Below are 134444 nucleotides of genomic sequence, written 5' to 3' on the forward strand. Positions count from 1 at the left end.
TGGCCAGCTGTCTTCTGCCTCGATTACTGGGAAAGAGGGAAGGAAATTGGACTGACATGTCCAGGTTCTATACAAGCTATGTGTGCTTTGAATTTGATGAAGTCTGTGCTAGCCATGAAAGTGTGACAGAATGGCTATGAGCTGGCGGCTGGTTGTGAGTGTGGCTCAGAGTAGGTTTGAGAGTCATTGGTGAAAACCAGACTTGTCATAAGAACTGCACAATGAGCAAGGTCCCATGGCAGTGTCTACGTGTGTGTGTGTGTATATGTGTTTAGAGGAGGCACTGTACAGGGAAGAGGCTAGAAAACTCCCAGCTTCAAGTTCTTTCCTCCCATGAGAACCCATTTTCATATTTTGTAGCAAACCTGGAAGGGCCAGTCCTTCTCTGAGCCATCCTCCTTGTTGATGGCCAAGCATTTGTAAGAAACAAGAACTCCATCTTAATAAAGTCTGACTGCCCTAGTTGTCTACTAGATGTGCCATACTGGGGCACAGGCAAACCCTTGATAGAGGTAGCAACAGTGACCTCAGAGACATTTGGTACCTCCTCCTGACATGCCCAAAGGAATTGTGCATGCTACAGCCATGCCTGCCCTGTGGCTCCACTTGACTTGATGGGGAGGGTGTGGACTGCCTGGTTGCACCGAAGAGGAGGGTGGCAAAGAAATAAGGCTGGAAAGGGCTGGCTCTGCCTTCCAAGGCAGAAGCTGTATGCCTGGGAAGGAAGTCAAGAGCATGAACTAGACCTCCAACTTTTAGATGTGGGCATACCATTCTTTTCTTCAGTTGTGCTATAGGCTGCTCCCAGCTCCAGGGACTCTGCTACTGGCTGCAGCAATGGTTCCAAATATTCCTGCTTCTTTGTCTTCATGCCTTTTGCAATGTGGCCTCTCATCAAGAGATAAAGTTCATTTACCCACCCTTGCCTCTAGGCTGGCCTCAGGTCTTGCTTTGGACAACAGAAATGTGGCAAATAAGTAACAGTGTGCCAGTGATGAGCCTTGTTCTTAAGAAGCCTTGCAAACTTCCACTCATCCTCTTGGGCCCCGCAATGACCCTGTGAACAAGGCTGGGCTAGCCTACTGGATGAAGAAAAACATGTGGCCCAGTCACCCCCATTGACCTAGTTCATAGTTGCCAGTTCTCAGAAGGAGAGCCAACTAATTTACCTGCAATTAACTGCAGACACATGGGGAACTCAGGTGAGATCAGGAGAGGTGTCCAGCTGAGCCCAGCTGAAATTGCTAACCCACAAAATTACAAGCAAAATTGATGGTTGTTTTAGGCCACTAAATTTGGGGGTGATTTGTTTCACGGAAATAGATAACAGACACACATCCCAATGGGAGTAGGTTAGGAGAAGACCTGGGCTGTTGCTGAGGGTGGGAGCAACAGCCAAGAGTCGCCTGAGGTCAGGAGCCTCAGCAGGTAGGACTTACCCTGAGGCCCTCCTGGAAACTGGGCTAGGGAAGCCAGAGTCACAAAATAGGATGGGTTGGGAAGGAGCCTGGGGCACAGCTGGCAGGAATAATAAGGACCAGCACACGTGGTTACCCTGGGCAATAAATAAAACTTTAATAATGACAAGGAGTTGCTTTACGCATGCGCTGTTTCCAGATCCTCTCTTCTTCCAGGCTTTAGGTCTTGGCCACATCACTGAAGTGGACTCTCCGTGATATAAAATCCTGATTCATTAGCATTAAGTCACCGGGGAATTCTGATATACAGAAAAGATTTCGGTTCGTTAGGCCTGTGATGGACCGTTCCGGTCTCTTTGCAGGGAGGAAGGATTTGCGATCATCTGCATGGTATGTTAAACGCTTTTTTGGTTCTTCTGACTTGAAAACTACATTCATTTTTATTTCTCCTCTTTTTGTGTTTTTGCCCTCTGCTTCCTCTTTCTCAGCTTGATTGGCATCGTCACAATTATGGCTGTCATGGTTGTCCTCTTGTCTGGCCTTATTTTTTGCCATTGGACCCAGTCCCACTCCAGACAGAAATGAGGAGCATCTAAACTTTTCAATGTAGGGTAAAAGCTGATTATTTCTCAGAGCCCGAGCAAGCCTCATTCTCTCTATGTGCTTACTGACGTTCACCTGCTCTCGTTGCGGCATTTGAAACTCCTCTGGCAGCACAATCACCTTTGCTGTCCATATTTTTTCTAGGGGTCCACAAATAGCACAAGGAGAGGCATGTTCTTTTTGATACTCCATTGCCCGTTTGTAGTCTGGAGACTGCAGCTGTAGTTTCTTGAGCATTCTCCATTCTTCCTCTTGCTTGTAAGCCAAAAGCCTTCTTGCTGCTATGGTGTGAATGCCACCAAGACGCTGACAATGGGAAAAAAAAATGTTAAAATCACAGTAGCACAGGGGCAGGCAGCACTCACAGATACAATTCGCTAGTAGCTGGTTCTCCCTCCATTGCAGAAAGTGTTTGAGCCCCCGTGTAGTGGAAAACAGGATGAACCTTTGGAGTCAGATAAGCCTGGGTAAAAATCCTGACTCTTCTCTGACCTACAATGAATTCAGAATAATGTTATTGACTTTACAGAGTCATGGTGAAGCCTCGACAAGACAACATATATGAAAGTGACCAGCGCAAGGTAGGAGCTGAATGGATAACTGTTTTCATAATTTGTTATTACTTACCTTTCTAATTGGGACTTGTCAATAAGGGTATTTTGCTGTGCAAGCGTGGAAGCCACTAGCACACTCAGCCAATGTGAGTTCACTGTTTGAGAGGCATCTCTGTTACTGGTGGTTTCTGAACCTTTGGCTCTCCCTAGCTAAACTGGCTGGCTTCAGTGAGGCCTCTGTGTGAAAACTGCGGGACACTTACTAGGATCTCTTTTTCCAAGGGAGAGTATTTCCCAAGGGCAATCCGTGGGTCTGATCCATAGAATTTGCTCCATGTCCTGGAAGAACAGAAGCAGGAGTATCAGAATTCTTAAGGGGTTCTTCCTACTTTTCCCTCCTGGAGTGGGAAGACTCACAAAGGGTTATGCTACACTAGCCAGGCTGAGGCTGCAATGAGCAGGGGTTTCTGTAGCCACTGGGTGGGCTCCTCCACTTGGCTTCTTTCTGACATGGACAGCTTAAAGCACAAGTCACACTTACCCCAACGGTGAAGCAGAACTCATATTCTCCTGGCAACACATTGGGGCTTGATCCTGAAAGGTATAGCTGGTATTAAATACTCTGACTGGCTTTTTGTTCTTCCTTTCTTGGGCCATTGCATCACTAGCCTTCTGTTTTCCAATCTTCTCACAGTAATTCTCCCATTCTCTGATTGAACTCTGGCAATAGGCTAGGAAGGGGATGTTCATGTCTGGAGTTTATTTCTAAGACAAAGTGATGGGGGCCTGAGGGTCAGTCACAAATATTTCTTGCATCATAACCGGCTTACTTGGGTGCTATTGTGAGGTCCGAGTTCAAGACACAAATGATCCCCTGGGGTGAAATGGACACACACTACCAGGCTCCTGGTGTGCTGAGTCCAGAGGAAAATGGATAGAGAATGTGGCTGGGAGGCAATCTGACCATGTCACTGCCATTGACAAACCCACAAGACTGATCAGTTTTCACAAGAGGAAGACTCACTCAACTAAAGTCTCTCTCTGGTTTTCACTTGTCTCTTCAGCCTTAGCTCCTCATGCTTGATCAACACCACACTATCCATCATTCTCAAAACAAGCATCTAAGCTGTTGTTCATAGTCCCCTCATGTGTTGGATACCTCTCTTATCCTTGGCAACTTGCTTGTCTCTCAAGACTCAGCTTAATTGTTGCCTCCTCTGAGTGTCTCCTTGCAGAATAGATCACCCTTTGTCCATGTTCTCATAGCACTGAAAGCATCATGCTATGGTGCTTTCTCATGTATCGACTTGCTTGGTAAGTCAGATTTCTTGGTAAGTCTGTCTCTCCCTCTATTGAAAAAAAAGGTACCAACAGCATCTTATTCTTCAGGAATGATGTAGGGCAGGTTGCTCAGTTTGCTAACTCAGTAAACAATTGTCCTGAGTCCCTGGTCATAGGTTTGGTCAAGAATGGCACTGATGGGAACGGATATCGCCAAAACCCTATGGTAGGTAAGTTGGCAATATGTGTCAAAAATATAAATGCATTTCACCCCGTTATGTGTACAAAATAAATTATGCACAAGGTTGGTCAATGCAACCTTGTTTGAGGTGACAAACCTCATGGCAAACTCAAATATTCATTAATCAGGAATTGTTCAGAGAATTCTGGTTAGTCATACGACGGAGTAACACAGGAGTATAGGACTATAGGAGTGAAAAAGATCAAGGAAGAAAGATCTTATATGGAAATAACTCCAAGAAACATAATCAAATGCAAAAAGCAAGGGGCAAACATATTTAAATTCTACACTACCTTTTTGTATTGGGGAGGGAAAAAATAAGCACGTATATAGTTGTATTTGCATAAAGCAATTTTAGAATAACACAAATACTAATAAAACAGTAGGTATTCAACAGATGAAGCAGTGGTGGGAATGAGCCGTTTCATGGTTTACATAATTATATTGTCTTGAATGTATAACCACATGAATGTATTACATATTTGAAAAAATAAATTTAAAACATAAAGAAGCAGCTCATGGGAAAAGATTGCCATGTTGTCTCTGACAAATACGGGTCCTAAAGCTCCTCTGCCTTACCAGAAATCCACAGTAGATATTTAGAGTTGGGCCAGTGCTCAGATCCATGTAGGCACTAACTACAGAGATACTGTTCCAGTTGACACAGGAAAATTCAGTTACCTGGACCATCTGTAAGCCTGGATACATCAGCAGAGGGCCTCTGAGCAGTGAAGAAAATGCCTTCTCCAGTGAATTCACTGGCTTTCCCATGTGTCCCACACTCAGCCGCTAATAGTGACTGTGAACAAGCCATATAATACCTGGCACATCATATGCATTCAACAAATATTTGTGGAACAATCAATGGGATCGTTGGACTCTAATTGATGGAATATCATGTACCCATTAAAAATTGAGTCTTTCACAGGAACCGACTTCCAAACGCTGCATGTTCTCACACATAAGTGGATGTTGAACAATGAGAACATACGGACACAGGGAGGAACATTACACACCCAGGGCCTGTCAGGGGGTGGGAGGCTAGGGGAGGGATAGCGTTAGGAGAAATGCCTAATGTAGATGACAGGGTGATGGATGCAGCAAACCACCATGGCACGTGTGTACCTATGTAACCCACACGTTCTGCAAATATACTGCAGAACATAAGTATAATCATTAAAAAATTGAGTTTTAAAAAAATTTACAATAATATGACATAATGGGATGCATAAAAAGGCAGACTGTAAAACTTATATAGGGTATAATTTGGATGCTGTAAAAATACAAATATACAAGAGGGGGAAAAAAAAAGACCGGAAGGAAATACACAGTGACACTGAGGTTACTTCAGGCTATGGGCTTGTAGGGATGTTCCAGGACTGGTGATGCATCAGCAGCCTGGTCAACTCCAGGTATTTTAGAAGGAAAAGCTAAAGCCCTGCCACAGCAGGCACAGGCAGGAAAAAGTGCTGTTGTCAGGGTCCAGCTCCTCCAGACTTCAGAGGAGGGTGAGAAAGTTCACACCTGGGAGGGGGTTACCACGGCAACGAGGCTCTATGCTGTAAGCAAGTCTGGTTTTCTCACACCTGGTTCCACAAACTTCTGCTTTTAGCTCACTTCCTTCTTCCTTGTCTTTCTCTCAGTTTCATTCCCAGGCTTTTTGCTTTTGTTTTCTTGTAAAGATATTTTCCACCAATTACTTTTACATTATGCCTTTTTCTTAACTTTTACCTGGTTTTGTCCTGACTTTTGTTCACAGGCATCAGTCTCATCTCCGGATTCATTTTCAAATTCTCCTCTTGAACTGCCTTACACATCTGTCTTTTATCTTTTACTGCATGTTTACTTTATTTCTTTGTCTTGTAGCCTTTATCTTTTATATATATTTCATTTATTCTTAATATTTGTAAACACTTTTACCTGTTGTATCAGGGTTCTTCAGAAAACGGGCAATACACTTTGTGTGTGTGTGTGTGTGTGTGTATACATATACACACACATATATACAAATATATACACATATATGTATGTATACAAATCCTAGTCTCACATATGAAAGAGAGAGATTTACTATTTATTATTTATTTTATGGAATTGCCTCACATAATTATAGAGGCTAGCAAGTCCAAAATCTTTATCATAGGCTGGCAGGCCAGAGGGCCAGGAAAGAGTCAATGTTGCAGTTCAAGTCCAAAGGCCATCTGATGGCAGAATTTCTTCTTGTTCAGGAGAGGTCAGTCTATCATTCAATTCAGGCCTTCATGAAGCTCATCCACATCATGCAAGACAATTTGCTTCATTCAAACTCCACCGATTTAAATGTTAATCTCATCCAAAAATATTGTCCCAGAAACATTAGGAATAATAGATCATATCAAATACCTGGACACCATGGCCTAATCAAGTTGACACATAAAATTAACTATTATACCTACTTATATTTCATAGGTTTTTAATGATTTGCTTAAATGTATTATAGTTTTTAAATATCAGGCTTTTAGTTTCTATACATAGTTTTGCCCATTATTGGACTTTATATGAACAGATTCACACGGTATGTATTCATTTGTGTCTGCTTTGTGCCCCTTCTTATGAAAAAAGTTGTTATAGTTCTCTTATTGATATGCTTGTATATTCCTTTTTACTATCATTTAGCGTGATTATGCTGTGATTTATTTATCAGTCATCTGTTGCTTACATTTAGGTGGTTTCTGATTTGGGAGAGTTCTTGAATGTGTTTCCTTGGGGTTATGTGCATACTTTTCTCTACCAATTCACATTCCCACCAGTAGTGTATGAGAATCCCTGTTGATTCTCCTCTTGCCAATGCAGGTAGATGGTTTGTGTTATCTTGGGTGGTTTTCATTTACATTTTTCTGGTTACAAATGAAATTGAACACTTTTTCTATTGGCCATTGAGATTACCCTTTGTGAAATGTCTATTCAAGTCTTTTGCTCGCTGTTTTCTAGTTTTTCTTTTCTTACTGATATGTGAGATTTCTTTATATGTTCTTGCTATAGGCCCTTTGTCAGTTAAATGTGTTGCAAATATCCACTCCTACTCTACAATTCACCTTATTACTTTCTTTAAGGTGTCTTTTGATGAATGGAAGACCTTATTTTTATACTAGCTGCACACTAATTTATCAAGCTTTCCTTTTACGGTTAGTGCTTTCATGACTTATTTAAAAAGTCATCTCCTACCTTAAGAAGGAGTGACAATTTCACATACAGTATTATACACACACACAGATACACTTACACACATACAAACATACACACACACTCATAGACACATACATATATACACACAGACATACATGCATACACACATAAACACACACACATACACACACATATACACACAGACACCTACATACACAGAGACACATACACACACTCAGTGATATTCTCTTATGTCACTCTGAAACCTTTGATATTTTTTCTTTTGAACTTTGTTAACTTCTTATCCTCATTTTATAAACTTTATTTTTCCACCTGATTTTCATTTTAGTATATTTTGCAACTTAATTTTATAATGGCTACCAAAATGTGTGAGCGTGTGTGAACAATTCATACACAAAAACCTGGGACTCCCCACCCTCTCGCAGCTGCCCCAGCAGCCATCCCTGGGCTCTGGCTCCCTCTGGTGGATCTTGCAAAGGCTGGCTCTCCAAAGACCCACATGCCATCTCCCCGTCTCTGAGGCTGAGTCTATGCAGATAGCCACCCTGATTTATGGGAATGGTGCTGCTTCTTAACATTGCATGAGATCCAGACCTTATATGAAGAAGTGTGCTCTTTAAAATCATAGTCTCCACTACAAAATCATTGGCTTAGGGCACTGATGGTCCCCTCCCCCCATTTCTGGGAAGTGTCTTCTAGGTCAGCGTTTCTCAAACATTAACATGCATGTAAATCTCCTGGAGATCTTGTGGAAATGCAGAGTCTGATTCTGCAGGACTGGGCTAGGACCTGCACCTCTAAACAGTTCCCAAGATAAACAAAGTTGTGACTCTCTGTGTGGGTCACTCCATAAGAGGTGCTCCTCAAAGCTTGTCCCTGGACCAGCAGTGGCAGCAGCAGCATCACCCAAAACATACAGACTCTCAGGCCTCACCCACAACTACTGAGTCACAAGCTGCATCTCAACCAGTTCCCGTATGAGTGGCAGGCATGGGAAAGTGTGAAAGGAAGCTGGCCTGGGAAATGCCCTCAGCTGCTTCCTGTGAGGGCTCAGATGATGCACAGCCTATGTAGAGCACCTGTGGACAGAATTCTACATGTTCCACAGCAACATGCCTTAGACATCCCGGATTCCAAGCTTAGCCTCCTCCCCTCTTGGCATAAAAGAGTCCTTTGATGCTCAGCTTCTTCAGTCTCCTTCCTTTTGGCATAAGGGTTGAGGAGACACTGGCTCAGGCAGGCTTGTTCCAAACCATTACCTAGGCATAGGGCCGGCTGTGCCTCTTTGAGGAGCCTCTTTGGGAGGTCCACCCAGAAGAGTAAGACCCAGGAGCAGGAAAGACCAATTCTCATTTAGGCCTCTGGGAGAGGTTTCAGCCACACCAAGGTGTCACAAGCTCGATCTTTGCTTCTTCTATCTCTCTTAGGGGAGCAGATTATTTACTGGGGAAACCAAAACCCTGCAAGGGTGATTTTCATCAAACATCAGATTCTCCTCAACAATGTTGCCATTCCTGCCCGCATGAGTCTGTTATTTTCCTCCACCAGAGTTTCAGCTGGGTTCTTTGCAGGCCCTACCAACAAGCACCTTCCCTCAGAGATGGAGTCTGTCCCTCTGGGGGACAAGCAGATGATAAACAGACATCAGGGCTCATGAGGGGGGATTTTCTCTAGCCCTCCCTTGGTGGATTAAATTGAGACTATTGTCCAACACCACGTGCTCTTTCTGAAAGGAGACCTTGGGAATCCCCCTGTGGTTGCCGCTGTTGCTATTAAAGTCCACCGAATGGCATGAGGAATTCTTTTCTGAAGTACAGGAGGGATTGGGTTCTTGGATTTGGAGAGGTAATATGGTAGGCATTCATCTTCACGGTAAGGCCAATAGATGCACATTTTGAGGACCAGCAGGCTCCCAAAAATATGTCGCTAGATGCCTGAATTTTCTCTTTAGAAACATGGTCAGTTGAGGCACCAAATAAAACCCTCAGGTGTTAGTTGACTTTCCTGATGGGTTTTGATGCCATGATCCTAATAAAGAGATACTAGAGTATGGTGGCCAGCAGCATGGGTATGGAGTCACTGGTGTGCTGGTAAACATTAACAACTGGCTCTCTAAATGAAGTTGATAAATGTAGCAAATAAAAATACAGGGCATTTGTTAAATTCGAATTTCAGATATGTCCCATTTGCTTATATAAAGAATGATTCATTTTTATTGAAGATTCAAATGTAATTGGGCAGCCTATATATTATCAGGTAATCCTATTTCTGGTTGGGCTGTGAGGAGAGGGGTGCCTCTTGCCACTTGCCAGCTTACTGTCTCTTTTTCCTTTTAACATTAATGCCTATGTCATTTTTTTCCCCTTCCAACTTTTATTTCAGGTTCAGGGGGTGCATGTGGGTTTGTTATATGGGTGAATTATGTGTCACAGGGGTTTGGTGTATAGATCATTTTATTGCCCAGGTAATAAGTATAGTATCCAATAGGTAGTTTTTCCACCCTCACTCTCCTCCCAGTGTGCCCTGGTGCCCATTGTTTCCTTCTTTGTGTCCATGTGTACCCAATGCTTAGCTCCCACTTACACGTGAGAACATGTGATATTTGGTTTTCTGTTCCTGTGTTAATTCATGTGGTTTATCATGGGTTTATTCTTTTAGGTTGATTCCATGTCTTTGCTATTGTGAATAATGCTGTGATGAACATATGTATGCATGTGTTTTTATCATAGAATGACATAGGTATATACAGAGTAATGGGATTGCCAGGTCGAATAGTAGTTTTGTTTTCAGTTCTTTGAGGAATCTCCAGACTGCTTTCTGCGAAGGCTGAATTAGCCTACATTCCCACCTGCAGTGTATACAGCCTACTATCTCTAGGGAGTCATGTGAGCTAGGAAGCCTCTGCTCCATATGTACAACTAGGATGGTAATATGAGCTGCCTTAGACGGTAGTTGGGAAGAGGGAGTGAGAAGTTACATTCAGGGAAATGCTCAATATAGAGCTATTGAGGGTCCTGGATTGTGGCAAATACTAGTCTCTGAATATTCATTGCATCACTCCAATCATCACAAACAAACATTTTGGTCCAAGAAAGGGTGGAGACCACCATTTTCTCTGCCCTCTCCAGGAACTCTTGCTGGGCTCCTGATCTCAAGTGGAATTTATTCTTGACAATCCTGTTGTGTCTCCTGACAAACTGGACAAGGTCTGTCTTAGCGTAGCCTTGCTTCTGGCAAGGCAGACACTGTCTGCTTGGAGTCTTTGACAACTTTCATCTACCTAAAACATTCTAACCCCAAGGAGGCATTCATCTTCCCTGGGGACCTGGTAGACTGGACTTGTAATAGATTTCTGTAGCCAGTGATGAGTCTAATGGATTATTTCTATTTAAGGGGCAGATTATTTATATCTATGAATAAATATTTCTAACATTTCAAACTTATTTTAATAGTTTCATTGAGGTATAATTGATAAAATAAATTAAACATAATTAGACAAAATCTAATGAGCTTTATGTATATAAACAGCTATCCTCACAATAAGATAATGAATAGATCCATCATCCTCCAAAGCTTTCTCGTGCCCTTTGTAATCTCTCTTTCCCCTCATCTGTGTCCCACAACCACTGATCTGCTGTCTGTCACTGTAGATTACTTTCCATTTTCTATGATTTTTAATAAATTGAATCACACAATGTGTACTCTTTTTAAGAAATAAACTTTTTTATTTAGAATAGTTTTAGATCAATGGACAAAGTACCCCAGGGCCATCTATGTGGAGGCTGTGCATCATCTGAGCCCTCTGATATAGGCTGTGCATTGTCTGATCCCTCACAGCCTCACAGGCAGCAGCTGAGGGAATTGCCCAGGCCAGCTTCCTTTCACTCTTTTTTTATTTTTTTTTGAGATGAAGGTCTCACTCTGTCACCAGGCTGGAGTGCAGTGGCGCCATCTCAGCTCACTGCAACCTCTGACTCCCGGGTTCAAGCAAGCCTCCTGCCTCTGCCTCCCCAGTACCTGAGACTACAGGTGCGTGCCACCATGCCCAGCTAATTTTTGTATCTTTAGTAGAGATGGGGTTTCACCATGTTGGCCAGGATGGTCTCGATTTCTTGACCTCATGATCCCCCTGGCCTCCAAAAGTGCAGGAATTATAGGTGTGAGCCACTGCAACTGGCCCCTTTCACTCTTTACCATGCCTGCCATTCTCCTGGGAACTTGTTGAGATGCAGTTTGTGATTCAGTAGTTCTGAGTTGGGCCTGAGAGTCTGCACGTCTTGGGTGACGGTGTTGCTGCTGCTGCTGCCACTGGTCCAGGGACATGCTTTGTGGAGCACCTCTTATCGAGTGACATACACAGAGAGTCGTAACTTTGTCTCTCTTGGGCCAGCAGTGTCGGCCTCAGCTGGGAACTTGTTTGAGGTGCAGGTCCTAGCCCAGACCTGCAGAGTCGGTCTCTGCATTTCCACAAGTTCTCCAGGAGATTTATATGTATTTTAACATTTGAGAAGCGATGACCTAGATGACACTTCCCAGAATGTAATACAGGAGGCTATGATTTTAAAGAGCACCACTCCTCATGCCTTCACAGCTTCCCTGAACAATTGGGCTAGAGATCCTCTTAACTCTCCACGGGCCAATGCACAAATGATTTAGCTGTTCCAAGACACCATTAGATTATGGAGGAAGGGTATTAACTGTGGTTTCTCTTATCTTTAAATAACACCTTCCTGTATTAGCCTGGCATGAAGATGGCGCCAGGCAAACCAGACTGTGATTCTGCTGTTACCACCAAACAAGACAGGGCAGGGGACAAGTGGGTTGGGAGCCTCTCCATATTTGGAATGTTCCTTTCTGCCTGAAAACAGGCACCAGTCTACCAGCTGTACCTGCCATAACTCATTTAAATATACATATATTTAAAACAATAGTAATAAAGGTTCTTGGAAGATGGACTGAAAAATAACTACTCCTGTGAATATAGATTATGACTTCAGGATAGTGGGCAACTAATATGATGATCAAGTATGAAACAATAAAAATAAAAGAAGCCTAATTCTGATGTCAAAGCTATCAAAAAGTTACCAAAACATTCCTCTTCTTTTTTTTTTTTTTTTATTATACTTTAAGTTCTGGGGTACATGTGCAGAACATGCAGGTTTGTTACATAGTTATACATGTGCCTTGGTGGTTTTCTGCCTCCATACCCCTGTCATCTACATTAGGTATTTCTCCTAATGCTATCCCTCCCCCATGCCCCCACCCTCTGCTATCCCTCCTCTAGCCCCCCAACCCCAAAAGAAAAACAAACACTGCATGTTCTCACTCATAAGTAGGTGTTGAACAATGAGAACACATGCACACAGGGAAGGGATATTCCTCTTCTTAAGGAATATGTTATTTATTTTTTACAAGTTTCTTTTTCTGACAGCTTCTTTTTTTTATTATGTATCTAGCCATGTTATTGAAACTTTATTATTATTTTTTTTATTGTACTTTAAGTTCTGGGGTTCATGTGCACATCCCGCAGGGTTATTGCATAGGTACACACATGCCATGGTGGTTTGCAGTCTCTGTATCCCCTGTCTGCTATATCAGGCATTTCTCCCAGTGTTTTCCCTCCCCAGCCTCCCCACCCTCCACTGTCCCTCCCCCTAGCCCCCCATCCCCCAACCTACCCCAGTGTGTGATGTTCCCCTCCCTATGCCCATGTGCTCTCATTGTTCAACACTTGCCTATGAGTAAGAACATTTAGAGTTTGGTTTTCTGTTCTTGTGTCAGTTTGCTGGGTTTCCAGATTCATCCATGTCCCCACAAAGGACATGAACTCATTGTTTTTTATGGCTGCATAGTATTCCATGGTGTATATGTACCACATTTTCTTTGTCTAGTCTATCATTGATGGGCATTTGGGTTGGATCCAGATCTTTGCTATTGTAAACAGCACCACAATGAACATATGTGTGCATGTGTCTTTATAATAGAATGATTTATAATCCTTTGGTTATATACCCAGTAATGGGATTGCTGGGTCAAATGGAATTACTATTTCTAAATCCTTGAGGAATCACCACACTGTCTTCCACAATGGTTGAACTAATTTACACTCCCACCAACAGTACAAAAGTGTTCCTATTTCTCCACATCCTCTCCAGCATCTGTTGTCTCCAGATTTTTTAATGATCGCCATTCTAACTGGCATGAGGTAGTATCTCAATGTGGTTTTGATTTGCATTTCTCTAATGACCAGTGATGATGAGCATTTTTTCATATGTTTGTTGGCCTCATAAATGTCTTCTTTTGAAAAGTGTCTGTTCATATCCTTCACCCACTTTTTGATGGGGTTGTGTATTTTTTTCTTGTAAACCTGTTTTAGTTCCTTGTAGATCCCAGATAGTAGCCCTTTGTCAGATGGGTAGATTGCAAAATTTTTTTCACATTCTGTTGGTTGCTGGTTCACTCTAATGATGGTTTTTTTTTTTTGCTGTGCAGAAACTCTTAATTAGACTCAATTTGTCCATTTTGGCTTTTGTTGTGATTGCTTTTGGTGTTTTAGTCATGAAGTTCTCACCTATGCCTATGTCCTGAATGATATTGCCTAGGTTTTCTTCTAGGGTTTTTATGGTGTTAGGTCTTATGTTTAAATCCTTAATCCATTTGGAGTTAATTTTACTGTAAGGTATAAGGAGGGGGATCCAGTTTCAGCTTTCTGCCCATGGCTAGCTAGTTTTCCCAACACCGTTTATTGAACAGGGAATCCTTTCTCCATTACCTGTTTTTGTCAGTTTTGTCAAAGATTAGATGGTTATAGATGTGTGGCATTGCTTCTGGGACCTCTGTTCTGTTTCATTCGTCTATATCTCTGTTTTGGTACCAGTACCATGCTGTTTTGATTACTGTAGCCTTGCAGTATAATGTGAAGTCTGGTAGTATGATGCCTCCAGCTTTGTTCTTTTTTGCTTAGGATTGTCTTGGCTATGCGGGCTTTTTTGATTCCATATGAAGTTTAAAGTGGTTTTTTCCAGTTCTGTGAAGAAGGTCAATGGTAGCTTGAAGGGTATAGCAGTGAATCTGTAAATTGCTTTGGGCAATATGGCCATTTTCACGGTATTGATTCTTCCTAACCATGAACATGGGATCCATCTGTTTGTGCCCTCTCTTATTTCCTTGAGCAGTGGTTTGCAGTTCTCCTTGAAGAGGTCTTCTACATACTTTGTTAGTTGTATTCCTAGGTATTTTATTCTCTTTGTAGCAATTGTGAATGGGAGTTCGCTCATGTTTTGGCTCTTTGTTTGTCTGTTATTGGTGTATAGGAATGCTTGTGATTTCTGCACATGATTTTGTATCCTGAGACTTTGCTGAAGTTGCTTATCAGCTTAAGGAGGTTTTGAGCTGAGACCATGGGGTCTTCTAAATATACGATCATGTTGTCTGCAAATAAGAGACAATTTGACTTCCTCTTTTCCTAATTGAATACCCTTTATTTCTTTTTCTTGCCTAATTGCTCTGGCTAGAACTTCCAATACTATATTAAATAGGAGTGGTGAGAGAGGGCATCCTTGTCTAGTGTCAGTTTTCAAAAGGAATGCTTCCAATTTTTGCCCATTCAGTATGATATTGGCTGTGGGTTTGTCATAAATAGCTTTTATTATTTTCAGATACATTCCATTGATACCTAGTTTATTGAGGGTTTTTAGTGTAAAGGACTGTTGAATTTTGTCAAGGCCTTCTCTGCATCAATTGAGATAATCATGTGGTTTTTGTCTTTGGTTCTGTTTATACGATTCATTATGTTTACAGATTTGTGTATGTTGAACAAGCCTTGCATCCCCGGATGAATATATACTTATCCATACTACAATGCAATGCAGCAATTATTAGGGGAATATATTCTTCAACTAATTTTTAAAAATAAGGAAACAAAAAAGAATGTTTGCTTTTCTTATGCCGAGAAATATACATAGGAGGTGTCCTATAAACTTTCATAATTTATACAAATGTTTTTGTTTTGTAAAGTTTAGTAAATTTCTTCTCAGATATTGAAAATGTCACTTACAGTTTTAAGACTCTTGCTTTTAGGCTAATTAAAGAAATACATTTTTTTTCTTTTAAGTGCATGGGAAAAATAAAATGACTTTACCTGACTGTCGATTTTGAGCTAGACTTGAAGTATTGATGGTACAAGTTTTTGTTTAGGTTCTCACGTGCAGTTACTGCACCTTAAATTACGACATTTTGCCGTTGACAAAGATTGAGAATGCCGTTCCTTCTACAATTTCAGTTGCTGCGATTCTGCAAATACTTTAGAAAGAGTTTTTACACTCCAGTAGACTTTTTAATGACAGATTTTTGGATAAAACTTAAAACATAATATTGGAAAGTGATATGGAACCTATTTACCAAATCAAAATAAAGCAAGGGAAGCTAGAAGCCAGTGAGAGGGCGAGCCCAGGTAAGTTGCCACAGAAGCACTTGGGTTAGAGATCTTGCTCCATATTCTGCCAAGACTTGATAGACTGTACTTCAGAATAAAGCTTTCTTCTAATTCTTAAGCCCTATACCTATTTTTGTCCAATGTCTAATTAAGATATAGTATTCCAGAAACTGAAAATAAAAGATGATGTGTTTTACACAGCAAACCCACAGATACAAGCTAGTTTAAAAAAAAAGGGGGGGGCCAAAGGGGTGGTGACTAACTATAAGTACAAGTAAGAAAAACAAATCATTTTAGTTCTCTAACTAGGTAATGTGCACTCCAGCAGTAGTAATCCCATGTTGCCAATATGATCATGTGATCTAGACCCTCAACAAGTCAGCTCAGAGTCCTGGGTTGTACTGAGAGCAATTACCACAAATGAGACACGGTGGTGGAAGAAGGAAGAGAAAGAGTCCAGTCTTTTTCATTTTCAGAAGAAAATGATAGCCTCCCAGTAAAGGGAGTTGTATGTGTTCAAGTCCCAGCTCTGTTATTCCCCAACTGTGGGAGTTTAGACAAGACAAAGAGAGAGGTGGCTGAGAGACAGAGAGAAGAACTGCTAGGGAAAATTATTACAATCAAACTACAAAGTCAGAGACTGCTCAAGAGAAATAAAAATCCCTTCTCTCCCCATCCTGCAAGGAGGGATTGCAAATAAAAAGAGTGATTTTGCATTTATAGCATTTGTGCTTCCAGGAGGTCCTATTTGTGAATGTATAAAAGAAGATGTCAAATGTTGGAGAAAATTGGAGAAGAGAATCCACAGAAGCTACTACTACCTGGGTAACCTGTGTGAAGGACAGGTCACTTCCTGATCACAGCTGAGCCTGTGCTGGAGCCAGGGCTATGCCTTCCCGTAAAATATCCCTGCCAAGTCTGGGGTTCCTACACACCCCTCCTACTCATTCTCTCTTGGGAGGTCTGGTTTGCAGAGTTTTGCAGACAAAGAAGCCAGTGTACTGAAGAAACGTTTCAATGATTTTTCCAAGGTCATACTACTTAAAATTACAAAAAGCAAAACAAAAAAATACCAATCCCAATGTAATCTGAGGTCAGATGCCCGAGGAAATGGTGTGGTGACTGAATGATGCCAATCAGTTTGATAAGAAGATTGAAATTGAATATGAGGCTGGTGAAATTCACAAAGATGTAGCAATTTCCACTGTCACCATCTTTAAATGACAGGTTTGGTCTGAAACAAGGGTCATCAAAATTAATAACACCAACTAATATTCATTGAACATTTACCGTAAGCGGGCACCACTCTATCAGCTGTACTTGCCATAACTCATTTAAATACACATATATTTAAAACAATAGTAATAAAGGTTGTTGGAAGGCAACTGCTTCCAAAACAAACCTGATTATCAGCTTTAGTAATCTGCTTTGTTAGGCAGGGTGATATTAGAAATACTGGAGCCTGGCACAGAGCACAGCATGGGTCACTGACTGGATTTAATGCTGTGTTCATGCTTTACGTTAGGAGTTCTGTATCAGGGAAGGGGCTGGGGCTCCAAGTGGTTATAGGGGATGCTCAGGGACTCATTATCCACCAGTTAGAAAGATTTACAATCTTTTTACAGTGGTACAACCATAGCAATCTGTGCTGGTCAAATAGCAGCCCTACTGGCAGGTGTCAATCCTGACTCACCCTTCTGTTTTCAGGAAACTTCGCCAAGTATCACCATAATCTTGGGGCAGAGCCTCCCATATGTTTCACAAAATGCAGGGCGATCCCCCGATCATCTCTTCCTGCCTGGAAATGTGATATGTCCTCTGGCTGGAAGCAACCCTGCTTGCTTTCCCAGAATTTGCAAATTCCTGTGTGAGACTCTGGCCTTTTCTGCCAATTGAGGTGAAGCTTGAGAGTTGTTGTTAAGGACATGAGCTTTTCTCTGTATCATGAGAGGGTGATGCAAATAACTAGTCTCTGAACTTTCCCTGTACACCCCTCACTTCTCTCTGGGCTCACCCTGGGGAGGATTTATGTTTTTTCAAGAAAGCTGAACCTAACTGAGCATACATTAAAACATTGTATGAATTACAATGTACGAACATGAAGCCATCTTAACACCTTGTTGGCAAAGCATCTCCTGGCAAAGTTACTGGAACTTTGGTGGGTAAGAAGAGGGAGTTGCCATGTATCTTATTTGTGATGTAACATCAAGAAGAGTACACTGTCATGATCTTCCAACTGTGTGTCTTGAAACAGAGTCCCAGGAAGAGAGCTGATGGTCAGTGCTGAGAATCTCCAAATGGCTGGCTGGGCTCTTGCTTGTATCAGGCAGTGCTTTGCCTCTCTGTTGTTCAGGAGTTCATCAATTCTTTAAATGGGCAATCTATTGTTAACATCTTTAATACTAGTGTTCAAAACAAAAAGCGATCTCTGGAGCCTGACAGCTGCTAAGTTGACCATCCCTCCTGCGCTGTGCTTCTCATCCTTTCAGTCACAGGCAAGGCTGGTGGTTCTTGCAGCTGCAGCCACCTTAGCTGCTGTCACCCACCATGGTCCCCTCGAGGCAGCCCCCACCAGCACTCTCACCATGGCCCTGCCAGCTCCGTCAGCTGTATCACCTCAGCAGCAGCCACGCTCATCCTTGCTATTACTACATCCCAACTGCTGTCACTGTGGCTGGGCGATTGAGGTGTTAGGCATTCTTGCAACAAGGAAGTGAAAACATTTGACCAAATATTCCAACTAGCCATGGGGCATAAAGGATAAGGAGAATGGAGGGGAAGTGTTGAAAATGGGGACATCAAGGGATGTGTGTCGATACTGAAGTGGCTAGTGCTCCGATGACCCTGATGATCCTGCAGAGGCCAAACACACCTCAGGAGAGGGATGTGGGGAGGCCATGGTGGAATTAGGGATGAAGAGACAGGACATGGCAATGAGGGAGCAGAGGGTGACTTGGAGCTCTCCATAGCTTAAAATCTTGTGCATTAGATTTTTCTTGTTTAAAAAAGATTTTCTTTAAAAAACGAGTTTTAAAAAAGCAAACCAATTTATTCCACTTTGAATTAAATCATGTATTTTGAATGCAGTATATAGGATGCCATAAATTCTGTGTATTTATTGGCACTATAATTTGCATCTGTGAATGTCTTTGTCATGTAGGAATAGGACTAGAGTTGTGAGTTTTATGAGAATTGTCATCTGAGCTCACTACTTAGAAAAAATTGTTCAGAAGAACCAGTGAAAGTAGTTTCTAGGCTAGTGTGCCTTTGCTGTGCCTTTGTCATAGAAATGCAACCTCTATTCTAGAGAGGAGATAAATCTATTCAATTTTGATGACAGCCGGGCGCGGTGGCTCACGCCTGTAATCCCAGCACTTTGGGAGGCTGAGGCGGGTGGATCACGAGGTCAAGAGATCAAGACCATCCTGGTCAACATGGTGAAACCCCGTCTCTACTAAAAACACAGAAAATTAGCTGGGCATGGTGGCGTGTGCCTGTAATCCCAGCTACTCGGGAGGCTGAGGGAGGAGAATTGCCTGAACCCGGGAGGCGGAGGTTGCAGTGAGCCGAGATCGCGCCATTGCACTCCAGCCTGAGTAACAAGAGCGAAACTCGGTCTCAAAAAAAAAAAATAAATAAAAATAAAAATAAAAAAATAATTTTGATGACTTACCAAGTAATAAAAGTTTAAAATTTCTAGCTGGACTACATTTTATAATATTAGCTGTTTGCTGGTTTATGTGATGGAGTATACTTATATCAAGATTATATCTTTTTATCACTTGAGGATTAAAATGTTTATCATGTTATTTAGAAAAACAGATACAGTGTCATCCCTTTACATGGTTGGTCTAGGAAAAAGAGCTAACATCTGCTTCACAGGCCAGGCAGGCCACATTTTGTACAAGGGGAAAAGGCAAGTGGCTGGGTTGGTGGAGCTGTGTAACAATGACCATCATAGATACAACAATCTCTTACCTAGTGTTACACACCTGAAGTTAAAACTAATACCAGAAATTATAATAAAGTTACAATCCAGCTTAGAGAGAAAGAGTACTTACCTACTTTTTCTCCTCAAGAGATATTGTGTCTCATGTGGGCTTGTAAAAAAACACAAACAAAAAGATGTAGAGATGGAGAACATGCGAACCAGCCACCCTGAGTTTTTATTGCACAGCGTCACTCTCTCACCAGCTGACCTTGGGCGTTAGTCAGCTTCTCCCTGTCTTGTTTTCACATCTATAAAATGAAGGTGAGACTATGTGTTCTGATTACCTGCAGAACTATTTAGAAAATGAAAATGAAATAATGAATGTGTAACACTCAGAGCAGTGAATAAACACCAGGCAAATGTAAGGAGTTACATAACCCTTATTTTACTTTATTCCTGTAGCAAATGCCCCCTTTCAAGTGTAGTTTACTCTTTTCAACAATTTTTCTGCTTCTCATTTCTACACTTGGCTTCCATTTATCTCTCCTGCTTTTATTTTTGTTTCACCCATTTTCTCACTTAGTGTCTTTAAGAAATACATCTTTCTAGATTGGTTGCACTTTTATCAAAACTTTTGATTGGTTTTCTGGGAGGTGACGTAAATATAAATAATGGTATGATAAACTCAGTCCCAGTTATCTCAGATAAAAGATGTATCCTCCATGCACAAACATGTTACCCTTGACCACCATCTTGCAGGGTGGGTATTTTTTCCAACCATGGGCTGCAGCTGGTACTGAGGTGGCCAAACAATTTGTTTGCCTTTTACCGGCAGGTGACAGGATCCCTGGATTAAAATCTAGTCTGCACCTCTAGCAAGCTTGTTGAACTTCTACAAATTCATTTTTAAAAACAAATCTTGAGTCCCACTGATCTAGACATCAAGGAGGCAATGACAAACTGACACCCTACCAAGTCAGCTTTACAGTCCCCACGTCTGCAACATGTGGGCAACACACCATGTCCTCCTCCTAGAGGCTGGGGAGGACTGAGTGATGTGTGTATAAAACACCAAGCACAACCGGGAGACGGAGGGAGCACTCGGTAAGTGTCAGCAGTTCTGGGTTAGCCCCTCAGCAGAAGTTCTCATCAGACAATCTGAGACCCAGGAACCAAGAGGCCACCTAATCCCTGCAGGATTTCATCCATAACCTCTGCCTTCTGCATGGATCTAACTTCTGAATGACCAGCAAAGTTAGGCACAAACCTAAAGGAATAAATGGGGCTTTGGGCTGAAATGGGAACCGGTGAAATGAATGTTTTCTTTTGAACACTCATAAAGAACAAGAAGTCTCAATTTCTTTAAATGTCAACGTAATGCAACCTGACTGCATTTTATTCCAGTGAAAGAATCTATTATTTCTGTGCATGGTAAGCAAGTGGAAAGTAATAGTTTCCTGTTAATTCTTACCACTTTTCAGAAGCAGCCTTTCCTCCACTCATGAGTCCCCTGAACCCCATCAGTACTTAAAGCAACATGCTCCTTAGAGACACAGGCTCCAGCAAGGACAGGAGAAGAATGGAGAGCCTCCAGGAAGAAGCCAAAGTGAAATGCATGCAGAGTCAGCTGTGTAGGGACCAGTGCAAGCCTAAGAATGCAGCAGGGGCTACTTGGAAACAATTTGCTGATCTTCAAAAATCTGTGCTTTAAAAAGCATCTAATTCATTCAAATACTGGAAATGATGCCAGTGGCCAGCAAAAGAAGAAGAGTGGAAGGAATTGTGCAGCATTCCATAAATGAAATATTATGCAGCTGTTAAACATTATAGTTATGTTTTCAAAAACATTTAAACTGGAAATCTCTCATTACATCATAAGAAGTTTGAAAAAAAGCGATACACAGAACCATACCACCATAAGGCGCAAGTCCAAAATTAGTGATGAACTAACAACAACAGAAGGCATATATACATTTTATTTGAAAGCTTTAAAGGAAATATACTCACAGTGTATAACATAGGGGTACTGGTTTTATTGTCTTCTGCAGATTTTCATGTACTTTATAATTTTCTTTAGTGAATATTACCTTCATCATGTTAACAAATGAAAGTTACAAAATACATGATCAGTTTTGGTGGACTTCAATTCTGATTTTTTTAACTGTGTTCCTTTGCAACATTATATGGTATTGGTAAAAAAGATAAGGCCCATTTTAGCCCTGGAGAGGATCCCAAGAGTCATTTATATGGCCCTCCTCCTGCCTCAGGCTGGTACACTATTACCATCGCTATTCTACAAAAGTTGCACCTGCGTGAGGTTAAGGCACCTGCCCAAGGTCCTATCAGCAAGAAATAGCAGACTAGGAGACTAGGACTCAGATTTTCTTATTATGATAATAGTGTTCTGTTTTATGTTATGCTGTTATGTTAGTACTCCCCACGACTTATTAAAGCTAAAATTTATATTCTCCCTGGGCTAATGCAATATCAAAAAGGAGAAAACTGCAAGTCTTTTGACACTTTTTAAAACGGGCAGTTCATTGCCAGTATTACAAAGAACACTCAATCTTGAATTTCCAGGCTTCTGAACACCTGTTGTGGCTTCATTTCTCCTTGCTTTATGCCATTCTCTGATTTGTGATCCCAAGCTGGTTCAGCTGCATTCTAGCCTCCCCCAAACCTCCCTGCCTCCACCCCACCCCCCCACCTCCACCCCACCCCACCTAGCCCAGCCCCGGGAGGGCATTTAGAATGCAGGCACCAGGGTGGTGCAGGCCACATCTGCTCTATTGCTCATCCCTCATATTGAGAAGGTTCTCTCTGCCATCTTATCCAAATATCTCTGCTCCAGCGTTACCTTCTCAAGGAGGCTGCCTGGATCACCCAGCTTCCAGCAGCTCTCTCCCCTCCCCACATTCCCTCCTACTTTCCTGTCTGATTGTTCTCCAAGCACAAAGACACCAAAGACATGCTGCATATTCGCCTGGTTTGTATTCTCCGTCTTGGCCAACTAGAACACATGCTCCCCAGGGAGAGGGGACATATTTCTGTTTTGTTCACCGATATATCCCCGGGCATAGAATGGGGTCTGGCATATAGCTGGTGCTCAGTAGGTATTTACTGAAGTGAAGAAAGGAGGAAGATGTGGGTTGGATTCCCCCACCTTACCTCTATTACCCCAGCAATAAATAGTAGCATGTCTTCATTACTGTTCACTGCTCACCCTTGCCATCTTAGAGCCACTTCCAGGAAATTGCTGAGCCTTCCCAGAGGGCCATGGAAGGTGCATCCTTCCTGCGCTTCTCTAAGTCTGTGCTTTCCTAGGTTAACTTCTGAGAAACCAGGCCAATCCAGCACACAACAGCAGTGGCATGTGAACATGCATGAATCTACATGCTGTATTTGCAGGCAGATGTCAGCTGAGTGCCATGAGAGCTTCTGAAGGGAAGCCTGCCTGCCTTTCACAGCAGCACATTTTAAACTGGGTCTTAATAAAACAATCAACTGCTCTTCACAGTATGTGAATATTCAGCTTGGTAGAGTCCCACCTCTAATAAGCTTTTGTCCTGATCCAAGTTCTCCAAAATGCTAATATTAGTGGTTGAAACGTCCAAGACTCAGGTCACTTTACTATTTATACAATTCAACTTGTCAAAACTTATTACAATAAAGATACCTCCAATCCCTTGCCCACATATCTCTAGTAGTTTTATATCAACTCTATGGGAAGGGAGGGCCAATGGTTTTTTACAATAACAATTAGGAGCAGCACCTGTTATTTACATACCAGGCTTCCTACTGGGCAGTCTTCATACATATTCTTGATTATTTACAGCAACCCTGTGGGATCCATGTTTATTCCTGCCTGAGAGAGCAAAGGTGCCTCGAGCTGAAACAGTATAACTAGGAGAAACTCCAATCATCAGCCTCTACTCTGGCATCAAAGCCCAGTCCATTTCACCAGCAGGTGGGTTTCTGAGTGGAAGATTCATCTGCTCCATTGTATCATGAGACAATATTGTGAAGTATCCATCTATGGTCTTTCTCCTACCTCCCTCTGCCCCCCATCGCTCCCAGGAGAAATGGCACTGGAAAGTAAAAAATGTCATGTTATTGACATTTTAGTCAAAATATGTAAATTAGGGAATATCGGGAAGAAGCTAACTCCATTAAAAGTCCTCGAAAGCCTCAAGGGGACAGAAGTGAAGCAGGAGGTTGCTGGTGGGTCGCTGATGCCCATAGGACAACAGAATGCTCAGATAATTTGGGGGATGGTGGGATCTGAAAAAAGAGATTTACATCCCTCCCATCCTCTGGGAGGTGAGAGGAGGGAGGGCTGGGTGGCTTGTCAAAGACAAAAGGCTAAAGATAGCCCCTGGAGTGGCTCATCCCCCCAAAAGTGTTGCCAAAGTTAGAGGAGAGAGGAGGATGCTGGGAGCTGGAGATAATGCTGAGCAAACCAGCAAGGACCCTGCAACCTGAGACCAGATAGAGCCACTGACACCTCACCAAGTACCAGAATGAAGGGAGGACTGTGTCTGAGGATGCAACAAAACTAGCATCTATCCCAGAGGATGGCAGCATGAATGGTGGAAGCCAATACCCAGGAACCAGGATTCCCGTCAAGGGCCACAACGTGCTTTATGCTTTTAGGCACGAGGAGGAAAGGAAACGTGGATATACCAGGAATAAGCCTGAAATGCTTGGGATTAATTTTGACTTGTCATTCTATATTCTGTCTGTAGCAGAATGGGATCTCTAAGGAAAGGTTAGGTTATGGGAAAATAAATATTCACTTTTGTCTGTGAGATGTTATATCAGCTGCAGTTATTTTTGTCTGTGTAATACCCTTTCTCTTTCTATGCCCTGTTTTTCCTACCTTGGCTAAATTTGGCTGAATATATTTTACAACTTAATATTGGGACTGTCAGGAAAGCTCAAAACCTCTGTTATAAAGATATCTATTGAAACATCCTCTTGCTTGCATAATATATAGATCTCTTATATATGCCTAATTTTTTTTTCCCAGCAACCCACTAGAGTAAGAAGAGCGGATAGTATTATCTCACTTTTTATGAGGAAACTAAGCCTCAGTGAAGCTAAATGGATTGCCCCAAATCACAATGGCGGGAAGAAGATGTAGGCCCTTCAAACCCAAGCCCCAACTCTCACCTCCCTCTACTTTACCCATGACCCTATATTTGCCATCAGGACCAAATATGTATTTGTCCAATCTGTGATATTACACACACAAGAGTAGCCTGGAAGCCATTCCTGCTGGATATAGTGAGCAACACATTGGATTTACCCAAATTGCCAAGTGGTCCTGATAAGTAACATTAGAGTATTCAGATGGAAAAAATATTTTCTTGCAACTCTTTCTCACAACACAGAACCCAGTGGGGTCTAAAAAACCTTCTTTTCGTTTCATTCACAGGGATATGGAGTTAGGCATATGCTAGAGAAGATGGGTTCCTCTATTAGAAGACTGAGAATTATTTCAGATTATGGAATAGTTTGTTACATAAAACAATCATCTAAGTTAAGAGAAAAATATGTTAGGGAAGTAATTTGCAGGACATCAGATATCCCTGTGTACTGCAAAGTTCAATTCAACAAAGATTTAAGTAGAAGGCATCACACCAAGCCTGCCATAAGTAAGCAATATTATAAGTAAGGCTATAAACAATACAACAAGAAGTTCTGCCCTCAAAGTTTACAAGATAATGGAGGAAACCAGACAAAAACACTAGTAATGACAATCAAGGCAGAATTTATTGAGTGTGATTAGAATGTATTAAGGTATTAATTACAATCGAGGCAGAATATAGAAGCCATGCCAAGTGGATGTCGTAGAATTAGAGAAGGGTGCAAACACATGTAGTTGGGAAATGAGGAAAACAAGAGAGAAGGAGAGGCAGTGTGTGGGCATTGAAAGACGAGTAGAATTCCAGCAGCATCTACTGGGAACAGCCGCCTGCAAGAAGTGATGCCCTCCATGAGATCGAGGGTTCCTGGTGACCTCTTTCCCAAAAGAGAAGCATCAGGAGGGCCCCATCTGCTTAGCCAGGTATCAGCACATGATTTGACTTTTCTTCTTTATGATTTTAACTTTCAACTGTTCATGGAATGCCTCTCACAGGTAGAATCACCCTTTCTTCCATAGCAGATACACACAATATACCAAAGCAAATGAGTCTGCTGGTCTGAGTGCCTGCCAATCCAAGCCTGAGAAGAGCATCAAGTTGCATTGACCCACCTCCAGCAGGGGAACTTGGAGAGTATATAAAGCTGAAACCCCAGATTTTGCTGTAGCTGGAAGCTCTCCCAACATGGGCTGCCAAGCCCTCCTCCTTTGGCTGCTGTTCTTCCATGCCATTATTCTACCTGAAGCAGGTACTGCAGCTGATGTACAGGTTCATTTTACTCATGCCTTGTTACAAGCTTGAAGTATGGTTATTTGCACATAGGCCATCAGCACAACAAGCTTAACATTAAATGCAGATAGAGCTTTTACTCTGCTTAATTAATCCAGCCACTGACAAGATATTGTTGTGATGATCGCTGAATGTATAACCATAACTGATTTTAGGGAACTTGGGCTGAATATTTTCTGTAAGATTTGTTTTCTGTGAACAAAGCATTAGCCAATTTATTGCTCTTTAAAATCATAGCTCTATTTGTGGGATTCTGGAGAGAAATGGACAAAGAAAGAATACTTGGCTGTGGTATGATCTAATAAGCGTTCTTAAAATGTTCTTTGGCTTATGAATTGATATTTAGCACTAGAAGTATGGAATTACAGCCATGATTTCTGAATGGAGCTATAAAATATACAGTAAAAAAAAAAAAAAGCCTGAAGTACTTGACATGACATAAAATTATCTGGACTTGATTCATAATGCCCTCTAATCTGAAAACCTGTACCTTTTTATAAAAAATAGATTTATCAATTTGATAGTCTTGGTTTTAATGTGTATTCCATATCTAGTCCTCTTAAGGAAATTTTAAGTTTAATGAAACTAAACTAATTTAAAATATCCACATAGCTTCAATTATTTGTATCATTATTTTGTGGCTTTAGGGGAAAACATTAATGCCCCACTTGTCCCAACAAATGAAAATTTGGAAATACCTTTGACCAACAAGTTGTTTGAACATAATTTTTATTAACTATGAAGGAAAAATATAACTCACCAACTACAGAATAACAATTGACTTTAAAGTTTACAATCTGCTCAAACTCTTCTTTTGTTCTGCATGTAACTGTATGAGTATGTTTATATCCAATATTCAAACATGTATTAAAATATACCATGTTATTAGGAAGGATTTCAATAATTTTTTTAATCCTTTGAGTGTCTGAGCCTTGTTTCCTATCCATTTGTCCAGTGAGGTTTCAGCTTGGGAATATGGGCTTTAGGGCAGAAAGATCTGGATTATTCAAGTGCTACCTGGGCACTTTTTGGCCCAGTGAACTTGGACAAGTTTTAAATCTCTCTGTGCTGCTATTTCTCTCATGTAAAAAGAACATAGTTCACAGGATTGTTTGGGGGATTTAATGAAATGTTTATAAAATACTTGGAAGAGTGCTTCAGACATAGAAAATGTTCAGTCAATGTTAACTGTTATAGACACTGTAAATTATAAGCTACAGGTATTTTAAACTGGGAAGAGATGAAAATACAGATTATCAGATTCAGAATATAACATTTTACCATGATACATCCATTCTCCAGGAAACCAAGGTATTTTCTTCTTTCAATATTTCAGTAATAGGTTTTGAGTAATGGATTCAATACTTAAAAAATATATAGCTGGAAAGGAGTTTTTTTCTTCCGGTATATCAACACTATGCAGGTTAGTACTCGGGGGTTTACAAGCTATACCAAATGTGTATGGAAAGTTTTCTGAAGCATAGCAAAAATTTAAAAATTTCTGAGAGAATTCAAAATTCATATTCATCATGTTTGTGCCACTCATGACAAAGATGATTCTGAGTTTGATGGTGCTCAAAGTGACAAAGTATCAGCTTTGGGGATGTAATTGTAGGCATGGAGAAAATGACCCTGGACCAATTCAGAATGAAACTCGGTGAACTCAGCGCAGCTCTCCTGGGCTCCTTGCCTTACTCAAAATGTATTGCTACTCTTAAGAAATGGAATCAGCCTATGATTTAATCTCTTTGGAATCAAGTGCCCAAAGGATTTTAGACAGATGTAAGGATGCAAAATAGACAATGCTCAATCTGCAATGAGTTTAATGATTTCTGGGAGCTAGAAAGAAAACCCAAAATTCTAAGTGTTTCTCTTAAGACTACACCCTGATAACTACTAATCTATTGGGAATGGCAGAGAAGGGGTCCCTTGAAGAAAAATCAGCCTCATTCTGGTCCCAACCGTCCTGAATCCCTCCTCCTCCTCATATCAAGGTGAAAAACCCAGTGGCAAAAGCAGCCCGAATGAGACTATGGGGCATTTTGAAATCCAGTTACAACAATATTCGACTCTCCTCTTCTCTGCCTTGTTCTGCTTTCTTGGAAATTTGCAAGCTTACCACCAAATACCAGAGCATTTCGCAGGCTGAGGGCACACACTGTTCTGCTCTGCACCCATTTCTTAGCACAGTGGCTGGCACAGTAGAGAACGCTCCATCACTACTTAAAAAAATAAGCAAACACAATGAGCAAGGACATCACACCCTTGACTGATTTCCACTTACGAGATCCTTCTCAAAATAAAAACAACAAGATTATGAGGCTGTTTCCTCTGAGTGGCTGCAAATCTAAGGATATTTGAGAGGCTCAGCCAATCTTACAGACACCATTTGCAAGTCTCACTTGTCAATGGGGCCATTTTCGTGCCAGCTTCCTGGTGCCTCCTTCATCTTTGCCCCTTTGCCAACCCTTTTGTGCCCACCTGTACTGCCGCTGCACCTCTCCCCCCGAGATGTGGATGTCGCCCCAGAGTTTATGGAGGGGGTGCTTTTGGGCTTCCAGGAACACGCAGATTAGTGATACGATATGGCCCAACAGGCTTTTCTAGGTTCCTGGTGCTGATTGCACAAGAGTCTTACAGACAATGGGGCCTGTGAGGCCGTCTGGGAACAGCCACCCAGGGACACCACTGCAGTTCCCTGCAGGTCACTTTGATAGTAGAAGAGATTTGGGGAACTTGCAAACCATTGGAGCGCAATTGATATTAGGGTGATTCACATGAAATGTGAGGACAAAGGGGAACTTGTTGACCACCAGAGAGAGAAAGGCTATTTCTGATAATGCAATTGTTGCCTGGCACAGAATTTAGCTAATCAACACAATCCACGTGAAAGTATTAAAAAGTCTCTATCAACCCCATTATGATCAACTTACAATCCATTCAGCTGTGTGCACTGCTCTGCCTGGGCCCCACACTGACCACAACCCCTCTCCCTCACCCCCACAGACCCCACCCACACTCTCAGCCCTGCCGCTCCCTCCTCAGACAGGGACTCCTAGCCCTGGCACCATGGTCAGCTAGAAATTCCTGGTGTAAGATCACAGCTGGATGCACGGCTGCCCTGTGGTCCCAAGCACCTCTGGCCATATGCTCAGCAGAAAGCACACTGCCTTGCCTGACTTGCAAGGCCTGCAACTCTCAGAGCCAGTCTGTACACAAGCATACTCACACCTACCACTCACATTCACACACACACCACTCACACCCACCACTCACATTTATTCTCACACATACACTCTCATACTCCCCACTCACATTCATTCACATGAACACACACACCCTTCACTTACACTTACCATTCACATCTTTCACATACACTCACCACACACACACACACACCACTCAAATTATTTCACATACACATACACACACCCACACACACACTCTCACACATTCATTCACAATGTCTCACACACACACAGGCTCACCACATACAACAAACCTGTTTCATTCACTCTGCCTCTTTGATCCTATCCCAAAGTGCTGCTATCCTGTCCCCTGCTCGCAGTGCCACCCTCCCCAACTGAGCTATCAGTTATCACCTCACCTAGTCATGAATCTTCCCTCATTCCTGACTCTTCATCTCTTATTGTAAATATTCCCCCAAACACTCCGAAACAGACCAAGCACTCCCTGAGACCACCTACCAATGTCTGGCTCCACCTCCCCACCTGAGGCCACCCAGCCCTTCTCTGCAGGGTGCACTGCAGCAGCCTGGGAGGGATAGTGGCTTCAGCCCTGGGGGATGCATAGGCGCTGTGTCTGCACCTCACCTCACTCCAGATTGAGAGTAGGTTGATTTTCCACATCAAAGACCAGGAGTTGGGTTTCAGCCATCCAGCCAAGCCCCTCTTGGAAATTTCCCTTGCTTCACATCCAAGACTTCTTGCTGGATTGGTCCTGACATCTTATTTTCACTCCTCATTTCCTAAGCCAGTCACCGTGGCTTCATCTCAACTCCTTTCTGAAGCTGTTCTTTTAAAGAGACAATAGTGCTGGCCTTTAATTGCCAATCGAATGACATCAAGGGCCTCTGTCTGATCAGCTCCTCTGCAGCAGGTCCCTGTGCACAGACCCTCACTCTTCCTTGGCTCTGTGGCAGTGACAATGATCAGGTGAAAGCTCTGGGAATCTGAGTGGTCAACAGTCCGTGGGATTCTGTTGTGCAGCGAGCTTGGGAACCCCTGTCCTGGAATCACTTCATCTTAACCTCTTGCCTTGGTGTGTAGTTGGTTTTATGACTCTTTGTTTTAGTCAAGTATATGTTTGTATCTGTTATTCCAATTTTCTGTCAGCCAGTATACTTTATTACACATCTTTAGAAATCTGTAGTTAAGCCTGGCATTTAAGTAAGCTGCAATTTACACATAAATTCAACCATGCTTTTTAGTTCATCTGATCTGTTCTACTGTCTCATGAGTTTGTCCTGTTTTAGCCATTTTTCCCTTTTTGTGTTTTTTTCTGTTTATATTTTTATTATGTATTTTTTCTTTTGGGGGAGTTATTTAAGTAAAATTCATTCAGTTTTGGATTTTGTGCTTTAGAAGTATTTGTCTACACAGCAGTCCTTTTAAAAACTGGCTTCTAACTCTCTCTGGTCAGATGAAAGCTCTTGTACCTAACCAGGTGCTTTTTGGATTTTGTGCTTTAGAGGTAACTTTGGTAAGAGAGGAGGTATTTGTCTACTGCACATAAACACAGCAGTCCTTTTGAAAAACTGGTTTTCAACTCTTTCTGGTTAGGTTGAAAATTAATTAAATCCAAAAATGAATGAATGAGTTTTACTTAAATAACTCCCCCCAAAGAAAAAATACATAATAAAAATATAAACAGAAAAAACACAAAAAGGGAAAAATGGCTAAAACAGGACAAACTCATGAGACAGTAGAACAGATCAGATGAACTAAAAATCATGGTTGAATTTATGTGTAAATTGTAGCTCACTTAAAGCAAATGCCAGGCTAAACTACAGATTGCTAAAGATGTGTAATAAAGTATACTGGCTGATAGAAAATTGAAATAACTAGTATAAACATATACTTGATTAAAAGGAAGAGTCATAAAACCAACTACACACCAAGGCAAGAGCTTAAGAAGAAGTGATTCCAGGACAGGGGTTCCCAAGCTCGCTGCACAACAGAATCCCACGGACTGTTGACCATTCAGATTCCCAGGCCCTGTCTGTTGCAGCTATGAGCCAGCAGGTTTGCAGTGGGGCCCATGAGGCCACTGTCTTAGGCCATGCTCAGGATCCCTGCTGGGTTCTAACGTGTCTGTTGCATCTCAGTTTGTTATAGGAGGGACGTGGGAGGATCCAGAGGAAGGCTATGGCGCAGACACGCTGAGAGAAGCACTGTCCGAGATACACCTGTGACTGAGCAAGGTGAGTCACAGCCAGACAACCCCTTGGCCTTGAGGAAGAGAGGCCGAGGACAGGTGGGGTCTGCAGGGACTGTGTCCAGGAATGGACAGTCCCCACCCAGTCAGGCAAGCTGCATATCTCCACAAATAAAGACATCCCAGTTTTATTTCTGCCTAACAAGACAAGGATGCCCTCAGATGTTTGTTTAAACTTCTTGGTTCTTATACATTAAAGACTGACTTTGGCCAGGCATCGTGATTCACATCTCAGCACTTTGGGAGGCCGAGGCAGGTGAATCACTTGAGGTCAGGAATTTAAGAGCAGCCTGGCCAACGTGGCGAAACCCCATCTCTACCAAAAAAAAAAAAAAAAAAAATTCACCTGATGTGGTGGCGCATGCCTACAATCCCCAGCTACTTGGGAGTCTGAGGCAGGAAAATCACTTGAACCTAGGAGGTAAAGGTTGCAGTGAGCCAAGATTGCACCACTGCACTCCAGCCTAGGTAACAGAGTGAGTGAGATTGTCTCTAGAAAAAAAAAAAAAAAAACCTGACTGAAAGGTCTGTATTTCAGGAGTTTTTAAATGATGGAGTGTATGATAATCGTCCCAAGAGCAAGAGCTTACTGAACATGCAAAATCCTGACCACATTCCCAGACATGGGGTGCACTTCAGGAATCTGCATATTTAGCAAGCCGCCCCTAGAGATTCAAATGACTTCGGCAGGTTATATGAGAGCCACACTTTGAGAAACACTGCCCTGTGGCCATTGGGAAGAGAGAGACATCAGGAGACCCACCAGCCAGCCCCCTGCTGTCCCTCTGCAGCAAGCCTTGGGCATTTGCATCTATCTTTCTTATTACTGGCTCTTTACATGGGGGTAATAAAATTTGCCAGCTCCTAAGTGTTCCCTATGCACCAGGCATTTTACTTGTATTTGTTTCCTGAATCCCCTTTGAGGCAGGTATGATTATCACTGACAGATGAGGAAAGCCAGAAAATAAGTGGCCCACGTGAATTGCATAGCTAGTGTGTGGCAGAGCTGAGAAGCAAACCGAGAGGCCGGCTGTGGCCCTCGCACTCTGAAGCCGACCATCCTAGGTGCCTTGCTATCCCCAGAGATTCCTGTAGGGAGCCCGGCGGATCATGACCAGCAAAGTACTAGGAGGGGGGAAATGCAGGTGCCAGGTGCCAGGTGCCAGGAGCAGGCAGCAGCATCTTTGGGAAAAAGTACAGTGCGAGTATTTGCTGTGCACTTGCGTCTCACCCCACTCAATACTCAACAGTGACAATGACATGGCAGAAATTATCCAAAAATCCAAGACAGATTTTCTAAGCTAAAATAGCAAGAAGCCCAGAGCCTGAGAGCTTCTATCTTCTTAGATGCAGATATTCTTGCCAGGGTGGGCACTTCTCAAAAGAGCAAAGCAAAGCCTGACATCTCATCACGGGCAGGGCAAACCTAACATGGTCCCATGGATGACCCCACCCAGAACAGGAAGGCCCTAGGAGATCCAACAGTGTTCCCCTTTGTCCCCTCACTAACACCGTGACCTGCAGGAAGCTGCTGCCATTGTCGTATCCTAGCTCCTTCCTGGTAACGTGGGGACAATAACAACCTACAAGGGAGTCATGAGCCTTAAAGAGATGTCAGCTCTACAGGGCTGAGCCCAGTGCCAGGAGCACAGATAGATGGTGCTCAGTAAATAGCAGTTGTTATTGTGACCACAGGAGACGGTGGGGAAAGTGACTCCCTTCGCCAACACTTAAATAGGGGTTGGGGGACTGCCTTTCTTCCAAAGACTGGCTTGCTGTGCAACTCATGGAAGGTTCTGGAAGGTGCTCAGGAAGAGTCGAGGTGTATTTTGAAGGCGTGTGGGGCACGGTGTGCAATGACCTGTGGAACAGGAAGGAATCGCAGGTGTTGTGCCGGCAGCTGGGCTGTGGGGCAGCCGTCTCCGCTCCTGGAGAGGCCCACTTTGGCCAAGGCTCTGGCCCCATTCTTCTGGACGACGTGCAGTGTTCTGGGACCGAGGCCTACCTGGGGCAGTGCTCCCACCCTGAATGGTTCACCCACAACTGTGGGCACGGGGAAGACGCTGGTGTCATTTGCTCGGGTAAATTTCTATCTTTTCTGAAAGTTGATTTCTCATTGTTTTCTGAGCAGTCCCTGAGGCTCTTTGTTTCTCCCCGGTTGGAGAGAATGCCTTCGTAACAAATCATTTCATTGTATGAAACTCCCTGTCCATGTAGGTCTTCAGCCACTCTCACCAAGAAAGACACTCGCTCTGAAGCCTACTCCTCTCTGATATTTGTAAAGCAGCTGAACTCTCTAACTCTAACCCCAGTCCTCTGTGCCCATTTGAAAAGTCAAAGGTAATCATATTGGGAAGAATGCTAGATCTGAGACGAAAAGCCTTAGTCCAGCTACAGGTACATGATTTTTGGATCCTGGTACAAAACAAAAATGTGGTCCCCTTTTCAAAAAGTGTTAAGAATTTCAGGAGTGTAACAGAAGAGCATCACGGAAGGGCAGGGTCCATGGGACTTAGGTAAGGCTCACCCCAGTGAATATTCCTCTGTGATTCCCTCTCCCCAAACTCCCTGTCCCCTTGAGCTTAATGTGGCCTTTTGCCATCATTTTGCCTTTACCTAACAAATTGAGAATGGTCATCATGACAATCACGATCATGCCTTTCACTGTATTGCTGTGAGGATGAAGCGCCTGTCAGTTCTAATCCACTGTCTTATCATTCCACAGCCTGAAAAGTAGGCTGCCCATGAGGCTGTGTTGATACTTCTGCTTTTTGGGGAAATCAGCCCTCTAGAGAGTGAGCAGCTGTGTCTCTGATAATCTGGCTTCGGGTGATGGGGCAAAGTGTAGAATCAGGAGGAGGAGGAAGAGGAAGGCTCCTCCTTGCTCCTCAGCTGCAGACGACCGAGAGTCAAAGAGGGTATCTTTCTCCCCCACTCCCCTGCCAATTCCTCCCAAACCCAACACTCTAGGAAGCAGGATTAGGTCCATCATCAAGTGGCCAGAAGCTAAGCATTCAACAATATTTACTGCCAAAGGCTGTAGAGATGCAGCAGTGAAGACAACGTCTCCATTCCGCAGGATAGACTTACAGGTGACTGCCGGCAAGCAGACGCCTTGCCTCCCTGCTGACTGGATTGCAAAGACAAGGGCCTGCTGTGGCTGGGACTTTACCCAGTGCAGCCAGCTCCATCTCAACTGCAGTTAAGTGGGCAGAGGAGAGCTCCAGTCCATTAAACCATCATTCCCAAGGCCTCTCATCAGCCTGCAGGGCAAAGGCAGCCCTAGCCCCTCCCACCTCCTGGACCCCAGGGTCTTGCCTTATCATTGAACCAAACAGAACACTGTCTAAAGCCTTTCCTGTGAGTCCTCAGCAGGCCTGCCTGGAATTTACCTTTGCCTCATGGGGGTGCTCCAGGAAACCTGGACGGGCAGAAAGAAGACTGCCAGTCTCAGGGAGCAAGCCCTGCACCAGGTGCCTTGGGAGGGAAGGTGGAAGAGAGGGACTGAGAACAACCTAGTTAGCAAAATATTGTAAATATAAATCTTGCTTCAGGCAATTTAAAAACACTTCCCATGATTTTGCCCTCCAGGAGACATTGGGCAATGTCTAGAGATGTTCTTGATTGTTGCAATTGGGGTGCCACTAGCCCGTGTGGGCAAATGCCGGAGATGCTGCTAAATATCCTACAATGCACAGAACAGCTCCCACCACAGACTTTCCAGCCCAAATGTCAGCAGTGCTGAGGTTGAGAAACGCTGCTTCAGAGTCAAACATGTGCAGTTGAATTTACTGATTGCAATAACTGTTTGTTAATAATTAACTGATTGTTGATTAATTAATAGTTGTATCAGTAATGAAAGTAAAGTTGACTATAGTTTCTTCCCCAAGTGTTAGCCTTGGTCTAGTTTATTTTCCAGTCATTTCCTCTGATTGTCCCCTCTACTAATTACGGTTAATTAAATTTATCCTGTCATTTTTGAGGGGGATAACCTCCTCTCTTTTACATATGGCATTTTGGCAGATTCACTGAATCATTATTGTAGCCTTAACAGGCCATGTGCTCCATGTCCAAATGTAACAGATCTCTGAGTGGTCTTGCCTAAGAGACTGTCACAAAGCATAACCGCAACGTCAGTCACTGAGTGCTCTCCAGTTTCCTGAGCACCTCCTGTTCACGATCCCATTCCACCCTTACAGCAATTTAGGGGAGCTTGTTTTATGAGCCTTGTGTTGCAAATAGGGAAACTGGGGTTCAGAGACAAGGGTAAGCAAGGTCAAAGTTACATGCCTTGACCAAAGTCCCCCAGCAAATATTTAGGTCTCTGGACTCCATATCCAGTGCTGTCTCCTGCACCAAATGTCTACACGCTGGAAAAATTACCCGGCACCTTGGCAAAAATTTTCAAATGTTCAGAGTTGTCTTTGATGCTCTACCTGTAGCCTCACTGTCCTCACCTACTTCAGGCCTTCCCAACACACTCACCCCAGAAATCCTGGCAAGCCCCCCAGGTGCAGGGAACCCTGTGCTGATCTGCCCTAATTTATTTAAACAGGAGCTGAGACCCACGTTTTTCCATCCTTGAGGATCACACTTTCCCAAGTTCCATTTCCTCAAGTGCTCTTCCCCTCCACCTCCAGTGACAGTGACATTGAGAGAAAGTAGAAGAATGTTAATTGGGGAAATATGTAATTGACTACTTGAGTGAGAGGACCAGATGTAAATGGATTAGTCAGTTCCACTGTTTTTCAAATACCCTCAAAGAGCATGACCCATGTTTCCATGCCCTAAACTCACTCTCTTTGAAATCTTTTACTTACTTTAAAAAGTTGCCCAGTTTTTCTTACAAGTCACAATGAAGCCATATTTACTTTAATATAAAAACAAAGTTGTAAAAACTCAACAACATTAGGTAACTTCATTCCCTTAGGAAGATGTGCCTATTTATCCTGTGGGGTCTTCTACCCCATCTCATGGTGAGAAACTTAGAAACCCAACCCTAGTTGCACATAGGCTTCCTGAGCCTGGTGTTGACACTAAAATGTTTGCGTTTCAATGAATATTGAAAATAGTCAAAAGATCTTTCCTTCCCAGATATGCCCTAAGTCTTTTTGAAGTAATGGTATGTAAGACAAATTCCAGGGTGAAGTTTTTCACTGGGGTCTTAGTAATGGGGCAGCAGCAGATCCTTCTAGCAAGTACAGGGCATTCCAGAATTTTTATTATCTCTAATAAACTCAGTTTACATATAACTTTCTTTTCTCCTCATGGATTATGAAAATGAACCCCTGCAAACTTTTGGTAAGAATCACACTTTACTATATCTTTAACAGAACATCCACTAATGCCCCTAATCCTTTGATTGTATTTACCAACATAATGCATTGCATGAGGTTGAAGAGTAACAGAAATAAACAAAACAAAACAAAACTGAATTTAATCAAAAGGACACAACCAAGGAAAGAGAAAAAACAGGTAGCTTCCTTGCCTTTAACCACAAGGAAATCTTTGATACCCAAACTGTTGTCTAAATGTATTTTAGAAAATCATGGAGTGAGGACATGAATATGGTTTAGTAAATTATCATGCAAAAATGTTATTAAACTTAGACTAAAGAAAATGCTAACTTTGGACACCAAAATCATGCCTCTGAGGCTGGAAAGGCAGTGACTATGGCCTCAGAAGAGATCCCTCTCCATCTCTGTTTAGCAAATTCAGAGATTATTGAGAAAAGCACAGCCTATTGTTAACCTGAGCCCTCCAGCATTCTCCTTTATGAGTGCCTTGGGAATATAGTTCTATGAACATTTTGCCTTTTTGATAGAGGGTACATTTGCACAAATAATCCATCTTAAAAGATCAATCTGTACATGACTGAGATGCATGATAAATTTCTCACTTGCCACTGATCAGAAGCTACTGGATATATTTCTCAAAGCATGCCGTTAGCTTAACATCTGTTCCAGGAGACCATCACATACATGCTGATGCTTGCCCAGTAAACTTGGGTAGACTATTTTGCATGACAATGACACTTCATTTATTTCTCTCTGCTCTTAGATCCTGAGATCCTAACACCATTTCCTGGTGGTAAGTCAAGATTTTCTAACTTCCTGGCTGATACAGATTGATGGGTCATTTGCTGCTAATGTGATGGATGTATCTCCAACCCTACAAACACTGCCACTGCCAAACAGAATGGTTTCATCCGAGGATCCCAATGCTTTCACTTCACTCATAAATCTGCACAGGTGTTTGGTTTTTGATTTTGTGTTAATGCACAGAGAAAGGCTCTGTCCTCCTCCCTATCTTTCTTTGTCTATGTAACTTCTTCCTGCTCCTCTTTCAAGCCTAAAATCCATTGTCATATTTTAGGAAAGATATCCCCAAATCCCACCCCCACCCTGTTATATACTCTCAAAACATCATGAGAGTATACTGCTTCCTAGCACTTAGCGTAGTTGCAAATCTCCACATAATTTTAGATTAACATGACTGCTTCCTCCAGACTTGCAAACTAGACCCCAACTCTGTGGCAGCCAGAGTTGGATCTGTCCGTTTAACCACAGTATCCACAGTGCTATCTATTCTGCCCTGGTGTGTGCTCAGTAAATGCTTATTGCAAGGTGAAACAAATATGTTAATGCAGAATATGTTCCTTTTGCTAACATGCAGTATTTTTGTATTTCCCACAAAGACTGGCCACAGTTGCAACTAGTGAATGGGTCAGGCAGGTGTTCTGGGCGTGTGGAAGTTTTCTACCATGGCCAGTGGGGCAGGTTTTGCAATGACCAGTGGGACTTGAATGAAGCCGACGTGGTGTGCTGGCAGCTGCACTGTGGGTGTGCCCTTGCAGCCCCTGCTGAGGCCCAATTTGGTGAAGGCAGAGGCGAATTTCTGCTGGATGATGTGGACTATACCGGGAAAGAAAGTTTTTTGGGACAATGTCCACGTGCCAGCTGGGGCCTGCATAACTGTGGTCCCAGAGAAGACACTAGCATCATCTGTGCAGGTAGTGGTCACCTCTCCCTCCATAGGTGCCCCTCACATGATGGAGGCTGCATCTCCGCTCACCCTACCGGCAGTGCTTGCACCTATATAATTGACCATCTCTGCCACTTGGGTGAGCCAAAAGTAAAGACACAGTGGTAATGTGAGAATTTCAACTTGAGCTCAGGAACTTAGTAGCCACGCAATGTTGAAGTGGATTTTTCACAGAGAAAAATAGTGGAAGATATTGATGGTACCATTACAAAGACTAGATTTCAAAATGAATGGCGAAAGACAGCATGAGTCAACAGTGATGTGAATCACTGCCTGGGTGGGTTCTTTCTTCAGGTCACTGTGATGAACTAAGAGACAAAGGCTTTTCCCACTAAAAATTTGCAGTCAACTGAAGGTGGCAAAACAAGGAGTTTGTAAACTAGAATAGCAATAGCTAGTCTTGATTGTGAGCTCAGGTTATGATTGCTAATCACAAGACTTTAACCAAATGGTCATCATCATGCTCAGTCTAGGACAGGCTTGAGATCACTCTGTTGCAGCTGTGCCCTCCTGTGCATTGCAGGCTGTTATGCAGCATCCCTGACCTCCTCCCACTAATGACAGTAGCATGCCTACTCCTCACACTCTTGCTAAGTGTCCTGTGCGGGAGTAAATTGCCCTTGAGAACATTGGCCTAGATATACAAACAAATTTCCACCAAACATGTGACTAACTTAGCATACTACCAGTGCTAACGGCATATGTTTGTGTGCCAGTGGGGACACAAAAGCAAATAATTTAGCAGGTCTACAGCAGTAAACTTGGTCACTTTCCAAAATTTCTAAGTGTGTGTGTGTGTGTGTGTGTGTGTGTGTGTGTGTGAGAGAGAGAGAGAGAGAGAGAGAGAGAGAGAGAGAGAGAGACAGAGAGAGAGTTTTAGTTTTTTTCATTTAGATTTTACTTTTTTCCCAACCCTTTAATTTTTTTGAATTATTTGGAGTTTTGGCAGAGAATTCCATCAAAGCAGTCTAGTCTATAAAGCTACTGCATTCCACCTAACAGTTTCGTGTGTATAATTAGTGTTTTCTCCTCTTTGGAGGCATTATACGGTTTGCACAGTAGACACAGCAGAGCCACAATTGAATTGAACATGTGTTATTAGACACACTATGCCAAAAAATATATATTTCATAGTTAATTAAAGTCCCCTGAACCAAGGCAGTGAGGGTCAATGCTTTTATTTCTTGGAGTCATATTCTTTCATTTTAAAATTTATTTTTATTTAAAGCATCTCTAGAGGCAGCTACCCTTTTCTAAGGTAGGTTTTTTCTTTTCCTATATGTTAACAGAGGCTGAATACTTAGAGCTTACCTCAGGTAAGTTCATGCTTTTGCTTTACTGACTTGATACATTTTCATTCTAGAAGCTACCTGGGCAGGTAATGGGCAGATAATAAAGAGATAAATGGAATGAATGGTGGGAGGGATCAGTTTACTATATATTGGCAGTCATTATTTTTCATTTCTACATTCCTGGGCCATTAAGATAACCCTGTTAAGTCAAAATGCCATTGGACTGCTTTGTTCCACAAGAATTAGCTTTATTTTCACTTCAATCATGAGGGTTTTGGTTATTCTATAGCATTGCTATTTTCATTTTTCCAATGGAGTAACTATTAAAGGCATGATTCTTATCACCAAGATTTTTAAGGAAAATTGGTAAATTGTTTGTGTTGCTTACGTTACCGTCTAGCACATATTCTTTCCTGCAATGTGGGGCTCAATGTGGCTGTGGAAGGGAAGTATCTGCCTGTACTTCACTCTGTAGTTCTAATGCTACCTAATTCCCAACCTGTCTCCCTGCAGAGAATGCTGAAGACTCACTGCAAATGCCCCAAGGTAGGAGGTATTTTCATGTTGCATTTGCAGTTAGTCCTTATTTGATGCAGTTTTCTTTTGGTTTAAAAAAAATGTTTTTTCATTGCAGCTGCTGAGCTGAATTTGGAGAGGAGAATACACTACATATTCTGTACATACCGTGTCAGGATCAATTTCCTAGCGTATTAGGAAACTGGTGTGTCCTACAATTAGTAAATGCAATGGGAGCGTGTTCAAGACAGGCCTGTGTACTAGCTGAGGCTGAGCTTGGGGATGAGGGAAAGGCATGGGTTCAGCAGCAGAAGGTCTGAATGTAAGTTCCATCTCAGTCACTTATTTAATGTAACCTTGCACAATTCACTAACACCTTTATAAAAGGGGGATAAAAACACCAAATTTACAGTGCTCCATTTAAGTTAAATGAGATTGTACACATGGAAAGATAACAAGAGCCAACTTTTATAGAGTGTTCACCATGACCCAGGCACTTTTCTAAGAAGTTTACCTGCATAATTACCCATTATTTAATAAGTTATTTAATTAATAATTTAAATAGTTAAGTAATGAGTAATTATGCAGGTAAGTACCTTAAGGAGAGGCAAACTTGTTCTGTAAAGGGCCACATAATAAGTATTTTAGGCTAGAGAGGCCAGATGGTCTTGATTGCATTTATTAAACTCTGCTTCGGTAGCATGAAAGCAGCCACAGTCAATTCATAAACTAATGAATGTGTCTATGGTTCAAGGAAATTTTATTAACAAAAACAGGCAGTCAGCTAGAGTTGAACCACAAGCCTTAGTTTCTTGACCCCTGCTCTAATGAAGTAATTAATTCTAAACACTGCATGAATGACATTTAATTTTTACAACAACCTGATTAGGTAGGTACTACTGTAATCCCCATTTTACGGAGGATGAAACTGAAGCATAGAAAAGTCAATCAACTTTTATTATGATACCTTGCTTGACTTCTATGGAGAGTTGATGTTAAAAATAGATATATTTCTCCTGTTTGGTTTCTGAAATCAGAAAAAAAAATAGAGCAAATCTTATTCCTCCTCTGTCTCCTCACTTCACAAAACCAATGCATCAGAAAATTCTGTGTCTACTTCTAAAATATATGCTAAACCCATTAGCATCTCCCAACTCCACTAATACAGCAATCATCCAAAGCCCCATCATCTTTCATGTCACTATAGCAACAATTTGCTACACAGTCCTCTACTACTTCTCTTTCCTCCCCAACATATACACGATCTGTTCTCATCATGGAAACTAGAGCAGGCTGGTAATTATAAATTAGATCATTCCTTTTCACTCAAAACCCTCCAAAACTTTCCCTTGGATCTAGAATAACATCCAAATCTGGTACCATGGTCTTTCAGACCCTGCATGACCTACACCTTGCTCATGTCTCTGATCCTCGAGAACACATCTCCTCTTGCACTGTGTTTCCCAAAACAGTTCTATGCCTTGAAACTGACAAGGGAGTTCCCACCTTAAGGACTTTGTAGAGGGCACTTTCCTCTGTCTGGAATGCTCTTCTTCCAGACTTTTCTTCAGCTCATTCCTTGTAATCAGGTTTCAGGATTTTTCTTTTTTTTTTTTTTTTTTTGAGACAGAGTTTCGCTCTTGTTACCCAGGCTGGAGTGCAATGGCGCGATCTCGGCTCACCGCAACCTCCGCCTCCTGGGTTCAGGCAATTCTCCTGCCTCAGCCTCCTGAGTAGCTGGGATTACAGGCACGCACCACCATGCCCAGCTAATGTTTTGTATTTTTAGTAGAGATGGGGTTTCACCATGTTGACCAGGATGGTCTCGATCTCTTGACCTCGTGATCCACCTGCCTCGGCCTCCCAAAGTGCTGGGATTATAGGCGTGAGCCACCGCGCCCGGCCTCAGGATTTTTCAACGTCAGTTCCTCAGAGACGATTCCCCTAAATACACAATCTGAAAAGACTTCCTCTCAGTAGCATTCTATTTGATCAGCCTTTTGTTTTCTCTTCATGGTACTCACACCATTCAAGATAGTCTTTTTTTTTTTTTCCTGAGACAGAGTCTCACTCTGTCACCCAGGCTGGAGTGCAGTGGCACGGTTTCAGCTCACTGCAACCTCCGCCTCCCAGGTTCAAGCAATTCTCCTACCTCAGCCTCCCGAGTAACTGGAATTACAGGCATGCACCACCACACCTGGCTATTTTTTTTTTTTTTTGTATTTTTAGGGTTTCACCATGTAGACCAGGCTGGTCTTGAACTCCTGACCTCAAGTGATCTGCCCACCTCAGCCTCCCAAAGTGCAGGGGTTACAAGCATGAGCCACAGTGCCCGGCCCAAGATAGTCTTTGTAGTCTTTTTTCATTGTCCTGCTCATCTGTGTCCTCCTGCACCACTCCCCAGAGTGTGGGTTTTGTGAGAGTAGGAACTTTGGTGATCTTGTTTATCTCAGAGCCAAAGAGAGTTCCTGGTATATAATACGTTTTAAATAAATATTTCAGTGAAAAAAAAATAGACACACATGTAACATTCTGCCACTTCTGTAAATTGCTGTTCAAAACATTATACTAGGTATTAAAATACTCAATGAACAAAGGCAATGACTTTTTTTAGGAGGATACCACTTATCAGGCAGTGAGAATTCCATTATGCAGCATGATTTCCGTCTGCCTTCAAATCCCAGGAAGTTCAGAGCTTAATTGAATGATCTATACTAGCAACAGCCAAGGGTTTTTTTGGTTGGTTGGTAATTTTTCTGTTTGTTTTCCTTTCATTCATGTGTGTGTTAATCTTATATTTCTATTTTTTTTGGTCTTGCTATGCAGATATATATATTTTACTGTCATTTAAAATTTGTAGCAGAACATATACATATATGTTTATAATTATACATTATAATTATTACATATTAAATTATATCGGATAAATTATAACAATATTAAATACAATAAAATAATCTAATATGATATAGAATTGTGATATAGTATATAATTATAATATAGTATTATATATTGAATATTATATGTAATATATAATAGTATACATATTAATAACATATATAAGATTAATAGAAATGTCTGCACAGTGTTCAGGAGGAGACAGATGATGGCCACTGGGCTCTGCAGGAAGCATAAGCTGAGAAGACAGTTCATATGTGGACATACCACGGTCATCTTACTTTGCTGCCAGTTGGGAACCACTGCCCAGGATAGGCAGGTGGCCCAGAGCACCACAGGTGACTGGCTTGCTTTCAGTGTGTGGGCATTCTAAAGAGCCAGTATTATACGTTAAGGCTCTTCTTTCTGGTCTATGTTAAAGGCAATCAAATCAGCAAATACGGGACCTCTGAGAGCCTGTTAAGTCCCAGAGGCTGTATTTCACCAGGAATCCACAATATTTTACATTTTGTATTTTAGACCTGTCACGTTAAAGATTTGTTGAAAACCAATAAGTAGGTCAAGCAAAAGTTATTCAATTTACTAGAATGAGAACTATTTCAATTTATTCATACCAATAGGTGATGGAAATTCAGCAATCATATTATCAGGTAAGAGAACTTGTTTGTGCTATTTTCCCTGGGATATTTCTGTTTTCCCACCCAATACAGGAAGGAGCACATGGAAGAGTGGCTATTGAGTTATTTTACTCAGTGACTTATTACAACCTACCCCGTATAACTGAGTTTGGGTAGAGATTATTTTCAGGACACCACTTTAAAAGATTCACTAACCCCTTAAAAAAAGAGAGCTGACAACACTATTTTTAAAAAATACTGGAAACCACTTGGAACACAGGGTTTTGTAATTATTTAAGTTTCAATTTGGCCAGCTTCTCTGGGAATATCAAAACTCTTTTAATTTTTATGAAGGAAATATTTCATTTTTTTTTTGAGAAAGAATCATCTGATTGCATGTAATGTTTACTTATTGTATAATTTCTCCATGGCTGCTAAAATGAAGCGCCATAACTTAGCAGCTTCAACAACACAAATTTATGATCTTGGGGTCAGATGTCCAAAGTGGGTCTTAGCTAAGAGCAGTGTCAGTCAGGCTGTGTTCATTCTAGAAGCTCTGGAAAAAGAGGATCCATTTTCTGCCTTTTCCAGTTTTTAGAGGTGACCTGCATTCCTTGGCTAGTGGCCAGGCCTCCATCTTTAAAGCCCGCAGAGAGATTAGCATTTTCCAATCTTTCTTTGACTCTTTTCTGCCTTCTGCTTCCAATTTTAAGGACTCTTGGATGCCATTGGGCCCACCTGATGATGCAGGATAATCTCCTAATTTTAAGGCAGCTGATTAGCAACTGTAGTTTCACCAGCAATCTTAATTCACCCCTTTGCTGTGTGATCTAACATATGCTCAGGTTCCAGGGATTAGGACTTGGGTATCTTTGGGGAGGCCAATATTCAGCCTTCTGCACTTGTTTATAAAATAAATTTTGTAGTTACTTTTGCTTCGTGGAGCAGAAATAGACATGTTATTCAGGACATGCATTGAAATATGGTGACCAACAGCAAGTAGAGAGAAGAAAGGTGTGACAGAAGAGGGGGAGCATCTACCCAAGCCAATCCAAAAAGAGAAGCAATTGTTCTCTATCTCCTGCAGTTGCCTCTGTCAATGTTCCTTATGGACATTGTAGGTAATTCCCGTGGCCAGACATGGCATGAAGTTAGGTCTGCAGAGCAGGAGAGAATGTGGGACTGTGGAGCCCTAGAGAGGTTTTTTGCTAGTACAACAGCATCAGACATGCTGGGAACAAAACAGGCTTAGGAATAAAACATGCGGCACACGTGAATAAAGGTACCAGAGGGTCCTCAGGATCTAGACCATCAGGCCAACTCTTAAGAAGAATGTTAAGACCCAAAACACAGAACTCTTATCACAGAGCACCAAATACCTGCACATGTACATAGAATCTGGCAGAGAGACAGGCCAGGGATGATTGAGTCTAACAGCATTGAAGATCAGGTGGCTAGGAGGTGATTTGGCATATCTGTCACTGACTCAGAGTCTGTCACTTCAGAATGGAGGCAAAACCGCATCTTGTGAAATCACAGGGAGCCCCTGGCCAAACACCCCTCCCTCAAGTTACTTACTGTTCACACTTGCTTCTTTATTGCAGTTCTACCTGCTGCCATCTCAACTCAACTCCCTTCTACAACTGCTGCACATTCAACATCGTCAGGTAGGACACTGCCACCACCACCAGCACAGTAAATTCATCATAGCATCTAAGTTGCACTGAATGATAGTCGGTGGTTCTGCACCGTCTCTAGGTACTGCTGACAGACCACTGAGATCAAACGATTTGAGAGGAAAGGGACAAGGGGACCCTGAGATGTTCTGAATTTCACTCTGTGTTTGATCACCTATAATTTTGCTATCAAAGAACATAACACAAGTCTTCTCATTTCACATGCTTTCACAAATGCTGAGTAAGAGGAAAAGAGATGGGGGAATTGTGTGTTAGAGAAAAAGATTATTAGAGAGTCTCCTCATATCTTTTGATTTTAAGAAATAAACTAGCGCACCTGGCCTTATGTCTGGGAAGTATCCAACTTAGAGATGTCTAAATTACATCTCAGTGACCACCATTACAGTCTATTTTCATTTGGCCATGCTAGTTGATTCTATTTCCACTTCTGCATCACCTGTAACTGCTGACATTTCAATGACACCATCATATAATTCATATTCTGGCAATGCTAATAATCATCTTTGGTAAGTCCTTAAGCCTGCACTATCATCGTGGCTACTGAGATATGCCGTGTCTGTTAAATACACACTAGATCTTTCAAAGACTCAGGAAAATGCGTTGTTGTTGTTCAATGGGTATAAACTTTCAGTTATGCAATGTGAGGAGGTTCTAGATGTCAGCTGTGCAACGTCATGTCCATAGTTAACAACACAGTTTTGTGCATTTCAGATTTGCTGTGGGCAGATCTCATGTCAAGTGTTCTCACCACACACAGGAAAGAGACATGAAGAAACTTTTGGATGGGATGGTTATGTTTATTACCTTGGTTGTGCTGATGGGATCACAGGTGTGTGCTTGTATCCAGACACACAAAGCTATGCCCATTAAACATGCACAGCTTTTTGCTCTATCAATTATACCTCAAAAATTGTTTTAAGAAAGACAATACTATAAAAAGAATGTAAAATTGCTCACTGACTTTTTTATATGGATTACATTTTGTATTTGTATTTGATACTATTACATTGAAGTAATAACATTTTGGATACATGGCATTATATAAGATATATTATTAAAACTAATTCCATCTGTTTATTTTTACTTTTTAAAATGCGGCAACCAGAAAATCTAAAATTATATATGTAATTTGCACTTAATTTATAATAAACAGATTGCCTTCCACTGAAACAATCACATATGTCAAATGTCTTACGTGAATTTTCTTGTCTAATCCCCCCAACAGCTGGATGAGAGGACTTCTATAACCTCAATTTTCAAAATGAGGAAACTTATGCTGAGATAGGTTAAATATTGTCCTCAGGGTTGGTGGAATAATGCAGTCTGACTTCAGAGCCCTAAAGCTTAATCTCTGAACTATTCTAAACTCTCTAAACCACATTAAAATCCTATTAAATTCCAAAAAAAATATTGAGAAGGCACATTGCTTATTCAGAAACTAGGAGCATCTATTTGAGATGACAAAAGCTAAGACTGAAAAGAGTTAATCTCTGGGCTGGGTCTGCATTTAATTTGCGTACTCTTACCCTTGCCTCTCCCAAACTCACGTATCCATTGCCTACTGGGTGGCCACTGCAACACCAGTGCCAGTCCCCTGCCCTCTCTGGCCTAATCCTCCCCGTCTCTATACGAGCTGCCCTGGCAGGAGTGGCTCCTTCTTCTGGATTCTCACAGCTTTTCATCTGTCCTCACTTTAGCTCTTACTCATTCCTCTCTCTTCGGGTTGCATATTGTATCCACTTGCTTCCCTAATGACATGAGGGCAGAAATCATATCTTTCTCATGTTCAACATTGCACGCAGCACACTCGTGCGCACGCGCGCACACACACACACACACACACACACACACACATAGTCTTGAGGACTATGTCAGCATGTCTGCTCTCTGATGGGCACTCAGTGCTCGTTAAATGAATAAATGAGTAAATGTTTGAACAAACGAATGTCATTTAGCTGTTGCCAGTTTGCATATTTACCTCCATTTCCAAACATGAACAAAAATGAGAAAAAACACATTGAATTCCTAGCTCTAGTGTCTACATGACTAAATAAGGACATTTTTGCACCTTAAGTGGCATATTCCACTTACTTGACAGTGAAGTGCTCACAGCTGACTACTGGGTCTCCTCTCTTCTATCTGCCATGTATGAGACTCTCATGATGTTTCTTTACCCCTTTGTGCTTGTGTTACCTCATCTGAGAAATGGGAACAATAGCCACTGATTTCAAGAAGTTCTGAGGATTAAGTCACTGAATCCATGTAAAGCACTTAGCGGGCAGCCTGGAGCATGGTAGCTGCACAAAGAGTGTGACCTCCTTCCGTGCCTGCAGGAATGTCCTGTGGGATGCTGCTTTTCACAAAGAGGGGCTTCTGCCCCATAGTGGCTAAGCCAGGTGAAGAGGGCATGGCATTTCTGCCCAGTGCTACAGCCGGACCATTTTATCACAGTTCCTCCTCCAGCCCCTGGCAACCACCAGCCTTCCATCTGTCACTACAGATTTACCCATTCTGGATATTTCATATAAATGGTGTCATGCCACCCACAGCCTTTCCTGCCTAGCATAATGTTTTTGAGGCTTCTGGTTCCTTTTTAAATTCTCCATTTTGAATGAGCTTGTGTAAAGGTAGTTGAAATAAAGGGTCCCTCTTTCTATTCAGCATTAAATATTGGAGGTCATTTTCCTTTTTTAAAAAAGTTTATTTTTTAATTTTTATTTTCTTTTTTTTTTTTTGAGAAGGAATCTTACTCTGTTGCCCAGGCTGAAGTGCAGTGCTGTGATCTCGGCTCACTGCAACCTCCGCCTCCTGGGTTCAAGCAATTCTCCTGCTTCAGCCTCCTGAGTAGCTGGGATTACTGGTGCACGCCACCATGCCTAGGTAATTTTTGTATTTTTTTTCTTTTAGTAGAGATGGGGTTTCACCATGTTGGCCAGGCTGGTGTCGAACACCTGACCTCAAGTGATCCGCCTGCCTTGGCCTCCTAAAGTGCTGGGATTGCAGGCATAAGCCACCAGGCCTGACCTGGTTTTTTTTTTTTTTTTTTTTTTTTTTTGTGTATTGTTTTTTCCAACAGTTCTCTCAGCTTCCACTACCCTGGAAGATGTTGACCACCCAACCATATCACCAAGTAGGTCAATGAGCTGCTAGTTAAAAAAAAAAAAAAATGAGTATGATGCATTGTTTATGCTACTTCCAGCATTTTAAGCAAGCTCATGGAAAGGTTGAGTTGTTGTTTAAGGCCAGGAGAAATGTACTACCAAGGAATCTAAGGACCATGTGTAATGCCTAATGTCAATTGCAGCACCAGATTTGAAGCTCCCTGAGGCTAGGGTTTTATCTGTCTTGCTTGTCACTGTATCCCCAGCCCCTATCCCAGTGCTTGATACATGATAGACACACAATAAATGTTTATTGAAAGAATAAACAAATGTGTAGGTATTGCATGGTTGGCAGGCTGCTGGACCCCTCTTGAGGCAGGTTTCATCTTAGCCAAGAACAATCCTGGTACACAGTGTATAGTGGAGGCAAATCTCTCTACTCAAGAGAAATAGGTATCACTCTGAAAAACCCCTATTTGTACAAATATCCTGCCTCAAAAAGAAGTTAGTATTAGAGCAAACTAGTGAAGCCAGATCTAACAGATATTTATGTTTTTCACTGTCAGCAGATAACGAAAAGTTACCAACTACCCTAGCAGGTAAGCAATGATTCTACCATTCATCCTATAGATGGGAGGCCTTACCATCCAGGAAATGTCCAGGCAGGTGGATCACTAGGTTGTATGATGTCTTCCATGGGGTCATCTAAGATAATCAGCATCCTTATGAATGCAATGATTTTTACAACCTTTCCCCAATTCATCAATGACTTATTTTACTACTGCTGAGTGCCTCCTGCAGAACCTGGGTCTGATACAGAGTTAAAGGGGGAAGCATATGGGCATTTGGGGACAGCAGGGTCACGCTGAGGAGCTTAACCTAAACTTGACTCCAACCTCATCAGAAGAAATCTGGCAGCTCATTGGGAGTGTGTGGTCAGCCCAAATGCTTTCATTAAGGTGTGGCATGGCTGGGGACACTTCACCAGCTGCCAGTTGCGTTCTTGTCTGACCTGTTCTGTGTTTAGCGGTCCTAATCCCCATTTCCATGTGGTTCCAGTGCTACCTGTGGCCGACTCAGCATCTGCCAGCCGCAGGGCCAGTGTGCCTGGGCCCAGTCCTTCAGGTGAGCAACCTTCCTGAGGACACCCTTTTGCTCTCCAAACCACAGGGTGGAGGTGGGGACATCCCAATGAGGGAGGGGCCTGGGGGAGCAGCACCATTTGCAGCCCTTGTGGTGCAAAGAGGAAGCACCATCCTGAGAGGACCTCAGCCTCCAGGGCTGGGGCCAATTCACTGGGCCTCCCAGACAGCATCCTCACTTGCTATTCTTCCAGGGAAACATTTTAAAAATTCAGCAAATACAGAGAATAAGAAAGTGAATAACCATGTCTGTCTTATCTAAATAGGATGAATTAGGTTATATTGGTTTTCCTGTCCTATCAATCAAGAAATAAAACACAGTTAAATCTGAAGCTCCCAATAGTCCTCAATCTCAGGCTTTTCTCTCTCCTTCCTCATAAACACCATTAAATTTTGTGTATAACCTAACGTATGTGCGTGTGCCCCCAAACAAGACTGAGCATCCACCTTACAAATTAGACATTATTTTGTTGTAGCCTATTTTTAACCTGTTAAAGGTAGGTCTTTATCAATGTTGAGTGTGTTTCCTTTGACACCAGCTATTGAGTCAGTATTTTCAACATCCATGTCCATATAATAATAATAAATCTAAAAGTAAACATTTATGAGACTTGTCTTTATATCTTACGTATTTTTATGTTTAAATATACTAAAAATAAGAGCTAAAAGAAAAGTATAATAATCTGCTTTGTGAGTTAATTAATGACCATATTCAACAATCTTTATTCTGGGAGAGTTAAGTAATATTAATGTTCCCCTTGTGCATGCTTTATTATGTTCACAGGTGTTTTACACACACTCAAACACTGCAGGACTTATCAGAGCTCTTGCTCTACTGTGGACACCAGGATTCTCTAAGAGGTGACTCTGTTATACCAGGTTTTCCTAGTGTGCCTGACTGCAAAGCTCCTTCTGCTCACTGAGATTGGGACTAGTGTCTACAAAAACAAGTTTAAGTATTGCTGAATTCCAAGTGCTTAGAACATGCCATTAATAGTTGTTAAATCCCTAATCAAATTATTTTAAATGATCTCATCCCATTGAGTAATTAAGTTTCCTTGCGACCTTTGGGTCCTGACTCTCGTCCTGATGATTCTGTAAAACAATACATCCTAAGGGTAAGAACTTTTTTTTCTCCCTCCCTCTGCCTGAAATGCCCCATTTCCATCATGTCCAGATTTCTCTTCCCTGTGAAATCCTATGCTTGCTTCTGAGCCGGTTATAGAAGGAATTTCTTGAGCTCCACCATCAGTGGAGTATATTCTCTGCCTGAGAGTATCATTTCCATACTTTTCTAGCATTCTTAACTATTCTGTTTTTAATAGCAGAGCTATCTGGGTGTTTCTACTAGTCCCCAGCTTAATTACAAATGAGATGATGAGACTTAATTACAGATGAAATGATGCAAACCTATTGTTTGCAAGGATTCTTATTTTAGTAACAAATTGTGTATTCTTTTTTTTTTTAATTGCATTTTAGGTTTTGGGGTACATGTGAAGTACATGAAAGATTGTTGCATAGGTACACACATGGCAGTGTGATTTGCTGCCTTCCTCCCCATCACCTATATCGGGCATTTCTCCCCAGGCTATCTCTCCCCAACTCCCCACCTCCCGCTGTCCCTCCCCTATTTCCCCCTAACAGACCCCAGTGTGTAGTGCTCCCCTCCCTGTGTCCATGTGTTCTCATTGTTCAACACTCACCTACCTATGAGTGAGAACATGCGGTGTTTGATTTTCTGTTCTTGTGTCAGTTTGCTGAGAATGATAGTTTCCAGGTTCATCCATGTCCCTACAAAGGACACAAACCCATTGTTTTTGATGGCTGCATAATATTCTATGGTGTGTATGTGCCACATTTTCCCTGTTCAGTCTATCGTCGATGGGCGTTTGGGTTGGTTCCAGGTTTTTGCTATTGTGAACAGTGCTGCAATGAATATTTGTGTGCATGTGTCCTTATAGTAGAATGATTTACAATCCTTTGGATATATACCCAGTAATGGGATTGCTGGGTCAAATGGAATTACTATTTCTAGGTCCTTGAGGAATTGCCACACTGTCTTCCACAATGGTTGAATTAATTTACACTCCCACCAACAGTGTAAAAGTGTTCCCATTTCTCCACATCCTCTCCAGCATCTGTTGTCTCCAGATTTTTTAATGATCGTCATTCTAAATGGCAAGAGATGGTATCTCAATGTAGTTTTGATTTGCATTTCTCTAATGACCAGTGATGATGAGCATTTTTTCATGTTTGTTGGCATGTGTACGTCTTCTTTTATAAAGTGTCTGTTCATAGCCTTCGCCCACTTTTGAATTCTTGTTTGTTTTTTCTTGTAAATCTGTTTTAGTTCTTTGTAGATTCTGGATATCAGCCCTTTGTCAGATGGGTAGACTGCAAAAATTTTTTCCCATTCTGTTGGTTGCTGATTCACTGTTTCTTTTGCTGTGCAGAAACTGTGGAGTTTGATTAGGTCCTGTTTGTCTATTTTGGCTTTTGTTGCCGATGCCTTTGGTGTTTTGGTCATGAAGTCCTTTCCTACGCCTATGTCCTGAATGGTTTTGCCTAGATTTTCTTCTAGGGTTTTTATGGTGTTAGGTCTTATGTTTAAGTCTTTAATCCATCTGGAGTTAATTTTAGTGTAAGGTGTCAGGAAGGGGTCCAGCTTCTGCTTTCTGAACATGGCTAGCCCATTTTCCCAACACCATTTATTAAACAGGGACTCCTTTCCCCATTGCTTGTTTTTGTCAGGTATTCAAATAGGAAATACCTGTGTATGTTGAACCAGCCTTGCATCCCTGGGATGAAATTTGTCAAAGGTTGGATGGTTGTAGATGTGTTGTGTTGCCTCCGGGGCCTCTGTTCTGTTCCATTTGTCTATATCTCTGTTTTGGTACCAGTATAATGCTGTTTTGATTACTATAGCCTTGTAGTATAGTTTGAAGTCCAGTAGTGTGATGCCCCCCGCTTTGTTCTTTTTACTTAGAATTGACTTGGCTTAGCGGCCTCTCTTTTGGTTCCATATAAAGTTTAAGGTGGTTTTTTCCAGTTCTGTGAAGATGGTCATTGGTAGCTTGATGGGGATAGCGTTGAATCTGTAAATTGCTTTGGGCAGTATGGCCATTTTCATGATACTGATTCTTCCTAATCATGAACATGGAATGTTTCTCCATCTGTTTGTGTCCTCTCTTACTTTGTTGAGTAATGGTTTGTAGTTCTTCTTGAAAAGGTCCTTTACGTTCCTTGTTAGTTGTATTCCTAGGTATTTTATTCTCTTTGTAGCAATTGTGAATGGTAGTTCATTCTTGATTTGGCTCTCTTTAAGTCTGTTATTGGTGTATAGGAATGCTTGTGATTCCTGCATATTGATTTTGTATCCTGAGACTTTGCTGAAGTTGCTTATCAGTTTCAGGAGCTTTTGGGCTGAGATGATGGGGTCTTCTAGATATACAATCATGTCGTCTGCAAATAGAGACAATTTGACTTCCTCGTTTCCTATTTGAATGCCCTTTATTTCTTGTTCTTGCCTGATTGCTCTGGCTAGAACTTCCAGTACTATATTGAATAGGAGTGGTAAGAGAGGACATCCTTGTGTAGTGCCAGATTTCAAAGGGAATGCTTCCAGTTTTTGTCCATTCAGTATGATATTGGCTGTTGGTTTGTCATAAATAGCTTTTATTATTTTGAGATACATTCCGTCAATACAAAGGGCTGTTGAATTTTGTCAAAGGCCTTCTCTGCATCATTTGAGGTAATCATACGTTTTTTGTCTTCCGTTCTATTTATGTGGTGAATTACGTTTATAGACTTGTGTATGTTGAACCAGCCTTGCATCCCTGGGATGAAGCCTACATGATCATGGTGGATAAGCTTTTTGATGTGCTGTTGCAATTGGTTTGCCAGTATTTTATTGAAGATTTTTGCATCTATGTTTATTATGGATGTTGGCCTGAAGTTTTCTTTTCTTGCGAGTCTCTGCTGGGTTTTGGTATCAGGATGATGTTGGTCTCATAGAATGATTTGGAAGGATTCCCTCTTTTTGGATTGTTTGGAATAGTTTCAGAAGGAGTGGTACCAGCTCCTCTTTGTATGTCTGGCAGAATTCGGCTGTGAACCCATCTGGACCTGGGCTTTTTTTGGTTGGTAGTGTATTAATTGCTGCCTCAACTTCAGCAAGGAAAGATCTAAAATTGACACTGTATCATCAAAATTGAAAGAGCTAGAGGAGCAAGATCAAAAAAACTCAAAACCTAGCAGAAGACAAGAAATAACTAAGATCAGAGCAGAATTGAAAGAGATAGAGACACAAAAAACCCTTCAAAAAATCAATAAATCCAGGAGCTGGTTTTTCAAAAAGATCAACAAAATAGACCACTAGCCAGATTAATAAAAAAGAAAAGAGAGAATAATAAAAGATGCAATAAAAAATGATAAACGAGATATCACCACAGATTCCACAGAAATACAAACCAGCATCAGAGATTACTACAAATTGTGTATTCTACAGGTACTATTTGACTGACTAAACATCCCTACTAATAGCACTGATGCAAAAGATTATTAATGTTGGGTAGATAGCTTACTACACAGTAGTAGGTTTGAGAAACTTAACAAAACTTTGTTTTGTTTCTTAAAGTCTTAGTTTGATAACAATTCAACGTAACATTAGCTGTTTGGTCAAGAGTTCTCCACTCTGGCAGTTGAAAGAAGACTCAGCCCTCACAGCAGTCCCAGCTCTACCACTTGCATTCCTAGGTCTAGCGCAATGAGACAGAGCACTTGCACAAGTCAACTAAGCAACTTGATTACTCATAGACAGCCAGCAAGGATCCCCAGAAACCTAGGATCATGGGGAGGTGGTCCCCCAAGGATAAGGAAAGCTTCTCAGGGTGGATGGAGTCTCATCTGCATGTGCTCCACTTCACAACACAGCTGAGGGACCCCAAAAGCACTCCACTCAGGGTATGGTACCACTGGGGGCCACTTGGCTCATGTTGCAGAGCACCCTGTTCTAGGAGGAACAGCCTGTTCCAGGATGAGGACAAAGCCCAAGCTGTTCCAGACAGTTCCTTCTTGTCTCAGAATATTGTATTCTCAGCACATTCTGGAGTTATTCTGAAAACCATAGAAGGAGGGATGTAGACTTGGGCTGGCCAAGGCCATTAGAGACCTGCTTTTCTGCAGCTTGCCCTGGCCTGAAATCAGGACAGCTCTGTAAGACTGGTTTCTTTTATGGCAAGGAATGGCCTGAACACAGAATCCTCGATGTAACTGGAATGATGCCTACCTCGTTGGATGAAAACATAATCCTCCAAATAAGATGGCTATTAAGCTTTAGGTTGAACTCTTGAAGAAATTATCATTAGTTTTTATTTCTATTTTTTATGTTATATTGTTATTGATAATGACTTTATTGTTTCATATAGTTGAGATCACCTCGGAGACTTCACTGACCACAACCCCTGTGTCCTCCACACCTTCATCAACAGGTATGAAAAAACTTGCCTGAGAAACCAGGAGATATGGATGCTGAGGTCCCCAGCATCAGCCCAAGCTAGGTGGAAAGGCATAGGGTCGCTTTGGGAGGTAGCTACATATAATAGAAAGAGCTGTAAATTTTTTCACTTTCGAAGTATATGATCTTGAGCAATTTAGGTGTTCTACTTGAGTCAGTTTTCTTTTCTAAATCTGGTGCAATATCCCTTTTCAGAATGGTGGTTGAATACCTTAAAAATGAGAGAACTAATTAATATACAAGAAGTGAATGGTTGAATTCTAGATACACGTTTATATTTAGCTTTCTCCATTATCATAAATTCACGAATTATAGTTGTGAGAGTCGATGTATTAGAAAATCTTAATGCTAATATGGTTATGAACATTCTGGATATCAGGACATAACTATTATCTGTAAACATGCAGTTAAGCCTCTTATGTGTTGCTATAAATCTATTAGTATTTTACATATCTCCATCCCTGAGTTTCATACAATAAAATTACTTTATGAGGCCAGGTGTGGTGGCTCAGGCCTGTAATCCCACCACTTTGGGAGGCCAAGGCAGGCGAATCACAAGGTCAGAATTTTGAAACCAGCCTGAGCAACATGATGAAACTCTGTCTCTATTAAAATACAAAAAAATTACCTGGGCATGGTGGCACACACCTGTAATCCCAGCAACTCAGGAGGCTGAGGCAGGAAAATCGCTTGAACCCAGGAGGCAGAGGTTGCAGTGAGCTGACCTCATGCATTTCACTCCAGCCTAGACAACAGAGAGAGAGTCCATCTCAAAACAAACAAACAAACAAACAAACAAACAAAAACTTTATGAATAATATGGCTTTGTATGGGATCCTTCCAGAAACTTCTAATATAGAATGGATCCTTCTAAACACCATGGATCCTTTCAGAAACTTCTAATATAGAATTCAAGATAAAACTACCTTTTTCTGAGGGGAGGTTTATAACAAAGATTGGTCATTTGAAACTGAAGGTGATTATGCTTGCTGTCCTGTCCATATGTGCAACACAAGTTTATGTGATAAACAGACTCACATCCAAAAAGGATGAGAGAAATGTCTCTGCTATCAGAGCCAGCCCCAGTACTTCTCTTTGTGCCTCCCCAGGAGCCTGGATGGAGGTGAGGCTGCTGAATGGCACAGGAAGGTGCTCAGGCCGCGTGGAGGTTCTTGTCCAGGGCACATGGAGGACCGTGTGTGACGACCTCTGGGACCTGGCCGAGGCCACAGTTGTGTGCCGCCAGCTACAGTGTGGACAGGCTGTGGCAGCCCCGACAGGGTCTCACTTCGGGGCAGGCTCTGGGAAAATCCTGCTGGATGACATGCAGTGTGTGGGCAGTGAGAGCCACCTGGGGCAGTGCGTGCATGGGGGCCAGGCCGGGCACAACTGTGGGCACCTGGAGGATGCCAGTGTCATCTGTGCAGGTGAGGGCTGTTACCTCCCAGGACTTCACTATTGTCACAGGCAGCCAACACTAATAGAAGCCACTGGACAATGCATTATAAATAACCTTATAGACTTTGATCTCTTGATTAGGTGCTGATGGTTCTCCAGCCCCCACCCCCACCACAGGGGCTGAAGTGGCTTCTACATCGGACATGCTCCCAGGTGGGTCTAATCTTTGGGTAGTTTGCTTTGAGTGTACTTTTCTTTCCACAAGTCATTTTGTTAAGTCATGGTAGAGCTCCTTCAGGGCTAGAGAAAAAGTCCCCTAGTCCTCTTCCATTTCACAGTCAGAGGGTTCTGTTCATGACAAGTCTGGAGATAAGAATAAACAAAAAATGGAGATCTTTAGGCAACGGAATATTTGTTGCATCAAATAAATCCCATTAGAATGTCTCAATGTTTTTTTGCCAAGAGCTGTTGTTAGAAAATGCCAGTTGTTTCCAAATAATTCATGAGCTGTAATCTAATTCATGAAACCCTAGGACTGTCTGCACTGGTATGAGGCTGTTACCTCTCCTGGATGTCACTCCTTTGATATCTTTTCAGAAATATTCAACTCATATTCTCAGACGTCATTGAGCATAATATTGTAATAGCACTGTAGACCACAGCATGTTGATTTATTTGATCATCAGGTTCTGTCAATTCACTGGGTCCCACTCCAACCACAGAACCTGAAGCTGCCACCCCATCATACGCACCATCAGGTTGGTCCAATCTTTTCTTGGTTCTTTTGCATTGTTGCTTTTCCTCCATAGAATGTCTCTTTCTTAAGCCAAGATGGCAGGGCCTTTGCACCACATAACTTCCGGGGCTCCACCTTGCTAGAATGTATTGTGCATTGCATCCTCATGCGCATGAGGGAATGGTGGTCCCTGGAGTCATATAGCTAGGTGATCCTACATTGTTGAGTCACTCTAGGATTAAGAGAGTTAACAATCATTCCACATTACAGCACACCATACAGAGGGACACAGAGCAGAAAGGAAACAAGCTTCTCATTCATTCCATCATCTGGATTTCTTAAATAATTCCTGAACTTGCCCAAACTATGCCTGCACATTGGAAATTTTAGTTGTCTCCAAATGGTTTAGGAGCTCAGTCAATTTAAACAAAATCAGTTAGGATTGAATTGATATCCTCCAAGATACATATATAGTGATCAGAATAGGTATTAAAAACTGCTTATAGCTTTAAAATGCTAAATATTTGCATTATTATTATGTAGCATCCTCTTAATTTTGAGAATCTGAAAAAAGCAGAAATAAGTAGTTGGAAGAGGATGCAGGAAACATAAAAAACACTCTTCCTCCTTCTGTAGATATTTGATAGGAGAGCAATGAAGCCCCTTCCCTTCAGTACATGATAACATGGACAACAGAACAGAACAATGATTAGTGAAATTCCCATGGTGGAGGCCACACACTCACAGTAGCACCTTCTTTGCCCAGACTGGAGCTGACCGCCAGCTGCTTCACTTTCAGGAAAACAACTCTGTATATTTTTTTCTTTTTCTTTTTTTTTTTTTTTTTGAGACAGAGTCTCACTCTGTCACCCAGGCTGGAGTGCAATGGTATGATCTTGGCTCACTGCAACCTCCGCCTCCCAGGTTCAAGCAATTATCCTGCCTCAACTTCTCAAGTAGCTGGGATTACAGGCACCTGCCACCATGCCTGGATAATTTTTATATTTTTAGTAGAGGCAAGGTTTCATCATGTTGGCCAGGCTGGTCTCGAACTCCTGACCTCAGGTGATCTGCCTACCTCGGCCTCCCATAGTGCTGGATTACAGGCATGACCCACCAAGCCCTACTAACTCTGTACATTTCTGACATATTAAGATTGATTTTACATTGTATTATATGACCAACTGAAAAAAAGAAATATATGGTTATTTCTTTTTCTACTCCAACTGACTTTAAACAACCAGTTTGATGATTTAACTACCTTTGGAGGCCTGCTCCCAAACTATTTTAAATAATCACAGTAATGAAGAGAGTATTCAGTAGTTTTGATTTACATACATATATAAAGACTATTATGAAAAGTATCAAACTCACTGACAAATGCTGAGAATAGTACAGTGAGCCCCAGGATACCAACTATCAAGTTTTGTGAAATCCTAATATTTGCCCTAATTGTTTGAGAGCCTTTTTAAAAGGAAACAACAAATACCTGATTGCTATTTAGGAGTTAATATGATGAAAAGGGCTGCCTTAATGCCCCATGTGGCTTAGCTACTCAGAGCCCAGGTACAGCCACCAAAGATCCAGATGGAAACCAAAACATTCAGTCATTTCATTGACTGCCATGTCCATGTATTGCTCCAAAAAGAAAGAGGAAACCATCCACAGATGGTTTTGTGAGCACTTCACAGGCTAGAGTGTACAACCCAACGGTGTGTCCTCACAGTATTGGCACTTTTCATTTCACTGTGGCATCTGATATCTAATGTTGAATGAGGTGGCAGGGAAGGAGATATGGGAGCCACCAAAACCCTGACAGACACATTGGAACTAGCAGTTCTCTTGGGCTTATAGTCAGAAGTTCACATTCTCCTGTGCCGCCAGGAGGTATCTAGCAGTGAAGGAGGCCTCTCTTTGTTTTGCATTCACAGGTCAAGCACTGTCATTAGCTGTGCCTACCTCAGAGCCCACTGTGCTTCCCTCAACTCCTCCTCCAACAGGTCAGTTGGCATTTGTTTTATGGGGAAAGGGAACCATGTACCCAGCACTGGGCCAGTGCCTTCCCAGACCTAAAGCCACGATAAGTGCTAACCATACTCCTGCAAATTTTCCTTGCCTCTGGGGGAGATGAGTCAGAAATTGATGCTACATATTTGACTGTGACCTTCAGGTCATGTCTATTTTCAAACTTTTATCTTTCTCAGGTTGGGTTTAGGGAATGTCCTAACTATTAGGGCTGTCTCTCTTTGTGCCTGTGACAGGTGCTGGGTTATCTGCAACCACAGCCATAACAGAGCCTGCAGCCCTGCCATCCACACCCATGCCTCTGGCAGGTAAGTCCTTGGGAGCCACCACTGGAAGGAGCTCACATTTATGAAACAACCATAATGTGATAAGCAGAGAATCAGATGCTGTCACTAATCTATGCTCACAACTACCTACAAGTGTTATCCTACCCCTCTCCCAACCTCACTGTTTCATAAAATGAGACACAGAAATTTTCCTAGCATCACCCAACTAGAATGTGCCAGAGCCAAGATCTGGGCACAAATGTCGGACTCCAAACCCATGTGACTCTGCTTAGCCAGCTGCCTTTGATGGTAGGACAGTGTTCTCCAAAGCTACCTGTGGGCTATTGGAAAGAGAACATGCTTACAAGCCTAATTGCTATGTCCCAGGTACATCAAGACTATAACCAAGAAATCAGGGAGTCAGCTGTGAGTGGCCACCTACTCTATAGCTTTTAATATAAAATTCCTGATTTATATTTTTCCCTATAACAGTTAGGCAAGATTTATCCTTTTAGTTTACCTGATACTGTATATCAGGTACGAACCCAAATCCCAGTATCTTCCTTTCTCACCGGGGTGGAACTGCCTGTACATCTGCTTTACAAAGAAAGAAAGCTCGTTGTAGCATTCTGACACTTTAATGCTGGTTCTGCAGTAACTCACATCAGTGGTAACTCAATGTGTCTAGGTCAAGCCTAATGGTGTGCGTGCATGTCTGCGTTTTGAATAAATACTACAGTGGCAGTTTAAGGCTGTGTAGATGCGCTAAACTAGATTTACAGTCATTCTGCTCCCTCCTCAAAAAACATCACACAGCAGGCAGAGGTCTCTCATCTGTTTCAGGCCTCCACTTGGGCCACTTTTTGACATTCTGAGCCCCTAGAAACTTTTGCCTACAGGGACCCCTACCTCCATAAAAAAAGTATATTTATATACACACAGATATGTATGTATATGTTCTATTTTATGGTTGTGTTTATATAAAGACTATATTATAGTCATTTCTTCTGATTTTAAAACAAATGAAGACATATTTGGGGGCCCTTAAAGATCACATGGACCCCAGGCACTGTGCCTGCCATGTCTTATGGAGGTGTCTCTATCCTGCTCTTCTGAATTCTTCCAAGTAATGAACACATGCAGACCCACTGGACCTCAGCACCGCCAGGACTTTTCGGGAGAAAGAACACAATGCATTTGCCCACCATGAGACTGCTTCAAATCAGGGCATAGGGGAGGATTCTGACTTACCTCATAACCACCTTGGGGACAGAACGGATGGACTGTGGTGAGAGCTGTGCTAACCCTATGCCCTCCTAGGAGCTGAGGCGTAGTAGGCAGTCTGTTCTGTTGTCAGTAGTGCTGCACAGTGAGCTGGCCCCATTTTTTGGACACAGGTTGCTTGCAGGATCTTTGTTGAGAAAAGAGGTTCATCTGTTTCTTTGTTTTTTTGTTTTTTTAATTGAGATGGAGTCTCGCTCTGTCACTGGGGCTAGAGTGCAGTAGTGCAGTCTCAGGTCACTGCAACCTCCACCTCCCGGGTCCAAGTGATTCTCCTGCCTCAGCCTCTTGAGTAGCTGGGATTACAGGTGTGCGCCACCATGCCCGGCCAATTTTTGTATTTTCAGTAGAGACTAGGTTTCGCCATCTTGGCCAGGCTGGTCTCAAACTCCTGACCTCGTGATCCAACTGCCTCGGCCTTCCAAAGTGCTGGGATTACAGGTGTGAGCCACCGTGCCCGGCCAAGAGGTTCATCTTTTATGCATAGTTCCTGACGGGGTTGAGTTGAGAACAGGAGGTCATGGTCATGCTGAATAATGTGAGCAGGAGTGGGTTGTTTATGAAATGGAGGCTGCAAGCCCAGAACAATTTGAGCCTTTAAAGGGGTGATTGGCCTAGAATCCCAGGAAATTTTCCTCACCTTCTCTTCTGAGCATGATCTACTTACAATTATCATCACAACTCACATTTCCACTACATTTTTTCCTCACATATATTTTCTAACAACCCATATGTTAGACATGAGAAATATTTCTGCATTGGATAATTGACGTTAGGTGATAGTGTATTGTATTTCACTGCTGCTCCTATTTTGTAAGCTAGAGTGCTGTTAAAATAATGAGACACAGACTCAAACTTTTTGTTTAAGAAATCTAACAGAGTAGTAGGTCTATATTTTACTCCTCCTGTTGGCTTAAGAAAGAAACCTCACCAGTGTTTCTAGAAAGTTCTAGAACACATAATGTCAATATAAGTATGATGATCAGGGCAACAAATTACTAAATAAAACAACCATCAGAATTCCAGATTTTTTTAGAGGTTTAATGATTACTTTCACTAGACAGAGAAATGATTCTCCTTTGTTTTCTCCATTCTATCACTGATTAAAGCCCTTAAGGTGAAAACTCTTTTTTTATAGAGCCTTGCACATAATAGGCATTAAGTGAATATTCTGCGGTTTAAAGTATAACTGTGTTGGCAGCAAAGAAAAGAATGTCTTTAATGCTAGAAAGAATGCTCTATAATCTCCAGTCTGTCATGGGACACTCTCCCATACCGAGGCGACTTCCACAGAAAGACTAGCCAGCATCCATTGGGACATGGCTGGGAGGACCCCCCAGGTCAGGGGTCCTCTGGAGTTCTTGTGCCACGTGTGGGCTGAAGGGACATGCGTAAGTTGGGAGCCCAGGGATCTGGTGTTATCTCTCTAGAAGTCTGATGCAGCTGCTCGCCAGGGTCTTCTGGCCTCCTTGAGGTACTTCCAGGAAGTAGGAGTTCTAACTCACATTTTCCAAGACCCATAGAACCTTCTATCTGCCTAACCCAGAGGAAATTCCTTTTTAGTTACACATAAAGTTACAATAAGCACTTCTCTCCCTCAAACCTTCTTTTCTTCCTTGATCTCAGGTCTTTGAAAACCAAAGCCAGAACATCCTACAGTCTCTATCAGCTCTCTACTCTGCATGTAACCTGACCCAGGCAAGAGGCACAGGGCTCAGCTTCAGAGAGGGAAAGAGAAGGGTAACTTCAGAGTGGAAAATACATATAACAAAGTTCACTGGCCTTAGAAAGTCACATGGAATATTAACCAATCTACCCAGTTCCAATTCACATTGCCACTTTGACCCTGAAAAAGTTAACTTGGACTTTCTGAGTCTCACTTTCTTCTTGTGCAAAACAGCGGTAATAATAGACCCAACAAGAGAGATGTAATGGTCAAATAAGATCAAGCTTGTAAAGTATTTAGGATGCGACCTGCTATTGGTAATGACCACGAAATGTGAGTGGTAGAAATTATTATTATTATTGTTACTATTACTCTTCCTATGAAATAATATCATATGAAGATACAAGTATTATGACATCAGCAGTATATCAGCCCAACATAAAGGCCACTCCCCAGTGCCCCTCCCTCTTGTGCCTCCCTAGGAGCCTGGATGGAGGTGAGGCCGCTGAATGGCACAGGGAGGTGCTCAGGCCATGTGGAGGTTCTCATCCAGGGCACATGGGGGACTGTATGTGATGACCACTGAGACCTGGCCGAGGCTGCCGTTGTGTGCCGCCAGCTGCAGTGTGGCCAGGCCATGGCAGCCCCCTTGGGGGCCCACTTTGGGGCAGGCTCTGGGAAGATCTTACTGGATGACGTACAGTGTGTGGGCAGTGAGAGCCACCTGGGGCAGTGTATGCATGGGGACCAGGCCAGGCACAACTGTGGGCACCTGGAGGATGCCGGTGTCATCTGCACAGGTAAGGGGCTGTTTCCTTAAAAAGAAGTAATTTCTTGGTTTTCCCTTTGAATAATACTCAGTGATTGATTTTGCTAAGTATTATATTACAAATAGCACTGTAAATGTTAGCATGTTGATTTCTTTTGATCATCAGGTGCTGGCAATTCACCAGGTCCCACTCCATTCACAGAACCTGAAGCTGTCACTTCATCATACACACCATTGGGTTGGTTCAATTTGCTTTGTAGCTTTTCCTCCATAGAATGTCTCTTGCATAAGCCAAGATAGCACAGACTTTCCACTGCACAATTCCCAGGACCCTATCTTCCTAGAATACATTGTGCATTTCATCCTCATGCAGGTGGTCACATGTCATATGCAAATGGTGGTCTCTAAGGTCTTACAGCTTGGTGGTCCTACATGGTTGAGTCACTCCAGGGTTGGAAGATTTAACAATTATTTCACCTCACACTACACCACAGAGAGGGGCACACAGCAAAAGGGAAAGAAGACTTAAGGGGGAAGGGAAGTATGAGAAATCGATTCTCATCTGTCACCTAGACTTAAACATTCCTGAACTTGCCTGACAATAGATACATTGGAAATGCTTAGTCATCTCTAAATGGTTCAGGGGCTTAGTCATTGAAATAATGTCGGTTAAACTTGAATCCATATCTCTCTAATGGCACACATGCTGGTCCAAACAAGTTAGTTTTATAGATTTGCTAGTCAGTGGACACTCATATTCTCATTATGATGCATATTCTTAATTTCAAGAGTCTAAAAATGGGGTGATTCTCTAATATATCATTGGAAGAGAACACAGAGCTTGAAAGAACAGACTATTTCTCCTTCTCTATACGTTTGATAGGAGAGTGGTTAGACCAGTCCTCATGCAAGATGGAAACAGAAAGAAGATGAGAGAAATCCCATTGATGAGGTGGCACACAAACTCACATATGAAACATAGATAAAGGACTCAATTCATTAGTAGAAATTGTATCTAGGACATTGCAACCCTAAATGTTTATTCACCTTAAAACACAACTTCAAAATACATGAAGCATAAACTAATAGAATGACAAGGGGGCATAAATAATTTTTTATTCTTGGCAATAGAATCCACTTTTTCTCTTATTAGCAGACACACCACATTTTGATTACTGCTAGCATGGTGTTACTTTTAACCTATCTGGATCTATTTATTTATTTATTGAGATGGAGTCTCGCTCTGTTGCTCAGACTAGAGTGCAGTGGTGTGATCTCAACTCACTGCAACCTCTGCCTCTTGAGTGCAAGCAATTCTTCTGCTTCAGCCTCCTGAGTAGCTGGGATTATAGGTGCCCACCACCACACCTGGCTAATTTTTTGTATTTTTAGTAGACATGGGGTTTTGCCATGTTGGCCAGGCTGATCTCATACTCCTGGCTTCAAGTGGTCTACCTAATTCAGCCTCCTAAAGTGCTGTGATTACAGGCATGAGCCACTGTGCCCAGCTGTGTGTTTAAATTTAAAGTGGAGATCTTTTAGGTAGTATATACTTGGGTTTTACTTCTTTAAAATCATGTTTGAAAATCTCTGCCTTTTATTTGAGGTGTTTAGACCATTTGTATTTAATATGATGACTGACAAATACAGCTTACTAGTTATTCATTGCTATATAACAAATTAACCAAAATTTTGCATTTTAAAATGACAGATATTAGCTCGGTTTCTGTAAGTCACATACCTTATTAGCTTAGCTGGGTGGTCCTGACTTAGGGTCTTTCATGAGGTTATAGTCAAGCAGTCAACCAGAGGTACAGTCAAGAATCACACAGGGCTTTTTTCTGAATTCACTTACTTGATTTATTGGTGTCTTTTATTCCTCATGTGCTCTTTTACTTAGGACTTGAGTTTTTTGATGGCTTCTAACTGTAGGCTTCCCTCAATTCCTTGCCACTTCCACCATAGCAAGTGATGAGAGAGAGACAGAGAGAGTGCTCAAGATGGAATCCACAGTCTTTTATAATTCAATCTCAGAAGTGACATCATTACTTTTGCTGTATACTATTGCTCAAAAGTGAGTTTTTAAGTCCCATCCAAAACATAAGGAGGGAAATCAAACTCTACCTTTCAAAGGACGAAGTATCGAATAATTTGTATGTTTTTAAAATCACCACTGTTAAGTTTAAATCTACCATTTTGATAATTATTTAAATTTACCATTTTGCTAATTGTTTTCTATTCATTCCACTTGTTCTTTTTTACAATGTTTTTGTCTTCTCTTTATCTGGAATTTATTTTTCCATTATGTCTACCTTTTTTTTGTCTACTAGGTATAACTGTTTTTAAGTGGTTACTTTAGGATTTAAAATAAGCGTCTTTTCTATGTGGTATCCTTTTTCTTCTGACCGAAAAACTACCTTTAACACATCCTAAGGTCTATTGATGACAAATTATTTCACCTTTTCTGTGCCTGAAAGCATCTTTATGTCATAATCATTTTTAAAAGATCATTTTCCTGGGTATAGAAATCTAGGTTGACCTTTTTGTTTCAATGTTTTAAAGATGTTATTTTGCTGTTGTCAGAATTTCATTCTTTCTGTCAAGCAGTATATTGTCATTATCAGTATATTGTCATTTTCCCTCTGTATACAATGTTTCATTTCCAGCTGCTTTTAAGATATGCTATTTATCATGAATTCTAATGTATTTGATTATATCATACCTTGGGATAGTTTTCTTCATGTTTCTTCTGGTTGAAGTTCATTGAGTTTCATGAATCTGTGGTTCACAGTTTTTACAAATTTAGGAGTTTATCTCTTCAAATATTTTGTTTCCGTCTTTTCTCCTCTCCCTTATGGACTCCAATTAAATATAGGTTACTTGAAGTTGTCTCACAATTCACTGATGCTCTGCTCATTTTTTCAGTCTTTTTCACCATGGCATTTAGCTTTGGGTATGTCTTCAAGTTCACTTATTTTTTTCTTTGCAATATCTAATCTGCTGTTAATCATATCCAGTGTATTTCTCATCTCAGGCATTATTGTTTTCTTCTTGAGAAGTTTAATTTGCATCTTTTTTATATCTTACATATCCCTACTTTTCATGTTCCATCTTTCCTCTACCTTCTTGATTGTATGATATAATTATGGTTTTCATGCCCTAGTGTACAAATTATATTATTTTTACCATTTATTGGCCTCTTTACACAAATTTATTTTTCCCATTACGAGCCATAGTTTCCTGCTTCTTTACATCCTTGGCAATTTTCTAGTGGATGCCAGATGTTGCCATTTACCATTTTGAGTACGAGTTATTGTTTATTCTCAATCTTACTTTAAATCACTCAAGTTACTTGGAAACAGTTTGATCCTTTTAAGCCTTGTGATTAAATTTTGTTAGGTAGGAGTAGAAGGACATTTAGTATGGAGCTAATTTTCCCCACTACTAGACAATACTCTTCTGATTACCATACTTAATGCCTCATGGATTACCTGGTTTCACTTTGGCTAGTAGGAACAGGAGCTATTCCAATCCCTGTGCAATCACCAAAGATTGTTCCCCCTACTCTTTTTAGGCAGTTCTTACCTTGGTCTTGGGCATTTTCTCCACATACATCTGCTGATTAGTACTCAGATAAAAACTTGAGAGAGACTCTCTGAAAATCTTTGGAGCTTTCTCTGTGGGCAGCCTCCAGTACTTCCCAGTGAACTCCAGCCACTTTGTTGTCCCTTAATTTTCAGATCCATCTTTTGAAAGAGTCTGCCAGGACCCACCTGGGTTCCCCTTCCCTCTGTTGTACACTGGAACTCTAATTAATAACCTAGGGTAATTATAAGATTCCCTATGTTTATTTACTCTTTCTTAGTGACTACTCTCCTGTGCTCCCTGTTGTCCAAGATCAGAAAGCCATAATTTAATGTATTTTGTCCAATTTCTTAGTTTTTCATGTAGGATGGTAAATCTGTACCCAATTATGGTAGTTTTCTATTGCTGCCATAATGAACTGCCACAAACTTAGCAGCTCTAAACACCATCAATGTGTCATTTTTATAGTTCTGTAAGTCATAAGTCCAGTGGGCTTAGCTGGTCTGTTTCAAGTCTTAAAAGGCAAAATCATGATGCCAGTAGAAATCTGAAGGAGAATCTATTTCCAGGCTCATTGGGGTTGTTGGCATAATTCAGTTACAGACAGTTGTACAACTGCCTGGTCCCTGATTCCCTGCTGACTGCTGGGTAGGAGTTGCTCTCAGATTTTAGAAGCCACTCACATTCCCTAGCTCAAAACCCCATCATTTTAAAGCTTGTACCAATGAGCCAAGTCATCCCATGCTTTAAATGTCTCCTGCCTCTTCTCCTGCTATACCTCTCTGATTTCAGTGAGAAAAGATTCTCTGCTTTTAAGAGCTCATGTGATTAGATTGGATGCACCCAGATAAGCCAAGATAATCTCCCACTTTGTAATCTGTAACCTTAATCACAACTGTAAAGTCTCTTCTGCCTTATCATGTAACCTATTTGCAGATTCCAGTGATTAAAACGTAGACATCTTAAGGAAGTCAATATTTAACCTTCTATACCAGTTACCGCAACTGAGATGGAAGTCAAAGTTAGATTTTTTTATTATAAAATGTATTAAAAAACAATGAGAAATGTCAAGAGTAGTATACTGAACACTTGAGTACTCACTAGTAGATTCTATCAAATATTAATATTTTGTTATAATTATTTTAGATTTTTAGTAAAACAATACAGTAATTGAATGATATTTTATGAGTTAATAGGATAGAAATGGAGGCTGTCTTATTTTGTTATGTGAGCCTCCCGCAGTTTAAGCGACTAAGAGTCCAAATATATTCAGCAAAAAACTAGAAATAAGCCAAAAGCTTCAATCATTTAACTAAATATATCTGGTTTGTTCCTAAAAGAAATAGAAAATCCAGAATTTATTTTGTGGGTGTTTAAAGGGTTAGAATGTACTAATTGGAAGTTCTAAAAGTGCTGGATTTTCCATCCTATTATGCCCTAACTAGTGATAGATGAATGTGGTAGAGAAGGGAGAGTGGATGATCCTCCCTACTTGAATCTGCCTCTTGGGAAGCCAACCAAAACACTGACAGGACATATCTGAACCCAGACATTGCTTCTGGGCTTGTCAGAAGTTTTTACTTCCATGTGTAGCTAGGAGGCATCTAGCAGTGAACAAGGCCTCTCTTTGTTTTATACTTACAGGTCAAGCACTGTTGTTAGCTGCGCCCACCACAAAGCCTGCTGTGCTTCTCTCAACCCTCTCTCTAATGGGTCAGTTGGCATTTGTTCTATGGGGTATGGGGAAAGGGAGCCATGTTCCAAGCCCTGGAACACACACTCCACTTAAGCTTTTAGGCTAGAGATGCATATTCTTCCATTCTTGCAAATTTTCTTGAATTATTTGGTAGGACCAACTTCCCTTTGTTAACCAGATGAAACACTTGTGCATATTTTCTACTGATCTTAACCAAGAGCCAAAGACTTACTTCATCTTACAAGTCTTCTTTCTAGTTCATCTTGCAAGATGTCCAGATGACCTCCCTGAGGAAAGAAATGTACTCTGTGATTGGCTCCACAGAGCCTTCTTAACCTGTAGGCTCAAACTGTAGGGACTGGCATGCACAGCTTCTTACCAGCAAAGAGCAGCATCCAAGCTCCCTAAGTGGTGCAAGCCTGCAGGAACTTCTGTACACCAGGAAAGAAAATAAAACTCACCCTAAATATGTTAGTCCCCATCTGTATTAGGACTAGTTCCATTTTCTTGCCTTTTACTGTATATGTGTGTTGAAGGTATAGAAGAATGATCAATGTCACCTTTGTATGGCACCTGTAACACCTGAATTGCTAGCTTCCAATCAGCATAACCACACACAATTGAACCTAGTCAATTTAAGATAATACTCTGTGATTTGGGACACTTGATATTTACAAATTGTCTCCATACACATGATTTAATTTGATCCTAATAATATCCAGTGAAGTTGCCGACACAGAGACTATCTCCATTTCTCAGATGATGAAACTAAGGCTTAAAGAAGCAAAAGAGCTTTATTTTTCTTACAACTTGCTTGCTGCGCTCCTTAAGAAAACATATTGACACATAGTAGGTGTTCAGTTAATGGTACCAATGTTTACTCCAGTATTTCAAACATCCAGCTACCTGACATGAAATTGAAAAATGGGAAGTCGATACAAGCCATCCAACATTTATGCTTGATAATAAATCATCAGGCTGATTGCTGCCAGATTCTAAACCACATGTTCAAATAAGTGTGATATCAGTCTTCTGAAAAATGCCACACAGATAATGAAGTCAGTACTTCCTTTCATATTTTTTACCTGGGGACACTTTCTGTCCATAGTACTTCACTCCTGTGATAATTCAGCAAATAAACACCAAATGCAATGGTCCCTGATGTCTGTCTTTCTACAGAGTCAAACACGTATAAAGTTTAAATTTAGATGAATACTTAAGAATGTAGAGCAAAAATTCTGAGTTGAATTTCCTCCTTATTTCCATATTTTTACATTGGAAAGAAGACAAAATGGGCAATAAAAATGTTAGACTTCATACAGTTACCTTATTTTACCTGAATCTTTTTTCGGTAAGAAATGAGCTTCCAGAGGAAGTTTGATAAACTAAATTTTAAAAAAAAAAAAAAAAAAGAAAGAAAGAAGGAAAGAAAGAAATGAGCTGGTTAGGGTTACGGTCTTCGAAGACATGTAGACCTCACTTCAAATCCCAGTTCAGACACTTCCAAGCAGTGAGCTTCTGGGCAAGCAACTCACTCTCCCTGAGTCCTTGTTTCTGTATTTATAAAATAGGAGGAAATAGTCCATCCCTCATTTGGTGGTCATGAAGTCAAAACGAGGTCACTCAGGCAGAGCATTTGACCTAGCATCTGGCAAAGAGATAGCGTATGATAAATGCCATCTTAGCTACTGTTTTGTTTTGTCTCCATTACAGCTCCAGAGTCATTTGCTGCCCCTGGGGCAACAAAACCCACAATTCATGGTAAGCCCCTACTGCAAGGCACAGAAACACCTGGACTTAAAGTGCTAGAGCACTGGGCTGGAGAGGACTTTCATGAACATCTGGCCCACCTCCTCTGACCTCACCCCACCCTCATGTCCCCAACATCAGTCCTGGCCTGGACCCATCGAATGTCTGAGTTCTCTCTGCAATATCTGCCCAAGTCACAGACTGTGAGACATCTGTATATTGCATTTGAATGTTACTACTTAGCTAATTGAAATATCTAAAAGGATAGTTAGGGATTACATAGGGTACTGTATGTAAAGTTCTTAGCAACCAGTCCTCTGATTATCCTGGCATGTGTGTGCATATTCACACACATGCGCACACACACAGACACAATTATTACATTCACTGAGGTATTCAGGTTTTTACTATGGCCATGTAGTAAGCACTTACACATGTGCCAGGCACAGCGAGAGAACACAGAAAGAAGTCAGATGCAGGGGCAGCAGCAGCAGCAATGGCCCCTAACATTAACTGAGTACTTACTATGCACCAGGCACTGTGTCAAGCTTATAACATGCATTATCTCATTTGTTCCTCTTGGTTATTATTCCCGCTTTACAAGCTAGGCAGCTGAGGCTTAGGGAGCTTGTATAACTTGTCCTGTTCTAAGTCTACAAGTGATGCTCTTAACCACTCCACCTATTGGTCCCTGCCCCAAATATGTCTATTATCCAGTAAGGATGTCAAACACACACTTAGGCCACCACCGTCAATGTAGGTGATGGGAAGTGCCATGAAAGGCATACAGAACATAAAAGGGTGTATCGCTACTTCTGCCATATTCTATTGACCAAAGCAAGTCAAATCTCAGGAGCCCAGAATCAAGGAGTGGGAAAATAAGTTCACCCTTTTCATAGGAGGGGCTGCAATGCAACATTGTTAAGAGCATAAGGAAGAGAAGAAGTTTGGCTGTTTTGGTAAACAATCTACCCGAGGCAAGCTGTCTTAAAATAGAGTGTGGATAAGGAAGACATTTATAGGCTTCTTGGGGCAGACAGGTCTGGGGAATGGCATGGTATCTCTTGTGGCAGCATAACCATATGTGTAGCGAAGTCATGGGAGATAAGGAGAGCTGGGCTGGGTAGACGACAGTCCAGTCATCCACTGGCAGAGGGGCAGCTATCACCCTCTGCCTGCTTTGTTCTCCCCCAGGAGGCTGGGCCCCTGTGCGCCTGGTGAGCAGCCATGGAAGATGTGCGGGTCGTGTGGAACTTTTCTACCAGGGAGTCTGGGGGACCGTTTGTGATGACCTCTGGGACCTTCCAGAAGCAAACATCGTCTGCAGGCAGCTGGAATGTGGCTGGGCCATTTCAGCCCCGGGTGAGGCCCACTTTGGGGAAGGTTCTGGGAGGATTCTCCTTGACAACGTACACTGCAGAGGAGACGAGCAGCACCTTGAGGAATGCTCCCATGTCGGCTGGTTTTCCCACAACTGTGCTCACGGGGAAGATGCCAGTGTGATCTGCTCAGGTAAACCCCTGCTCCCTTCCCTGGTGGGGCCCCCACTTCAGCTCTTTTCAAGAGAATACTTCTCAAGGGACAGTGTAAAAATAACTATTGAAAATGAACCAGTGCTTGATTCACTCACCGCAGATGTCTTCATCTCTCACACTTACAGATGCTGAATATTCAACTGTCACGCCACCAGGTAGGGAAGGTGATGTTAATACATGCAGCTTATCAAAATCTCAGGGAAGAAACTCTGCTAGAAATGGGATGTGTCTTGCTCTCCAAGCCGGGGGAGTGGCTGTGAGTTGTGGAATCCCCGGATTGTCCTGCAGGAGAGCTGGACAGTGCCTTAGAATCATCTAGTCCAGCCACTGTGCATTTGGTATACCAGAAGTAGATTTTCATTTTCTCAGATTTCTACACTTGATCTTAGCCAAAAGGCCAAGAAGTGATTATTTCTCAGACTTCTAGGTAATACTTTTGGTTTGCCAGCTCTGAGATTTGCAGAGGGGATGGCAATGAGAAATGGATGGGCGGGTGGCAGGCAGTTAAGATATGAGAGATGGTAAAAAGTACTTCCTGCCCAGTAGCAAATGGCTAGTGGACCTGGTCTGGGCAAAGTGAGCTGATTCCAATTCTACTCCCTCTTTGCCTTAGCCTTCCTGGTGCAGCTCTGGTCTCACAGAGCTTCCATTGCTGTTGGCTTTACCATGCACTCCCAACCCCAGCACCCAGAGTTTTCCATGCCAGTGCCCTCTCCCTCATCAGACCCCCTGGTCCTTTGATGCCCTGGTCTCAGCCAGCTCTCAGTCAGAGAGTGAGTTATGAACAAAGCTGATTTGATAGGGTCTGGAAAAGCTTCCTTCACATTTCTTCCTGGGTTGTCAGCTCTAGCAGGTGAGATGGAATTGGTCCAGGGAGAGGATCTCCAATGGGGAGTGGGTGCTGAGCTGAGTGCCGCTTACAGGAGAGATGTTGGGCCATGGAGGAGAATCCACAGCATCTTTAGGTCCTGACTCAGAGTCTCTGGGCAGCACCAGATCAGAAGAATCAGTGACTCAGTGCTTCTCCTTATTCTTACAGCACAACCTCATAAGTCTCTACCCTTGAGTTGCCTGGGAAGAAGCTCCAGATGCCAGAATTTTATGTCTTCAGTTTTCTTAAACCTCAAATTTAAAAATCTCTTATTTGCACATATGCAAGAGAATAATGCATCAAAGTCTTGGAACAATATAGATCAGTGCTTCTTTCTTCTTCCACATTAAAATTGCCTCCACATTTAGGCCTCTCCTCCAGAGACTCTGATTCAGTAGATTTAGGGGTGACCCAAATAGTATATTTTTTGCAAGCTCCTCAGGACTCTCATGTGCAGACCTCAGTGCCGGGTGATGGCCATATACTGCTGACATTTTCATATCTTAAGTAAGTCCTAAGCATGTCCTTTATGTGTTTGACAGGTCACCCATTAGCTGCCCTGGCAAGGACAGTGGGCACAGGTAAGAGTTTTGTGTCCTTTGCTACCTTGATCATCATCTTCTAGCTCTAGCCCTGATGTGATCCTTCAAGGAAATTGAGTCAAAGTACTACTGCCCTGTCTGGGTCTCCCCTCTCAACCTGTGTTCTGGGAGACAAGCTGAGTAACAAATGCCAGTAAATTTATGGTTCTAATTCCATTTCTGTCTAGTAAAAGAACAAAGTCCAGATAATCAAGTGATGCTAGCTGTCTGGTCTCCCAGCATGGACACCATGAGTGAAGGGCAGGCATGCAGCCATTAACAGAGCAATGTTTCCAGGGTGGTACCCAAGGCCATGATTTGAGAGGGCTCCCACCATGAGCACATTTTTCTTCACCTTTTCCCCTTCTCTGACTATCTCCATCCTCCTTCTATTCTTTCTTTTTCAACTGCCATTTTTTCCTCTGCTCTTGCTTATGTCTTGGGCCTTCAGAAATTCACTGAACTTTTTCTAGCGCCACTTGGGGACAAAGGGCTGAAATGCCACTGTTGCAAGGACAGCCTGGCTGGTCCTTTTACACACAGCTAGATGACCAGGGCCAATGGAGTTTAGGTCCAGTTCTTAAACATCCCGAAAATCTGATGGAGCCAGCTGTTTCCATTGCCACAGCATCACCTTTAATTCAGGATTGAATGTTGAACAGATGCATAGACAGAGAAGCAGAACAGACAGACAGTGGGTAGATAAACAAATTGTCACGTGGGCAGACAGGTAGATACAAAATCTTATCGGTATTAGGTGTATTCCAGGGGTGGCTGACTAAGGGCAACTTCTTTGTACTTAATAGTAAGTTTTAAGAATGCAATTTGAATAAATTATAACTGATAGTGGATGGACTCTGTCTTCCACAGAGGCTCCACATTGGCTCAGGTTAATTGGGAAACTGAAGCAGTACTTTACTCATTACTATTAGTTACTGTACAAAAGTCAAAGCTACAGAGCCCACAACTAGGGGGTAACCAGAGAAAAACATTCTGGCTGATATTGCATAATAGCTTTTTCCAGCAAGCCCATGTAGATGGCAGAATTCTCAAAAGAGATGAGAGATGTTTTAAAATTCAAATGCACTTATCCTCTAATTTCTAAATCTGCAAGACTTTTTAGACTAGTTGATACTTCTGATGCATCCTAAGACATACTCACAAAGTAATAACAAATAAAATCTTCTTTGGAAATAGTTTTGGTTTTTTTTTAAGAAAAGATGTGAATTAAGAAACAATTGAAATTGTAAAATATATTTCTACATTTAGAAAAATCTCGGTGTGGTGGCATTATTACTAACTCATCTGGAGCGATTAGGAATCCCCCACAGAATGAAATGCATGACAATATCACTTGCGTGTGGGAAATTAAGGCGAATGCATCTGATCATATACTGCTGGCATTTCCACATCTTGAGTAAGTCCTAAGCTGTTATGTATGTACTTAGCTACTTTGTGTAGCTTTTTGACTCTGCTGTCTTGGGCTGCTTCCAGGGGCACATCTCGTGCCAGCCTCCTCTTTCCCCTTCCATTTAAAATCCCGTTCCCTTAAAGCAATGGCTCTCAGAGGGAAAAGGTAGGATCAAAGGAACCCATGCTATGTTTAAATGGCTGGCAGGCTTTTACTCTTATCTCCAGCAACTTTATAGTAACAAAATTAAGCATCTGCCTCACAGCAGGCCTCTAAGGTCTTCTGATGAGGAAACTGAGAGGCATCCATGGTGTTTGCTTCCCCAGTCTCGACTGCACCAATGAGTATTTTGAAATCCTGGATGGTCCTCCATCCTCAACAAAGTCATTGGGAAAGACCTGCTCTGGCTTCCGCCCCACCTACGTCTCCTCCTCCAGCTCAATGACCCTCGTGTATTTCCGAAGCTTCAACAACCTAGGAAAAAACTTCATTGCTTATTATTATTCTGCAACCAAAGGTGAGAATAATGGTAAAGAGCAACAATTCTAGAGCTGGACTTTCTGCCTGGGTGTGAGTCACCGTCCTATCACTTACCCTGTGACCTTGGGCAAACAGCTTGACCTCTCCCAGCCTCCATTCCTTTCCTATGCAATGGGGACAACAAGGGACCCTGACTTTCTAGGTTTATTGTGAGGGTTGCATGCAATGAGGTAAGTTAAAAACTTCACAAAGTGATGACACATCATAAATGCTTGATAATGGGTTGCTTTATTGTGAGCTTTTTCATTCTGCATCAACATCTCGTCACAGTCAGCTAATTAGAAGGTTATTTCTGAAGTTACTCTGAATCTAGTACTAGGTAGGTGTTTTAGGACCTGCAGAAGAAGTTGTAGTCCCAGGATGTACAACCAAGAGGATGTTTAAGGCAAATACATGGATATGAGTAGAGGACAAATAGAAACCCTAGATGAAGGCAAACAATGGAACAGATAAATATACTAGAATATGCTAAATTGACATATGCATGCACCTCTGCAAAAGACATTAGGAAAGACAGAATGTGCAATATAGGTTAAAAGTATTAAGGAAACATTGAGGGGAAATGGCCTCTAAAGCTGGCTGAGTTAAAGGTATAGAAGGTGAGATAGCACATCAGGTGAGGGAACAGCATGGCCTAGAGATAGGAAATATAAAATGTGTGACAAGAAGGCAGGACCAAGACAAGGTTGCCTGTTGAAGTGCAAGGTACTCAGGGTTAGGCAATTATAACAACAACAGTGATCAAAATGCTCAAAATGGCAGCTAACATTTACTGATCCCTATTATATGCCAGGCAGCGTTTTAAGTACTTCATGTGTGTTATTCTCACACAGACCCATGGTTCTTCCCCTTTTACAGATGAGAAAACTGAGGCTTAGGAGGTTCAGTAATTACCTGAGGTCCTGCATGATTCACCACTAAGAGAAAACAGGCAGAGCTCATGAAACTGCAAATAACTAGTATCCGCTTTTTCCAAAACATTGTTCAAAACAATCTCTTGTATTTTACCAAGTGCCAGGGTGACTCACTGAGCAAGTTTTGAAAACATGCTGTAAAACACAAAGGAGATGCTCTGTGTGCCAAAGCAGACAATGAACAATCACCGTAATTGGCATTAAATGGCTATTGACGATGTATTTCCTTGTATTTGCAGAGGCAATGTCGCAGACCCCACATCTAATCAGTGAGTCATGTTCATGCTATTACTCAAATTTCACCCCTAATTTCTTCTTGTGTCCCCCTCCAAGTGCTTTTACCATCATTATTTGCTCTGTCTCTCATAGATGATCCTAGGTCCCTGTATAAATCTTCTGTAGATGAGAGATTCCATCTGCACAGTTTGTGTGCTAGTATGATGTCCATTTACACGCAAACCAAGTTATGCCTCCCAACAGTTGAGTCTCTGTATATTGATAATCGTTGGTTTTATTTCCCTTTTTGTTTCTATCAAAGCCAATGACTCACCTAATTAGATACTCCACTTTTAGAAAAAGTTGAAGCAGAAGCAAGCAGAAGAAACAGCTGTTTTTCCCAGAAGGACACTGATCATGAAGTTTACATGCTTGCATAGAATAGCATAATTTAAATACTTTTATATTTATGTTAACTGAGCAGAAAAAGAGAATATTATTTTTGTTGAATCACACACACCTGAGAAACATAAAGACGCACATGAAAACAGAGTTTGAGTTGGGAGGTCACATGTTACCAAGATTGCAAGGAAAAAGAATCAGCCAGAATCTTGGCATTTACTGAAGACTGATCTCAGAATGCTGCCCTCTTGACTTGCCCAAGTCGTCCCTTCTTAATTAAAGAAGTCTTCTTGTATCCACAGCCACCCCAACAGCAACACCCAGGACAGTAATAGCAAGAGCAGGTAAGCTCTAAAATACATTCATTCATTTACCGAGTGTCCTTTAGTCTTGGCACCTGCATTTGTATCTGCACCTGTATCTGCTTCATACACAGAAACTGGACCAACTGCAAATAGTCCATCTATTTGCAAATGGGACACTTGACCCTGCCCAAACTTTTAGAGCGATTTAAAACTTTTGGGATCTTTTGGCTCTAGCATCCCAGGATGAGTAAAGTTCATTTTTTGGTAACTTTTAGAGTCATCAAAGCCTGAGCAGCTTACAAATTCTCTCTAGAGGGGTTCTATCTTTCCTCCTTATGACCAGTACTGATCATAGTTAGCTTCCCATCTGCATTACCAATAGACTTTTGCAAAGTAAGTGGAGTGTCAGAGTCATTCCAGAGACAGTAAGATAAAATAGCAGAGAAAAAATTGTGAACTCTGGAATCAGGATACCTGACTTTAGATCTGCTGCTTACCAGATGTGGGATTTGGGGTGAATCACTTTGCTTCTCCAACTTTCAGTTTCCTCACAGCTAAAATTGGTATACCAATACTCCTCTACTTACCTTCCTGAGTTATGATAAAGGTGGAAGTGAACACACACACACACACACACACACACACACACACACACATACTTTGTAAAAATCATAAATCATTGTGCAAATTATTTGTTTTTCTGAATTTAGCCAAAATAAATCGGCACATACCCCTGGAAAAATAAATACTCAATTAGTGGACTTTTTAGTGCTAGAGACAATCCTAATGACTTTGCAGCTTCCAACTAAGAGGTTGACTAGTTGATCAACTACAAAGTTCTCCACTTGTAGAAGTAGTATGGGGTGGGGAGCTCAACACCCATGGGAAGGGTACAGTGCCCCCAGAGAACAACAGTCACCAGATCTCTCTCTGCAGGGGATTGGCCAGAGCTGCGGCTGGTGGGTGGCTCTGGCCGGTGCTCAGGACGCGTGGAGATTCTCCACCAGGGCACCTGGGGCACTGTGTGTGACGACCTGTGGGACCTGAATGAAGCTGAGGTTGTGTGCCAGCAGCTTGGGTGTGGTCGAGCCATGTCTGCCCTTGGGAAGGCCCACTTTGGCCCCGGCTCAGGAGACATCTTCCTGGACAACCTCCAGTGCGCTGGTATGGAGCGCTACCTGGGCCAGTGCACCCACTCGGGCTGGTCAGAGCACAACTGTGGCCACCACGAGGATGCCAGTGTCGTCTGCTCAGGTATCCTCTCCCCTCTAATATGGGCACTGCCAGTCCCAGCATGCTTCAAAACCTCCCTGTGAGGGTTCAGAGTCAGCCTGGGGCAAATACAGGATCCTCAAACATGTAGCATTTGATTTTTGCTATAGCTTTTCTAACTTGGTTAAATAGATGAGGTTTTATCTGCTAGCCTCCAGTATAAAACCTAATTTTCTAATTTGGTAGCAAGTATCACCAAAGGTATGTGTGCTTTACTGAAACATGCAAATAACATGTTTAATGATGAGAATTTTTTAATGATGGGAATAAGGAGCTCATTGAAAGAGGCAACCTGCAGTAGCAAGGCTAGGGGAGACATCAGAGCCAGGAATACTTGAGTCTGGCTTCCAGAGCTGGTGCTGACACACAGACTGTATGTGGGCAACTCTTCAACTCTCCCTTAAACATATAGGTAATTCTTACTACCATTTCCTCACTCAATCACAACACCAAGGAAATCTGTGCACTAACCTGACTGACTTCAATTGGCTTGTGACAATTTTTTAAATATATTCTGGATTTTCTTGTGTATCAACAGTTAGCTACCAGTAAGTTAGCCACCCCTGTAATGTCTATTAATAATCATTTCTGATCATGAGATACCTTTAGGTAAACTAACAGCTGTAATACCTGATATGACTTGAAAAAATTGGTAATCATAACTCAAATTAGGAGGGCTTAGAGTTGCATGGAGTTGCCCATGTGAGAAGCAGCTCAATTGCATATCAGTATCTGCTAACCATGACCTTTAATTTCAGGTGCATACTTAAAATCATTGTCTTATGTGTTGGTGCATTCATATGTCTGTTTGCTTTGTGACATCTTATCATGGTTGGCAGGTAACCTAGTGACAACCTCATGGGTACATGTTATTCCCACATCTCAGTCTTCCAGAGGATGATTGTCTAAATCTGAGGTCCCCCCAAAGACACCCAAAGTGAAACTCACCTGCTACAAAATTGATGGTTTAAGTCAGATCATCCCAAATGTACCTTTGCATTTGGCCATTTTTTTATAACTCAGTACAAACCAACAACCAGACAGAAACTTATTTTCATTATCTACAGATGAATCTGCTTCTCCCAGTACTATGTTTTTTTTAAAAGGACTAATTTTTCCCACATCAGATTAATAAACACATATAATGATGGAACTAAAACCTTCATCTTCAGTTGTTAAAGTCAGGATTTCAAAAAAAAATACTGACATACTTATTCTCTCTATAAACAGATGCTGAAGAATCACTTGCTACCAGTCCAGGTCAGTCACACCTTTTGCTGATGGGAATTAAATATCAGCTGTTCTTGATTTTGTCCTTGAGCTATTTGTTGTTTCAGTTCTAAGATCACGATCTTTAGCTAAACTGCAGGGATTTTCACACCACTGAGATTCTATTAGAAAGTCTTATTTAAAAATACTTTTGATTTTTTACATGTGATGATGGGTATATGTGTGTGTGTGTTTATGTGTTTGTTAAGTCAATATTTTTTGGAGATGCATGCAGAGTGAAATGGGTTTCATGGCCTTTTCACATATGCTATTCCTCTGGCTCAAGGCACCTTCTCAGCTCTTCCCATGACTAGCTTGTTCTCACTTTTTTAAGAGGTGTCTCCCCAGCCCCTTCCTCTCTATTGTCCCTTTCATAGCATCCTATTTCCCCACTTTGGTCCATTTATCATAGTGTGCAATGATGCACTGTAGCAGTGTCTCCATTTGACTAGTACATAGACTCTGGGCTCCCTGAGGACAGAAATCACATCTCCGTTTTAGAGCTGTATCTAACATAAAAGACAAACTATACGTACTTAAAATTAAATTGACTGAAGATCCCACAACCTGCAACTCAGGAACACATGAGAAATCTGAAGAACAAGCCTAAAGACTGGGGAATGTGGCAGTGGTAGACCTAGGTGGGGTTTTTTGGGAACTCACATACTGTGTCTCTGCCTACAGAGGACTGGCCGGAGCTACGGCTGATGGGCGGCTCAGGCCCGTGCTCGGGACGTGTGGAGATTTTCCACCAGGGTGCCTGGGGCACTGTGTGCGATGACTTGTGGGACCTCAGTGAAGCCGAGGTTGTATGCCGGCAGCTGGGGTGTGGGCAGGCTGTTTCTAGCCCTGGCGAGGCCTACTTTGGCCCAGGCTCAGGAGACGTCTTCCTGGACAACCTCCAGTGCTCTGGGGTAGAGCACTACCTGGGCCAGTGTGCCCACTTGGGCTGGTCAGAACACAACTGTGGCCACCACGAGGATGCCGGTGTCATCTGCTCAGGTATCCTCTCCCCTCTCAGCCAGTGATTCCTGATGCTGCAATCGTGGCGTTTTGAAACTGCATCCTGGGTGGAATTTTCATCCATCCATCCATGTGTCTGCCTGTTTCTCAAGTGTCTTCTTTGGACACCACAAGAGTTGCCCAGGAAAGGTCTCTAATTCATTGGCATGAGCACCAAATGGACATTACAATGCAGATTCTAGGGTCCTACCCCCAGAGATTATGACTAAGTAGGAAAGGGACCCTAGAATATGCATCTTAACAAGTAGTCTAGGGATTCTGCATAAGAAGGGCCAACGGCAATCCAGCCCTGGCTGCTATGGGGCAGAGTTGACACAGCTGCTGTTCCCCAACCTTCTATGCTAAGGAATCTGCCAGAGGAGGGTTGAAGTTGCCCAAGGGGTAGTTCTGGCATTCTGGGTTCCTATACCTTGTCACCCCAAATAAAATAACCTCTTACCTTTTTTTATGCATTCAGGTGCAGAAGACCTACCTCCAGCCACACCTCCAGGTATGTCCATATTTTTTTCTAATTCAGGCATCTTTCTAATAATAATAATAAAAAATTATAGCAGCAAATACTTATAAGTGCTAGGAACCAGGCACTGTTCTGAGCCCTTCATATATATAACTCTTACAATCCCCACAAGAACCTCTTGAAGCAGGTTCTTGGGTTATTCATATATTCCAGATAACCTGAGACATAGAAAGTTAGCGAGGTGCTGAGGACTAGCCAGGGTGTCTGAACCTAAGCTGTCATTGCTCTTGGCCATCAATCTCATTTGCCCATTCATTGACCCAGCTACACAAAAACTAGGGAAAACTAGAGTAAACATGGGGAGATGTTTTGCTCAGGTCATTGCTAATCATAAGGACAATCATGAAAAAGGCATTATCTATTATGTATTACAGAAGGGAAAATTGAGATACAGAATGGATAAGTAACTTTCTCAGAATCACTCAGCAAGTTAATGAGCCACATTTTGACATTGATCATTCTGTCTCCAAAGTACATGCTCTTAGGGATCTTATGACTTTCACTCCTTTTCAAAGATCTTATCATTGAATTATTGACTAATATTCATCTGTAACAAAGACCAAAAATTAGGAAAACCAGACCAACCACAGACACTGTGAATTCTGAAATGATACTAAAGGTGATTTCACAGTTGAGGATTAGGGAGATCAAAAAACCTGCCGAAGATAACTTGATTAGAAAGTGGCAGGACTGGAATTTACAAGACCATCTCTCCCCATTTGAATGCACCTGGCTGATCCCTACACAGCCTCAGTGAACACAGACAAGCTACTAGCCATTGGCAGACGCATCTCTCTTGGGCACTTGCCTGGAGAAGACCTCGATGTGTCCTGATGTTCTTGGGGGAAGGCCAGCTTTACCTATTGGGATCATGAGTGAGAAGCGAGGGACTGTTTAAAGTTAAAGGGCCATGGTTGGAGTCAAGAGTGGTGGATATTACAGTGAAGACTCATCTGTAGTTTTCTCTTTTTATGTATGTCAGGGAAATGAGAAAAATGAGATTGAGTGAAAGGAGCCATTCTGGTTATCTGTTGCTCCCCAATATTTAGCAATTTAAAGCAACCACCATTTAGATGTATGTCATGTCTTTGAGGGTCAGGAATTCAGGCAGCGCTCAGCTGGGAGACCCTTCTGCCCTATAGAGCATTGAGCAGTGTTGCTCAGTGGAGTTCATCTGGCGACTGGTCTGGAGAATTCAACACAGCTTCACTCATAGATTTGGTGCCTTGGTTGGGTCAGCTGGAAAGATGAGCTCAGCCAGAAGTCTGACTACCCTGCTGAGAGACCATGCACAGTCAGACTTCTTTTTCGTGTTAGTTGTTTTCCTGGTTTATTGTATTTTTTATTATTATTATTATTTTTAGACAGAGTTTTGCTCTTTTGCCCAGGCTGGAGTGAAGTAGTACAATCTCAGCTCACTGCAACCTCCACTGCCCCCCGCCCCCCACCCCGGGTTCAAGCAATTCTCATGCCTCAGCCTCCAGAGTAGCTGGGATTATAGGCACCTGCCACCATACCTGGCTAATTTTTGTATCTTTAATAGAGATGGGGTTTCACCATGTTGGCTAGGCTGGTCTCGAATTCCTGATCTCAGGTGATCCACTCGCCTTGGCTTCCCAAAATGCTGTGATTACAGGTGAGAGTCACCATGTCTGGTGACACTCAGGCTTCTTGTAAGGTAGCTGAGGGCTACATGAGCAAGCCAGTGTTCCCAGAGATGGGAGGTGGAAGCCACCAGTCTCTTAAGGTGTAGAGCCTCTCCTGCCATATTCTGTTGGCAAAGCAGTCACAGAACCCACCCAGGTTCAAGGAAGGAAACCTAGACCCCATCTTGTGACAGGAGGCATGTCTAGGAATTTGTGGCCTTCTCTAAACTGCCACAGAACCATAGAAAATATTCACTCAGCACCTTCAGTGCAACCTCTCCTCTGTTTGCACCAAGTATATTGATGTTTCTGAGGAAACCCTTTATATTTCACTGACTTGTAGGTAAGACTAAATATTTTCACCTGGGTGTCATTATTTTCTCCCTTCATTCCCTTTCAGGTTCTTCTGCAGCTTCTCAGGATCACATAAAAGGTAGTCATTTATTTTAAATTAAAATGGTCATTCCATGCCAAGAGAACCATCATGGCAGATGCTGGGCAGTGTGCCCGGGACATAGCACAACAGAGCCTGGCATGGTGTGGGCAAGGGTTCTGTTTATCTGATGCCACTCTGTGTAATAAACTCTGTAAAAAAATACTGACTTTACATACAACAAGAGGAGCAGGCTGGGAAGGGGGATGTATATCTGCCCAGATCAGACGTCGGGCCCATACTCAGCCTGTCCTCTTTGGGTATAGTCCTACAGAAGGCACCAGTTCATTATCCCATGCCATGTGTAGAGATTTCAGAAGGTCCAACTCCCCCAGGCTCCAGTGTCTGCCTGACCTGGCCTCATTACTGTATCTTACAAATGCGGTCAGTGATAAAACTACCAGATGACTAAGAGCATCATCACTTATTTCAGTCCATCTCAGGAAAGACAAGGAATTTGTGAGATTCTGGGAGAATCATAAGTCGACCAAGGGGAACAGAAAGTAGAAAAATTAAGCAACTTCACAGTTTAGAGACAAGGTCAATAAAGCATATTGTGCTTTCAGATTTCCTCCAAAAATAATTTGATGATTCAAGGTTTTCTGCTTCTTCATGTGAAATCTTGTTTTAAATACATACATGTATGTGTATCTATCTATGATAATATGATAATGTATATGAAACTATTATATTTTGCTGTTATGTTGTTTAAGCCTTATAAATCCCAAATCCTGCAAGTTCCAGTCTCATACTAAATATATGAGTTAAAGAAAACATAGTCTACCCAGCAAAAGTGATGGAGAGTAAGGAAGGTGCCAGTCATAACATCCCCTAACAGATCAGTGTCCCTTTATCAGAACCCAAAGTTGTTCTAGAACCTCTTGCTCCCCAAACCTCCTCAAACTCTCCCCTTTCCCAGGCACATGTGGCCTCTGTTTCTTCATCTCTCCTTCTAGTCTCTTATTATTTAGATTTACTCTGTCCCTTCCCAGCAAACAAAACTCCTACTTTAGAGAAGGGGAGAAAAACTGTAAGCAGAAAGGACACATAGGACATTTTCTTTATCAGGTGCTGAGAGAGAGGGAAAAGCAAGGAACTTGCACACATGAATACTTTTTGCTTCATCTGAATTAGACTGAATGGGCTCTCCTTCCCTAAGCTAAAGGTCTGTGCATGCCCACCCAGGCCAACTAACTGCATCCCAAATCCACCAGACCACTGTATGAGCTGGTCTTTTTTAGGATTACACAGTAATGCCAGATGGACACATTCTAACACCATTTTTCCTGTTGTTTCAGGAGGAAGTAACTCTTGTGGAGGGGTCATTTCTAGATTCTCTGGCTCATTTTCTAGTCCACAGTATCCAGAAAACTACCCAACAGACATCCAATGTGTTTGGGAGATCCACGTGGATACAAAATTTTGCATAGAACTCGTAATTCCAAGTTTGAAGTAAGAAAACTTTTAAAGAGAAGATTCTATGTACATAAGAATATTGATTTGTAAAATCAGACTAAAAGTATTTATTTTAGTGGGAAAAATTTAAGAGTGAAAGCAGAAGAGCCCGACGTTCTGTAGTTTTTTCAAGTCAGATTTTGGGTTAATTTTGTAGCACTATCAAGTGAGTTACTTCTAAGTTGAAAAATTCAGTAAGTGGTTTGTTAACATATTTTGATACTGTTTCTTTTTATGTTTTTTCTAAAAATACCACAAAAATTCTCAACAGCTTTGCCCTTATTGTACACTGGATACCAATATTTGTCCTCTTAGACTTTCTTATTTGAATCCAAATTTTAAACAGTAAGAAAATTGTCATATGCACATTAGCCAACTACTCCAGCTTTGGGCCCTGTATCTTTTAAATGTTCTGCAAAGCAAGAGGAGACATTAGTGTCATTGCCTCATCTCTGACATAAAGAGAATAAATATTCCAAAGTCACTGACATTTTAATCTCCATGACATAAAATAACAGCTGATATTTTACTTGCTGCCCCAGACTTTGTGTGCTTTGCCATACTCCAGGATTATACAGCCCAAAGATAGATGTCTTTGTCATCTCCATTAGAGATGAGGAGCCTGAGGCTCAAAGAGGATAACTAATTTGCCCAAGGCCAACCCATCTAGATCTGTGTGATGTCAATGCCCCACCTTTTCACCAACATGTGGGTCTGTAAAAGAGTCTGCATGAAGCCCTTCTTCTTGTGTATGACACACGTCATGTTACAAACACAGCCGGACTGTGGAATTCCATGATCATTAGCTCCAGGCATGCACTGAATTGTGTTCCATCATGATTCTACCACAGCCATGGATTCAGAGATGTGCTAAGCCAGAAATGCCCCAGGACATGTTATCTTTGTTGACTAAAACCCTAGGGATACAATTAGCCACAATGAGGTAAGAACGTTGAACCCATACCTCCAAATTCTATTATGTTACCCATTGTCTGCTCCTTCAAAATCACTTCCCCTTGCCTCCCTCATGAGTAAGTGCCATACTACAAATAATCTTCTGTATCCTGCCTTGATTTTATTTTAAAATCAAGTTTGTTCCTGCCCAAGAATTTGAGTATGGCAAATATTGTGAAATATAGAAGTAGGAAAAATCTGACTGTGATGTCTGTTACATGCTGATCATTGGGGTGATCTGACTGTTATGAATTTAGTTGCAGTGTAAATAATATTTCCTAATGTCCTATGTAGATTGTGATTGGCCAAAACCATTATAATTTTAAAGCTTCTATTAAGTGATTGTAGGTGAAAGCCCCACACATTCCCTAGCCAGAGAAAATAGAGTGGTGATAGATCATCTGAAAAAGTTAATTAATATTTTACATTTCAGTATGCAATTTAAATATAATCCAAATATTTATTCTCTATGATTGTCACGCTTTTTTTTAGCTTTAATATCTAGGAAGTTTCTAATCTGCCATTACCCCTCCATGTCTATTCATCCCAGGCTGGAAGATATCCTTGGATGTCCCTATGACTCTGTTGAAATCTTCGATGGTCCCAGGATTGCCTCACTCTCCATGGGGAAGTTCTGTGCCCCTGCAACTGTGATCTTCTTCTCCTCCTCACACATCATGACAGTGGTGTTCCAAAGTGATACTATAATAACCAACACTGGCTTTTATGCTCTTTATAACGCCATTCCTCAGGGTGAAAGGCAGTCAGGTAGGAAGCTTCAAGCATTTTTGGTGGTTAAAAGACAGAACAGTTTCTAACTTCAGAGACTCCCTTACTAGTACAGGCCTGTGATTCAGTCTTTTAAAACCCTCACACTTGACTTCATTAACCCTGCTCCATAGCTGCTAGATTTTCCCACCATGAAGCCACATGGGAAGTTACAATGAGTCAGTCATGTGCATTCTGTATGTGAGTGGCCAGGCTCTTACTGCCTGCAGGGAAAACCTGGGTGCTATGAAGGGTCTTAGGGCTGCATCTGCTATCTGCAGCCTCTTGGGAACTGTCCAGAGTGCTGAAATGTGGAAGTTCAACACCTCTGTGACAAGACTCCACTTCCTCCACCTGCTGGGCTGTTTCATACGTTGCATACATTGAAACCTAGTCTCATCCAAATGAGAGGCTTCGGGATTCCTGTTAGCCATGACCCTGCAGGCAGTCATTCCACAGCCAGGTCCAATTTTCACCCTGCAAGCACACCGCCTGCTAGCTATGAAACCTCTGATGCTGAAGAGCCCCTGCAGAAACCCCAGTAATTCTTTTAGGCCACCAGAAAACCAGGTAGTCAGTCCCTGGATATGGTTTGGGGTTTGCTTGTATCTGAGTAAGGGAATTCCTTGTATATTTCACCCTTGAAGGAATGTTTGAAACTCTGCCCTGGAGAAGCTAAGTAAGCTCCAACATTTGAAATCCAGACACTCATTAACTCAAAACCACCATTTATCCAATCAACAATAGTTACAGAGGTCCTGCTATGTACCAGGTCTGGTTGTAAGTGTGAGAGCACAGTTACATGAGTTCCCTGCCCTCATGTTGTTTATATTCTAGTGTGGACTTCGGTAAGTGAAAGAGGACCAAAACACAAGAAACAAGGAAGTAAACAAACTGGTTTTGGGGTAAGGATGATAAAGGACAGAGATGAGGGCCGGGTATAAGAGCCAGGTGGGAGAGTAGAGGGTGCCTGGAGTGGAGAAGGTACTACAATGGACTGGATGGAACAAATGGCATCTCTGAAGAGGTGGCATGTGATGAATGACAAAGAAAGTCATTCCAAGCAGAGGAAAGAGTTGGGCATGTTGGAACAGCAGAAAGAAGACCAGAGTGACAGAGCCAGTGGACACAGTAAGGGGAGGCTGTCCTTACAGTGTCTCCACATCAGATAACTCTAACTAGCCACAGACCTTCAGTCCAGATAGAACACTGCCACTGTGTTCTGTGAAGTCACAGTCACCCTTGTGGTCCAGGTGCCTTTCGGTGGATTAAATCTACCCTTATCCAAGACACATACGAAAAGGCAGCTGGGAACCTGCCCTCCCATAACCCAGCATTGTGACACAAAAACCACAAAGCAAGATCTGCAGTAACCCTGATGTGCTGGGTGCTGATTATACTCTCATTGGTAGCATACCCTCTAGATGCTGCTGGAGTCCCCATTTTACAGATGAGAAAACTGAGGCTCGGGGAGACAATGCCACTTATAAAAGTTTACACAACTAGGAAGCCATAGAACAAGGATTCAAATCCACTTCCTGTCTCACTCTGAAGCCCTTAAGCCTATTATGAAATCAGTTGGCTTTAAGGTTTTGCTCTCGTGTTTGCCTTAGCCACAAACACAGAAGCTAGAAATCACCTGCTACTTAAAACTTAACCAAACTCAAAAATAAAATATTGCTCTGTTTAGAAGATAGACAAGAGTTGCGGCTGGTGGGTGGCTCCGGCCAGTGCTTAGGACACGTGAGGTCTTACACAAGGGCTCCTGGGGCACTGTGTGTGATGACCTGTGGGACCTGAATGAGGCTGAGGTTGTATGTTGGCAGCTTGGGTGTGGTCTGGCCATTGCTGCTCCTGGAAAGGCCCACTTTGTCCCAGGCTCTGGAGACATCCTTCTAGACAACATCTGGTGTTCAGGAAGTGAGAACTATATTGGCCAGTGCCCCAGCTCTGGCTGGTCAGACCACAAGCGTGGCCATGATGAGGATGCTGGTATCATCTGCTCAGGTAGCTTCTCCTTCCATGATAGATTCTTTCTGATCTTTCACCCAAAGACATCCTACTGATGGATGAAGGCCATGCACAGAGTGGAGCCAGGGAATTTTAGGATAGTGACCCAACAGATGAATGTCCCTTCAGCCAGGTAGAGAGAGAATGCTGAGAGCCTGACTTCATTTTGAGGACAAACACAACAGGGCCACACAATTGGCTGCTCCTGTTCTCTGCTCCTCTCTCAGTTCTGGAGCTGCTTTTCCAGAGTTTAACCATGGCCTTGTTTTTGCTTATATGACACGGGACCTGCCTGCTTGAGACTGCCCTGCACTAGAAAGCCACCATTTCTTTGTCTTCATAGAATGCAATTTAGATTTTTCTAATTTTTTCTTGTATGCATGCAGATGCTGGAGACTGGGCTCCAGTTGTGACTCCTGCACCCCCAGGTAGGTCCAACACTGAATTTCTACTATCTTGGCAAATTTAAAAAGAAATGTAACCTCTGTCCTGACCTAGACACTGGTAGACAATGACTAGGCTGGTGATTCCCAATTCTGGCTGCACACTAGAATCACTCAGAAAGCTTTTGAAATTTCTGGTTTCCAGGCTGCATCCCTGATCTGCCATATTATAGTCTCTGAGGTCACTCTCAGTCATCAGTGATGTTTGTAGCTCCCCGTGTGATTCCAATGTATAGCCAATGTTGAGAACTAGTGCTCAGGCAAGGAGCTAAGCAGCCACGTTTCCCAAATGGAATCACATCCAAAACTGTCTTCTGGTGGCAGAGAAAGGGAGGGCAGGAGGAGAAAGATGGAGAAAGACTGAGTCACTATGGCTGAGAAGGTCAATAGGGAGAAGAGAGAAGGGGAAAGTTTTCCCTCTTAGGGACATGGTTAGAAAATGAAAGTATGCAGGAAAGAAAAGATACATTAAATGCCAGACTGTCTCCCAGTGGGTCAAGAGCAGACTGCTGATGAGAAGTAAACCATTTAGGACTCTTCTGCGGGCCTCCTGGCTTAGCCAACACAGCAGAGTGGACTGGCAACCTACTCAAAGTCAATGTGCAACAGTGACATTCTCCCAAACTCGAGATTTCGAAGCATGTGTGGTCCTGCCTCCTGCAGCCTCCTGCTTCCTGAGGACGGGTTCTCACCTGCCCTCTTCTCTGCTCCCTGGGCCCCTGGGCCCTGCCCAGCCTCTTCCCTGACCCTGCCCAGTGACTACTGCCACATTCTGCCCCCAGAAGGGGCCTGGACACCAGGAAGTTATTGGGGTTAGGGGTGTATTTTGTGGTGTTTAAGAGCCCAACAAGATAGCTGGCATCTGTCCCTGCCCTGGGCTGGCAGAACCATGGCACATTTGCTAGGACGCTCTGTGGAGGTCTCTTGCCCTTTCCAATCCAGGCCCCAACTACATCCCAAAATGGAGACCTCCATTCCTTGGGGGTTGCCCAGATGCCATGGGTTGGGGCAGTAACCTGTAAGAAGGGAAAGTGATTTCCCCATCCCTGGCCAGGGCCCCACATTTCCATTTTGCACTGAGACCCACAAATTATGTAGCTGCTCTGAAGGGGAGGCAGAACACGCAGAACTCTTTCTTGGGTCTAACAAGCAGCCATACTTTCTTTGATTCCCTCTGGCTTTCCTCTTTTTCCCCAGTAAGGAGTCTGTTCTGGCCTGGGCCCTGGGAGGAGGAAAAGACAGCAGGAGGACAGGGAATGGCTTTCAGTTCATCAACAGCTCTAGGCCCAAGTCCTCTTGGAGCCTGGGGCTTCAAACCTCAGAAAGCCTTTCTCTCTTCTCTGCTGTAATATTCATTTTCTGAGGCAGGGATGCATAGCTGGCTGGAAAAGAGAATGAGTCATGGAATTAAGGAAACTATGAAGGAAAATGCTACCACTTATGTCTAAATAGTATCCCATTGTAAGCACAAATCCAAAAAAGCGCTTATTGATAGAACATTGTATACTTACCAAGACACAAAAATATAAGGCTTTTGTCATTTAATGCTCTGAGATAAATATTGCATACCAATCATGTTAACAAAAGAAAATTGATTCTGAGCCACTTTAAGTTAGTGAAAAATGTATTCCCGTGATATACTACACTTCTTCTGGCAAAGGACTAATGACAGGTAAGTTGACTGCATCCATCACCTTCACTGTTCTGCATCTTGCTGGGGTGTTGGCCCAGGAGCAAGACAATGGGGTTAAAGAAGTTCTCAAAGACATCTGACCTGTTTGCTTCAAATTCCTCCCACACCAAACTCTTGGTGTAAAACCCAAACAAATACCAGCACTCCCATGAGTAGGCTTTCATAGCTGCCCTTCCTTCAGCACCTGCCATGCAAGGGGGGATTGAGGACATACATAGAATATAGACATATAGCAGGCCTTCCGTCTCCATGATTCCACATCTGCGTATTCAACCAACTGTGGATCAAAAATATTCAAGAAGAAAAATCAATAGTTATGTCTGTATTAAACATGTGCAGACTTTTTTCTTGTCTTTATTCCCTGGACAATACAGTGTAACAGCCATTTATGTAGTGTTATAATACATTGCATTATGTATTATAAGTAATCCAGAGATGATTTAAAGTATACTGGAGGGTGAGCATAGGTTCTATGCAAATACTCCTATGTTTTATGTGAGACTTGAGCATCTGTGGATCTTGATATTCTTATGGAGTCTTGGAACCAATCCCCTCATGGATACTGAAGGAAAACTGTGTATGCCACATAGAAATCAAAGCCAAGAAGACACGATAAAGGAAAAAGAAGGGACCTTACATACTCATTGGAGCTCCCCATTAAGGTCCATCTTTCTCCAGTGGAATACATATCCAACCTGCCTTGTTCCACCCTGGCTCTCAGCTTTCTGATTTTTATTTTCCTGAATTTCAGCACTTGGTAAATTTCTACAGGCTTAGTGGTATGGTCATAAGCCCAGTGATGTTACTGTTAATTTCTAGTAACTGGTCAACCCAAGAATAACTCTTGGGTTGTGGAACCTAGATATGAGAGAAAACAAGTCATGTAACTGTGTGTGGTTTGTGATTTCCTCATGAATCAGCTGAAAGAAGGACAGAGGCTTCATTCCAGATCAGGGAGAAATGAGTGTTTATACCACTTATTAAAACTCAAGGGTAATAACAGGCTCATTCATTTGTGGTTAAGTATAAGATGGTTTTAGAATGCTAAGCTCTCTCCTGATTTTCTTTGGTTTTGGTGTTTGCAGATACCATTCCTCCAGCCCCTATACCACAAGGTAACTCTTTCACTGAAAGTACAACCTATACAGTATTAGTTGCAGAGAATCATTTTGATAATTCATAAAAGCAGAATGAACTTCTGTGTGCCCTTGTTACCACAGGGGCAATGGGTGGGATGGAGCCCTCAAAATGGGTGGGTTGTCCACATCTGAGCTGAGCTGGTTTGCATGGCAGGAGACTGGAGGGAGCATTAAAGGAGTACAGGCGGCCCCCACTACACACATGCTACATTCATGTGTCCAATCCCATTTCCAGTATCACTCGCAATCAATTATAGGGTCCTGCCTGTGGATGACAGCATGCATGTTCCATCCTCCCTCATGCCCTCTCAGTGGCACAATCACTCATACCAGCCAAGCCACAACTGTGTCTACACCAGCATGATCCCTTCCCATTTAGTGACTTCACTGTTGAGCTTGATGGAATTCTGGATTCCATATCTGGAAAAATGCAACATGTGTGCCTAAAGAAACCAACCATGGGTCTCTCATCTGTTTTTTCAGGAGGAACTAACTCTTGTGGAGGAGTAATCTCAAGTCTATCAGGTTCCTTCTCCAGCCCTTGGTACCCTATAAACTACCCCACCAATGTGGAGTGTGTCTGGGTGATACACGTGGCTGAGAAATTCCACATAGAACTGATGATCCCAAGCCTGAAGTAAGCAACTTTTTCTTTCTCTACTGTTAAGGCCAGTTTAGATTTGAATCCATTCTTTCCTCAATGAGGTGGGCTTTTGTAGGATAAATCCTTTCACATTTTAGGAGAGAATTGCTCTGATTATCTGAGCTATGGGGAGTCTTTTTTTTTCCCATTTATTTATTTTATTGCATTTTAGGTTTTGGGGTACATGTGAAGAACATGCAAAATTGTTGCATAGGAACACACGTGGCAGTGTGATTCGCTGTCTTCCTCCCCATCACCTACATCTGGCATTTCTCCCCTTGCAGTCTTTTAATCACTTAGCTCAACTTCCTGTGCATTGAGAGAACACCCCATGGGCCTCCCTGACACCAGGCCGTTGAGCTGCAGCTTGGACAACCCACACATGAAGACCTCACCCCTTCACTCTTAACCAGTTCCATTTGAGACCCAGGCTTCCTCCTCCATCTGAACTCAGATCTGTTCTTCCTCATCCTCATGGTCTGATCTTCATTCTTCCCTCTGATGCTACACAAATCTGCTTCCTATTCTCTTCAAGAATTTCTATCATATCCTTACTAAGAGTTTTCTTGTATAGATTAAACAGTTCATTCATTCCTCCCATCATGCACTTTGTGCATCCTACTTCTTTTTCCAACCATCACTCATTTTTAAGGAATTTATTCTATTTTAATATATATTTATATGCATGTAGGTATACATACACACACACACATTTTCACATATACATATATATATATATATATATATATATATGAATAACATTTTAACAAAAATATTACTTTTCCTGATAATGTTTAACCCTGGTTTCATCTTGCTATCCTGGGTTGCACCTGGGTCATTCTCTCTTCCTGACTTTGTCCCACAGTATGGCCCAGACCTCTGCTACTGCTTTCCATCTGTCATCATTGGCCACAGCAGTTGAGGCTCTGAATGGTTAAATGCTGCTTTTAAAAATGTAAAATGGTACTCAGTGGAGGAGGGGCTTTACTTGGTGGCTACATAATTTGTGATAGAAAGGACAGAAGCTAATGTCAGGGAGCATTATGAGCAAAATACATTTATCATTCATGCATTCAACATACATTTATTCCTTCATTCAACATACATTTATTTGTCAAAAGCAATGTGAGAAGAGTTGGTACCATGTATTTCAAATCTATGAAATTCACAGTTCTAACGTTTCAGGGCACAGTTTCATTTGATCACTTCTGGGAAATGGTTATTCCAAAAAGTTGTAACAGCCCATGTCCCCATAATGTCAAAGTTATTATTCTAACATAAGTTTCGTACTATAATTTTGGAGTACACAAATTAAGGAGCTGTTTAAAGTGTTGCCCAAAGCCAGACCATACAGGCTGATTTCTGAATTTTGATGTTAAAAGTCTAGATTTATTAAAATTTGCTTTTTTTTTTCTCAGAACATAAAGTTATTATTTACACTAGTGGTTCTCAACTGGAAGTGATTATATACCCCTATGAGACATTTGGTTAGGTCTTGAGACATTTTTTATTGTTCCAATTGGGGGGCACCACTGCCATCAAGTGGGTGGAGGCTGGGGATGCAGCTAAGTGTCCTGCAGTGCACAAGACAGCTCCCCCAACTCCCTGTCCAGAAAAGAGTTATCCAGGACCAAATATCAATAGTGCTGAGATTGAGAAACTCTGATTTACACTGATGCTTTCTTTTTTTTATATAGTTCAGCACCTACAGGACTTTGCTTCCCCCTCAATTTGTAAAAATTTCTATATTTAAAGTATTAGGCAGGAGCGAAAGTAACTGCAGTCTTTGACATTACTGTTAACACTGTTTCATTCTTGCTAATTAAAGCATATTCTGTTTTCTGATGAAATGATTTATCAGGTTGCAGTGTCATCTGTTATTGCAACAGTATTGTCACCTTACACACAAATTCAGTCACTTACTTTAAAAAAATTAAAATGGGTTATTTTGAGGCACTTGGCTTTCACTTCACTGGAACAGATGTGTTCTGCAATAAGCAGATTTTCAAATCCCGTATTTAGTTCGTATACAACTGTAATTATGTCTATCTTGTATATATTATACAATGAGAATTCATCATGTAGGCATCAAAGGCTACTTACTATTGTTTAAATGCAAATATGTATATCTCATACTTTTATCATATTGGATCAGTGTTGATGTTCTTTCACCATATATTTATTGAGCCTCCACTCAATTTATTGAGCAGGTCCTAGACTAGAAATAGGCTCATAGTGCCAACCAAGACAGACAAGATCTCTAGCCTCACAGAGTTTATATTCTAGATGAGGAGACAAATGGTACTCAAATCAACCAATACCTCAGTGGACAATTTCAACTAGTGATAAGTTGAAAAATTCTATGAGGAAAAAAGATACCATCACAATAATGGGATAGAAAACAAAGAAGGAGAAGACAGCAGTAGGTGGGATGGCCAGGGTCAGCTTCTCTGATCATCCAGGTTGGATGAAACATGTTATAAAACACTTGGTTTGAACAGGGCAGGACAGGGCATTGGTGGGAGGAGTCAATAGACCCTTGGAGCTCTTACAGCTGTCACCGTTTCTCCCTGTTCTGGGTCTTCTGGAGAATTTTACCCAGTGAGACATTGTTAGACTTTTGCCATCACCCCCAAAGAGTGGTGATATTTGAATTAAAGAGTTGGGGGACATTCAGGAGACACTTGGTAGAAAGAAAGAGGGAAGGAGAGACTGAAAGTCAGAATGGCAGGTGGAAAGCTACTGAAATAGACTAGGTGGAAAATGAGAGCCCACCAGACCTGGGGCAGTCCCAGCAGGAAAGGACAGGAGGGTGGATTCAGTAGGTCAAATGATGAGTGGGGGGTATAGCAGTGATGACTGCAGTTTCTGGCTGGATGCTATGCAAAAGATGACTCCATCTAAATCATTTTACCGATTTCCTTGGAGATGTTAACTTTGCCTTCATGTCCTCAGATTAGAGGACATCTATGGGTGTCCTTACGACTTTATTGAACTGTTCGATGGACCACAGGCTGCCTCACTGTCCATGGGCCGGTTTTGTGCTGGGGCAGAGCTCTCGTTTCTCTCTTCTTCAAATATCATGACTGCAGTGTTCAGAAGTGACCCCATCATCACCAACACAGGGTTTTATGCTCTGTACAACACAGTTCAGCAAGATGAAAGGGAGAGCGGTATGTACCCTAACACACACACCTTGGGAGTTAGGTCTGATTTATGCTATTGCTCTTTAAAAAAGAAGATGCTTTCTAAATCTGACCTTCATTAATGACATCTGGAGTGACATCCATGCCGACACTAAAAGCCCCCAACCTCACTCTCACCCCTCTCTGCTACTCTCTGTCACTTTTCTCCAGCAAAGCATCCTGGCTGAAGAAACAGATGGCCTGAAATCACATAGTTTGCATTGACTGTGTGTGTAGATGGATACAAAAGAAAGCCTCCTTCTGCAAAGAAGTAAAGGAAAATGCAATAGAAAAATCATTCTGGCACAAAACTATCTCAACTAGCCACCTGCTTCAAGCTGAATTTAATATGAAAACCATCTAGAACACTTAGAGAGCTCTTAGGTTCTGCAGCAGGATCTGAGGAACACTTTAAAGTTCCCAATGGCTTATGCTTAGGGTGACCATGTAATTTATCCTCCACCTGGAATACTTTTGACAGCTTAAGAAGAACTCTAAGATACTTAACAGGTATTAATTGATCTATGACATTCATAAACAAGGACTATTCCAGGCAAATCAGAACCCAGGGCCACCCTGCCTAGAGCCCAACAGCCTAATACAGGAATAGGTGTCTGAGTGCTAGATAACATTTTCTATTTGCAGAAGTCCTAGAGTCTGGAGACATTACCACAGTTCAGAAGGCCCCATTTGCTTTTCCCCCAGGTATGTCCCTGCGATTGGTGAATGGCAGCCACAGGTGTGAGGGCCGGGTGGAGGTCTCCTACAATGGCACCTGGGGCACGGTGTGCGATGACAGCTGGGACCTGACGGACGCCAGGGTGGTGTGCCAGCAACTCGGCTGTGGTGAGGCCCTGTCAGCCCTGTCTCAGAGCTACTTTGATGGTGGCACTGGCCACATCATTCTGGATGACGTGCAGTGCACAGGAAGTGAAGCCAAGGTGTGGCAATGCATGCACAAAGGGTGGTTCTCCCATAACTGCGGACACCACGAAGATGCTAGCGTCATCTGCTCAGGTGAGCACCTGGGGGCACAAAGCACCCAGGGAGAGAGTCTCCCCACCAGCCATCTCTGGGAAGGGAGATGTCAACAGCAGCAGGCAGTAACTCAGAAATGAGCCCTGGGCTTCAATCCAACAGCTTAGGTAAATTTGCTTAAGAGTTAGTGTTCTTTCACTTAAAGTGTTGCACCTGTTCGAGATCCCACCTGAAAAGTTGTGGTAATTAAATAGAGGGTTTGCCATCAGCCATCCTATTCCAGCAATGATAAGCCGTGGTGCTGGTGACAACCAGCACCTGACTGCGAATAGTAGCTGATGTACAAGTGCTGAACCCATGCCAGGCTCTATGCTAAAACTGGTGCATTCTTATTCTCATTTAATCTCTACCACTACTAATAAAGTAGACTATTAGCATCCTTATTGTACTGATGCAGCCACAAAGGCATATCCAAGATCACACACAGGTCCGGACTATGTAAGTATCACACCTCCCCGAGGTACTGTGTTAAAGACAACTCAGCTCTGTGTCTAAAGCTCAATCAGCCCAATAACTGACCAAAGCAAATAAATACCAGGTTTCACTTGCACCATCATGAGACTAAAGAGGAAAGTATGCTACCTTCCCCCGTGGGCACTGCTATAGGCTGCCAATCTTGTAACCAACATTGATGGGTTTTGATACTACATTCCCAACTGCCCAGAAAAGAACATGTTTGATCCTGAAAAAAGAACCCAATATTTGTATGAGTTATGTAACCGCCTTACTCAATCCATCTCTCATTCTTTCTTCTGTCTTTGAATAGGTGTTGATGGCAAACCAAACGTAGAACGAACAGGTATGGCTTTTCTATACAGTTCTACCTGTTGCCAGGTCCCTCACGTGGTGAATCCTGGTGACACTTACATCCTGAGGTTGGGACCCCATCCAGTTAAATTCTCTGTTGCTAAATAAAAAGAGCAATGCAGCCCAGTAGAGTTGACAAAATGGTGAGGCCATGGGACAGTCGAGGACAACGGAATGGTAGGAGGGAGGGAGAGTTCAGATTCAACAGGAATGCAATCCCTGGTCATTCAGTATCTGCTGTGAGGAGAGGGGTAACTGCTTGTAGGGATGTTTACACTGTAGGATGCTGGAGGGAAAAAAAAGACATCCCAGGTCAGCCCTCAACAAGTTTATCTAATGACACTCATCCATGCATGGAGTGTGCAAGTGTCTGAACCCTGGAGGAGCCAGAGGCATCTCTGTCCCTTGGGCCACAGAGAAATCACAGCTTTATAGTGTCAGTGTTTCTGAGTATTTTCAAGGAACATTCTGGATAAAAGTCCTTGCTCACAGTGTCACATTCCTCACCAAATCCAGTATTTCCGCTGTAAATTGGATATCTTAAGCTATTTTGGTGTTGATTTCAGCTGAGATTTGCATACAGTACAACCAGGAGTTTTCTAACACCAGCTGTTTTATAACATGCGATGCTGAGAAAGGGTGCTGTGGTCTCATTGTCTTTGCTCCTGTATCATTGACACTACAAGCTTAGATCTATTGGGCACATAGGTTCACAGAGCCCTTTCAACCATATGTCACATCACTTGCTCCTCACGAAAACACATTTGACCATCTTCATTGCCCACAGGACAGCACTGGGAGCTCAGGGTACTCTCTGAAGTCAACCTTTCCAGCTATCAGCCAAAACAGCCCCTAGAACAAGTCTTCCTTACCTCTGTCCTCACTCTGTCCCCTCTTGAACCCCCTGAAAACACAGGCACCAGTAAATGCCCACTTTTGATGGGTTTTCTTCACTGTTTGTTACAGATGAAAATTTCCACTGTGGCGGTTTGCTCACAAATAATTCAGGCTCCTTCTCCAGTCCTTGGTATCCTAAAAATTACCCCACAAATGTGGTGTGCACTTGGGACATAGAAGCAGATGTTGGGGCTCATGTGAGACTTACGTTCGAAGTGGTGAAGTGAGTAAATATTTCCTACCTTTGCTTTCCTCTTGATTCAGTTATGCACTCCAGTTTTACTACCTCCCTCCCCTTTCCTTCCTAAAAAAAAAAATCCATATTTAATTTTCAAAAGTACACTAGGCGTTGAGGGCCCATTTTGTAATATTGAATAAAACTTTAAATGCACAGATCTTTTCACCCAGCAATTCCAGTTCCAGGAATTTGGTCTACAGATAAAGTCTCATGTGCACTGAGGATAATCATGGCACATTCTCATGGTAGCAATAGATTGGCAACAGTCTAATTGTCCATCCATAGGGAATTAGTTAAACAGATTTTAGTACATCCACATATTGCTGTACACTCACAGTATGTATTGCTGTGGAATGAGCTGTAAGGAAGCCATTTGTGCATAGGCTATTTCTGGAAGGAATACACAGAAACCATTCACTGAAGCTGCTTGTAGGAAGGGGAGTGAAGTAAGAGGGGACCAGTAGTTAAAGCTGGAAGAACATTTTACTTTTCACCATATGCCTATCAATACCACTTAAATTCTATCCCACGTGTTTATAATACATATTAGAAAATACCATCGAAGTAAAACTTTAAACATTAAAAGATTTTTAGAAATAGGAGGATACTTACTACCCACGTCAATAGGGTCATTATCTCCTGCAACCTGTTTGAAGAGATGTAGGTTTCAGAAAGTTTTTCCTGATCACTTCCTGAACCAATCCGGGCAGTGCTTACTGGGAAGAAAGCCCCAGTGGACCGATTCTGAATGATACTGTTTTACTTCACAGAATGGAAGATTTCTATGGTTGTCCATACGACTTCGTTGAAATCTTTGATGGCCCACAAAGTGAACCTTTTTTGCTAGGGAGATTCTGTTCCAGGAAGATCCCAATATTTACCTCCTCCTACAACCACATGTCAGTGGTATTCCATAGCGATGCTATCATCACCAACATCGGCTTCTATGCATCTTATGAGTCTCTTGTGCAAGATGAAAATGATATCGGTAAGTCCTGAAATCGTTTCAGCCCCCGGCCCTGTGTGGTGATGATGGCGAAGCTGAACAGCTGCCTCAGTCAGCTGGGCACTAGGGATTTGAAAGGGGTTTCCCAAGCTTCTTAGTTTATTTCCAGGATAAGGCTTGGAGAAGCTGATAGAACACACAGCACTGCCCTACAATAACACATCACGTGCATCTTTGGATGACAGAGGTACTTCACACTATGCTGAGAAAGACACTGGACCTACCCTGTCTTGGAGGCTGTTTTATTCAAAACCATGTGCCACTTCCTTTCACCTGGTCTAAAGAACATTATTCTACACTAAGAGCAGCAACAGCGTTTGCATGCTTGGTGATTTTCACTTTACACAAGACTTCAGGGGCTCTCTTTGGCCTCTATGAAGTAGATAATCTGGTCGGGGGAAAAGGCTTTTAAAAACACCCCACACACAGGCAAAAAAAAAAAAAATCACCATGATGTGAGAGGTCAAACCTGAAGCACCTTTGCAGCCAGCTTTAACCAGCAATGGTTCCCTCCCCAAGAAGGAGGGGGAGCCCTCAAAGCTCGACAGCTCTAAGGAAATGCCCACATTCCTCTGCAACACAGCAGCAAAGGGGAAACCCTTGGGTAGTGACCGGCCTGTCTGTCTTTCCCAGATGTGGCTCTCAGGCTGACCAACGGCAGCCACCCATGCGAGGGCCGTGTGGAGCTGCACTACCACGGCAGCTGGGGCACAGTGTGTGACGATAGCTGGGACCTGCGCGATGCCCAGGTGGTGTGCAGGCAGCTGGACTGCGGCGAGGCGGTAGCAGCCCTGGGGCAGGCACATTTCTCAAGAGGCCAGGGCCCCATTGCTCTGGATGATGTTGGGTGCATGGGGACAGAAACCAGGCTGTGGCAGTGCCTACACAGCGACTGGCTCACCCACAACTGTGGTCACCATGAGGATGCCAGCGTCATCTGCTCAGGTGGGCCCTGATTCTGAGCTAATGATGTTCCCTCTGTCTCCATGAGCCTCCGCCCCACTGTACTCAGAGCCATGGGGAAATCCCAGACAGTCCCCAAGCCACTATTCCCCAAGCAGCGGCCACTCAGGTCCCCTGCATGATCCCAGCCATTACCCACCTATGGCTCTCACTGTATTTTCTTAATACTTTCTCTTAACTTGACTCTTCATTTTTTACTTAAGTGAATTCGCTTTACAAGGGAATTTGATATCACACCAAAAATGGAGAACTAGGACCACTTGCCACACCTAGGAGGTTAGCAAACAGTGAACATAAAACAATGTTTAAAATGTCCAAAAATTAAACAGTGAACATTCTAATCTAATCAATTCACACCCATGCATATCTGAAAATATCCTTGACCAGAGTGAAATTAAATGTGAACTTTTAGATTTTAACACAATAAATATGCAACTATTAAAACAGAAGATACTGCACCTCAAACTAACTCATATCCCACCAATGATGAGTTACACCTTTGGGAACCATCTCTTGGATCCCTTCATTTTAAGGTCAACCTTGAGAACTTTTCTAATGGCTGGGAGCCCAGGTTCTAGCCCAGAGCTCTTATTCCTCAGTTTTATTTTGATTGACTTTTGGCAAATAAATTCAGTAGTTGGAGTCAAAAATTCCCACCTATCTCTGCATCCTTATGGGTTTGGCTGGGAAGAGGAAAACTGACTTATCATCTAGACCTGGCAGCATCCTCCTGAGATAGGATGAAGGAGCAAGAAGCAAGTGACGTTACTGGAACATTCTGAGCAGAAGAGGTCAAGGGACAGAATCAATGCTCTGAGCAAAATAGAAGCTGGTGCCGCATGCCAACTGACATCAAAGGACAGGGCTGGGGCTATAAGGGCCATGGGGTTTGGAACCAGGGCCTTGGGCAGATTATGGGAATGGGTCATAGGTGCCTGGATGGACCACCAAGCAGAAGCTCTGAGCTTTTTTTCATCCTAGCCCTGAGCTCCTGCTCCCAGCTCCACAGCCCATTCAGGGGCCTTTTGGCTCCCTCCCTGCACTGAGGTCACTGGCGTATGTCCTGGAGATAAATGCGGTTCTGCCCTTTATGAGCTGACACTTACTCCCAGGCAAGACTCACACATATACCCAGGAAGAATTACAAAACCAAACTGACTAGCAAAACAAATGCTCCACACCAGGGGCCATCCCTGGAGCCCCAGTTTGCTAAAAATGAAAAAGGTAGGAAGGAAGGGAGGGAAGAGGAGAGAAGGGAAGTGAAGAAAAAGGGAAGGGAGGGGGCGGGAGGGGAGGAGAGGAAAGGAAAGGGAGGAAGGGAAGGAGTGGGAGAGAAGAAGGGAAGGAAGGAAGGAGAGAGAGGGAGAGGAAGAGAGAGAGGGAAAAGGAGAAGAAAGAAAGGGAAGAAGAAAGAACAAGAAGGATGAAGGGAAGGAGATGACGTCGCAGCGTCTGGCAACAGGACAGACACAAACTCGGTGATCCAGGACATCTGGTGGTTGTAACCAAAGTAACTCAGGGCCATTTTTAGATGCCAGATTGTATGCAGTTTCTCCCCAAAACAAGACGTGGTACCTTTCTGACTGAAGTAAGCAAGCCTACCTCTCTTTCAGGTTTAGGTGGACTGAAGGGAGATGAGCTCCCCATGCTGTCTATGCCTTCCACTGCCTCTCTGCCTTACCTAGCAGCATCTGCTGCTGTGAGTTACCCAACCTCAGGTAATTTTGGTTGTTTTGAATTGATGAGCTGTAACTTGCCCTAGCAAAGCCCCCCTAAGCAGTAGGGTAGTTACTTAGGATCCAAATGCCCTAGGCTTATCTTCCCAACCTCTTCATTTACTGGCTGTGAGGCCTCTAACAAATCTCTGAGTTGCTTCCTGCCTCCATTTTCTCCTCTGGATGAGGATGAGGAAATCCAGGGGATTTCACTTTGTGAATATCCAGTCCAGGGCTTGCCCTGCAGTGGGCGGGGCATATGACGTCAGACACTCTCTGTGACCCTCACCTGGTCCAAGGTCAGAGCCCGGCAGGGGTTTATCTCTGGGTACTGCCCTCTACTTGACAGAATTGTTAAGAATGGAAAAGCTGAAAGCATCACATTATAGTTTGCTCCCAGCTCTATTTGGCCAGTGGTCTTTACAGTTCCAGCTCAATTCAGCCAGCAGCTCTTCCAGGACAGGTCCTTAGAAGAGTAAAGTACAACATGCAGAGAGAAGCCGGGAAAGAGAGAAATTACACCAAGCATTTAGAAGCAGCACCAGGTAGCTTATACTGAACAACAGAGGTCCCCAAAGGATGCTTTTTTGAATTTAAAATATATCTATAGGCCAGGCACGGTCATTCACGCCTGTAATTCCAGCACGTTGGGAGGCCAAGGTTTGCCGATCACCTTAGGTCAGGAGTTTGAGACCAGCCTGGCCAACATGGAGAAACCTCATCTCTACTAAAAATACAAAAATTAGCTAGGCATGGTGGCGGGTGCCTGTAATCCCAGCTACTCTGGAGGCTGAGGCAGGAGAATGACTTGAACCTGGGAGGTGGAAGTTGCAGTGAGCTGAGATCACGCCACTGCATTCCAGCCTGAGCAACAGAGTGAGACTTCATCTCCAAAAAAATGAAAATTAAAAATTAAATAAAATATATGTATTAAAAAATCAGCCACCAAGCCATGGTTTTCTCAAGCTTATATTTCCTAACACTCCAGTTGGGTGGTGGAAGGAATACTGCCCCCAGAAAAAGGGCATGAGAAGGAAATCCCATCAAGAATCAGAAACTGTCTGCAGATAATCCACAGGGTGGGCAGCCCACCCACAACGGGCTGAAAGTTCAATGTTTGATGCTCACCCAAGACGTTGTATAATTTTCTCCTTTTGCAGCATCTTTTTCAAAGCCAACAGAGGTGTCCACATTGACAGGTAACCCTTTCTTCTCACTTCACTGGGCCTCCCTCTATGGAGTTTTAGTTCACAATCATCCCAGCACCATGGGAGGAAGCGTCCAGACTTCCACCCTCCTCCATGGCCTCAGGCTGCCCAGGAAAGGGCTGCCAATGTCCAGGTTCACCTGGAAAATCTGTGATTGGAGAGTGACAGGAAAGAAGAGGCTGTGAGATGTAAGCATGGCTTTTAGGGTCTGATTTGGAAGGGGCCCCCAGGAAGGCCAGGTTGCCTGCTTACCCCACATCTTCACACATCCCCACCTGTGGGGTCACCTTGTCTGTGTTCCAAGCACAGCCAGCTTCTGCTCCCTTTTGTAACGCTGTCCTTTGAACATAGGGGGGGCAGCCTGCAGTGATGGCTCTTTCCAGTCCCTGGAATGTCTTCACATGTAGATAACTGACTGATCCCAGGAACAACAGAGATGGGAGCTACTCTTACTGTCTTTTGATCAACGTGTGCAAGGGCACACAGGAACTTACACACACATACACATACACACACACACACACACACACACACACAGTGTATGCATGACAGCTTCTTGTGAAAAATCCAACACACCCTGTGGAGGTTAGAAACCAAGACTTCACCACACCCAGGGAAAGAACAGCTATGCCATGGGGCAGGCCAGGTCCAGCCAATGGCAAGGAATAACCATTTCTTAACCAACTGCAAAAACTACATGGAGCAGTACCAAGGCAAACTTGAACAAAATGAAATAAAGAAGGGAGTGAATTCATGATCCTCAATTGTCAGTGCACAATTCCCAGGAAATGGTGGCTTCTCTGGTGGTCTTTGTGGATGAGATTCGTGAGGTTGTTCTTTGTGATGTCCACAAGGTCTGGAACTGCGGCTGGTGAACGGGTCCAGCAGATGTGAGGGCCGAGTTGAACTCTACCACGCCAATGTCTGGGGCACTGTGTGTGATGACAACTGGTCCATAGAGGATGCCCACGTGGTCTGCAGGCAGCTGGGCTGTGGCCTGGCTGTTTCTGCCCTCCCAGGAGCCAGCTTCAGCCCTGGGTCAGGCAGCATCCTCCTTGATGATGTCAACTGCACGGGAACAGAGTCATCCCTGGGGCAGTGCCCTCACAGCGGTTGGTTCACCCACAACTGTGGACATCATGAAGATGCTGGTGTCATCTGCTCAGGTGAGTGAAGGTCCCTCCTGGGCCAGTTTTGCAGCTGCCTGAACCAAGCCCAAGATCCTCAGATAGAGTCTGGAAATGCCCCTGTGCCTTAAAACTTTCCCCAGGTGTAGGACAGTGGATTTCTGCTCAGACTCTGGAAAATACACCCAGCTATTCAATACATAGGAGGGTCCCATTCAACTTGAGCACCTGCAAAGTTCAATCAATTGCAAAAGAAAGAAAATCATGGAATTTATTTCACGGAATTATTGGGAGGTTTAATTGAGGCAACCCACATAGAACATTTAGTCAAGCATCTGACAAACCATAAATAGACAAAAATATTACCATTTTGTTGTTATGTTAGTTACTAAGGCAAATTTTATCAGCATCACAGCCTCAAAGTTTGTAGCCAGGTTAGACAACACGCAACCCTCACCTGGCTGTATAAACACAGATGGGACAGCCCTAGATGCTTAAGACTGATTTGTGCCAAGCTTCCCTGAGTCACATTTAAACAGAAACAATGATCTTTGAACCACTCTACCATTCCAGTTTCTGTTATTAAACCACCCTCATTTCCTTTATCTCTGCAGATTCTGCAGCTGCTCGACATCCAGGTATCTGTCAGTTTATGTCCATTTTACTTGCTGGCTGGTGGCTAGCCGTTACCTCTACTTGGTCTCTGGACCCCAGACTATGCTGGGTCTCCCTTCTGAGCTTTAACTTTCCTTGACAATGCTCTGAGCTTCGGACCCTTCCACTCTCCCAGAAGGCAAAGACCCAGGGCTGTTTCCCATTCCCTAGGCTGGTGTCAGTAGGTTGATATGTCATCTCTTCCACAGACAAGAGCATTTCAACAGGACTCTAAGAAACTAGCTCTAGAACCAAAGGGTTGGTTCATGCAATGGAGGCCATGGCAATCCAGAGATGGCAGGAGGGCATAGGGGAAGGAGGCCTGGGGCAGAAGGGCAGAGGGGCAGGAGAGCCTGGGGGCAGGAGGGCCCAGGGACAGGAGCTGACCCTCTACCTGCAGCGCCACCTGGATCTCAGCAGCTGCTGCTGAACTGTATGGTTCTGACAAGGCACCACTGCCTACGGGGCCATATCTTCACAATCCCAACATGAATTTTGTTTCTTTTATTTTCATATTCTTAATCAGAATAATATACACCCCTGGATGAGGTAGAATCACATTTTAAATGTAACTATTAGATTACAGCCTGGATAGTGTTGATTAAAGGCAGACTCAAACGTGATTTAGATGGTACTTGAAAAGAGTATGAAATATCATTGTGCATGTTTGGAATGTAATTATGGTAACTATTTTTCTTTTTTACGCCATAGTTTCTTCAACTTCTGGGGAGCATTCACGCATTTTTCATTTAACAGATACTTTCCCCATTCTTATGTTTTGCAACTGTTTTTCTGAGGCTGAGATCTGACCATTTGTGACTATTGGAAATGCAGCAAATGTGATTTCCCTGGCCCTTGTGCTGTGTGCAATCAGAGCTGTGCTCATGAGAGGCAAGCTGGTGACATGGAAGATTCTCGTGGAGTAGAAACCTTTCCAAGGAGAGAGCCCGCTCAGCCACCACCCTTGGCGGCAGCAGCAGCAGGCCACTGCTCCTGCAGGTCCTTCTACAGGGGCCTCAGGAACCAGCCCCAGTCCCTGGGGATGCAGATCCTGAGAGTTAGCTTCATTTGCTTTGGGCACAGGGGTCAGTTTCACTTGGCCAATTTCTTACTTGCTTGTCAGAATGATGTTCTGTCTTTTGCTGCTTGGTATTCTAATCCCAACGACCTCCATCATTTCTCAATCAATATTTTACAATTTTCTAAATTCAAGTAAAGCAAAACTAATTTTATACCAAGAATTCATAATGTTCTTGGGGAAACCTGAGTTAGAAATGCAAAATCTGAGCTCCAACCATTCGACTGCATTTCTTGGAATTTTTAGAAAAACCTCCTGGAAAATGATACCCATTTTTTTTAAATCTGAAGACTTAGTGTTCAGTGTTTCAAACAGTCATGGTGTGTCAGCATAAAAACTCTGAGTCCAGTTGGCATCAAATGTTCACCTTCCTTCTTTGTAGCCTCAAATCTCCCAAGTGATCATCAATGATACTACCCTGGCAAAGTTCAAATAGATCCTTCCAATTACCGTCAGGCAGTGAGGACCACCCCCATGGGAGGGAAAAGTGGTGTAGAGACATTGTCTAGTTTGAGCTTAATCTTTAAAATGGTGATGTGCTTGTGATGACGCCTTGGTTTTCCCTTTCAGCTGCTGAAGTTGCTCCAGCATTGACAGAAATGGTCCCCAGCATTGGTAATCCTTTGATTGTTTCCCTTAAAGCTTCCTGATTATTGAATCTTCCTAGGGGATTCCCTGTAATGTCAGTGTCCACCCAGATTCATGTCACCCCAGGACTGAGAAAATACAGAGCTGATACAGAAGGAGAGGTTACAGAGCTGGCTGCCACTTGTCTAGTCTCTGGATCCTGAAAAATGTTTTTAACTGTGAACCTGGGCTACAGTAATAATGAAATCATGAAAGCTTGAGTTGCCTATATCCCCACACTATTGCTTATCAGTTTGATGGCTCTGTTTCAAAACAGATATTTATTCTTATCCTTATAATTGCCATATTTCCAATCCAAAGATGAGGAGAATAAGGGAACAAAATATTGGAAATCACAAATAGCCTCAAAAAAATCAGTCCCTGAATTTGCAAGCACAAGTTTGACTAAGTCCTGTGAGACCTAGAAGCAGGAAGCAAGAGTGTAGAGTTTTAGAACTTAGGGTGTGTATTATTTTAAGAACTAAAGAAAAATCCCACTAGCATCTGCTGGAAGAGCTGATCACATTCCAATGGTAACCTCTGGGTCTCCCCAGACTTGCCCATTGTCAGGTTGGCAGATGGGAGGAGCCAGTGCAAAGGACACATGAAGTCTACCACACTGGCACATGGGGGACTGTGTGTGACAACCTTTGGGGCATTGGCACTGCCCACATTGTGTGCCAGCAGCTGGGCTGTGGGGAGAGCATTGGCCGGCCCAGGGAATGGCCACTCTGCAGGGTGGGGGGCACGGGACACTTCCTCCTGGACAACATGCAGTGTCAAGGCATATAGACTTCACTACGCTGGTGCCACCATTGGGGTCTGTCCATCTACTACTGTGGCCGCCTTGAGGATGCCAGGCTCATCTGCACAGATACTCACTTCCAGCTTTCTCTTGGGGCTGCCTGAGCCATGGCTTTCAGTGGGGGACCTGAAAATCAACGTGAGGAAGTTTGGGTCTCACTGGCATCCTCTGAGCAAGTGCCCAAGGTCCACTGTCAACACTGAGCTCCCTGGGGCAGCATGTATTATTATATAATGGCATATAATACAACCCTGGGCCAGCCCCAAGTCCCTCAGCCCCACATTGTGCCCTGATGTTGGTTCTGGAGGCCTGTTGGCTATTCTCAGCCTCCCTTAATTTGTTGGTCCAGCCAGTGTTTGACTCAAGGCCCACTGAGTTCACCTTAGGGTCCTCACTTTCTGCAGTCTTCAAGGAATTACCAGATCCCTTCTGTGAACCACCCATTGGGGTAATGGCACTTCCTAGACTTTGTCCTGAAATTGTCTGTTTTGAACTTTAAAGCTGACTTTGTAGTGCAGCTCCAGGAAATTCCATGAACAAAACTCAGATCCTCTCATCTACGTCCTGTGTGAAATCCTTAGCACTATCTTCTTTTGGCCTCTGTGGTTTGAGATAGTTTACTAAAAAAAAAAAAAAAAAAAAAAAACACGGTTTGTGCATCATCCATGCTTCTTTTTCTTGCCAAAAAAGTAGAATAGAAAAGGAAATGAAATGCAGTATTCACTGCTCAGCTTATCTTAATTTTATAGGACAAAGACTAGACTAAAAGGATTTAATTAACCTATTTATTTAACAAATATTTATTGAGCACTTTATATGTGCCAAGCACAACTCTAGGTGCTAAGGATGTAGCAGTGAACACAGCAATACTTCCCTCATGGAGCTTGCATTTCAGTGGGAGGGTTAGAGTCATTTGTGCATTTAAACAGTAATGGATAATTAACAAAAGTAAATGAGTACTGAATCAAGAGTTATAATATCTTTATCATGTTAAGGAATCACTTTCCTTTAGTGCTCAGACAACTTGGTATTGTGTTATAAAACTAGTTTGGTGAAAATGGGAAATCAACATTAGAAACCTAAAGTCACAATTAGGAAGGCTCCTAGTACTTTGTCATTCTAGAAATGATATCCTCTTCAGTGCCTCAGTGAAACAGCCTCTCTGACCCATCCTGGGGTTCTCACAACCAATGGGCATTTCTCACTTTCTGCCTTCTTGCATCCCTGTCTCTCTTCCAGTCTCAACTAAGAAACCTTTCTTATTTTTACTTTTACATCTCAGAAGTTGTTCTGGGGCCAGATGCTGTGGCTCACACCTGTAATCCCAGCACTTTGGGAGGCCGGGGCAGGGGAACACAAGGTCAGGAGATCGAGACCATCCTGGCCAGCATGGTGAAACCCTGTCTCTACTAAAATGCAAAAAGTTAGCAGGGCATGGTGGCGCATGTCTGTAATCCCAGCTACTCGGGAGGCTGGGGCAGGGGATTTGCTTGAACCCTGGGTGGTGGAGGTTGCAGTGACCCAAGATCGCGCCACTGCACTCCAGCCTGGAAACAGAGTAAGACTCCATCTCAACAATTAAAAAAAAAAAAAGTTGTTCTGTATCTAATTGTAATATATATGAGACATAAGTTTTTAAAATTAAAAAAAATAAATTCCTGTTTGTTTTACAATTTCAGCATCAGCTACGGAAATGACCTCTTCACCTGGTAATTTTAGTTTCTTTCTTGCTTTCTATAAATCAGTTATGTGTAGATTACTTTGCATATGGTTAGGGTTGGAGTTTATATCACATATAAAATTAAACATCAAGCTCATGTGAATGTATAAGGTGATTACATATTCATTAAATGAAGTGCATTGAACAGAGATTGTGTGCCGTCCATACAATACACACAATATGTCCAGTTTGTTTCCTTCCTCTTTGGTGCAACAGCTGGTCTCTGAACTCAAGTTTTAGTGACATGGCTTCACTTACATCCTCATCAGTGTCCACACATTTGGGTGTTCAGTGAATCTGGTTGTTTTTTTTTAACTCCCAGAAAACTTCAGATATCTTAGGCAAAACTACTTTAATCTACATTTGCAGAAAATAATGGACTAGCACATCTCTCAAGTGTGTTTCCAGTACAGTACATTAATCTATTGATATGTAAATCTTAAAGAAGGATTTGCACTGCTAAGTAAATTAGGGAAATGCCGTATCCCTCTCTTGAAGATTTACAACCTATTAACACATTAAAGTCTCTGACAAGTCCTATAGTAAGAGATCTTTTTTAAATTTGGTTTAATCCAATGATTCTCAAACTTCTTTGACCACTGAAATCTTTTTCTTAAAATATATATATTTTTTGGACTTTAGGTTCTGGGGTACATGTGCAGAACATGCAAGATTGTTGCATAGGTACAAACATGGCAATGTAGTTTGCTGCCTCCATCCCCCTGTCACCTATATCTGGCATTTCTCCCCATATTATCCATCCCCAACCTCCCTACCCCTGCTGCCCTTCTCTATTCCCCCCCAAACAGACCCCAGTGTATGATACTCCCCTCCCTGTGTCCATGTGTTCTCATTGTTCAACACCCACCTGTGAGTGAGAACATGCAGTGTTTGATTTTCTGTTCTTGTGTCAGTTTGCTGAGAATGATGGTTTCCAGATTCATCCATGTCCCTACAAAGGACACAAACTCATCATTTTTTTATGGCTGCATAGTATTCCATGGTGTATATGTGCTACATTTTCCTTGTCCAGTTTATCACTGATGGGCATTTGGGTTGGTTCCTGGTCTTTGCTATTGTAAACAGTGCTGCAATGAATATACATGTGCATGTGTCTTTATAATAGAACTATTTATAATCCTTTGGTTATATACCCAGTAATGGGATTTCTGGGTCAAATGGAATTGCTATTTCTAGGTCCTTGAGGAATTGCCACACTGTCTTCCACAATGGTTGAACTAATTTACACCCCCTACAAACAGTGCACATTCTCTCCAGTATCTGTTGTCTCCAGATTTTTAAATGATCGCCATTCTAACTGGTATGAGATGGTATCTCAATGTGGTTTTGATTTGCATTTCTCTAATGGCCAGTGATAATGAGCATTTGTTCATATGTTTATTGGCCCCATAAATGCCTTCTTTTGAAAAGTGTCTGTTCATGTCCTTCACCCACTTTTGAATGGGGTTGTTTGTTTCTTGTAAATCTGTTTTAGTTCTTTGTAGATTCTGGATATTAGCCATTTGTCAGATGGATAGATTGCAAAAATTTTTTCCCATTCTATTGGTTGCTAGTTCACTCTAATGATTGTTTCCTTTGCTGTACAGAAGCTCTGGAGTTTAATTAGATCCCATTTGTCTATTTTGGCTTTTGTTGTCAATGCTTTTGGTGTTTTGGTCATGAAGTCCTTGTGTATGCCTATGTCCTGAATGGTTTTGCCTAGGTTTTCTTCAGATTTTTTATGGTGTTAGGTCTTATGTTTAAGCCTTTAATTTATCTGGAGTTAATTTTAGTGTAAAGTGTCAGAAACGGGTCCAGTTTCTGCTTTCTGCACGTGGCTAGCCAGTTTTCCCAACACCATTTATTAAACAGGGAATCCTTTCCCCATTGCTTGTTTTTGTGAGGTTTGTCAAAAATCAGATGGTTGTAGATGTGTGGCATTGCCTCCAAGGCCTCTGTTATGTTCCATTAGTCTATGTCTCCGTTTTGGAACCAGTACCATGCTGTTTTTATTACTGTAGCCTACAAGTATCGTTTGAAGTCAGGTAGCGTGATGTCTCCAGCTCTGTTCTTTTTGCTTAGAATTGACTTGGCTATACAGGCTCTCTTTTGGTTCCATATGAAGTTTAAAGTGGAGTTCACAGAAGTTCACAGTTCTGTGAAGAGGGTCATAGGTAGCTTGATGGGGATAGCATTCAATCTACAAACTACTTTGGGCAGTATGGCCATTTTCACAGTATTGTTTCTTCCCAACCATGAGCATGGAATGTTTTTCCATCTGTTTGTGTCTTCTCATTTCCTTGAGCAGTGGTTTGTAGTTCTCTTTGAAGAGGTCCTTTATATCCTTTGTGAGTTTTATTCCTAAGTATTTCATTCTCTTTATTGCAATTGTGAATGGCAGTTCATTCTTGATTTGGCTCTCTTTTAGTCTGTTATTGGTGTATAGGAATGTTTGTTATTTCTGCACTTTGATTTTATATCCTGAGACTTTGCTGAAGTTGCTTATCAGTTTCGGGAGACTTTGGGCTGAGATGATGGAGTCTTCTAAATATACAATTATGTCATCTGCAAATAGAGACAATTTGACTTCCTCCTTTCCTAATTGGATACTCTTTGTTACTTTTTCTTGCCTGATAGCTCTGGCTACAACTTCCAATATTATATTGAATAGGAGTGGTGAGAGAGGGAATCCTTGTCTAGTGCTGGATTTCAAAGGGAATGCTTCCAGTTTTTGCCCATTCAGTATGATATTGGCTGTGGGTCTGTCGTAAATAGCTTTTATTATTTTGAGATGCATTCCGTCAATACCTAGTTCGTTGAGAGTTTTTAGCATAAAGAGCTGTTGAATTTTGTCAGAGGCCTTCTCTGCATCTATTGAGATAATCATGTGGTTTTTGTCTTTGGTTCTGTTTATGTGGTGGATTACATTTATAGACTTGTGTATGTTGAACCAGCCTTGCCTCCCTGGGATGAAGCCTACTTGATTGTGATGGATAAACTTTTCGATGTGCTGTTGCAATCTGTTTGCCAGTATTTTATTGAAGATTTTTGCATTGATGTTCATCACGGAGCCAGAGAACGTGGGATTATGTTCTGTCTCCAGCCTTGACCAATTGGGTGACAGAGGTCAAGTCGCCTCACCTTTGAGAGCTTCAGGTTCTTCATGTGTAGAACAAGAGGATGAAAATAGTCACCTCAGAATCTTGTCCTGGGGACTGAGTGGTCACATTTATGTAAGAACACAGTGATTGGAGCGTCACAGTCACATCCTTGGGGATGTGTGTTCTGCTGCCTGCCAAGATCTGGCTTGGCTTCCTAATGGAAGCAACCCATGTGTCCTTTTATAAAATTGCCTCCTCTGGATACTTTGGGGTCATCCTAAGGCTTAAGTTAACCATTGTTTGGCTAAATAAGCTAGCAAAATACCATATCAATTCAAGTCAGCTCAAATCAAGTTTTTTCTGAACTGTCCATATTTCCATGGTCCTTTTTTTCAAAAATCTCAAAGCCTTCTGCCAGGATTGGTACACACTAACCTCTAAGGAAAATCAAACAAGGAAACATGTAGCTCTTTTGGTGATTGGATCTGTGAAAATTGTCCACCAGTTCTTTTAGGTGAAAACAAGTCATGTGGCACCATCACAGTGTAACATTTTTCTAAGAGTTGGAAGAAACCTTAGAGATTGCTCAGACGGGAAGTCACAAGTGGGCAGTTTTGACCTGCCATTGTGTTTGGGTGCAGGCAACTCAGTTTCATCCAGTCATGTTTGAATTATTTTTAATCCTACCTGTTAATAATGGGAGATATCCTACAAAAACCCGGATTTCCAGCTTTGATCAAAACATCTGAGAATGGTCAAAAGTAGCATGAATTTCAGCAGAGCACCAGTTGGCTGGGGCTGAGTAGGGAACGGCTGCTCCCTTTATATGGCATAGGCTCTCTCTCCCATTTCTTCCTGGCTCCCATGCTTGTCTAATCCTATCTCCATTTGCATGCTTTGTGCTTCTCAAACTTTACTGTGTACATAGCTGTCATGGAGATCTTAATAAAATACAGATTCTGGTTCAGTGAATCTTGAGAGCCCGTATTTCTAACAAGGTGATACAGATGCTGTTCTGCCATGGAACAGCCCTTTGGATGCAGCAGCTGAAGCTCAGAGATGCAAAGGAGCTTGCCCAAGGTCACGTGCTGTGTTCCACAAAGACTAGAGACTAGAACCCAAGTCTCTTGGGTCCTAACCCCATTATTAATCCCCTTAGCTTAATAAACAGAGAATAGGAGAATCAAACAGGAACATAGCTGGGGCATAATTTGTAAACAGGGTAATTTTTAAAAATTCTTTACCAATGAACTTGATTGATAAGGATGGCATTTAACTATAATTTTCTCTTAACTGTGCTTGTCTTGATAGTTCCTGCTTCAATTTCAGCCACAGATTTGACCCTTACACCTGGTAAGAAGTTTTTTCTTGGTATCTCCTTTACTACCTATATAAGGGATATTGCTATGTTGAAATTTACCTAGCTAGTAAAATTATACCACTATTTGTCCAGGAGTCACTTGGCTAAATTAATTTCTTGGGAAATAGACTAGAATCCAGAAATAGACAAAGAGTACCTCATGAGGCCAAATTGAGATTCTAGCATTCAAGCTCAAGTGCTTGAATACCCACAGAAGTATACCATAGAGCCTGTTATTCAGAATCTGTTCTTACTTTCTTCACACTCATAACAACCGGCTATCTGGTCTTGCTGCTGACTATATATTGCTAGAGACAGCAGGTTGGGAGGGAATGCAGGGGGCTAGGAGGTATAGACCTAATAAAGAAGCTACATTGGCAATGGCAGGAAATGTTAACAGATGCTCTGATAGCCACAGAAGGGTTCAGAGAAACCATTCAACTTCATTTTCCAAATGGGGCAGAAATGCTCGATTACCTTATATGGAGCTATGTGGAGCAAAAATGCCCACTTAACATCCTTTGAAACCTGTGTGTTGCATCCTTAAACAACAATGATACCCTTATTGACAAGGCTGAATTCATGCATGTTCAAGTATGGTCAATATCTTTTATTTAAAAGGACAGGGAAACATGTTTCAGTTCAGGAAGGATTTAATTTATACCAGTGCATATGTTTTTAATTTGGGAAGATGGGAATTTGAGAGGGTAGAAAACAGCTAATCATCATAGGTGGATTTTTGCAACAGGAGTGGAGAGTCAATATTTGTCAAATAAATGAAGGTCATGTTTTCTGTGTTCTAGGGACAGAGAAAAGAAAACAAATGAACTATGAAACAAAATTTGTTTGCCATTCGGTAGGTTTTGACCAATTGCCTTTTCTCATTTCCAGAATCTTTGAATACTGCTCTAACCACCCCAACAGGTAATTTAAGTGTTATTTTGGGTTCCATCTTGCTTGCTATAATTTATTTTATTTGGTTTCCCAGTGAATTTATTAAATAACTTTTTATGTCCTGGTTAAATTCTTTAATTTTTAGTAATCTTTTGAGTTTTAAAATATGTCTATATTGACCTTACTCTTAAAGGCCATCTCTGATCCCCCAGTGGTCAGTGAATTCTGGACAACTCAGCTAAATGCATAAGCCAAGGGAAAAACTTGTTCAACCCATTAGGCCAAGTTGACTCCATGAACACATTCAGTGACTGACAGGTAGTCTAAGGCAGGAGTCCTCAACCCCCAGGCCACAGACCAGTAGGGCTCCATAGCTGTTAGGAACTGGGCCACACAGCAAGAGGTGAATGGTGGGCGAGTGGACATCACCACCTGAGCTCTGCCTCCTGTCAGATCAGTGGCAGCATTAGATTCTTATGGGAGCACAAACCCTGTGTGAGCTGCAAACATGTGAAGGATCTAGGTTGTGTGCTCCTATGAGAATCTGACTAATTCCTGATGATCTGAGGTAGAACAGTTTCATCCTAAAACCATCCCCCATCCTCCCTGCCATCCGTGGAAAATTTGTCTTCCACAAAAACAGACCCCTGGTGCCAAAAAGGTGAAGGACCACTGGTGTAAGTTAATCACCTACTTGAGTCTGTGCAGAAAGCTTCTCCTGGAGACCAGCCAACAACCAGTGTTGCCAGAGTGGAAAGAAGTCAAGCCATGGTTTTCCCTGATCCTCCTTGACATTCACCAGCATTCAGTGAGGAGGACCAAGGCAGAGAGGGATGCAGAGTTGACCAAGACAGCAAGTAACTCACCTCTTAGACAACAGATTTTGAGTGATGCTGGTTGGAATTATCCAAGGAGTTTCTAATGTGACTCCAGGTTCATGAACTTCACAGATAGAGTGTAGAGAAATTTGTGGGGGGTTTTTGGTGAAGGAAGGGGGATAATAAGGATGGTGGTCTTCCCTGTTTTAGGTGCTGAAGCAAATGAGGTGTAAAACATCAGATTCAGCACCAAAATGAGGCCTTTATTACTGATAAAGCTGGATTGGCAGGAAACAGTACAAAAGACAAATGGACCTGCCACCCCTCCCCACCCTCAGCTAGATCCTGGGACAGCCCAGCCAGGGAAAGTTCCAGTCTGCAAAGCTGATCTTTCCTGGGTCACTGCCTCCAGCCATTTGAAAGGAGGAGAAAGGCCAGGAAAGCAAGTCCCCACTCACAGGATCTTTGTTAGATTAGCTCCATACCACTGAGAAACCTGGCCCGTGGCTGTGGCTCCCCAGACGGTCACTTCTACCTCCATGGGAAGAAGTAGCATTTTGGCAAGAGGAATGGAGACCCACGGGAAGGAATGGAGAGGTGGCTCAGAGGCAGTGGGGGCTCTGGAGCTGCCTTGCCATGGCTCCTGACTGCAGAGCAGGAGGACAAGCCTGGCAGTCACTCTAATCCAGGACACCAACTTCCCGTCTCCTGCACCTTGTAGAGGTGCATGTGCCCGATGAGACTGTCTTAATGCTGCCTTGTCCTTTGTGTTCACTTGCAGCTTCCATCTCCGCTGCCGAGACTTCCACACCAGGTAGAACACTCTGTCTGCTGTTCTGTCAGTGCCTCTTCTTGGAGTTCTGTTTATCAACATGGAATTCAAAACTTTTGTCCCCAACATAGCCTTAGTAAAAACAGAAACCCAGGAGTCCCCTCCACTAGTATATGTCTCTTCTTCCTTTTATTTCTAGAGATATCTTCAACCTCAGCGGAAGGGACCTCTCCATCTGGTAAGGTCTCTCTCGTGGTACTGTTTAAGTTAGTGAGACTAGCTTCTTGTATGTCATGTTCTATTCAGAAAATGAGCCTCAGTAATGATCATTTTTACTGCAAAGTTAATCTCATTGAAAAGACACAGCCGGCCTTTTCCACTCATGTTTGTGTCCTGCTCTCTTTGTTAATGCACAGATGCATCTTCAACTTCAGCAGAAGTGGACACACCCTCTGGTAATGATTTCTGCCTGCCGCATTTCTAAATTTCAATATGATCAACTTTTTTTTTCTCTTTCTCTGTGGCAAATGAGGATATATAGGTACTGGCTGTTCTGTCTATGGTATGAGCCTCAATGTAAACAGAAACTCCAGCATCCTTTTCACAGAAACTGATGTTCATGTTCTCTTCATTCTTCCATAGACACAGAAGGGGCCCCTCCACCAGGGCACGCCTTCTGCTTGCTGCACTGGTGTTGATCAGATGTGCCCACGGGAGGCCAGGGCTGGGGGTCCACCCTCTCCTGCTTGGCTATGTGTGTCAGGTTTCAGGTGATGCTCTGACCCAGCCAGCACACCTGAACACACAGGTGAAAACACTGGGTTGTGATAGGGTTAGTTCTATCCATCTGCTCTTCTGTTTTCCACTGTGTAGTTGGTCAAACCAAAACATTCCTCTGCATTTGCAGATATGACTTCCGCTGCAGCTGAAGTATCTTCTTCACCCGGTATGCTCCCTGCTCCTTGCAGCAGCCCTGATGAGTGACTTTCTGAGAATGCTCAGCCCAGCAAGAGTTTACACACCCAGAATAAACACTTCTGTTTCCCCAGGCGAGGTCAGGGGAGGAGAGGAGAGGTCAGGGGAGAAGAGAGGAGAGGTCAGCAGAGTCCACTCAACTCCCCAGAGGATTCCAGGACACGCCTCTATTGCTAGTCATGAAACTGAATGCAGTGTAGATGGATGCTGGGGAGAGGATACATAGGGTAAAATAGCTTAAAATGTCAAGACTAAGAGATGGTCTAGAGTAGGGATTCCCAAATGTGCATACGTGTATGAGCCTTATGTGGAACTTGTGAAATGCAAATTCAGTGGCTCCAGGTGGAGCTTTTCTAAGGCTCCCAGGTGATGCCACTGCTGCTGGTCATGGACCTGGTTGGGGAGTAAGATGTTGAACCACCACCCTCATTTTGGAGGAAAATGAGGCCTAAAGAAGGAAGAGATCTGCCTAAAGTCACAGAGCGAGGGTGAGGCAGAGCCAGTTGTCCTGACTCCTGTCCAAAGTCCTTTCTGCTCTTACGCTCTGCTGATGAACCCATCTCTGTGATTCTCCCAAATTCCTATGATATTGACATCTTCAGTAACAAGGCTCTGCTGCTTTCTTCTATTTTATTTATTTTCTTCTTTTTTTAATTTTTTTACTTCAAGTCTTGGGTACTTTGAAGACATGGGGGTAAAATTCAATGAAACCAAAGTTCAGCACTTTCTTTTCACTTATGTTTAAGTATGGCCAGTCAGCTGGCCGGCCGTCCTTCCTTCCTGCCTTCCTCCCTTCCTTCCTTCCTCCCTCTGTCCTTCCCTCCCTTTCTCCTATTTATTCTTTCCTTCTTCCCTCCTTCCCTTCCTTCCTTTCTTCCTTCCTTCTGTCCTTCCTCCCTCTCTCCTTTCCTTTCCTCCTACCTCCATTCCTCATTTCCTCACTTCCTTCCTTCCTTCCCACCCACACCATAACTCTACTTTCGTCAGAAGATTCCTTTGCCTGTAATTCTCACTGACTCTTGACATCACATGAGACAACCTTTTCTTTGTGGATCTGGTTGATGATAACTGGGTTGGTTTGGTGACAGATTAGGTGACACTTGCAGGTTTTATGTCCTTTGTGAAGGCATGCCAGTGAAATCACTTCCTGTTTGGGAAGGGCCACTTGGAGTGGGAGAAAAGGCGTGGTGACCATTAAACCCTTCCCTTCCTTCCCCTTCACCCCCGTTAGCCACAAGGAGCCCAGGTGAAGGTGACTCCCACAGCTATGCTCCTCAAAGGCAAAATGCTTAGAATACATGCCTTGGGGCCTCGTGGGCTTGAGTTGTAGATAACCTGAGCACGCTATACAAGCCCTGAGTCTCCATTTCCTCACCTCCAAAATATGACAATACTTACCTAAAACATTTGTTGTGAGGATTAGAGATACAACTTATCTGATACATTGTAGATGTTCAAAATGAGAGCTGTCAATGTCCCTCCCAAAATGCCAACTTCTCATACTCCAGTTCATGCCTGAAAGTGTAAATCCACAAGATAAATGCACGGGGTGGATTTCTATTGCATATCACTAATGAAACAGGCTTATTTTCATACACTTCTAGTCTACAGTGTAAAATTTCAGTGAAGCCAAATTTTAATGCTTTCTTTTCAAAGAGAATTTTTTTTTTTTTTGGCAGCCGCAGATCTAATTTCAACCAAAGTGACACCATCAACTGGTAATGATCGTATGCCTGCTGCTAGATTAATGCTTCATTTTATTGTTTACACTACCATATTCTTTCATAAACTCCATTGTTAATTTTTCTACTGGGATTTCCTCTGTATATGTTACTGTGGAATTACATCTCTCAGATGTGGCTTTTCTCTTATCTAAAAATATTTCTGAGGAAACTCACTTGATTTTCTTGGCTTCATTTTCAACCCCTATAAAACTATTTTCTACAAAATATAATTTTTAAATTCTTCCTTGCAAAATTCAGTATATTTATAAAGCTTCTTTTCTGACCATTTAATTCATTATTTTATATCTGGAAAATAAACAGGATACAGCACTACTTACTACTTTTTTTTTTCCCCAAGACAGGGTCTTGCTCTGTTCCCATGGCTGGAGTGCAGTGGTGCAATCACAGCCCACTGCAGCCTTGATCTCTTGTGCTCAAGTGATCCTCCCACCTTCGCCTCCCGAGTAGCTAAGACTGCAGGTGTGCACCACCATACAGCTAATTTTTTAAATTTTTTATAGATGCTGGATCTCACCATGTCACCCAGGCTGATCCTGAACTCCTAGGCTCAAGTGATTCTCCCACCTCAGCCTCCCAAAGTGCTGGGATTACAGGTGAGCAAACTGTAATTTAGTACATTTTGGCGGCAAGAAATACATTTTGATGGCAAGAAAATAAAACTTAACGGATAATATTTCTGCACCCAAACCAGAGTAGGAACTTAAACAATGTATTAGTATCTGAAATTAGAGCAAATGTTTGGTTCTTTTTCAGCTTTGTGTATGAATATGAATACACAGTTTTAAAGTTTTTTTTTTTTTTCTTATTTACAGTGAAAATTTCAGCTGATGAAAAGATGGCCCCTGTACTTGGTAATTTATGTTTGTTTCTGAACACTAAAATGATCATAACTCTATTAATACTGTTAGGATTACATTTCTTTTTCATTTAACTTCCTTACTCTTTACAGGAAAATTTTATGAGCTTGTAGGTGTATGTGTGCAGACACAGGTGTGTGTGTGGATACACGTGCACTTTGTGGGTTGGGATCCCAAAATTCACTTTCCAAAACCTTACCCAGAAGACATTTACTCTTATTCATAGTTCAAACAAGGATGGTTATCTTCCTTCCAATATTACAGCAATAAATAAGATGAGGAGAGGGCAACCAGCATGCTGCAGCCACAGAGAAACAGAAGCCCGTGGTGTTTAACATTCACTAAGCACCTTCTATGTGCCAAAGAGAGCAGAAAATTGAAAGATGCAGTCACAACATACCAATATAAAAAACAAATCATTCTACACATGTCTGTGGGCATGACACCACCAACATAATATAGATTTTATTTTTTATTGTTTTTATTTTTTAAATCAACATTTTTGAAGTATAATCTGTAAACATAGTGCATGCATCTATGAGTTTTGTCTAACCAACACAACTGTCCACCACCACCATCAAGATAGACAACATTTCCATCACTGCAGAAAGTTCCCTCATGCCCTGTCTCAGTAAATCTCTCCCACCTTCCCCAGGCCACCACTGCTGTGCCTTCCATCACTGCAGAATAGGTTTGCTTTTTTCAGAATGTCATATAAGTGGAATCAAATAACATGTGATCTCTTGTTTCTAACTTCTTTCATTTAAAATGTTTTTGAGATTAATAAAGGAACAAATGTATTGGTCATTTGTTACTTTTTACTGCTTAGTAATATTCCACTGTGTGCCTATGCCATGATTTACCCTCTCTCCTGTGGATGGGCACCTGCATTGTTTCTGGATTTGGGCTACTGTGGATGCTTCTGCTACCTCCAGATCTTTCTGTGGGCATGGACATTTGTTCATCTTGAGTAAATGCCAAGTGGAAGAGCTATGTTGTATAATATGGTTTTTAGAGTGAACATACGAGCTCTTACTCATCCAGAGTAAAAGTTATTTCACTGGATACATGTTTGATGAGTCAAGGCAGTGCTTCATTTTAGAACAACTGTCTCCTAAAGATTTGAAAGTGTTTTCTGGTTTTTGTTTTGCCTGTTTGCTTTGTTTTTTGGGGTGTTTTAATTTTTGTTTACAGATTAAGTTCTTAGGTGGAAAACTAGGCTTGCACACAGGGCCATTCCTGAGGGCTTCAGATAATGAAGGCTTTACTGTATGAGAGAAAGTGTGTGTGTGTGTGTGTGTGTGTGTGTGTGCGCGCGCGCGTGTGTGTGCAACAAAACCAGAAACAGGTCATATTGCAAATAGCAGTGGCACCAAGGGGCGTGTGTGTGTGTGTGTGTGTGTGTGTGTGTGTGTGTTAGAGAACAACAAAAGCAGAAACAGTTCGTATTGCAAATAGCAAGTGGCACCCTGCGATGCAGTCCAGGATGGAAACCTGACCACCTGACCGTTTCTCTCGCCATGCAGAGCCGCCCCTGCGTCTGGCGGGCGCGCGGAGCCGCTGCGAGGGCCGGGTGGAGCTGCAGCACCAGGGCGTGTGGGGCACGGTGTGTGACGACCACTGGAACATCAGGAACGCCCGCGTGGTGTGCCGCCTCCTGGGCTGCGGCCGCGCTCTGGGTGCCCCGGGCCGCGGCCGCTTTGGCCAGGGCACTGGGCCCATCCTGCTGGACGACGTGCGCTGCGCCGGCAACGAGGATGCGCTGGAGCACTGCGCCCACTCGGGCTGGGGCCGGCACAACTGCCAGCACCGTGAGGACGCGGGCGTGGTGTGCGCAGGTACCACGACACCTGCCCACCCTGCCTCTTCTCACCTCACATTCCTAGAGTCAAAGTTCACCATCCTGCGGAAGTCAAGTGTGGCCGCTGTCCCAGATCCTAGGCCACTGAGGGCATGGTGGTTGTGTACCCTTGGTGGTAAACATTTTAATCATCCAGGCTTAGGGGCGAGCGCACTCATCACTTTTGTGATGCCTGTTCAGCGCAGTATTGGTTCTGAAATACAGCTAAACGGTGATGGGAAAAAGGAAGAAGAGGCGGTGTAACAAAATGACTAAGGCAGTCGAACTTGCTGCTGTTTGTCTACAGTTTGTCCAGTCCCTCTGTCCATCTCAGAGGAGGGCTTCAAGAGCACAATTCTGGGTGGAACTCCTCCTCCCCTGGACCCAACCCTCAGAAGTTAGAGAGACACCGCATGGGCGGCCCGGGCTCCTCTGATGTCCCTTTCGTCCAAGATTTGGCCTATACCTTTCCTGGAATGCATTTTACCACCCACCTTCTGCCTGGCCATTCTGACTTTCAGAGTTTGACTTCCCTCTGTATGGAGCAGTGCTTCTTTACATGTGTCCTAAACTTACCCTAAATCTCAAGGAGTTACGGAATTCTAAGATTTGAAACACAGATATGAGCTCACCTGGTCTATTCCATTCTTAGTTTTTTACGGGTAAATCAAAGGAAGTGTTGCCATTGCTTTTGCCTTTGCAGGTGTTGCCTTGTTTTGCATAGACATGGGACCCAAATAGAAAAGCTGTCAGAGCCCCCTGAAGGCAGACATGAATCACACCAAGCCAAGGAGTATGAGTGTGTGCTAGGGTCATGGAGCCCTCACTTCCAGATCCTTGTTTTGATCATGTCAGTTCCTAGCTCCAGTTATTCCTGATGCTGTCGGGGGGCTGATTCTAAATGACAATCCATTTTCCATTCTTGGATTATATGCCAAGTGGGTCCTTTGGTCAGTCACTGAGGGGTTCAGTGAACCTGGCTGGCCATGCTTTCTGGGCTGGGTGTTGGCCCTGGGTACTGTCCAGCCTTGCTTCAGAGGTATAGAAGCCTTTGATATCTGCGAATTACATTTTTCCCAGCTTGAGGCCCCAAGCATGTCATGTGCTTGGGAAAGGACACCAGTCAGTGTTTATACACGGGATAGCATTACGACCTTAGAAGCCATGTGTCTACTATTCTCTCACTCCAGTAAATCTTGGAATTGATGATACATGTATTCTCAACTCTACTTGATAAATGCTAGGCTCCAGCTTCATCAGGAGGCCCTGGGTCCTCCTTTCCTTTGCATGCCCTGGAATATTCTCACGCCACTGTACCCCAGCTTTAGTAGTGAAATCAAATGAGCCCATTCCCCTGCACTTCATGTCTATTACCAGCTGCATCCTCCTCTTGCAGTGTTCCAACACAGTTGACATTTGTTTTCGTCCTTCTCTCACCAGGTCCAGCTGACTCTCTTGTGCCTAAGGACAATGGTAAAGTCTTCTCCCCTCTAGGATCTGAGGCTAAGGATGCTGATGGGGGAGCTAAGAAAGCAGCCTAGTAAGAGAGAAAGAACAGGCTGTGAGCGGTACCCGCTTCTGTGTTCCCACTGAAGTCTCTGGATTTCCACCCACTCTCTGGGTTTTAGGAGGTTGGGAAGAAGCCCCTTTGCACCCAGGCTCCCTTTTTCCAACTTACCTCTATACAAAGACCCAGATAGATGGTGTTCAGGCACAGAGTTCTCAACATGAGAAATGAGCTGTGCACGGAACACGGGCTATGGTTAGGATTCCCCATGGGTGTGGCATGACCTCAAAGCCTTCTTGGAAAAGGGTAGGTAGAAGTAAAATTAATTAAAGTCAAGTCAAAAGTTGGGTGTGAGGAGAGCTGAGCCAGCCCCAGCTTATGGCAGTTTTATAAAGTAAAGGTATACCCGTACCCAAGACCTGCAAGGCCAGTGTACCAGTTTCTCTTTGTGAGGGTTTCTCCATCTTCCCCTCCTGCAGCCCAGCTATCCTGCTTGCCTCACCTCTTCCAAGCTGTCATTGACCGAGGCTATCTCCGGAGGCTGGGCTACTCCTCCTGGGACATCCACTTAAATGATGAGCTATGTCGTCCCCAAGTCATGGGGCGCTACCTGATCTTCAATATTCCCTATGGCCACTGTGGCACCATCCAGCAGGTAGGACACTTCCCAGGTGGTGCTTCCCTTCTGTGGATTATGCCAGGGTGAAAAGTTTGGGAAATTCAACCACCTATTTAAAAACTATGTAAGGACACAGGGAAAGTGCAAGCCATAACTTTATGTCTGAGTTTGGTAAGATAGAGAGTAGCTCATTAGTTTGTGTGAAACTTTCCTTCCTTTGGGGAATTTAGGATACACAGTAACAAGTGTTGAGTGCTGATGGGTGGATGGATGTGTGGATGGATGGATGGATGGATGATATAGTCTTTTCACTCTAGAGGCAATGCATTTTCCACACATGGCTCTTGATTGAGCATTGGTGCACACCTACCATGTGCAAACTATGATGACAGGCATGTGAGAAGACAGATTGTCCACTTGCCTATCTGACTGCTAGGTTTCTAAGTAGTTAAGTACATTCCATGATCAAGAAAGCAAACGTTTAGGACATTTATGAATAATGACATATAAATGTTTATTTAATTTTCTTTGACCGCCGGTTTATTTCACAAAACAATGGCATTGAAGTTAAGGAAACAAGTACACCAGAGACAGGGAGGGTGTATAACCACAGAATTTTTTTTTTTTTTTTTTAGACGGAGTTTCGCTTTTGTTACCCAGGCTGGAGTGCAATGGCACGATCTCGGCTCACTGCAACATCCGCCTCCTGGGTTCAAGCAATTCTCCTGCCTCAGTCTCCCGGGTAGCTGGGACTACAGGCGTGTGCCACCACGCCCAGCTAATTTTTGTATTTTTAGTAAAGTCGGTGTTCTTATCCTTTTTGCTTTGAAAATTATACTTTTTACCTCAGAGGTTCCTGCCCCGGGATCCATACCTTCTGTGTCTGTGAAGTGGGCGCCCCCAGGGAAGCTTCTGGGCCATCAGGGAAGACCCTGCACATGTTTTCTCTGTCCTTGCTGGCTCAGCTTTCCCTGAAAACCCCATGAGCTGACCAGGGTGCTGGGGCCAGAAGTCAGTAGGGTCAGGGAGCACTGAGAAGGAAAACACTGCTGCACAGAGGTCCTGTATTCGATTTCAGAGTCAGTGGATGAGTTCCTTTAGGTGCTGGGGACACAGCAGCCACAAGACTGAGAGGGTTCCTGCTCCACGGCTCTTACGTTCACGAAATGGGGGACGGGATCAGACCAAACACACAACCAGAGTTCTTTTTACACCAAAAGAAGTTAAGAAGACAGGAAAATAAGGGAGGATTAAAAAGTCATTTGGAGTGGATGAGAAGCTGTGTTGAATAGGCTGGTGGCTGAGAAGCTGAGCCTGCCCTGGGCTGGGGCAGCCAGGCAGAGGACGTGGGGATCAGCCAGGGCTGAGGTCCCGAGGCAGCTGCAGCCTTGGGGCTTGGAGGAAGAGACTGGAGACAAGAAGGCCCAAGATCAGAGTGGAAGTGGGGGGCAGGACCATGTGGGTGAGGAATTTGACTTTTATTATAAGTTGGGCATTCTCAAGGAGGGTAATATCACCCTTATGGGTAGGGGGGATATTGATATTCGCTCTTATAGGAGTTAGATAGGTAGATAGAGATATCTTTCTGGCTCAAGCCAAGATAAACAGCCAGTATATAAACTGTATCTTGTATTACAATTCATAGTCAGGGTTTGAGAGAGGGCAGGATGAGTAAGATGTCTACAGAAGTTCCTCAATGGGGCCATGGTGGAAAAAAGGTTGAGAAACGTTGGCCTAAGCTGACAGGGCAGTTCTCAGAGGTTCCAGGCAGAAGGTCACAAGATCTGAGTCCCACAGGCTGAGGCTTCCTTGAGCAAATGTTCCCAGGCAGGTTGAGCCTCTAGGCATCTACACAGGGCATGAGAGGCAGGGACGCCTGCCTGTCGGCCACAGCACAAACTTACCTCCTGCAAGTCACGTTGGATTTCAAGGCTGGGAGTGGAGTTCAGCAGGGCCAGACCCACAGCTCACATGGAGCCAGTGCTGGTCTGGAGTCAAGGGCAGGGGAGAGATGAAAGAGAGGACAAGAGCCCCAGGGATGGGGGTGGGGGTGGCCTTCGGGAGCCTGCAGGAATGGAGCTTGTGGAGGAACTCAGCAGACAGCTGCGCCTGCCACCCCAGCTCACAGCTAGCACAACAGCTTGGCCCTTACAGGATGGAAGGGGCAGTCCAGACTTGCCCACTGGGGGCTCCCTGCATGCACCTTATATGGCATGTCACCCCTTTCAGGTGTTAAGTACCACAGAGGTCTGGCCCTGAGAGGTCCTCCCTCCAGCAAGTCAGCAAGCTGGTGCCAAGTGGGGTGGGAATGAGAGGTCTCAGCTCACAGAGGCAGGTGCTTGTCAGGAGCCAAAAGTGCTGCCCACAACTCTTCTCTCATCCTCACAGGAGCACCTTGGCTCCCTCAGCTACTCCAACTCCATCAGAGGCCGGACATGGGGCCACCCTGACCGAGTCATTGTGCGGCACAAGGTCCCCGAGCTGAAGTTCACCTGCAGGGTGGACGGCCCAGCCACAGTTGAAATCATTCATGGGGATGACACCCTGATGGAGGGTGCTGGCTACACCGTGTCCATATCCTTCCTCCAGTCCCCCAAGTCCCAGCATGTGGGAGGCGTGGCGCCCTACTATGCCAGCCAGAGGAAAGAGGTCTTCCTCCAAGCCACCCTCCACAGCCCCGATCCCAGCCTGATGCTCTTCGTGGATACTTGTGTGGCTTCTCCAGATCCCCATGATTTTACAACCATCAAGTATGATTTGATCCGGCAGGGGTAAGGAAGATGGAAGGTCCTCTGGGGTGGACTATTATATTCACCTAGCATGCCTTTAGGGAATCTGTGTCTTCTCAACTGGTATTCCTACATTAGAAATTTGTGCAAAGAGTCCTCACTATGTCTCAGAGGCAGAGTGGGGGCCCTCACCATCCTCTGATCCCAGTTGAGGACAAATGGTAACAGGCAAGCAGTTATAGACAGCTTCCCTTAATTCCCCACAGTCTTGGGGAGGGCCCTGGTGGCCCTGGGTGGGCTCTGCTGCATCACCCCACCCTCTCATGTCCATGCCTCCTTCGCTTCTAGTCGTATGACTTCAATGGACTCCCCATTCATGGGGCAGGCCCGGGACATTGGCCTACACTGATGAACTAATGGGTTATCCCAAACTGAGATCTTAATTATACTTGTGAGATTTAGTCTGGCTCCTTTGGTTAACCAAAAGATTTGTCAAGTTAGAACTTTGGCCAATTGCTTGCCATTATAGCTCTCTTGTCCCCTAACAAGGGCAAAGTACAGTTGGCAATAAATCTGAAAACAACAAAAATCCATCACTTACTACTCAATGGCAGCTTTAGAGTGGTGAGAACCACAGCAGCCTGAAGACCATGGAGAGCACTGTGGTGCCCATCTCCAAAAGCCAGGGGAGGGACAGGACACAGCACCTTCCACAGGCAGTGTGAGCCATGGTGTGAGAGGTGCACAGAGGTGGCACTAAACTGCATTGAGCTACAGAGTGAGAAAGCTCTTCCCTTTCAACCCCCCTTATAAATCTATCACCCAAGAGGCTCAGTTTGGTGCCAGAATTTAACAACTGACACTTTTTTTCTCCTGTTTGCTTCAGTCTTAATTTGTTCCTCTTTCTCTAGTTTTCAAAGCTTAGTCTATAGATTTTAGATATTTCTTCTTTTCTAACATGTATTTTATAAATTTCCCTCTAAGCACTGCTTTAACTGCATTCCACAAATTTTTGATAACTTGTTTATTCATTTTCACTTAGTCCAAAATGTTTTTTTAATTTCGCTTGAGATTTCTTTGACCCATCATTACTTAGAAGTGTGTTGTTTAATTTCCAAGCATTTGAGAATTTTCTTGGAATTGTTCTGTCATTAATTTTGAGTTTAATTCCACTGTGATCTGATAATGTATTTTGTGTTATTTCTGTTCTTTTAAATGTGTTAAGGTGTCTTTTATAGCCCAGAATGTGGCCTGTTCTGATTAATATTAATATTCCATGTGGACTCGAGAGTGTGTGTCCTGCTGTTGCTGGATGGAGCGCTCTATAAATGTCAATTGGATGTGGTGGATTCAGAGTGTTGCTTAGGTCATCTGTATCCTCACTGAGTTTCTTCCTGCTGGATCTGTCAACTACTATTGGAGGCGTTTTGAAGTATCCAACTATTATAGTGGATTTGTTGATTTTCTTTGCATTTCTATCAGTTTTTGTTTCATGTATTTTGTCTCATGTATTTTGTCTCAATGTATTTTGTCCCAAAATACATTGAGACAAAACTGTGTTATGTGCTTACACATGAAAAATTATTGTGTCTTCTTGGAGGACCAACCACTTTCTTGTTAGATAATACCCCTCTTGCTACCTGATAATTACCATGCTCTGAAGTTTGTTTTTTTCTGAAATTAATGTAGCTACTCCACCTTTCTTTTGATTAGTATTTGCATGGTATATCTTTCTTCATTCCTTTACTTTTAACTTGTCTGTGTCTTTATGTTTAAAGTGGGTTTCTCGTAGACAATAAATAGTTGGGACTTGTTTTTTAATCTACTCTGTCTCTAAATTGGTATATTTAGACCATTCATATTTAAAGTGATTCTCGACATCGTTGGATTAAAATCTATCATCTCGGTAACTGTTTTCTATTAGTTGCATTTGTTCTTTGTCTCCTCACACTCCTTTTGCTGCCTTCTCTGGTTTTAATTGAACATTTTATATGACTCATTTTATCTCATCTTATTGCATCAGTTCTTTTCTTAATTTTTTTTTTTGTTGTGGTTTCCCTGGAGTTTACAGATTTACATTTTTAAATTAAGATTTCCTTCAAATAAAACCACTGACACTTTTAATCTCTCTTTGCACAAAATAGAATAGGCCTTTTGAAGGCAAGCGTTTTACCTAGAATTAAATTACTTTGTTTTGTTTTTATTGTGTTTATTTTCTAGTTCCTTTCCATTTATGGCCAGGAATAGTGGTTTTTCCACTCATAGTAGTGTTAAAAAGTTTATTTATGAAAGAAAGAGTGGGTAGTGGGAAGAACTCCATTTGCAATTCAGAGGTCTGGGTCAATGCCTGATTATCTGGGTTACAGTGAACTCATATCATGCTTTAAGTTAATCATTTTGTCCTGGGGTTTTTCTCCCCATCAGGTGCATCAAAGACAATACCTACGTCAACCTCCACCCCCGCCAGAAGAACATGGCTCAATTCAAGTTCAACGCCTTCAGCTTTCTTGACAGCTATGATGTAGTATATTTACAGTGTAAGGTTGCAGTGTGCAGAGTGGGGGACTATGCCTCTCGCTGCTCCCAGGGCTGTGCAGGGCAGAGTAGGAGAGGTACAGGCCCTGTGGAGTCCAAGGAAGAGCAGACTGAGCATTTCCAAATGGTGGGGCCACTGGAGATCCACAAAGCCACTGCTCAGAAGGAGACTCTTCAGTGATTCATGTGAATCTGTAGAAAGCAAAGTCTATTCCTGTTCAATAATGTTTGAAAAATCAGAAGTTATCCATGTAGAGACAGGTCAAAGAAATAGCCAGAAGGGATTGCTTCTCTAAGGTTCGTTACTAAGTAAATCTTCTCTGATTACTAAACTTATAAGGCAATTACTCTTTGCTGGCTACAAACGTTGCATTTTCTAATTCTTTACTCTTAAGAACTTGATCATTGTCTTAAAGTGTACAAAATGTTACAATGAGCAGGGTTATCTCTCTATACCCCATTTCCAATTTAAAGATTATTTTTTGAAGTTGACTGTTTAATCATCAGATGCTATTAAGTGGATCTCTGTTTTTGTCCTCTGATGGTATGAGAAATTATTTTCAGCTCTTGGCAAGAGTCTTATGAAAAATAAACTGTCACGAAACCACTACTCATTTTTTAAAACTCTAACTGGTCAGTTGAATCAAACATGTCATTTACTTATCACAACAAGCTTTAATCATTTTGTTTCAATGGGAATAAATTGGGCCTAGGCTTTGTGGCGTTTGGATTGTAGCTTGCAAATGAAAGGCTAAAATGAAATCACAGGAGCCACATGTCTGCTGTCTGAGCTGCTAATGGCAGGGCAGGTAAGCTCCAAAGTGGAGCTTAGCCTGCAAGGGTTCTTTGCTTTGCCCAGGAAAGAATTCAAGGGCAGACTGGAGGTAGAAGAAAACAGTTTTATCAAAGAGGCAACATTATAGCTCCAGCAGGGTTATAGTTCCATGACTGCTCCTGCAAAGCAGGGCTACCCCGTAGGTGAAGAGTAGCAGCTTGGGGCGGTTTTGCAGTCATATTAATATTTATACTCACTTTTAATAGCATGCAGATTAAGGGTTGGTTTATGCAGAAATTTCTAGGGAAGGAGTAGTAACTTTTGAGTCATTGGGTCATTGCCATGGGAAAAGGCAGTAACTCCCAGGTGCTGCCATGGCAACAGTAAATTAACATGGCACACTGGTGGGCATGCTTGATTGAAAGCTGCTTCCACCCCAGCTCTGCTTTACTTAGTCCTCAATTTGTTCCAGTGCCTGAGCTCCACCCCTGGAGTTGAATGCCACCTCCTACTTCACCACTAGGTGTTTGTGTGGCCATGTTCTGAATCCGTTTCCCAAATCCTCACAGCATTTGGGAAACCTGAGAAGTACACACAAAACCTGAAAGGCACACAAGCAAAGATTAGCTTATTCCAGCATCCTCCCAGAGAAGGAGACCAGTATCCACTCTCATCTCTCTTTTTGCCTTAACAGAAAGAGACCTGTAGTAGACTCACTATCCTTGAAGGTGTCTTTAAAGAAACAGACTGGAACATAGTCAGATTTGTGTTTTTGCTTGTCAGTAAATATTCATTAACAGTATTTAAAAGATGGTCCCCATCTCCAAGGACTAGTTCCTTTCTTTGTCAGTAAGTGGCGTGCACAGGATGGGACTACAGTACTGTCCAGTCCCCCAGGGAGAAGGAAGGCAGTTTTTGGTAGAGCCTGGGAGTTAACCCTGAGGTCCTCAGGGTTAAAAATCTGACAAATGACCCAAGGAGGGGTGTAGCCTATGAGCAGAACATCTGTTTCATTACAAATTTTCCCTTCATCAACAACAATCTTGGTAAAATATACTGGTATATATTTTAATGATATTCCCTGCTTATACATAGAAATTAATGAAATGTAATTACTGGCCAATTTGGTGAAAAGGATATCTTTAAATCAGAATTAATTATTTGTCCCTGAGTAGCTTCAACTTTAGTCACATGAAACAATGATTTTAGTATCTGATGTGTATTTCATTCAAGTGCTTCAAATGAATAAATGCACTTTTCCAAGTAATTGTAGGCTGCTGGAGTTTCTACTTTCAAAATCGTCTGCCCATTAACTGTATTTACTTATAGCCCATAGCATGTTGAGGAAGTAGAAGCTAACAGCCAGCATTTTATGACTTTTAACAAATCCTTAATGTGAAAAGTGTTCACAATGAAAGAATATTTTAATAAACAGGAGTCCAAATGAACTTCCAGATCAGTTCCTCTTGGTGTGTGGTTCAAAGGATGGGATCCAGAAAGCAACCTTCTCCAAAAGCATCCCAGGTGGTTCTCAGGAAGGCTGAAGTTTGAAAGCCATGGCCACTGTTCAGTGTTCCACATCTCATGGATCAAATGCACTTAACAGGGAAAAAACACCAAGGGTACAGACCAAAAAGAGCCGAGAAAAGCCTGCTCTCTCTAGCAAAGGGAGCAGCAAAGGCGCAACCTAGCAAGACAGAAATATACTTAAATGAAAACTGTCCTGCTGTAGCTAACTGCCAAGGGAAACACCGTGGCCCCACCTTCATCCCAGCCAGCAAAGACTGAGTGGAGAACCTAGTCCTCTGCCCTCCCCCAATACTCCTTCTCTTCCCCTCCCTCATCCAGGGTGATGTCAGAGAAGGCAAAGCAGGGACTGGGATGCTCAGCACCTGCAGGCAGTAATGAGACCCTTACCTGCAGCCCTGAGGTCAGGTGCAGACCAGGTGGGGAGCCTAGACTTCCATTTTTACCCCTACTTGGAAGGGATGAGGCACCCTTTTATTCTATCCTGGTTAGAGGAGGCCCAGTGGAGAGCCAGGACTTTCACCCCAGCCCAGCAGTAATGAGGTGACCCCACGCACCTGGGGAAAGCAGAGGTAGCCTGAGTTCCACCCTGCCCCACCCCTCTGATTTGCATATGCCTGATATTCCATTGCCAATCCCTTCGTTTTTAGCCTCTCCGAAACACTTCGTTAAGCAAGTCTCTTGAATAGAACGTAGAGTTAGATTTTGCTTTGTAAAATATTCCAAAAATCCATCCATTTTAGAAGGTGAGTAGAATGATTGCTCTAGAGCGATGCCCAGATTTCCCCTCAGAGAAAGTCACTTTCCCCAGGTTGCCGGGAGCGTTGGCGGCTGGCGGCTCTCAGTGCCACTGCTCACCAGGAATTTCCCGCAGCTCAAGATAGTTTTCTAATCTGAGTTCACAGCCCCACCACTGTCAATGACTGATTCACAGAGGCACAGAAAGGTCTGAGCATCGTACCTCAGTGCGGCATCTCTGAAGGGCAGAGCAGCCCCAGGACACCTCGGGAGAGTGGCTGGGCCCTGCTACTGCAGCTGCTTCAGCCTGCACCGCCTGGTCTTGCTTCCCTCCCAAGACACAGAAGCTGATCCTGAGCACGCCCCCGAGGAAGCCTCTTGTACACCAGCCTCTGTATCAGAGTCCGTTTCCCAGGAACCTGACCTATGCCAGGTGAGGCCCAAGCATATTAGAAGCAGATTCTAGAATGGGATTTTGGAGCTGGCAGTGAGAACTTCTCACTGGTGGTAACTGGAACATAGATGGCCCCTAACTGGAAACACATTATCTTTTTTTAATCCTCACCACATCCCCGGGGGGTGGGGAGGGGGGGCGCGGGGGGTGGTAGCTGCTACCAACCCATTTTAAATTGTGGAGGCCAAGGCTGAAGGTGACCTAGCTCATGTAACCCACCAGATAAGTGGGAAGAACTAGAACCAGGCCACCCACTCCAGATCTAGGAACTTTTATCACTTTTCTGGAGTCCTTCCTAAAGAAAGAAAACATAGATCGCGCCATTGCACTCCAGCCTGGGTAACAAGAGCGAAACTCCGACTCAAAAAAAAAAAAAAAGAAAGAAAACATAAATGGTAGCACATATATTGATAATGCATACGCACTGATATCGGAGATATACCTCAATAGCTCCGCTACACATGATTTTATGATTCATGGTAATATGATTTTACACCATCTAGTGAGTCACAGTATTTGATCATTTTCTTAGTACTACACTTTTGTGCCTGATACACCTCGGAATCCCTACCATGCTGGCCAGCAGAGAAGGTCCAGTCAGTTCCTGACAGAGAGATGGCTGAAGGGCTGTAACCAGATCAGACTGTTTTTAAGCACTTACCCTAATTTACCCATTCTAATTAAATGTTTAGGGGGTTTCATGTTAAGTTAAAAAATAACTTTGCAGTCATTCAACTTAGACTACCTGAACATAGAAGAGAGTCACCGCATGGCTGCCTGAGAAAGTGTTAATATTTAGGAGATCGACATGGAGATATTGAAAAGAATATGGGGAAGATCTGTTGTGATTTGGAGCTGGAAAATCAATCAATGTCCTAAAGGCTTGTTCTGTGAGGGTAGAGATTCTATCACATCTGTTGCTCATTCTCTTCGGCATCCTGTAGATGCAATGCTTGTTTAGAAGAAAGGAGAATGCCTTTGGGCATTCAGGAATAATATGCTGTTTGGATGCATATTAGAACCTGAGACTTATGTGTATTGTTAGATGATGAGAGAAAGTTGTGTTGATCGTCTGAGGTGATTAGATTCTGTTTTCATGAGTAAAATCAGTGCACACTGAGGTCTTTAATCGTATTTGTTCAGCCACAGTAAGTGGAAAAGTGGAAACCCAAACTGGCTACTCCTTGAGGACAATGAACCTTGGGCTTTGGTGCTTGATGGTGAAAAGGAAGAAAAATCTTATCTCATTAACCGAGAAATGGTATGAAGTCTCTCATTTTATAGTCACATTTGTCTACCTGAAGCCCTTTCCTGAAATGCTTACAGTGAGAAATGCTGAGGCTCTGTATGAAAGCAGGAAGGCATGTGAAGCAAGGAGTCTGCCGCTCTCCTTCTCATGCTTTAGTTTCAGAAATTCTAACTTTTGATGTTTCAAAGAGTAGCATATTTGTGTAAAAAATAAACACATCTATCTTTGAAGGCTACTTTTCTTAAGTAAAAATAGCCTTTACCTTTCCACCTAATATTTGGTTAAAATGTTTTGTATTTATAAAAA

General features: G+C 42.7%; 4 protein-coding genes and 1 long non-coding RNA gene across 6 annotated transcripts; 4 read left to right on the top strand and 1 right to left on the bottom strand.

Moving 5' to 3' along the window:
• Positions 1–1553: 1553 nt before the first annotated feature.
• CUNH10orf120 (chromosome unknown C10orf120 homolog) lies at positions 1554–3317 on the bottom strand. Its single transcript, XM_032281912.1, has 3 exons — positions 3117–3317; positions 2839–2914; positions 1554–2327 (listed from the first exon to the last, which is right to left on the bottom strand). The coding sequence occupies exons 1-3, from the start codon at positions 3230–3232 to the stop codon at positions 1638–1640; spliced, it is 882 nt and encodes a 293-aa protein (XP_032137803.1). The 5' UTR covers positions 3233–3317; the 3' UTR covers positions 1554–1637.
• Positions 3318–45329: 42012 nt separating this feature from the next.
• On the top strand, positions 45330–98078 carry LOC116553671 (putative DMBT1-like protein). Its single transcript, XM_032281129.1, has 26 exons — positions 45330–45370; positions 45514–45576; positions 49735–49832; positions 55276–55338; positions 56258–56791; positions 56904–56975; positions 59760–59831; positions 63408–63536; positions 71670–72047; positions 72196–72225; positions 73484–73522; positions 74792–74939; positions 75260–75450; positions 76627–76656; positions 77308–77349; positions 78247–78564; positions 81332–81364; positions 83438–83470; positions 84769–84922; positions 86430–86647; positions 89044–89085; positions 91879–91908; positions 92416–92569; positions 95531–95748; positions 96466–96777; positions 97565–98078. Exons 1-26 carry the CDS (start codon positions 45330–45332, stop codon positions 97711–97713), a joined length of 3591 nt encoding a protein of 1196 aa, XP_032137020.1. The 3' UTR covers positions 97714–98078.
• Positions 98079–98106: 28 nt separating this feature from the next.
• LOC116554064 (putative DMBT1-like protein) lies at positions 98107–106371 on the top strand. 2 transcript variants are annotated; one of them, XM_032281910.1, is made up of 7 exons: positions 98107–98725; positions 99511–99728; positions 102323–102427; positions 103585–103623; positions 104487–104798; positions 105374–105397; positions 106125–106368. In XM_032281910.1, the coding sequence occupies exons 1-7, from the start codon at positions 98532–98534 to the stop codon at positions 106220–106222; spliced, it is 990 nt and encodes a 329-aa protein (XP_032137801.1). In that variant the 5' UTR covers positions 98107–98531; the 3' UTR covers positions 106223–106368. The 2 variants fall into 2 exon arrangements, with proteins under 2 accessions (XP_032137801.1, XP_032137802.1); XM_032281911.1 differs by lacking the exon at positions 103585–103623 and having other exon boundaries at positions 105374–105403; positions 106125–106371.
• An 8506-nt stretch (positions 106372–114877) lies between these two features.
• Positions 114878–118247, top strand: LOC116554068. The gene is made up of 3 exons (XR_004270035.1): positions 114878–115028; positions 116598–116630; positions 116788–118247. It is a non-coding gene; the product is annotated as an uncharacterized LOC116554068 (long non-coding RNA).
• A 1605-nt stretch (positions 118248–119852) lies between these two features.
• On the top strand, positions 119853–129730 carry LOC116554063 (deleted in malignant brain tumors 1 protein-like). Its single transcript, XM_032281909.1, has 6 exons — positions 119853–120159; positions 121692–122003; positions 123446–123478; positions 123992–124167; positions 126520–126902; positions 129285–129730. Exons 1-6 carry the CDS (start codon positions 120144–120146, stop codon positions 129574–129576), a joined length of 1212 nt encoding a protein of 403 aa, XP_032137800.1. The 5' UTR covers positions 119853–120143; the 3' UTR covers positions 129577–129730.
• Positions 129731–134444: the final 4714 nt, after the last annotated feature.

Source organism: Sapajus apella, unplaced genomic scaffold, assembly GCF_009761245.1.
Source record: "Sapajus apella isolate SASKATOON/1434 unplaced genomic scaffold, GSC_monkey_1.0 scaffold13, whole genome shotgun sequence".
In the NCBI taxonomy this organism is placed as follows: Eukaryota; Metazoa; Chordata; class Mammalia; order Primates; family Cebidae; genus Sapajus; species Sapajus apella.

Excerpts from the sequence above, each read along its gene's own strand:
- LOC116553671 (XM_032281129.1), top strand. The coding sequence starts at position 45,330 with ATGATTGAGTCTAACAGCATTGAAGATCAGGTGGCTAGGAG. Across the intron at positions 86,648-89,043 it reads TCAGGGTGAAAGGCAGTCAG|ATGCTGGAGACTGGGCTCCA; the intron begins GTAGGAAGCTTC and ends GTATGCATGCAG. Across the intron at positions 89,086-91,878 it reads TGTGACTCCTGCACCCCCAG|ATACCATTCCTCCAGCCCCT; the intron begins GTAGGTCCAACA and ends TGGTGTTTGCAG.
- LOC116554063 (XM_032281909.1), top strand. Across the intron at positions 122,004-123,445 it reads CGCGGGCGTGGTGTGCGCAG|GTCCAGCTGACTCTCTTGTG; the intron begins GTACCACGACAC and ends TTCTCTCACCAG. Across the intron at positions 126,903-129,284 it reads TATGATTTGATCCGGCAGGG|GTGCATCAAAGACAATACCT; the intron begins GTAAGGAAGATG and ends TCTCCCCATCAG.
- CUNH10orf120 (XM_032281912.1), bottom strand. The coding sequence starts at position 3,232 with ATGGCCCAAGAAAGGAAGAACAAAAAGCCAGTCAGAGTATTTAATACC. Across the intron at positions 2,915-3,116 it reads AGTTCTGCTTCACCGTTGGG|GACATGGAGCAAATTCTATG; the intron begins GTAAGTGTGACT and ends CTGTTCTTCCAG. Across the intron at positions 2,328-2,838 it reads CCTTGGAAAAAGAGATCCTA|CGTCTTGGTGGCATTCACAC; the intron begins GTAAGTGTCCCG and ends TCCCATTGTCAG.
- LOC116554064 (XM_032281910.1), top strand. The coding sequence starts at position 98,532 with ATGCCCACTTTTGATGGGTTTTCTTCACTGTTTGTTACAGATGAAAAT. Across the intron at positions 98,726-99,510 it reads CTTACGTTCGAAGTGGTGAA|AATGGAAGATTTCTATGGTT; the intron begins GTGAGTAAATAT and ends TTTACTTCACAG. Across the intron at positions 104,799-105,373 it reads TGCTGGTGTCATCTGCTCAG|ATTCTGCAGCTGCTCGACAT; the intron begins GTGAGTGAAGGT and ends TTATCTCTGCAG.